We start from the raw sequence: 144,179 nt of genomic DNA, 5'->3' as shown, positions 1-144,179 counted from the left end.
AGATGGATTCGGCGCTTGTTTCATACAGTACATGGTTATAATAATGTCGGGCACCAGACATCATGGAGATTTAGAATTGGCTGATGAATTGATGTCATGAATGTGTATTATTTGAACAGAACCAGATGCGCCCGTCATGTTTGGTATTGAAGCAAGCAGAATGATGTGTGGGTTAGTTTGATGCTTGTTGTGAAGTTGTGGGACATTGCAGCGGATAGATATGATTATATGCATAAAAGCTAAGATCACTTAGTTAGAACAATGAATGATCAAGCCAACCATTTACTAAGTTTTCAGGGCTGAACCTGATCAGCATATACAAAGAGAATAGTGACTCAATCATAAAGGAGAGAGAGAGACCCCTCCCCCAGGAACAGACACACAGGAGAATAGTTCCTGTCGGGGGGGGGTCGGGGTCAGTTGTGGGGGCCTCTGAGGACAGATATACTGTAACTCACTCACACAGCTACCTTACACACAGCAAGCATGGCTGGATCATCACCAGGCTCCTTACGAAAGGCTAAGTATCATAATCTCAATATCTCATGGCTGATTGGCATAGATTAGTTAGTTTGGAGATACAAATGGCTTAAGGTTAACGAGGTTTGGGCAGTTGTGTGATTGTTGGGTGTTTCTGTTGATACTCTGTGAAGTCTGTGATGAATTGGAACAGTAGACAATCTGTAGCATAGTATTTGTGGTATTTGTTTGCCTATGGTGATTTAAAATAGATTGTGCTGGTTTGTTATAATATATCTTGTTAATCATGAATAAGACCATGCAGTACTTTTGAATATGTGCTTGTAGCAATGGCAGGCTGATACTTGTGGGTACCTGGTGGTCTGGTCTTGTGATAGCTCATATGCTCTGGTTATTGAGATACTGTGTTTGCTTGAAATTGTGAAAGGTGATTTAGATGGTTTGGAATTGTAAAATCAGAACATATGCATTGTTTTGAGGCTTGGACATTTTGGAATAAAATGGAGTCTTGTGTCTTCTGCTATGTGATTTTGGTGTAGCAGAGAGTGCCATGTGTTTGGACCTGCAAATCTAAAATGGGTGCTGCCGGGTGTTTTCCCCTCCCCCTTTCAACCATGTGTTGCAGTCTTTGGAATCATGGGAGTTTTCTCAAAATGGAGTCTAGCTTCCATCCCATGCGGTATTCAGCATTGACTAACTGAGCAGCGATTGTCTCTCACATGTGTAGTTTTATCTGCAACCATATTGTCTTATTGTTATTGTTAGCCATTCTCTCTCTCTCTCTCTTCTCCCCTTTTCTCTCTCTTTTCCTCTTAAAGTATTATTGTACCATTATTGTATTTTATGTGTAGTAATCTGGTTAGTTAGTCTATGTTATATTGTAGTGTATGACTTGTATTGTATTAATTATTTTGCAAGTATAACATTCATAATATATATATATAAGGCGTTAGACCCTAAGCCCAGGTATCTGTGTATTTCTTATAGTGTTAAGTATTCTCAGAGCGTCGGTGACGCTCGAACAGCATTTGAGTTAATAAGGTTATACTGTGTTGCATTTACACTCTATCACTACACTAAGGTTTTACTGCATAATATACTGTTTATGGTTTAGATATAAAGGTTTAACATTGTGAGCGTCAGCGCCGCTGGTGATCTCCTCGTGGTCCCGAGCGTCCGCTACGCTATAGCGAATCATTACGATAGACGGCAGCCAATAGTGTGCCTGCCTGTGATCTCTTGGCCGTGAGCGAACGTGACGCTTGAGCGTCTCGACTACGGCTAAGCGATTGCTACGCAACGAGCGTACCCTTACGGTACTCCATACGTGAATAGCGTGCAGTGTTCTTAGACCTCATAAAGGGTTTTATATAAGATAAATATTTAGCTTTATCAGGTGTCTCACCTGCGAAGGGGAGTTACCTCTTGGATTCGGCGTCTGCGTTCCATTGGCGGATCCAGAGACCTCTGCGAGCCGCTACTGCCATGGAGGATGCTCTAGAATTCATCGGCCCAATGTCCCTCATGGCTTTCACCATGAATTTAGCCAAATCCTTTCTGTGACCTAGAAACAAGACAACATCGTCCCTATGGATTGTATCAAGGTCTTCTATTAAATTGTCTGACCATTTTAACATAGCCCTAGCTACCCAAGTGCATGCAATAGTGGGCCTAAGGTCGGCTCCAGTAGCCGTGTAAATGGATTTTAGAGTTGTCTCTATCTTGCGGTCAGTCGGCTCCTTTAACGAGGCCGAGCCTGGTACAGGTAATGTAATTACCCCTGATGGCCTGGACACCGAAATGTCCATTATGGGAGGAATCTCCCATCTCCTTCTATCCTCCTCAGGAAAGAGATATGTCTTAAGTACTTTATTGGGGATGTGAAAAACCTCTTCTGGGTTTAACTAGGATCTTTCAAATAGGGTAGTCAACTCTTCCGAAACCGGGAATGTCACTAATGATTTTGCAGTTAGCATACAAGAATTTTCCTCTATTTGTATAGGTATTTCTAACACATCCCTAATGGCATTGATAAATTGCTGAATTTTATATTCCAATCTATCATAGTGCCCCCCTCTAACTTCTGTGTCCATCCCTGTGTCGACATCAATGTCCACTTTGGCCTGCAAGACCTGTGTATCAGGAGCTGAAGGGGTCCTAGATGAAATGGACTGATCCATATCTAGAGCATTCTTCGTAGCTTTATTCCAGCAACTTAATAGAGTATGCCCTAATGAACTCTGAGGAATCTTATTTTCTAGGCTATCCAGCCATTCTGTCTCCATCCTAATGGGATGAAACTACTCAAGGTAATCCTGAGTACCTGGTACAGACTCCTCTGAGGAAGACACCTCCACAACCTCCAAAACATTTTGTTATGACATGACACTGACCAGTGATACTGAGCACTGTTCAGGATACTAGAAGTGACACAGAGCTGCAAGATACAGCAATGGCCTACTGTACTGTGCTACTATATATACTGGTGGTCACCAAAATGCTGCACCATACTACTATTAGTATACGTCATTACGGCGACGGCCGGGGAAGCACGCCTCTCCCGCTTTGATATATCCAGGGGATGTGTCACAGAGGGACAACCTCAACCCGAGCCTCGTCACTATGGCGACGGCCGGGGAAATACTATAGGCCACCCAGTAACAACACGTCACTTCCGGTTTCCGTTACCAAGGTAACGGTCCGGGAGTGAACGCCGGGCCTCCGTAAATAAATAAATATATACACAGTGGATAAAAGGAATATGGATGTCTATAATAAGACATCAGCAACTGCTATTTCCAGACACTAGATTAATATGGGCCTGATTATAACTACATAGCCCAGAAACATAATAACAGGTTGTTCCTATTTGATCATGTGATACTAAACACATGACCAATATCAATCACGTGACCTTCAATTCAACCTATGAAACCCTCTGGACAGTTTCCATGACTACATAGCAGTAAACAAAAGTATTGATTGGATAATATATATCTCTAAGTAAGAGTCAGATGAATAATAAACATTTATTGGGACTTGAAATAAAAGTTTGATATTATTAGAAGTTCTTATCCACAAGTAGGTCTGTCTCCTATATCTATTTTAGCAGTTTTTATTATTGTAGAGAGATTTGTGTGTGATTAACAGGAAATGTGCATCCAGGTGCCAATTAAGCCACCATTTTGTCTAGGTTATATAAAGCCAAAACCCAGACATCACAGTATACCTTTGAAAAAGCTGCAAGGCATATGCAGCAGAATGCGTCAGGCTTTCTAACCTTTGGAGCAGGACTCTCTTCAATTGGATCCGAACCAGCCCATACCATCTTCCAGCTACCCAGAGGAGTCCCAGAGAGGCACCATCCAACTACCGCACTGCATGAGGTACCCACTGTTCATGGGACATTTATTCCATCTAAAATCCTCTAGCGGTATATGGAATTTATAAAGGACTCTCTTGATACCATCCAAAAGGGACTTGCATAGTGGAATATTACTGGATTTATACTACCTAAGGGCAATATTTGGAACGGATCCTTTAGAGCTCATATGACATATGTCCTGAAACACTATCTTGGGTAAAATTTATTTCTTTTAAGCATGCAGATGGCACAATATAACTGTACAGACTAATACTGTTTTTTAATGAGTTGGTGTTTTTAATAAATTGTCATAAAATTGTACACATTTAGTGGATATTGTTCATTTCCTCTTTAAGCGCAGCCTCCCCTTTTTTTCCTTTTTAACCGTACTACTATATACTGCTCACAACAATGCAGCACAGATATGGATACTTGAAGTGACATGGAGCTGCAAGATACAGCAATGGCCTACTCTACTGTACTACTATATATACTGGTGGTCACCAAAATGCTGCACTGTACTACTATATACTGCTCACAACAATGCAGCACAGATATGGATACTTGAAGAGACACGGAGCTGCAAGATACAGCAATGGCCTACTGTACTGTATTACTATATACTGGTGGTCACCAAAATGCTGCACTGTACTACTATATAGTATATACTGGTCACACAACAATGCAGCAGATATTGAGCACTGATCAGGATACTGTCTAGAACTGAATCTGACACGGAGCTGCAAGATACAGCAATGGCCTACTGTACTGTACTACTATAATTTACTGGTGGTCACCACAATGCAGCACACTGAGCGCAGATATTTGCAGCACACTGAGCACAGATATTGAGCTTTTCAGGCAGAGAACATAGCCACGTCCTCTCCACTCAATCTCCAATGCACAAGTGAAAATGGCCGCGACGCGCGGCTCTTTATATGGAATACGAATCTCGCGAGAATCCGACAGCGGGATGATGACGTTCGGGTTAACCGAGCAAGGCGGGAAGATCCGAGGCTGCCTTGGACCCGTGTAAAACACGTGAAGTTCGGGGGAGTTCGGATCTCGACAAACCGAACCCGCTCATCTCTAATATTATATATATATATATATATATATATATATATAAAAGGTATGGTTCTCTGGTTAGGATTACTGCTCCTGTCCGTACTGCAAAAGAACCAGGCGGCACTCCGGGATTTTGAAAAAAAGCCAAACGTGTAATGGTCACAACAAATACATCAAACAGGCATAGTGGTTACACCGACGTTTCAACGCCCTACCGGCGTTTTCTTCAAGATGCTATGCTGAAAGTGAAACACACCAAACTAAACAATAAAAACACTAGCAAGTGACATACCTTAAGTAGGTGATTGAGGTGATGTAGGACAGCCCCCTCCTGCCCCATGCTGGTGTCTCCCTGGGTCCGGACAGCGCCTTCCGTTGCATTTCCGGTCACGGCCGCAGGCGTGCTGACGTCACCCACCCCGTGTTTCCTCTATGCACGGCTACAGCTCTCTATCCGTTGCCAGGGACGCCGTCACCTGGGGGAGGGCCGGAGGCTGATAGAAAACAAAGTACTTAAATAAATGACTTATGCGCGCTACATGCGCTGGTAGTGAACGTGCCTATAGTGCAAACAAATAGTAAAACAAGTTAAAAACAAAGTATCTTTACAGGGCTGCCAAGCATATTTAAGCAATTAATAAGACTTGTCTAGACAACAAGCTATGCATTGTAACACATATAAATAATTACTAGAGAAATGCATCAGAGGTAACTTCCACTTATATACACGGAGATCACTGGTAATACCACTACTACAGGGTGGTATGAACTACATGGGACTAACTAGGCACTGAGGCTGCTCAAGGGGCACCTACTTATGGAAGGCTCATATTTACTGCCGTCAGCCAATACCATGGCATGACTGCAGCAAATATGCCCCCCTGAAGTGACATATTACACAGATTGAGAAATACTGCTACATCGTATACTTGAATAGACTCCAGTCCAGTTAATAGAAGGTATAGAGGAATACATTCCACTGGATTTGTTCATTAAGACCCTTCGGGGTCAGAGAGTCTAATTGATGAATCCATTTAGTTTCTTTTTGAGATAGCATCCTGGCCCGGTCTCCACCCCTCAAAGGCTTTGGTACATGATCTATGATGGTATACTTCAAGTCATTCAGACGATGGTTGGCTACCTTAAAGTGTCTGGCTACGGGTTGGTCTTTCCCTTTTCCCTCCAGTGTGGCACGTATGGCCGATCTGTGGAGTGCCATCCTCTCACGGAATGTCCTTGTGGTCTGACCGACATATATTAGGCCACACGGGCAGACTATCGCGTAGATTACAAATGACGATGTACATGTGACATAGTGTCTGATATCATATTTTTTACCTGTACCTGGATGTACAAACGTCTGTCCCGGGGCCATGTAATTGCATGTCTCACACTTGAGGCATTTATAACACCCGCTCTTGTGAAAGGTCGTCGGCTTCTTGGTTACATCCAGTTTTACTACCAGATCTTTGAGGTTACATCCCCTTTTGTATGCTAATGTATACATGTTTTCAGTGGAACAGGATTTCTTCAGGTCTTCACCAGCTATCAGCAATAATGTACTAATGTACCGCCGCTATATTGATGACCTGCTCCTCTTTTGGTCTGGAACGGCTGTGGATTTTCAGGACTTGTTGTCTTCCCTAGATTCCAGGGACTCTCCAGTCAAGCTGACTGCTACATGGAGTGAGAAATCCATCAATTTTCTAGATGTTAATATCTCCATCAACAACAGGAGACTCAGCACTGAGGTGTATACCAAACCCACGGATCGCAATACCCTATTGCAATACAGTAGCTTCCACCCACCAGCCTTAAAGGCAGGGCTTCCAAAATCACAACTTATGAGGGCCGCCAGGATCACGAGTGACAGGACGAAAGTGGAACCAGCCTTGGACAGAGTGATGGACTAGATTCATGCAGAGGGGATACCCGAGAAAATCCCTCCATGAATGTAAAGAGGAGGTTTTGAAGACACCTCGAGAGAGCCTCCTCAATCCAGCCAAGAGGGACCAGCAGGGAGACAGAATACCCCTCATTACGGAATTCACCACAGCAAGTTCAGTCCTCTCAAGGGCCACTAAGGCCTTGTGGCCCATAGTATCTACAGATCCTGAAGTACCATGCTTTAAAGGGAAAAGGATAATGCCAAGCTTCAAAAGGGGACGTAACCTCAAAGATCTGGTAGTAAAACTGGATGTAACCAAGAAGCCGACGACCTTTCACAAGAGCGGGTGTTATAAATGCCTCAAGTGTGAGACATGCAATTACATGGCCCCGGGACAGACGTTTGTACATCCAGGTACAGGTAAAAAATATGATATCAGACACTATGTCACATGTACATCGTCATTTGTAATCTACGCGATAGTCTGCCCGTGTGGCCTAATAATGTCGTTCAGACCACAAGGACATTCCGTGAGAGGATGGCACTCCACAGATCGGCCATACGTGCCACACTGGAGGGAAAAGGGAAAGACCAACCCGTAGCCAGACACTTTAAGGTAGCCAACCATCGTCTGAATGACTTGAAGTATACCATCATAGATCATGTACCAAAGCCTTTGAGGGGTGGAGACCGGGCCAGGATGCTATCTCAAAAAGAAACTAAATGGATTCATCAATTTGACTCTCTGACCACGAAGGGTCTTAATGAACAAATCCAGTGGAATGTATTCCTCTAGACCTTCTATTAACTGGACTGGAGTCTATTCAAGTATACGATGTAGCAGTATTTCTCAATCTGTATAATATGTCACTTCAGGGGGGCATATTTGCTGCAGTCATGCCATGGTATTGGCTGACGGCAGTAAATATGAGCCTTCCCTAAGTAGGTGCCCCTTGAGCAGCCTCAGTGCCTAGTTAGTCCCATGTAGTTCATACCACCCTGTAGTAGTGGTATTACCAGTGATCTCCGTGTATATAAGTGGAAGTTACCTCTGATGCATTTCTCTAGTAATTATTTATATGTGTTACAATGCATAGTGTGTTGTCTAGACAAGTCTTATTAATTGCTTAAATATGCTTGGCAGTCCTGTAAAGATACTTTGTTTTTAACTTGTTTTACTATTTGTTTGCACTATAGGCACGTTCACTACCAGCGCATGTAGCGCGCATAAGTCATTTATTTAAATACTTTGTTTTCTTTCAGCCTCCGGCCCTCCCCCAGGTGACGGCGTCCCTGGCAACGGATAGAGAGCTGTAGCCGGGCATAGAGGAAACACGGGGTGGGTGACGTCAGCACGCCTGCGGCCGTGACCGGAAATGCAACGGAAGGCGCTGTCCGGACCCAGGGAGACGCCAGCATGGGGCAGGAGGGGGCTGTCCTGCATCACCTCAATCACCTACTTAAGGTATGTCACTTGCTAGTGTTTTTTTATTTAGTTTGGTGTGTTTCACTTTCAGCATAGCACCTTGAAGAAAACGCTGGTAGGGCGTTGAAACGTCGGTGTAACCACTATGCCTGTTTGATGTATTTGTTGTGACCATTACACGTTTGGCTTTTTTTCAAAATCCCGGAGTGCCGCCTGGTTCTTTTGCAGTACGGACAGGAGCAGTAATCCTAACCAGAGAACCATACCTTTTATATCTCTACAAAGGAGGGCACCTGGGTGGCTGAATGTATGGACAGTGAGTGCCGTTCATCTTTAACCAATATATATATATATATATATATATATATATATATATATATTATGTAGTTTAAAAATAAAATGTATCATACCATAACAAAACCCTACATAGCTATGTGAGCCGACCAGTACCATATGGTTGTGTAAGGTGGTCACTATATTCCCTCTCAGTCTAGTGATTTTGGTGTCACACAGTGGATGGAGCATTTGAACAATCTTGTAAGTATATTTTCCTAGCAGCTTCAATACAGGTGTGACTACTATTCGGGCCTAAACACATTCTATGATAAAACCAGAAATGTTGAGTTTAACTCCAGCCTCTACATCAGGAACTCAAAATTCAAAAGGTCTGATTCAAATAGCAGCACAAATGGCCAGAATGTGTGCAGCTTATGGAGCTTTTGCCCCAAAGAGTTAGATACTACAGAAACACTGAAACACAGAAAACCCATCCTTACTACTCCCACCCATAGATGTCACACTGCCCTGTGGGAATGGTGTGCCGAGGATAGCTAAAATCCCCTCCCTAAAGGCTCACAGGTGAGCATCGCTGCCCCGTACCATGTCATCTAGCGAGGAGAAATAAAGTGACCAAGAATACAGAACACAGTCAGACTTTTGCATATAGTCATTACTAGTGGCTCTATGACATGGCCCCAGTACTGCCCTTTGCTCCCCCTGCTGTCTTCATCTCTCCACCAGTAGCGGATTTTGCTATGGGCAAGCAGGATTTTTGCCCAGGGCGCCGCCTTCCGGAGGGCGACGCTGCCGTGGCAAGATCCGCTACTGGTGCCGCCCAGTGCTGTGTAGATGCAGTGCTGTGTGGTGCGCGATGAAGTAATCGTGCACTGCATTGTGGGAGCGGCACATAGACGCTAGAGGTCATAATTGACCTCTAGTGTCTATATGGTGCTATGGGAGAGACGTCTTGATGTCTCTTCCATAGATCTGAGGAGCGGCGTTGGCAGCCGGAGACGGAGGACAGCAGTGGTCGGGAAGCAGGAGCGGGGATTGTGAGTATTAATTCATTTATTTATTTTTTTGTAAGCGGCGCAACTAGGGGGCACAACTCTATAGGGGGCACAACTCTACAGGGGGCACAAATACTGAGGGCACAGCTACAGGGGGCATAACTGACCACGACCCTTCTCAATGAAGCCACGCCCCTATTTTTCATCCCGGACGCCACAAGGTCTAGATCGTCCCTACTCTCCACCTCCGATGTTTACTCTTGAGAACAGGGCCTTCTTCTAAGCCTGCACCTTACCTCCTAGTCCCTCTCAGCCCTTAAGGCTGTGACTTAGCAGGAAGGCCCAGATCTTAATATTGGTGTCCATCATGCTTCTGCAATCGCCTTTTTTGAGATATGACATGTCGGTGGCAGATTGTCAGGTCTGTGTCTGTTCCCGGAGGGGGCACTAGTGGGTCAGTGGTGATGCGGTGGAGGAAACGAGGAGGCTGCAATAAGTTCCTGTGCACAATGATGTTTTATTAAGCACACAAGAATATGAATAACGACTAGAGCAGAATGGCAATACAGAAGATTCTCAGCTTGGAGGCTGACAGAGGTTTTAGTAACAGTCACAAGTAAGGGGGCTGGTCTGGAAACCAGAGGCAGTTTAGTAAACAACAATGGTCAGATTGGTTGCCGATGGTAAACAGAGTCAATATCCTGAAGGTAATTAATGCAACAGGGGATCGGTCTGGAAACCGATGGCAGAATGTTATGAAACAATACAGGCAATAAGTAACTCAAATAATCGGTCTGGGAACCGATAGCTACTTGTAATAGAATCACACAGTCAGTCGATATGCACAAAGTACACAGAGCCAAGCAAGGCTATAGCAGGAGACAGTTGGTAATTTCTGGCTAGCTGTTTTATGTGCTGGATGCAATAGCACAGTGCTGAATGCAGAGTGACAACACACAGGTGAGTATAGAAAGGCAGCACCTGGAGAGAGTCTCTTACTGCAAGTAGAAGTGGTAGCAGACTGTGGAAGGGGCTGTAGCAGAGCTGTAGTTCCATGGAGAAGCTGAAGCTGGGAAGTCTCAGGAAACAGGAGACAGGAGATGCTGTGCACTGGATGTGATGCGTTGTTCAAGGCGATGAGACTGAGCCGATGTTCTGGATTTAAACCCCCTGGTAAGCAGGCATTAGATGCTTGAGTCATGTGTGGAGACACAGTGTAGGATTGGGTGTTACAGGTCAGCTGACCGCAAGTGTCATGGCGGCGCCCATGCTGTACAGATGGTGGGCACACAGCGGGGTACACGCCAGATAGATTTCAGGGGTACACAGCAATAATGGGTACTGTGCTCCACGAACAGAGTACTCATGCAGCAACAAGCTGGGGATGTGACCTCCGGAGGCCTGCACACCAGCATGCTGGTAAGTACGATAACACTGAACGCTTATTCCTGACAGTACCCCCCACCACCCAATTTATGGGTGGGCACAGAACACCCACGAGGCTTGAAAGGAAAAAGTCTACAAAAAGCTTGAACTAACCATAGAGCATGAACATCAGTGGGGTTGACCCAACTCCTCTCTTCAGGACCATACCCGGACCAGTCAATCAGATACTGTAGATGACCATACCGAACCTTGTACTCTACGCCACAATGAGTTTGAACTTTTGGAGCCGCTGGAAGAGCTTTCTGAAAACGGTTACGAATCAAGGGTCTAAGGAGAGAAATATGAAATGAGTCGGGAATTTTAAAATAAGGAGGTAACTTCAACTTGTAGGCCACTGGGTTGATGACACGTTCAACTGGAAATGGACCAATGAACCGTGGAGCAAACTGAGACAGAGATTACGGGTGGGTAACCAGACTTTATCACCAGACTTTAAACTGGGAACTGCTTGCCTTTTCCAATCAGCGAAGACTTTGTACTGGTGAGATGCTTTTTTGAGAGAGAGATGAATCTTTCTCCAAACCTGAGAGAACTGCTGAAGAACTGAAGAGGCTGCGGGTACATCAACAACTGGAAGATCTTGGAAATCCAGAACTCTGGGATGTTGACCATAAACTGCAAAGAAATAAGTAGTATCGGTGGCTGTATGATAACGAAAATTATGAGCAAATTGGGCCCAAGGCAGTAAATCTACCCAGTCATCTTGTGAAGAAGAGATATAGAGTCTTAAAAAGGTCTCAAGCTCCTAGTTTACTCTATCTGTCTGCCCATTCGTTTGAGGATGATATGCCGTATAGAACTTGAGTTTGACTTGCAACGCAGAGCATAAGGCCTTTCAGAATCTTGCCACAAATTGAACTCCACGGTCGGATATAATCTCAGTTGAAAGTCCATGTAATCTGAAGATTTCACGTAAGAATAATTGTGTAAACTTTGGAGTGGAAGGCAAGCCAATGAAGGGAACAAAGTAGGCCATCTTAGAGAACATGTCGACCACTACCCAGATGGTATCGTACCCTTTGGAGGGAGGTAGGTCCAAAATAAAATCCATCCACAGGTGAGACCAGGGACGACTTAGTATGGAATTTGGCAACAGTTGACCAGCAGGAGCTTGACGAGGAACATTGTGGTGGGCACACTTGGAACATGAAGCCATGAATTCTTGGATATCAGCTTTCATATGAGGCCACCAGTAGGACTGCAACAAGAAATTATAAGTTTTGAGGACCCCAGGATGTCCAGTGAACTTGGACGTGTGAGCCCAAGACAGAAGATTTGGATGGCACTCAGGAGAATCAAACATCTTGCCAAGAGGCAGAACTGGAGATACATTAATGGAAACAAAGACTACAGGGTTGAGAACCGGATGAGAGACTTGTTCTGATGATTCTTTACTGGAACTCATGGAGCGTGATAAAGCATCTGATTTAACATTTTGAGAGCCAGGGAGGAACTGCAACTTGAAATTAAAATGAGAGAAGAATAAAGCCCACCTTGCTTGACGTGGATTTAGACACTGCGCTGCCTTTAAGTAAAGAAGGTACTTATGGTCGGTATAAATGGTAATGGGGAACCTTGCGCCCTCCAAAAGATACCTCCATTCTTTGAGGGCAAGTTTAATTGCTAGGAGCTCCTAGTCAGCAATGGAGTAGTTCATCTCAGTAGGTAAGAATCTATGGGAGAAAAACCCACAAGGGTGAGTCTTACCATTGGCGCCAGCTTGGGACAATACCGCACCAACACCAACCGTCGAGGAGTCCACCTCCAGATCGAAGGCTCTGTTGACATCTGGCTGCTGTAACACAGGAGCTGAAACAAAAGCTTGTTTCATTTTTTGAAAGGCAGACAGTGCTTCTTCAGACCACTGGGAAGGATTTGCCCCTTTCCGAGTGAGGCAAGTAATTGGGGCTATCAATGTGGAAAATCCTTTGATTAACTTTTTATAATAGTTGGCAAAGCCAATGAAACGCCGAACCGACTTGCGTGTAGTGGGAAGAGACCAGTTCTCGATTGCTTCCAACTTGACTGGATCCATTTGAAGATCAGAACCAGAAATTATGTACCATAGGAAGGGCATTGAAGAAGCTTTAAAAGTACACTTAGACAATTTACCATAAAAATGATTCTGTTGAAGACATCGAAGAACCTCTTTCACTTGCTGGTGATGGGATGCCAAATCACGGGGGAAGATCAGGATGTCATCAAGGTAGACTACCATATACTTGTACAGAACATCTCAGAATATTTCATTAACAAAGTTCTGGAACACAGCCAGGGCATTACTTATTCCAAAGTGCATCACAAGATATTCATAGTGGCTATCACGGGTGTTGAAAGCAGTTTTCCACTCTCGCCACTTCAGATTTTGATGAGATTGTATGCCCGACAGAGATCTAGCTTAGTAAAGATACTGGCACCTTTGACTCTGTCAAATAGTTCTGTAATTAATGGCAAAGGGTAGCTGTTCTTAATGGTAATATCATTAAATCCTCGATAATCAGTGCAGGGGCATAATCCTCCATCTTTTTTCTTAACAAAGAAAAACCCTGCTCCTGTTGGAGATGAGGAAGGATGGATGAACCCTTTCTATAGGTTCTCTTTTATATACTCACTCATGGCTTGAATCTCAGGAATGGAGAGAGGGAACTTGCATCCTCTGGGTGGCTTTCTCCCCGGTATAAGATCAATGGGACAATCCAATTCCCAATAGGGAGGCAGAACGTCAGCGGCCTTTTCACTGAAGACATCAGCAAAGTCTTTGTAGGCCTCAGGAAGCTCGGACTTGGGATTTAACCCTGAAGATCTCACAGGACGGACTTGAGTCAAACAGGGGTGGAAACACGAGGAACTCCATGCTCTGAGCTGTAGCGTGGACCAGTCAATTTGTGGATTGTGTAATTCAAGCCAGGGCATACCCAGTACAAACTCATAAGTGGCTTTAGGAATGACCAAAAGTTCAATGAACTCAGAAAGGAGGAAGCCCACTCCCAGGACCACTGGCTTAGTTTACTGATTGATGGAACCCTCAGCAATATGACTACCGTCCACAGCAGTAAGGTAGACTGGACAAAACAGCTTTGAAACAGGAAGATGGATTTTGTCAACTGCAGCCTATGTAATGAAGTTCCCAGCAGCCCCGCAATCCACTAAAGCAGAAAAAGTCTGTAATCCACTCTGTGTTTCCAGGTAACAGGCAAGTTGAGATCTCAGGAAGAAGGAGCTTTGGTTAAAGTTCCTAACTTGACTCCTCATTTGCAAGTTAGGACCTGGCATTTCCCGAATGAGTAGGACAGGAACTAATCATGTGACCAGTAGCAGCACAAATATACAGTAGGCACAGTCTTTCCCGTAACCTTCTTGACCGCTTCTCGGGGGTTAAGCGGGACTTATTCACTTGCATAGGCTCATCAGAAGCAGTGGGGTGGCGTAACTACTGCCCCTGCAGCCACTGCGGTGGCTTGGAGGCGCATGGCTGTGGGGGCACTGCTGCCACCACCACTGATTGCTGCTGTGAGTTTTGGGAAGGAGCTGGAGGGCACAGCGTGCGCCTCTCCTGTGTGTCCCTCCTGGGTCTCCAGCGGCGGCGTGTCTGTTAAATGAAGTGCCTGTTTGTGAGCCAATCAGAGCTCGTGGACCGGCAGCTCTGATTGGCTCATGAACTGGCACTTAATTTGCCAGACACACCGCTGGAGACACACAGAGTACGGACACAGCCAGGAGAGGCGCCTGCTGTGCCCTCTGGCTCCTTCCCAAACTCACAGCAGCGGGGTAGCCTGGGGAGGGTGTGTAACTGGCACTGGGGGGTATATTTGGCACTGGGGGTATGTGTAACTGGCACTGGGGGGCATATGTGTACCTGGCACTGGGAGGGCATATTTGGTACTGGGGGTATATGTGTACCTGGCACTGGGGGTATATGTGTACCTGGCACTTGGGGTATATGTGTAGCTGGCACTGGGGGGGCATATGGGGCACATGTGTATCTGGCACTGGGGGTGCATATTTGGCAGTGGGGGCATATGTGTTTCTGACACTATGGGGACATATTTTTATCTAGCACTCTGGGGGAATATCTGGAACTGGAGGCATATGTGGCACTGGGAGCACAGTCCTAGCAACAAGTGTTACACCCTGGTAACAAGCATAACACCCAGCTCATGAAATCCTTGGCAATAGGCATTACCCCCTAGCAACAAGCATGACACGCAGTGCATGAAACCCCTGGCAATGAATATTACCCACTAGCAACAAGCTTGAAACCCAGCACATGATACCTCTGGCAACAAGCATAACACTTAGCACATGAAACCCCTGGCAAGGAGCATGACACCCTGAGCATGAAAACTCCTAGCACCGTGCATGGAACCAATAGCATGAAACCCCTGGCAATGAGCAGGTAAGTTAAAAGTAATTAAAAGCCTTACTGTAGGGCATAATGTCTAATGGGCATTGTGGTGTGTGGCATAATGTATCACAAGCATTACGGTGTGTGGTATACTATATCATGGGCATTGTGGTATGTGGTATAATGTCTCAGGGGCATTGCAGTGTGTGACATTATGTATAACGGGCATTGCAGTGTGTGGCACTGGTTCAAAAAATCCACAACATATTTGGGATTGCCATCGAACTTACTCGGCGTAGGAAGATGAAGACGAGACACGGGAATGGTAGCAACTGGAGAACCTGAAGCTGTGGCACTGGAAGCTGGAGCTGGAGCTGGAGAGACCAAACTTGGAAGAAACTGTTGTAGGGTGTCGAGTCGGGATGACATCTCTTGCAGAAACTGTATCACAAACTTTGAAGGGACCCTGCCCCCACACTCTGACCGCCGTCCGAGTCCATACGCCTTGAACAGGTCTGTGTCTGTTCCCAGAGGTGGCACTAGCGGGTCAGTGGTGGTGCGGTGGAGGAAACGAGGAGGCTGCAATAAGTTCCTGCGCATGTGTGCAATGATGTTTTATTAAGCACACAAGAATATGAATAACGACTGGAGCAGAATGGCAATACAGAAGATTCTCAGCTTGGAAGGTGACAGAGGTTTTAGTAACAGTCACAAATAATGGGCTGGTCTGGAAACCAGAGGCAGTTTAGCAAACAACGATGGTTGGACTGGAAGCCAATGGTAAACAGAGTCAATATCCTAAAGGTAATTAATGCAACAGGGGATTGGTCTGGAAACCGATGGCAGAATGTTATGAAACAATACAGGCAATAAGTAACTCCGGTAATCGGTCTGGGAAACGATAGCTACTTGTAATAGAATCACACAGTCAGTTTATATGCACAAAGTCCACAGAGCCAAGCAAGGCTATAGCAGGAGACATTTGGTAATTTCTGGCTGGTTGTTTTAAGTGCTGTATGCAATAGCACAGTGCTGAATGCAGAGTAACAACACACAGGTGAGTATGGAAAGGCAGTACCTGGAGAGAGTCTCTTACTGCAAGTAGAAGTGGTAGCAGACTGTGGAAGGGGCTGTAGCAGAGCTGTAGTTTCATGGAGAAGCTGAAGCTGGGAAATCTCAGGAGACAGGAGACGCTGTGCACTGGATGCGATGCGTTGTTCAAGGCGATGAGACTGAGCCGATATTCTGGATTTAAACCCCCCGGTCAGCAGGCATTGAATGCTTGAGTCATGTGTGAAGACACAGCGCAGGATTGGGTGTTACAGGTCAGCTGACCGCAAGTGTCATGGCGGCGCCCATGCTGTACAGATGGCGGGCACACAGCAGGGTACTGTGCTCTGCGGACAGAGTACTCATGCAGCAACAAGCTGGGAATGTGACCTCCGGAGGCCTGCACATCAGCATGCTGGTAAGTGATGTACCACCTCCTTTCTACTAGAGATGAGCGCCTGAAATTTTTCGGGTTTTGTGTTTTGGTTTTGGGTTCGGTTCCGCGGCCGTGTTTTGGGTTCGACCGCGTTTTGGCAAAACCTCACCGAATTTTTTTTGTCGGATTCGGGTGTGTTTTGGATTCGGGTGTTTTTTTCAAAAAACCCTAAAAAACAGCTTAAATCATAGAATTTGGGGGTCATTTTGATCCCATATTATTATTAACCTCAAAAACCATAATTTCCACTCATTTTCAGTCTATTCTGAATACCTCACACCTCACAATATTATTTTTAGTCCTAAAATTTGCACCAAGGTCGCTGGATGACTAAGCTAAGCGACACTAGTGGCCGACACAAACACCTGGCCCATCTAGGAGTGGCACTGCAGTGTCACGCAGGATGTCCCTTCCAAAAAACCCTCCCCAATCAGCACATGACGCAAAGAAAAAAAGAGGCGCAATGAGGTAGCTGACTGTGTGAGTAAGATAAGCGACCCTAGTGGCCGACACAAACACCGGGCCCATTTAGGAGTGGCACTGCAGTGTCACGCAGGATGTCCCTTCCAAAAAACCCTCCCCAATCAGCACATGACGCAAAGAAAAAAAGAGGCGCAATGAGGTAGCTGACTGTGTGAGTAAGATTAGCGACCCTAGTGGCCGACACAAACACCGGGCCCATTTAGGAGTGGCACTGCAGTGTCACGCAGGATGTCCCTTCCAAAAAACCCTCCCCAATCAGCACATGACGCAAAGAAAAAAAGAGGCGCAATGAGGTAGCTGACTGTGTGAGTAAGATTAGCGACCCTAGTGGCCGACACAAACACCGGGCCCATTTAGGAGTGGCACTGCAGTGTCACGCAGGATGTCCCTTCCAAAAAACCCTCCCCAATCAGCACATGACGCAAAGAAAAAAAGAGGCGCAATGAGGTAGCTGACTGTGTGAGTAAGATTAGCGACCCTAGTGGCCGACACAAACACCGGGCCCATTTAGGAGTGGCACTGCAGTGTCACGCAGGATGTCCCTTCCAAAAAACCCTCCCCAATCAGCACATGACGCAAAGAAAAAAAGAGGCGCAATGAGGTAGCTGACTGTGTGAGTAAGATTAGCGACCCTAGTGGCCGACACAAACACCGGGCCCATTTAGGAGTGGCACTGCAGTGTCACGCAGGATGTCCCTTCCAAAAAACCCTCCCCAATCAGCACATGACGCAAAGAAAAAAAGAGGCGCAATGAGGTAGCTGACTGTGTGAGTAAGATTAGCGACCCTAGTGGCCGACACAAACACCGGGCCCATTTAGGAGTGGCACTGCAGTGTCACGCAGGATGTCCCTTCCAAAAAACCCTCCCCAATCAGCACATGACGCAAAGAAAAAAAGAGGCGCAATGAGGTAGCTGACTGTGTGAGTAAGATTAGCGACCCTAGTGGCCGACACAAACACCGGGCCCATTTAGGAGTGGCACTGCAGTGTCACGCAGGATGTCCCTTCCAAAAAACCCTCCCCAATCAGCACATGACGCAAAGAAAAAAAGAGGCGCAATGAGGTAGCTGACTGTGTGAGTAAGATTAGCGACCCTAGTGGCCGACACAAACACCGGGCCCATTTAGGAGTGGCACTGCAGTGTCACGCAGGATGTCCCTTCCAAAAAACCCTCCCCAAACAGCACATGACGCAAAGAAAAATAAAAGAAAAAAGAGGTGCAAGATGGAATTGTCCTTGGGCCCTCCCACCCACCCTTATGTTGTATAAACAAAACAGGACATGCACACTTTAACCAACCCATCATTTCAGTGACAGGGTCTGCCACACGACTGTGACTGATATGACGGGTTGGTTTGGACCCCCCCCAAAAAAGAAGCAATTAATCTCTCCTTGCACAAACTTGCTCTACAGAGGCAAGATGTCCACCTCATCATCACCCTCCGATATATCACCGTGTACATCCCCCTCCTCACAGATTATCAATTCGTCCCCACTGGAATCCACCATCTCAGCTCCCTGTGTACTTTGTGGAGGCAATTGCTGCTGGTCAATGTCTCCGCGGAGGAATTGATTATAATTCATTTTAATGAACATCATCTTCTCCACATTTTCTGGATGTAACCTCGTACGCCGATTGCTGACAAGGTGAGCGGCGGCACTAAACACTCTTTCGGAGTACACACTTGTGGGAGGGCAACTTAGGTAGAATAAAGCCAGTTTGTGCAATGGCCTCCAAATTGCCTCTTTTTCCTGCCAGTATAAGTATGGACTGTGTGACGTGCCTACTTGGATGCGGTCACTCATATAATCCTCCACCATTCTTTCAATGGTGAGAGAATCATATGCAGTGACAGTAGACGACATGTCCGTAATCGTTGTCAGGTCCTTCAGTCCGGACCAGATGTCAGCATCAGCAGTCGCTCCAGACTGCCCTGCATCACCGCCAGCGGGTGGGCTCGGAATTCTGAGCCTTTTCCTCGCACCCCCAGTTGCGGGAGAATGTGAAGGAGGAGATGTTGACAGGTCGCGTTCCGCTTGACTTGACAATTTTCTCACCAGCAGGTCTTTCAACCCCAGCAGACTTGTGTCTGCCGGAAAGAGAGATCCAAGGTAGGCTTTAAATCTAGGATCGAGCACGGTGGCCAAAATGTAGTGCTCTGATTTCAACAGATTGACCACCCGTGAATCCTTGTTAAGCGAATTAAGGGCTCCATCCACAAGTCCCACATGCCTAGCGGAATCGCTCCGTGTTAGCTCCTCCTTCAATGTCTCCAGCTTCTTCTGCAAAAGCCTGATGAGGGGAATGACCTGACTCAGGCTGGCAGTGTCTGAACTGACTTCACGTGTGGCAAGTTCAAAGGGCATCAGAACCTTGCACAACGTTGAAATCATTCTCCACTGCTCTTGAGACAGGTGCATTCCACCTCCTATATCGTGCTCAATTGTATAGGCTTGAATGGCCTTTTGCTGCTCCTCCAACCTCTGAAGCATATAGAGGGTTGAATTCCACCTCGTTACCACTTCTTGCTTCAGATGATGGCAGGGCAGGTTCAGTAGTTTTTGGTGGTGCTCCAGTCTTCTGTACGTGGTGCCTGTATGCCGAAAGTGTCCCGCCATTTTTCTGGCCACCGACAGCATCTCTTGCACGCCCCTGTCGTTTTTTAAATAATTCTGCACCACCAAATTCAAGGTATGTGCAAAACATGGGACGTGCTGGAATTTGCCCATATTTAATGCACACACAATATTGCTGGCGTTGTCCGATGCCACAAATCCACAGGAGAGTCCAATTGGGGTAAGCCATTCCGCGATGATCTTCCTCAGTTGCCGTAAGAGGTTTTCAGCTGTGTGCGTATTCTGGAAACCGGTGATACAAAGCGTAGCCTGCCTAGGAAAGAGTTGGCGTTTGCGAGATGCTGCTACTGGTGCCGCCGCTGCTGTTCTTGCGGCGGGAGTCCATACATCTACCCAGTGGGCTGTCACAGTCATATAGTCCTGACCCTGCCCTGCTCCACTTGTCCACATGTCCGTGGTTAAGTGGACATTGGGTACAACTGCATTTTTTAGGACACTGGTGAGTCTTTTTCTGACGTCCGTGTACATTCTCGGTATCGCCTGCCTAGAGAAGTGGAACCTAGATGGTATTTGGTAACGGGGGCACACTGCCTCAATAAATTGTCTAGTTCCCTGTGAACTAACGGCGGATACCGGACGCACGTCTAACACCAACATAGTTGTCAAGGCCTCAGTTATCCGCTTTGCAGCAGGATGACTGCTGTGATATTTCATCTTCCTCGCAAAGGACTGTTGAACAGTCAATTGCTTACTGGAAGTAGTACAAGTGGGCTTACGACTTCCCCTCTGGGATGACCATCGACTCCCAGCAGCAACAACAGCAGCGCCAGCAGCAATAGGCGTTACACGCAAGGATGCATCGGAGGAATCCCAGGCAGGAGAGGACTCGTCAGAATTGCCAGTGACATTGCCTGCAGGACTATTGGCATTCCTGGGGAAGGAGGAAATTGACACTGAGGGAGTTGGTGGGGTGGTTTGCGTGAGCTTGGTTACAAGAGGAAGGGATTTACTGGTCAGTGGACTGCTTCCGCTGTCACCCAAAGTTTTTGAACTTGTCACTGACTTATTATGAATGCGCTGCAGGTGACGTATAAGGGAGGATGTTCCGAGGTGGTTAACGTCCTTACCCCTACTTATTACAGCTTGACAAAGGGAACACACGGCTTGACACCTGTTGTCCGCATTTCTGTTGAAATAGTTCCACACCGAAGAGCTGATTTTTTTGGTATTTTCACCAGGCATGTCAACGGCCATATTCCTCCCACGGACAACAGGTGTCTCCCCGGGTGCCTGACTTAAACAAACCACCTCACCATCAGAATCCTCCTGGTCAATTTCCTCCCCAGCGCCAGCAACACCCATATCCTCCTCATCCTGGTGTACTTCAACACTGACATCTTCAATCTGACTATCAGGAACTGGACTGCGGGTGCTCCTTCCAGCACTTGCAGGGGGCGTGCAAATGGTGGAAGGCGCATGCTCTTCACGTCCAGTGTTGGGAAGGTCAGGCATCGCAACCGACACAATTGGACTCTCCTTGTGGATTTGGGATTTCGAAGAACGCACAGTTCTTTGCGGTGCTACTGCTTTTGCCAGCTTGAGTCTTTTCATTTTTCTAGCGAGAGGCTGAGTGCCTCCATCCTCATGTGAAGCTGAACCACTAGCCATGAACATAGGCCAGGGCCTCAGCCGTTCCTTGCCACTCCGTGTGGTAAATGGCATATTGGCAAGTTTACGCTTCTCCTCCGACAATTTTATTTTAGGTTTTGGAGTCCTTTTTTTACTGATATTTGGTGTTTTGGATTTGACATGCTCTGTACTATGACATTGGGCATCGGCCTTGGCAGACGACGTTGCTGGCATTTCATCGTCTCGGCCATGACTAGTGGCAGCAGCTTCAGCACGAGGTGGAAGTGGATCTTGATCTTTCCCTAATTTTGGAACCTCAACATTTTTGTTCTCCGAATTTTAATAGGCACAACTAAAAGGCACCTCAGGTAAACAATGGAGATGGATGGATACTAGTATACAATTATGGACGGACTGCCGAGTGCCGACACAGAGGTAGCTACAGCCGTGAACTACCGTACTGTGTCTGCTGCTAATATAGACTGGTTGATAAAGAGATGTCGTAGTATGTATGTATTAAGAAGAAAGAAAAAAAAACCACGGTTAGGTGGTATACAATTATGGACGGACTGCCGAGTGCCGACACAGAGGTAGCCACAGCCGTGAACTACCGTACTGTACTGTGTCTGCTGCTAATATAGACTGGTTGATAAAGAGATGTAGTAGTATGTATGTATAAAGAAGAAATAAAAAAAAAACACGGGTAGGTGGTATACAATTATGGACGGACTGCCGAGTGCCGACACAGAGGTAGCCACAGCCGTGAACTACCGTACTGTACTGTGTCTGCTGCTAATATAGACTGGTTGATAAAGAGATGTCGTAGTATGTATGTATGAAGAAGAAAGAAAAAAAAACCACTGTTAGGTGGTATACAATTATGGACGGACTGCCGAGTGCCGACACAGAGGTAGCCACAGCCGTGAACTACCGTACTGTACTGTGTCTGCTGCTAATATAGACTGGTTGATAAAGAGATGTCGTAGTATGTATGTATAAAGAAGAAAGAAAAAAAAACCACGGTTAGGTGGTATACAATTATGGACGGACTGCCGAGTGCCGACACAGAGGTAGCCACAGCCGTGAACTACCGTACTGTACTGTGTCTGCTGCTAATATAGACTGGTTGATAAAGAGATGTCGTAGTATGTATGTATGAAGAAGAAAGAAAAAAAAACCACGGTTAGGTGGTATACAATTATGGACGGACTGCCGAGTGCCGACACAGAGGTAGCCACAGCCGTGAACTACCGTACTGTACTGTGTCTGCTGCTAATATAGACTGGTTGATAAAGAGATGTAGTAGTATGTATGTATAAAGAAGAAAGAAAAAAAAACCACGGGTAGGTGGTATACAATTATGGATGGACTGCCGAGTGCCGACACAGAGGTAGCTACAGCCGTGAACTACCGTACTGTGTCTGCTGCGACTGGATGATAAATAATGATATAAAAAATATATATATATCACTACTGCAGCCGGACAGGTATATATATTATATAATGACGGACCTGCTGGACACTGTCTGTCAGCAGAATGAGTTTTTTATAGAATAAAAAAAAAAAACACCACACAAGTGAAGTCACACGACGAGTGTTTAACTTTTTCAGGCAATCACAATATAGTATACTACTAACTATACTGGTGGTCAGTGTGGTCAGGTCACTGGTCAGTCACACTGGCAGTGGCACTCCTGCAGCAAAAGTGTGCACTGTTTAATTTTAATATAATATGTACTCCTGGCTCCTGCTATAACCTATAACTGGCACTGCAGTGCTCCCCAGTCTCCCCCACAATTATAAGCTGTGTGAGCTGAGCACAGTCAGATATATAATATATACATAGATGATGCAGCACACTGGGCTGAGCAGTGCACACAGATATGGTATGTGACTGTCTTGTACTCCTGGCTCCTGCTATAACCTATAACTGGCACTGCAGTGCTCCCCAGTCTCCCCCACAATTATAAGCTGTGTGAGCTGAGCACAGTCAGATATATAATATATACATAGATGATGCAGGCATGCAGCACACTGGGCTGAGCAGTGCACACAGATATGGTATGTGACTGAGTCACTGTGTGTACCGTTTTTTTCAGGCAGAGAACGGATATATTAAATAAAACAACTGCACTGCTGGTGGTCACTGTGGTCAGTCACTAAACTCTGCACTCTCTTCTACAGTATCAGCCTCAGGTCAATCTCTCTCTCTCTCTCCTAATCTAAATGGAGAGGACGCCAGCCACGTCCTCTCCCTATCAATCTCAATGCACGTGTGAAAATGGCGGCGACGCGCGGCTCCTTATATAGAATCCGAGTCTCGCGAGAATCCGACAGCGTCATGATGACGTTCGGGCGCGCTCGGGTTAACCGAGCAAGGCGGGAAGATCCGAGTTGCTCGGACCCGTGAAAAAAAACATGAAGTTCGTGCGGGTTCGGATTCAGAGAAACCGAACCCGCTCATCTCTACTTTCTACCTCTATGTCTGTCTGTTTTTACCCAGTTTTGTTGTATTACTGTTGTTCTAATTCTAAAGCACAACGGAATATGCTGCACTATATAAGAAACTGTTAATAAATAAATACAACTGAACGCTGATTCCTGACACAGATCAACCTGTCGGTGTGAGGATTTTTGGGACCAGCCTATCAGAGACCTAACTGCTCCTCCTGCCTTTCAAACTACTGCAGGTTGATTATTATCACAGCTGCAGTCAGAATGCTGATGCACATTCAGGCCCGATCGCATGCTGCCTTTTTTTGCAGCCGTGCAATCGGGTCTGAAAAGCGCATGCATGTGGGCCGCAATGCGCAGGCGCGTCGGTCGCCGGCGACTGCCGGAGCCACGGAGCGACAGAACTAACAAAGAAAGCATTTGCAGCGCCGAACGCAAGAAGGTTGACAGGAAGAGGCCATATGGGGGTATCAACTCACCGTTTTCAGGAAGTGTCCAGGAAAACGCAGGCATGTCCGGCCGTTTCCAGGGAAGGTTCCTGAAGTCAGCTTCTTCCAGGATCATCGCAGCGGCTGAGTAAGACCTGGGCTGCGCAGAAACTGCACAAACGTTTGTTTGTGCAGCTGACTGCACAGCCGATCACACCCCTGCACAGCGATTACACCCTCCCTTGTAGGCGGCGATTACCTGGTCGCAGCAGTGCAAAAAACTCTTGCTCGCTACCAGGTCAGAATTAGGCCCATAGACTGTTGTATTGTTTGGAGAAAGGAGAGAATACACTCCTTGGGGGTATATTCAATTAAAGTCGAATCCATTCCCACATTCATTTGTCGGAATGGATCCGACCTGGGCTATTCAATGCATTATCAATTCGACTTTAAAAAAAGTCGAATTGAGATGCAGGAGCTTAGAGCTGCGGGCAGACGGGGGAGAGCAGCGCTACAGCAGCGGCTATATAGCCGCTGCTCTCCCCGTATGCCCGCGGCTCTCCCCCGCCCTCTACCCCCGTCTCTCTGCCTCTCCCCGTCAGCGGCGACCAGGGAGAGGTAACTGCAGCGGCCGCGGGTACCTGTCAGGCGGCGGAGGACACATCAGCAGCAGTGGAGGACCTGTCAGCGGCGATGGGGGACCTGTCAGCGGCAGTGGGGGACCTGTCAGCCGCAGCGGGGGACTTGTCAGCAGCGGTGGGGGACCTGTCAGCGGCGGCGGGGGACCTGTCAGCGGTGGACGGGGTGCGCTGCCGAGAGCCTGGCAGTCGGGCGCCCATCAGAGGTAGTGCTCTGCAGCCCGCCACCCCGCTCCCTCATCTCATGTCTCCACGTCCCTCCGCTCCCCGTCCCCGCATCACAGCTACCGCTCACGGCAGTGTCCACCCGACTCCAGCAAACGAGGTCATCTCAGTCTGACATTTTTTTATGTCGGACTGAGATGGTCTGAAACGGGGCCAAATCCTGTCGAATTTGGCCCCGTTTCCCTCAAAAGTATGTGAATCGGCAGCTATACCGCCGATTCACGTACTATTCGACAAGTCGGATTCCCCGACTTGTCGAATAAAAATAGCTGGGATTGAATAGGTCGAATCACGATTCGACCTTAAAAAGTCGAAAACTGACGTCTTTTCGACAGACGTCAGCTTTCGATCCTAATTGAATATACCCTTTAGTTTCCTCTTCCCCGATTGCCGATTGTCCTTTAGTATAATTGGCAGCACAAAATAGCATGTGAAAGGCAGCACAATATGATTGCGTAGTACATCCTTCAGGACTTGGTCTTCTTTTTCTTTTAGTCCTTCACCGCTATAGCCCATAAACGCAGACAAGCACTGGTTGTGATGGTGGTCGACTGGCAGGCCCTGAGTGCATGGGAGTAACTCCCAGGTTCAATGTAGACATCTACCTCCGGGCTCCAAGCCCTGAAGGGGTATCTGTTTGTACAACAGCACCTGTGTGGTTCAAAGCTGGATCCACTGCTCTACCAAAGGAGCTCTGCGGCGCACCTGCTGCTGCTACAGAGTTAATTGGCTCTATCCATGGAGTCCTGCTAACACCTGCAATAGAAGACAGTATGGATCCCACCGGTACTGCTTAGCCTGCGCTGCAGCAAGCAATGGTGCACCCGCCACTTCTGCAGGCGGCATATGGGGACATGTACTAAGCAGTGATAAAAGTGGAGAAGTGAGCCAGTGGAGAAGTTTCCCATGGCAACCAATCAGCTTCTCTGTATACTTTTAAAGTATGCAAATTATAAATGTTACGTCAATGCTGTTTGGTTGCCATGGGCAACTTCTCCACGGCTCACTTCTCCACTTTTATCACTGCTTAGTACATGTCCCTCTTAATCTCGTGCGCTTAACCGTGACCCACTAGTTGTTTACACACAGCGTAACTGGACCCCTGCCAATTCACTGCGGGCTCTGGTGAGAGTGCTATCTATATAATTCTGTAAGTTGTGTGTGTTTTATATATATATATACTAGGGATGAGTAGGTTCAGTTCCCTGAGAACCAAACCCCCCGAACTTCACGTCCCGAGCCCGGCTCGGGACTTCCCACCAGACTCAGAAACCAGAACGATGCAAAACGTCATCATCCCGCTGTCGGATTCTCGCGGGTTTTGGATTCCATGTAAGGAGCCACGCGTCACTGCCATTTTCACTCCAGTCCTGGAGAGTGTAGCAAGGGGTGGTGTCTCTCTCCTCAGTGTCTGTTTGTGCAGGAAAGTGGTGTGGCAACCTGCTCTGTCTTATGTGTCATTCCAGTGCTGTGTTGTGCTGCATCAGTCCAGTGCTGGTGTCTTTTGCTGCATCAGTCGAGTCACAGTGGTGGTATCCTCTGCTGCCATATGTCCAGTGCTACTGTATAAGTCCAGTCCATTGCAGTGGTGCTGTGTTGTCCTGCATCAGGCCAGTGGTGGTGTCCCTGTGCTGCCATAAGTCAAGTGGTGCTGCCGTATAAGTCCAGGAGTACTGTCGTATAAGTCCAGTGGTACTGCCGTACAAATTCAGTCCAGTGGTGCAGCCGTATAAGTCCAGTGGTACTGCCATATAAGTTCAATCCAGTGGTCCTGCCGTATAAGTCCAGTGGTACTGCCGTATAAGTCCAGTGATACTGCCATATAAGTCCAGTGCTACTGCCGTATAAGTCCAGTATTACTGCCGTATAAGTCAAGTCCAGAGGTACTGCCATTTAAGTCCAGTGGTACTGCCATATAAGTCCGGTGATACTGCCAAATAATTCCAGTGGTACTGCCGTATATGTCCAGTGGAACTGCCGTATAAGTCAAGTTCAGTTGTACTGCCGTAAAAGTCCAGAGATACTGCCATATAAGTCCAGTGATACTGCCATATAAGTCCAGTGGTACCCCCGTATAAGTCCAGTGGCACTGCCATATAAGTCCAGTGGCACTGCTGTATAAATCCAGTGGTACTGCTGTATAAGTCCAGTGATACTGCCGTATAAGTCCAGTGGTACTGCCGTATAAGTCAAGTCCAGTGATACTGCCGTATAAATCCGGTGGTACTGCCGAATTAGTCCAGTGATACTGCCGTATAAGTTCAGTGGTAATGCCGTATAAGTCCTGTCCAGTGGTACTGCCTTATAAGTCCAGTAATACTGCTGTATAAGTCCTTTGGTACTGCTGTCTAAGTCCAGTGGTACTGCCGTGTAAGTCCAGTGATACTGCCATATAAGTCCAGTGGTGTTGCCGTATAAGTCCATTGGTACTGCTGTAAAAAGTCCCGTGATACTGCCGTATAAGTCCAGTGGTACTGCCGTATAAGTCAAGTCCAGTGATACTGCCATATAAGTCCAGGGGTACTGCCATATAAGTCCAGTGGTGCTGCCGTATAAGTCAAGTCCAGGGATACTGCCGTATAAGTCCAGTGGTACTGCCATATAAATCCAGTGGTTCTGCCGTATAAGTCCAGTGGTACTGTCGTATAAATCCGGTAGTACTGCCGTATAAGTCCAGTGATACTGCCGTATAAGTCCAGTGGTATGGCCATAAAAGTCCAGTGGTACTGCCGTATAAGTCAAGTCCAGTGGTACTGCCGTATAAGTCTAGTGATACTGCCATATAAGTAAAGTAGTACTGCCGTATAAGTTCAGTCCAGTGGTACTGCCGTATAAGTCCAGTGGTACTGTCGTATAAGACCAGTGATACTGCCATATAAGTCCAGTGGTGCTGCCGTATAAGTCAAGTCCAGTGGTACTGCCATATAAGTCCAGTGATACTGCCGTATAAGTCAAGTCCAGTGATACTGCCGTATAAATCCGGCGGTACTGCCATATAAGTCCAGTGGTACTGCCGTATAAGTCAAGTCCAGTGATACTGCCATAAAAGTCCAGGGGTACTGCCATATAAGGCCAGTGGTGCTGACATATAAGTCAAGTCCAGGGATACTGCCATATAAGTCCAGTGGTACTGCCATATAAATCCAGTGGTTCTGCCGTATAAGTCCAGTGGTACTGTCGTATAAATCCAGTAGTACTGCCGTATAAGTCCAGTGATACTGCCGTATAAGTCCAGTGGTATGGCCGTAAAAGTCCAGTGGTACTGCCGTATAAGTCAAGTCCAGTGGTACTGCCGTATAAGTCCAGTGGTACTGCCGTATAAGTTCAGTCCAGTGATACTGCCGTATAAATCCGGCGGTACTGCCGTATAAGTCCAGTGGTACTGCCAAATTAGTCCAGTGGTACTGCTGTATTAGTCAAATCCAGTGGTACTGCCGTATAAGTCCAGTGATACTGCCATATAAGTAAAGTAGTACTGCCGTATACGTTCAGTCCAGTGGTACTGCCGTATAAGTCCAGTGGTACTGTCGTATAAGTCCAGTGATACTGCCGTATAAGTCCAGTGGTATGGCCGTAAAAGTCCAGTGGTACTGCCGTATAAGTCCAGTGATATTGCGATATAAGTAAAGTAGTACTGCCGTATAAGTTCAGTCCAGTGTTACTGCCGTATAAGTCCAATGATACTGCCATATATGTCCAGTGGTGCTGCCGTATAAGTTAAGTCCAGTGGTACTGCCGTATAAGTCCAGTGATACTGCCGTATAACTCCAGTAGTACTGCTGAATAAGTCAAGTCCAGTGGTACTGCCAAATAAGTCTAGTGGTACTGACATATTAGTCCAGTGGTACTGCCGTATAAGTCCAGTGATACTGCCGTATAAATCCAGTGATACTGCCGTTTAAGTCCAGTGGTACTGCTGTGTAAGTCCAGTGGTACTGCCATGTAAGTCCAGTGGTACTGCCGTATAAGTTCAGTGGTACTTCCATATAAGTCAAGTCCAGTGGTACTGCCGAATAAGTCCATTGGTACTGCCGTATAAGTCCAGTGGTATTGCATATAAGTCCAGTGATGCTTCCATATAAGTCAAGTCCAGTGGTACTTCTGTATAAGTCTATTGGTACTGCCATATAAGTCTAGTGGTACTGCAATATAAGTCCAGTGATGCTGCCATATAAGTCCAGTGATACAGCCGTATAAGTCCAGTGATACTGTCGTATAAGTCCAGTGATACTGGCGTATAAGTCCAGTGATACTACCGTATAAGTCCAGTTGTACTGCCGTATAAGTCCAGTGGTACTGCCGTATAAGTCCAGTGAAACTGCCGTATAAGTCCAGTGGTACTGCCATATAAGTCCATTGATACTGATAGTATAAGTCCAGTGATACTGCCGCATAAGTCCAGTGGTACTGCTGTATAAATCCAGTGGTACTGCCATATAAGTCAAGTCCAGTATTACTGCCGTATAAGTCCAGTGGTACTGCCATATAAGTACACTGGTACTGCTGCATAAGTCAAGTCCAGTGGTACTGCCGTATAAGTCCATTAGTACTGCCGTATAAGTCCATTGGTGCTGTACTCTGCTGTATATTAATTACTCCAAATAAAGGGGTTTTTGATATTTAATCCAAATTATTTTTACAGGGTTTGCCCTGTGTGGTGTAGGGGTACGCTCTCCTGTGCCCCATATTGTGTTATATAACTCCATAAACATAATGGAGAATAAAAATTTGGAGAATAAAATAGGGAAAGATCAAGAGCCACTTCCTTCTAGTGCTGAAGCTGCTTCCACTAGTCATGACATAGATGACGAAATGCCATCAACGTTGTCTGCCAAGGCTGATACCTAACGTCCTAGTAGCGGGCATGTAAAATCCTAAAAGCCAAAGTTCAGTAAAATTACCAAAAAAATAAATTTAAATGGTCCGAGGAGAAACGTAAACTTGCCAATATGCCATTTAAAACACGGAGTGGCAAGGAACGGCTAAGGCCCTGGCCTATGTTCATGACTAGTGGTTTAGCTTCACATGACGATGGAAGCCCTCATCCTCCCGCTAGAAAAATGATAAGAGTAAAGCTGGTATCACAAATCCCCAAGGAGAGTCCAAGTGTGTTGGCTGTTGCGATGCCTGACCTTCCCAACACTGGACAGGAAGAGGTGGCGCCTTCCACCATTTGCACGCCCTCCGCAAGTGCTGGAAGGAGCACCCACAGTCCTGTTTCTGATATTCAAATTGAAGATGTCACTGTTGAAGTACACCAGGATGAGGATATGGGTGTTGCTGGCGCTGAGGAGGAAGTTGACGAGGAGGATTCTGATGGTGATGTGGTTTGTTTAAATCAGGCATCGGGGGAGACAGTTGTTGTCCGTGGGATGAATAAGCCCATTGTCAAGCCTGGGCAAAATACCAAAAAAGCCACCTCTACATTGTGGAATTATTTCTCCACAAATCCGGACAACAGGTGTCAAGCCGTGTGTTGCCTTTGTCAATCCGTAATAAGTAGGGGTAAGGACATTAACCACCTAGGATTATCCTCCCTTATACGTCACCTGCAGTGCATTCATCAGAAGTCATTGTGAAGTTCAGAAACTTTGGGTAAGAGCGAAAGCAGTCCACTGACAACTAAATCTCTTCTTCCTCTTGTACCCATTCTCCTGAAAGCCACACCACCAACTCCCTCTACGTTAATTTTCTCCTCAGTCAGGAACATCAGTAGTTCTGCAGGACATGTCACTGGCATGACTGACGAGTCCTCTACTAACCGGGATTCCTCTGGAGGATCCTTCAGTGGTACGCCTACTGCTGCTGCCGCTGCTGTTGTTGCTGCTGGGAGTCATTCATAATACCAGAGGGGATGTCCTTCTACTACTTCAACTAAGCAATTGACTGTCCAACAGTCCTTTGCGAGGAAGATGAAATATGACAGCAGTCATCCTGTTGCAAAGCGGATAGCCGAGGCCTTGACAGCTATGTTGGTGTTAGACGTGCATCCTGTATCCACCATTGGTGCAGTGGGATTTAGACAATTGATGGAGGTAGTGTGTTCCTGGTACCAAATCCCATCTAGATTCCACTTCATTAGGAAAATGATTCCCGGACTGTACAGGGACATTAAGAAAAGTGTCCTCAGTGTCCTTAAAAATTCGGCTGTACCCAGTGTCCACTTAACCATGGACATGTAGACAAGTGGAGCAGGGCAAACTATGGAATACATGACTGTGACAGCCCACTGGGTAGATGTATTGACTCCTGCAGCAACAACAGCAGTGGCACCAGTAGCAGCATCTCACAAACGCCAGCTCGTTCCTAGGCAGGCTACGCTGTGTATCACTGGTTTCCATAAGAGGCACACCGCTGACAACCTCTTACGGAAACTGAGGGACATCATCACACAATGGCTTAACCCACTTAGACTCTCCTGGGGATTTGTGATATCGGACAACACCACAAATATTGTGCGTGCATTACATCTGGGCAAATTCCAGCACGTTCCATGTTTTGCACATACAATTAATTTGGTGGTGCAGATTTTTTTTAAAAAATGACAGGGGCATGCAGGAGATGCTGCCAGTGGCCCGAAAAATTGAAGGCCACTTTCGACATTCAGCCACTGCATGCCGAAGACTGGAGCGACAGCAAACACTCCTGAACCTGCCCTGTCATCATCTGAAGCAAGAGGTGGTAACGAGGTGGTTCAACACGCTATGTGCTTCAGAGGATGGAGGAGCAGCAAAAGGCCATTCAATCCTATACATCCACCTACGATATAAGCAAAGGAGGGGGAATGCACCTGACTCAAGTGAAGTGGAGAATGATTTCCCTCTTGGGCAAGGTTTTCCAACCCTTCGAATTTGCCACACGTGAAGTCAGTTCAGACACTGCCAGCTTGAGTCAGGTTATTTCCCTCATTAGGCTTTTGCAGAAACAGCTGGAGAAATTGAATGAGGCACTAAGATGGAGCGATTCCGCTAAGTATGTGGGACTTCTATAGAGCCCTTCATTCGGTTTGCTAGGATTTAAGGATGGTCAATCTGTTGAAATCAGAGCACTACATTTTGGCCAACGTGCTCGATCCTAGGTTTAAAGCCTACGTTGTATCTCTCTTTCCGGCAGACTCGTTAACAGTATCTCCTTCATTTTCTTCCGTAACTGCGGCTGCGAGGAAAAGGATAAAATTTCCGAGCACACCCGCTGGCGGGGATGCTGGGCAGTCAGGAGTGAAAGCTGACATCTGGTCCGGACTGAAGGACCTGCCAACGATTACTGACATGTCTACTATCACTGCATATGATGCTGTCACCATTGAAAGAATGGTGGAGGATTATATAGGTAACAGCATCCAAGTAGGCATGTCAGACAGTCCATATGTTTACTGGCAGGTAAAACTGGCAATTTGGAGGCTCTTGCACAAACTGGCTTTATATTAACTAAGTTGCTCCCCTTACAGTGTGTACTCCGAAAGAGTGTTTAGTGCAGCCGGTCACAGAGCCGGCGCTAGCCGCTCAGCAAGGTCTGCAAAGCAGGGAGGCGCCACTCTGGAGAGGCGCTCTCCCCACTCTGCTACCTTGCTGATGCGCCGTGTTTCTGCTGGCTGCCGCACCACCTGTCACACTGTGACAGGCAGCGGCGCCGCAAGTGTGAACAGAAGCTCTTCTGTCACTCAGTCACTCTGACAGCGTGATCTCCTCCTGTGAGTCAGGCTCCCACCCTCTCTCCTCCTTGCTCCTCCTCTCTGCTCATGTCTGCTGGAACACAGGCAGCAGCGTCGCCTCCCCAAACTCCTCTCTTCTCTCCCCTGCTTCACCGAAGACTCGGCAGTCTTCAGCACCGCCCCCCTCTCTCCCCTCCCGTCAGTGCTGGATTCAGAGAGGGGACACAGGAAGTCACATGATGTACATGTGACTGTGCAGTGTGCACTGTCTGGAGGAGCAAGGCAAGCTGTCATCATGAGAAGAGAAGCAGCCAGCCTGTAGCAACAAGCCACAGAAGAGCTGAGACAGGTAACTTCTGCTGCAGATAAACAGAGGGGGGGGTACCCTATTCATGTGTTTGGGGGGGTAGTATCCCATTTCCTATTTGTGTGTCTGGGGGGGGTGTGTGTAATATCCTATTCATGTGTCTGGGGAGGGAGGGGGGTAGTATCCTATTCATGTGTCTGGGGGGGGAGTATCCTATTCATGTGTCTGGGGAGGTGGGGAGGGAGGGGGGGTAGTATCCTATTCATGTGTCTGGGGGGGGGGGAGTATCCTATTCATGTGCCTGGGGAGGGAGGGGGGGTAGTATCCTATTCATGTGTCTGGGGGGGGGGGGAGTATCCTATTCATGTGCCTGGGGAGGGAGGGGGGGGTAGTATCCTATTCATGTGTCTGGGGGGGGGGAGTATCCTATTCATGTGCCTGGGGGGGAGGGGGGGTAGTATCCTATTCATGTGTCTGGGGGGGGAGTATCCTATTCATGTGTCTGGGGGGGGGGAGTATCCTATTCATGTGTCTGGGGAGGGAGGGAGGGTAGTATCCTATTCATGTGTCTGGGGAGGGAGGGGGGGTAGTATCCTATTCATGTGTCTGGGGAGTGAGGGGTGGTAGTATTCTATTCTTGTGTCTGGGGAGGGAGGGGGTTGGTATTATCCTATTCGTGTGTCTGGGGAGGGGGGGTAGTATCCTGTTCGTGTGTCTGGGGAGGGGGGGGGGTAGAATCCTGTTCGTGTGTGCAGAAAGGGGGGCTGGTATGATATTCGTGTGTGTAATCTGCCACCCGTAAGTGGACGTGTGGTGAGATAAATGGCTCAGGCGGCACTAGCTAGTACCAGCATTGGCGTTTCTATAATGGGTGCAATGTGTGCGGTGCACATGGGCCCCTGAGTCCAGGGGGGCCCACACCGCACACATTTCACCCATTTAAATACTTACCTTACCGGAGTCCAGTGGCGGGCGCATCATTGACGAGGGAAATCGCCGCCAAAATGACTGCCGCGCATGTGCAGTAGCCAAATTGGTCTCTGGATCATGGTGGGCGCCATGTTTCCGGAGACCTGCGCATGGGCAGTAGACTCCAGCACAATGCCAGAGTTTACAGTGCCGTTCAGAGGAGGGGGCCCACCCGGAGGTGCACACGGGCCCCCTCCTCTGTAGAAACACCCCTGAGTACCAGAGCAAGGTTTACACAAAATATATGAGCCAAAGGGTATTATACACGGGTGCAGCAATATATACTGCTGGAAATTTGGTGAATTTTGATCAGAGATGTGCAGATAAGGTAAGCAGGGGAGGCACTGTCTAAATTCTTAGAATAATACAAATAGATATTTCTTATATCTTATTTGTATTTTTCATATACTTTGTATAGTCAAACCTTTGTCTTATACGTTAGTATGACAGGAAAGGCTCTGCCCTCCTGCCTCACCTCTCTGCACGTCACTGCCTCCCCATCACCTATCTTTCCTGTCACCCATTGATTCTCACCATTTCCCTGTCACCTCTCTCTCCTGTCACCCACTAACTCTCCCCCTCTCCCCCTCTCTTTTCACCCTCTGCTGGTCACTCTCTACCTCTCATTGTCACCTTCCACCTCTCACTGGCTTCCATTGCCTCTCCCAGCGTCACTCTGTGCCCATCTCCCACTGCTCCCTGCCGCTACCCCCTCCCTGTCACTTCTCTCTTGTCACCCACTGACTCTCCTGTGACCCACTGACTCTAATCTTATACCTGTCACCTTCTCTCTCCTGTCATCCTCTCTCTGTCACACACTGACTCTCACCCTCTTCCCATCACCCAATCACTCTTTTCACATTTTAATAGGCCCAAATGTTTTAAGCCTTAAAAGTGATTATGTGGAGATGGATAAAGAGTGATAAAGTACCAGACAACCAGCTCTTAACTCTCATTTTTCAAACACAGCCTGTAACATCTCAATTAGGAAGCTGATTGGCTGGTTCTTTAGCCGTATCCACATTATCACCTTTTAAGGCTTAATAAATTTGGGCCAATGACTATGATGCGGCTGTTGGAGGGCGCAAAATGTACAGTTTGCAGGAGGGCGCCGAACACCCTAGCACCGGCCCTGGCCGGTCACCTTGTCAGCGATCGGTGTAGGAGGTTACTTCCACAAAATGTGGAGAAGATGATGTTCATCAAAATGAATTATAAATTCCTCCAGGAACACTTTTACCAGCAATTGCCTCCACAAAGTACACAGGACCTGTGATGGTGGATTCCAGTGGGGACAAATTAATACTCTGTGAGGAATTGGAGGATGAGGACGACATCTTGCCTGTGTAGAGTCAGTTTGTGCAAGTAGAGATGAAATGCTTCTTCTTTTTTTTGGGGGGGGGGATTAATTGCTCTTTATTTGTGGGGACCAAACAAATCAATCATTTCAGTCACAGTCGTGTGGCAGACCCTGTCGCTGAAATGATTGGTTTGTTAACGTGTGCATGTCCTGTTTATACACATAAGGGTGAGTGGGACAATTCCATCTTGCATCTCTTTTTTTTCTTTGCATCATGTGCTATTTGGGGCCTGTTTTTCAAACTGCCATCCTGTCTGCCACTGCAGTGTTACTCCTAGATGGGCCAGGTGTTTGTGCCACCCACTTGTGTCGCTTAGCATATACATCCAGCTACCTCATTGCACCTCTTTTTTATCTTTGCATTATGTGCTATTTGGGGCCTGTTTTTCAAACTGCCATCCTGTCTGTCACTGCAGTGCCACTCCAAGATAGGCCAGGTGTTTGTGCCGCCCACTTGGGTCGCTTAGCTTAGTCATCCAGCGACCTTAGTGCAACCTTTTTGCCTAAAAACAATATTGTGAGGTGTTCATAATAGACTGGAAACAAGTGGAAATTAATGTTATTGAGGTTAGTAATACTGTAAGATCAAAATTACCCCCAAATTCTGTGATTTTAGCTGTTTTTGTGTTTTGTTTTTTTCAAAAATCATCCAGATCCAAAACCAAAACCAAAACCCAAAAGGGTGGTTTTGGCAAAACCAATCCAGATCCAAAACATGAGCGAGGATCCAGATCCAAAACCAAAACACACAACACGAAAAGTGCCCGCTGCACATCTCTAAATTATACACACACACACCACATTTCCCTTTTATTTAAGGGGGAGGGGGGTGGCACCAAACTCCAACTTGCCTTGGTGCGGACCTAATTTCATGGGGGAATGGAGCTGCAGCTCCACAGACCCATTGCTAATCTCTCCCTGAGTGGCCCCACAAGTGCCAGCCAACCAGGAATCTGCTCTGACAGTGCTATGACCAGTTCATTAATGATATCAATGCAGTATCTGATGATGAGGTCATACAGATGTACTGCCACAACTGTTACAAATTAATGAACTTCATCAAAACTCATCTTGAGCAAGACACTGCATGTGCCATATCAGAACTTAAGAAAGTGACAGTTGTTCTGATTAATTTTTTTTGCCTCGGTCCTTCAAGTCAGTCACCTCTAGCAAGGTGGGCATTTCACAATTGACCTTCTCCCATCTCCATGAATAGGGCAGAAATATATATAAATAGGCACCATGCCTAATCTATATATGTGCAGTGTTGTAGTTGGCTATCCTGGTTTGTGTCAGAATGCCTTTATCCTCAGTCAGTCATCTTTCTATGATAAGTTTGAGGCAGTACAAACACCAGAGGGATTGCTTCTGGGTATTTAGGCAATTGTTTGTCACATTAGTATAAATCCACAAAATATAACTGTGTTGTGAAACCATTTAACCCCTATTGTGTTTTGGTTAATGTTAATGGGTTAATGTTAACAGACTGTGGCTGTTGCTCCTGGCTTCTGACTCCATAATTGCATTAGCAGACTCAGGCTGAGCATAAGTAAAATGATGCCCACAAATCCACTAGATCAGTTTTAGAATGCATTTTTGGCCTATTAAAATGTAGTGTCAGATACTTTGACAAATTGGGTGAAATTTTGCTATACAGTTCTAGCAAAGTGTCCGATATTCTGCTCTGCTGCTGATTATTGCAAAATTTTGCATTACACCAGCCTCCTCCATTATGCAATGTCAGTGAGCAGATAGAGGTCTTTTTTATCGTTAAGTGACTCAGCATGGAAAATACAGTAAGAGGCAGATCAGTCAAACATTAATCAACTGATTGTGTGTTAAATTGACAAATGTTGGTTTAAAGGCATGTGAACAAATGATACCATTAACTAAGCTGTGTTAGTTAAAGGTTGAATTAAACCAATGAAGCATAGATAATATGCAAAATTATCTATGTTTCTACCCACTGCAAACAACCCTAGTGGTTGTATTCAAACTTAAAAAAAAATTACTTATTTTTTATAGTGCTTGGTCCATAATGTAGTGTAGTATGAGTGTTAGGCTCAAAAATAAAATCCATTTGCACACTTACTGTAATTAGATGTGTATAATGTTGGAAACACTATTTTTCAATTTGATACCCAATTAAATGACAATATCAGTAAATAAGAAGGCATTTAAAAAATATAAAATCTTTATCTTCAATGATAATAAACAAGAAGCCAATCCCGGACCATTTTTTCAATCCCTGGGTTCTGAAAAAATCTCAAACCCAGGATTGAGATGATCAATAAAAATATTTATTAATATTGATTAGCCCCCTCCTCTGAGTGCTGGTACAGGTACCACCACTCTCTAAAATGTAATATTGCCCCCAATTGCATGCCCCCACCCTGAGGTTCACCACACGCAGTCCTCACTGATGCCTCTTCTGCTGGGGTGTCTCGGTCCTCTCTCTGCACAATCTGAATGTACTGTGTGAGATTGTGCTGCAGGAAAACTGTCTTCTTGCAGCCATAGCTGTGATCCCTATGCTATACCCAGGGAGAGAGGAGGAGAATGCAGAGGTTCAGAGATGGCTGCCAATGATCGAAGGGGGCTACAGTACTGGCACTGCTCTGTAGCCTGCAGTGGACACTAACCACAAACATACTGTGCCCAGGGAGAGAGGAGGGGCTGCAGGGGAACATAGGTGGTTGCAAGAGATAGGAGGCAGCTGCAGGGTCAGTACTGCTCCTGTTCTTGCAGCACACACTGACAGCAAACAGAGTGTGCCCAGGGACCAGGGAGAGAGGAGGGGCTGTGGGGGATGGGAAGGGACTGCAGAGCTCTGAGCATGCCTGCTGCTGGAAAATTAACTTCTAGTGTTGCAAAGGGTGAATCCTGAAAATCCCAGCATTGGAGACATCAGTCCTGGGTTGCAATTCCCAGGGTTTTTCTTCAAAATCCTGGCATCCCGACAATTCCGAACCCGCTATTGGCTTCCCTAGGAAATAGTATTAAGAAGGGCACTATTAACTAGAGATGAGCGGGTTCGGTTTCTCTGAATCCGAACCCGCCAGAACTTCATGTTTTTTTTCACGGGTCCGAGCGACTCGGATCTTCCCGCCTTGCTCGGTTAACCCGAGCGCGCCCGAACGTCATCATGACGCTGTCGGATTCTTGCGAGGCTCGGATTCTATCGCGAGACTCGGATTCTATATAAGGAGCCGCGCGTCGCCGCCATTTTCACACGTGCATTGAGATTGATAGGGAGAGGACGTGGCTGGCGTCCTCTCCATTTAGATTATAAGAGACTGAGAGAGATTTACTGGAGCTGACTAGGAGGAGTACTGTTACTGTAGAAGTGTAGAGACTGAGTGGAGAGAGTTTACTAGTGAGGACAGTGCAGTTTACTTTATAATCCGTTCTCTGCCTGAAAAAAGCGATACACAGCACACAGTGACTCAGTCACATACCATATCTGTGTGCACTGCTCAGGCTCAGGCCAGTGTGCTGCATCATCTATTATCTATATATAATATTATATATATCTGTCTGACTGCTCAGCTCACACAGCTTATAATTGTGGGGGAGACTGGGGAGCACTACTGCAGTGCCAGTTATAGGTTATAGCAGGAGCCAGGAGTACATAATATATTATATAGTGAGTGACCACTAGACACACAGTGCAGTTTATTTAATATATCCGTTCTCTGCCTGAAAAAAGCGATACACACAGTGACTCAGTCAGTCACATACCATATCTGTGTGCACTGCTCAGGCTCAGGCCAGTGTGCTGCATCATCTATTATCTATATATAATATTATATATATCTGTCTGACTGCTCAGCTCACACAGCTTATAATTGTGGGGGAGACTGGGGAGCACTACTGCAGTGCCAGTTATAGGTTATAGCAGGAGCCAGGAGTACATAATATATTATATAGTGAGTGACCACCAGACACACAGTGCAGTTTATTTAATATATCCGTTCTCTGCCTGAAAAAAGCGATACACACAGTGACTCAGTCAGTCACATACCATATCTGTGTGCACTGCTCAGGCTCAGGCCAGTGTGCTGCATCATCTATTATCTATATATAATATTATATATATCTGTCTGACTGCTCAGCTCACACAGCTTATAATTGTGGGGGAGACTGGGGAGCACTACTGCAGTGCCAGCTATAGGTTATAGCAGGAGCCAGGAGTACATAATATATTATATAGTGAGTGACCACCAGACACACAGTGCAGTTTATTTAATATATCCGTTCTCTGCCTGAAAAAAGCGATACACACAGTGACTCAGTCAGTCACATACCATATCTGTGTGCACTGCTCAGGCTCAGGCCAGTGTGCTGCATCATCTATTATCTATATATAATATTATATATATCTGTCTGACTGCTCAGCTCACACAGCTTATAATTGTGGGGGAGACTGGGGAGCACTACTGCAGTGCCAGTTATAGGTTATAGCAGGAGCCAGGAGTACATAATATATTATATAGTGAGTGACCACCAGACACACAGTGCAGTTTATTTAATATATCCGTTCTCTGCCTGAAAAAAGCGATACACACAGTGACTCAGTCAGTCACATACCATATCTGTGTGCACTGCTCAGGCTCAGGCCAGTGTGCTGCATCATCTATTATCTATATATAATATTATATATATCTGTCTGACTGCTCAGCTCACACAGCTTATAATTGTGGGGGAGACTGGGGAGCACTACTGCAGTGCCAGTTATAGGTTATAGCAGGAGCCAGGAGTACATAATATATTATATAGTGAGTGACCACCAGACACACAGTGCAGTTTATTTAATATATCCGTTCTCTGCCTGAAAAAAGCGATACACACAGTGACTCAGTCAGTCACATACCATATCTGTGTGCACTGCTCAGGCTCAGGCCAGTGTGCTGCATCATCTATTATCTATATATAATATTATATATATCTGTCTGACTGCTCAGCTCACACAGCTTATAATTGTGGGGGAGACTGGGGAGCACTACTGCAGTGCCAGTTATAGGTTATAGCAGGAGCCAGGAGTACATAATATATTATATAGTGAGTGACCACCAGACACACAGTGCAGTTTATTTAATATATCCGTTCTCTGCCTGAAAAAAGCGATACACACAGTGACTCAGTCAGTCACATACCATATCTGTGTGCACTGCTCAGGCTCAGGCCAGTGTGCTGCATCATCTATTATCTATATATAATATTATATATATCTGTCTGACTGCTCAGCTCACACAGCTTATAATTGTGGGGGAGACTGGGGAGCACTACTGCAGTGCCAGTTATAGGTTATAGCAGGAGCCAGGAGTACATAATATATTATATAGTGAGTGACCACCAGACACACAGTGCAGTTTATTTAATATATCCGTTCTCTGCCTGAAAAAAGCGATACACACAGTGACTCAGTCAGTCACATACCATATCTGTGTGCACTGCTCAGGCTCAGGCCAGTGTGCTGCATCATCTATTATCTATATATAATATTATATATATCTGTCTGACTGCTCAGCTCACACAGCTTATAATTGTGGGGGAGACTGGGGAGCACTACTGCAGTGCCAGTTATAGGTTATAGCAGGAGCCAGGAGTACATATTATATTAAAATTAAACAGTGCACAAATTTGCTGCAGGAGTGCCACTGCCAGTGTGACTGACCAGTGACCTGACCACACTGACCACCAGTATAGTTAGTAGTATACTTATATTGTGATTGCCTGAAAAAGTTAAACACTCGTCGTGTGACTTCACTTGTGTGTTTTTTTTTTTTATTCTATAAAAATAAAACTCATTCTGCTGACAGACAGTGTCCAGCAGGTCCGTCATTATATAATATATAATATATACCTGTCCGGCTGCAGTAGTGATATATATATTTTTTTTATATCATTTATCATCCAGTCGCAGCAGACACAGTACGGTAGTTCACGGCTGTGGCTACCTCTGTGTCTCTGCACTCGGCAGGCAGTCCGTCCATAATTGTAATACCACCTAACCGTGGATTTTTTTCATTCTTCTTTATACATACATAGTTACATAGACATCTTCTCTTTATCAACCAGTCTATATTAGCTGCAGACACAGTACAGTACGGTAGTTCACGGCTGTGGCTACCTCTGTGTCTGCAGTCGGCAGGCAGTCCATAATTGTATACTAGTATCCATCTCCATTGTTTACCTGAGGTGCCTTTTAGTTGTGCCTATTAAAATATGGAGAACAAAAATGTTGAGGTTCCAAAATTAGGGAAAGATCAAGATCCACTTCCACCTCGTGCTGAAGCTGCTGCCACTAGTCATGGCCGAGATGATGAAATGCCAGCAACGTCGTCTGCCAAGGCCGATGCCCAATGTCATAGTACAGAGCATGTCAAATCCAAAACACCAAATATCAGAAAAAAAAGGACTCCAAAACCTAAAATAAAATTGTCGGAGGAGAAGCGTAAACTTGCCAATATGCCATTTACCACACGGAGTGGCAAGGAACGGCTGAGGCCCTGGCCTATGTTCATGGCTAGTGGTTCAGCTTCACATGAGGATGGAAGCACTCAGCCTCTCGCTAGAAAAATGAAAAGACTCAAGCTGGCAAAAGCAGCACAGCAAAGAACTGTGCATTCTTCGAAATCCCAAATCCACAAGGAGAGTCCAATTGTGTCGGTTGCGATGCCTGACCTTCCCAACACTGGACGTGAAGAGCATGCGCCTTCCACCATTTGCACGCCCCCTGCAAGTGCTGGAAGGAGCACCCGCAGTCCAGTTCCTGATAGTCAGATTGAAGATGTCAGTGTTGAAGTACACCAGGATGAGGAGGATATGGGTGTTGCTGGCGCTGGGGAGGAAATTGACAAGGAGGATTCTGATGGTGAGGTGGTTTGTTTAAGTCAGGCACCCGGGGAGACACCTGTTGTCCGTGGGAGGAATATGGCCGTTGACATGCCAGGTGAAAATACCAAAAAAATCAGCTCTTCGGTGTGGAGGTATTTCACCAGAAATGCGGACAACAGGTGTCAAGCCGTGTGTTCCCTTTGTCAAGCTGTAATAAGTAGGGGTAAGGACGTTAACCACCTCGGAACATCCTCCCTTATACGTCACCTGCAGCGCATTCATAATAAGTCAGTGACAAGTTCAAAAACTTTGGGTGACAGCGGAAGCAGTCCACTGACCAGTAAATCCCTTCCTCTTGTAACCAAGCTCACGCAAACCACCCCACCAACTCCCTCAGTGTCAATTTCCTCCTTCCCCAGGAATGCCAATAGTCCTGCAGGCCATGTCACTGGCAATTCTGACGAGTCCTCTCCTGCCTGGGATTCCTCCGATGCATCCTTGCGTGTAACGCCTACTGCTGCTGGCGCTGCTGTTGTTGCCGCTGGGAGTCGATGGTCATCCCAGAGGGGAAGTCGTAAGCCCACTTGTACTACTTCCAGTAAGCAATTGACTGTTCAACAGTCCTTTGCGAGGAAGATGAAATATCACAGCAGTCATCCTACTGCAAAGCGGATAACTGAGGCCTTGGCATCCTGGGTGGTGAGAAACGTGGTTCCGGTATCCATCATTACTGCAGAGCCAACTAGAGACTAGTTGGAGGTACTGTGTCCCCGGTACCAAATACCATCTAGGTTCCATTTCTCTAGGCAGGCGATACCGAAAATGTACACAGACCTCAGAAAAAGAGTCACCAGTGTCCTAAAAAATGCAGCTGTACCCAATGTCCACTTAACCACGGACATGTGGACAAGTGGAGCAGGGCAGGGTCAGGACTATATGACTGTGACAGCCCACTGGGTAGATGTATGGACTCCCGCCGCAAGAACAGCAGCGGCGGCACCAGTAGCAGCATCTCGCAAACGCCAACTCTTTCCTAGGCAGGCTACGCTTTGTATCACCGGTTTCCAGAATACGCACACAGCTGAAAACCTCTTACGGCAACTGAGGAAGATCATCGCGGAATGGCTTACCCCAATTGGACTCTCCTGTGGATTTGTGGCATCGGACAACGCCAGCAATATTGTGTGTGCATTAAATATGGGCAAATTCCAGCACGTCCCATGTTTTGCACATACCTTGAATTTGGTGGTGCAGAATTTTTTAAAAAACGACAGGGGCGTGCAAGAGATGCTGTCGGTGGCCAGAAAAATTGCGGGACACTTTCGGCGTACAGGCACCACGTACAGAAGACTGGAGCACCACCAAAAACTACTGAACCTGCCCTGCCATCATCTGAAGCAAGAAGTGGTAACGAGGTGGAATTCAACCCTCTATATGCTTCAGAGGTTGGAGGAGCAGCAAAAGGCCATTCAAGCCTATACAATTGAGCACGATATAGGAGGTGGAATGCACCTGTCTCAAGTGCAGTGGAGAATGATTTCAACGTTGTGCAAGGTTCTGATGCCCTTTGAACTTGCCACACGTGAAGTCAGTTCAGACACTGCCAGCCTGAGTCAGGTCATTCCCCTCATCAGGCTTTTGCAGAAGAAGCTGGAGGCATTGAAGAAGGAGCTAAAAGGGAGCGATTCCACTAGGCATGTGGGACTTGTGGATGCAGCCCTTAATTCGCTTAACAAGGATTCACGGGTGGTCAATCTGTTGAAATCAGAGCACTACATTTTGGCCACCGTGCTCGATCCTAGATTTAAAGCCTACCTTGGATCTCTCTTTCCGGCAGACACAAGTCTGCTGGGGTGCAAAGACCTGCTGGTGACAAAATTGTCAAGTCAAGCGGAACGCGACCTGTCAACATCTCCTCCTTCACATTCTCCCGCAACTGGGGGTGCGAGGAAAAGGCTCAGAATTCCGAGCCCACCCGCTGGCGGTGATGCAGGGCAGTCTGGAGCGACTGCTGATGCTGACATCTGGTCCGGACTGAAGGACCTGACAACGATTACGGACATGTCGTCTACTGTCACTGCATATGATTCTCTCAACATTGATAGAATGGTGGAGGATTATATGAGTGACCGCATCCAAGTAGGCACGTCACACAGTCCGTACTTATACTAGCAGGAAAAAGAGGCAATTTGGAGGCCCTTGCACAAACTGGCTTTATTCTACCTAAGTTGCCCTCCCACAAGTGTGTACTCCGAAAGAGTGTTTAGTGCCGCCGCTCACCTTGTCAGCAATCGGCGTACGAGGTTACATCCAGAAAATGTGGAGAAGATGATGTTCATTAAAATGAATTATAATCAATTCCTCCGCGGAGACATTGACCAGCAGCAATTGCCTCCACAAAGTACACAGGGAGCTGAGATGTTGGATTCCAGTGGGGACGAATTGATAATCTGTGAGGAGGGGGATGTACACGGTGATATATCGGAGGGTGAAGATGAGGTGGACATCTTGCCTCTGTAGAGCCAGTTTGTGCAAGGAGAGATTAATTGCTTCTTTTTTGGGGGGGGTCCAAACCAACCCGTCATATCAGTCACAGTCGTGTGGCAGACCCTGTCACTGAAATGATGGGTTGGTTAAAGTGTGCATGTCCTGTTTTGTTTATACAACATAAGGGTGGGTGGGAGGGCCCAAGGACAATTCCATCTTGCACCTCTTTTTTCTTTTCTTTTTCTTTGCATCATGTGCTGATTGGGGAGGGTTTTTTGGAAGGGACATCCTGCGTGACACTGCAGTGCCACTCCTAGATGGGCCCGGTGTTTGTGTCGGCCACTAGGGTCGCTAATCTTACTCACACAGTCAGCTACCTCATTGCGCCTCTTTTTTTCTTTGCGTCATGTGCTGTTTGGGGAGGGTTTTTTGGAAGGGACATCCTGCGTGACACTGCAGTGCCACTCCTAGATGGGCCCGGTGTTTGTGTCGGCCACTAGGGTCGCTAATCTTACTCACACAGCTACCTCATTGCGCCTCTTTTTTTCTTTGCGTCATGTGCTGTTTGGGGAGGGTTTTTTGGAAGGGCCATCCTGCGTGACACTGCAGTGCCACTCCTAGATGGGCCCGGTGTTTGTGTCGGCCACTAGGGTCGCTAATCTTACTCACACAGCTACCTCATTGCGCCTCTTTTTTTCTTTGCGTCATGTGCTGTTTGGGGAGGGTTTTTTGGAAGGGACATCCTGCGTGACACTGCAGTGCCACTCCTAGATGGGCCCGGTGTTTGTGTCGGCCACTAGGGTCGCTTATCTTACTCACACAGCGACCTCGGTGCAAATTTTAGGACTAAAAATAATATTGTGAGGTGTGAGGTATTCAGAATAGACTGAAAATGAGTGTAAATTATGGTTTTTGAGGTTAATAATACTTTGGGATCAAAATGACCCCCAAATTCTATGATTTAAGCTGTTTTTTAGTGTTTTTTGAAAAAAACACCCGAATCCAAAACACACCCGAATCAGACAAAAAAAAATTCGGTGAGGTTTTGCCAAAACGCGTTCGAACCCAAAACACGGCCGCGGAACCGAACCCAAAACCAAAACACAAAACCCGAAAAATTTCAGGCGCTCATCTCTACTATTAACGTTATAGCCTGATAGTCAGCTAACATGTACTGTATGATGCTTAACAGTTGTAACCAATGTTTTCCTTTCTCCATTTAGAAGACTGAGTAGGAGGTCAGCAAGGCTTAGATGTGCATGGGCATCACTTCTGCGGAGTCTACTGTATGCTTGGGTGGGGTTGTTGCTGGTGAGGCAGTTTGTGGGGTACTGGTCATAGATATACTTGGCTGTGTCTAAGGTATGCATGCTAATAATTGGTTTCCAAAGGAAGCACATAAATCTCTTATGGCGTTAGTTTGGGATTCATACAACCTAAGGAAGGACTCTTGAGTGCTACTGTGTGAAGCATGTAAGGTTAGACTAATTATTTAAGGTTAGATTTCCATGACCTAATCTATGAGGGTTAAGTTAACCGCTGAAATTGTGTGATTTCGTTTCCTCAAATTTGTACAAATTTGTGGCAACTGGAGTATTTGTGTAGCCATGATTCCAACCTGCTATCCTCATATGCTGCAACTACTTGTATAAATTGGGTCTCTGGATCTACAGCAGGTGTGTACATCAGTGAATGTGTTCGGTGACTTAGGTGGAGAAATATCAGACACGTGAAGTGTAATAATTTCTTCTTCTCCTTGTAAACTAAGCCCTTCTGCTTCATCTTATCCCAGTAGTCCCGGAAATCAGTGGATCTGTGTATGAGAAACCAGTAACTTCGTTTTTTTAAGCAATACTTTATGTATAACACTGCATCATGCTATATGTACTCTAATTAAACAAGGTCAGTGCACGGCCATTTTGTGTAATGTACCAAAGGAGATAGCAGGAATTAGAGAGGTGCGGCTGGCACTTTTCGTGTTTTGTGTTTTGGTTTTAGTTCTAATTCCATTTCCGTGTTTTGGTTTTGACTTGGTTTTGCCAAAACCACCCTTTCGTGTTTTGGTTTTGGTTTTGGATCTGGATGATTTTTGGGGGGGAAACCATAAAACCAGCTAAAATCACAGAATTTGGGGGTAATTTTGCTCCTCCAGTATTATTAACCTCAATAACAATCATTTCCACTCATTTCCAGTCTATTCCTCACACTTCACAATATTGTTTTAGGCATAAAAGTTGCACCGAGGTGGCTGTATGACTAAGCTAAGCGACACAAGTGTGCTGCACAAACACCTGGCCCATCTAGGAGTGGCAGACAAGATGGCACTATTCAAAAACTAGTCCCCAAACAGCACATGATGCAAAGAAGAAAAATAGGTGCAATTAGGTAGCTGGATGGCCATGCTAAGCGACACAAGTGTGCGGCACAAACACCTGGCACATCTAGGAGTGGCACTGCAGTGGCAGACAGGATGACAGATTAAAAAAATAGGCCCCAAACAGCACATGATGCAAAGAAGAAAAAGAGTTGCAATGAGGAAGCTGGATGGCCAAGCTAAGCGACACAAGTGTGTGGCACAAACACCTGGCCCATCTAGGAGTGGCACTGCAGTTACAGACAGTATGGTACAAAAAAAAACTGTTCCCCAAACAGCACATGATGCAAAGAAGAAAAAGATGTGCAAGATGGTATTGTCCTTGGGCCCTCCCACCCACCCTTATGTTGTATAAACAGGACATGCACACTTTAACAAACCAATAATTTCAGCGACAGGGTCTGCCACACGACTGTGGCTGAAATGACTGGTTGGTTTGGGCCCCCACCAAAAAATAAGCAATCAATCTCTCCTTGCACAAACTGGCTCTACAGAGGCAAGATGTCCACCTCATCATCATCTTCTGATTCCTCACCCCTTTCACCGTGTACATCCTCCTCACTGAGCATTAATTCGTCCCCACTGGAATCCACCATCACAGGTTCCTGTGTACTTCCTGGAGGCAATTGCTGGTAAAGGTCTTCCCAGAAGACTTTATAATTCATTTTGATGAACATCATATTCTCCACATTTTGTGGAAGTAACCTCCTACGCCAATCGCTGACAAGGTTACCGGCTGCACTAAACACTCTTTCAGAATACACACTGGAGGGAGGGCAACTTAGGTAAAATAAAGCCAGTTTGTGCAAGAGCCTCCAAATTGCCTCTTTTTCCTGCCAGTATATGTACGGACTGTCTGACATGCCTACTTGGATGCTGTCACTCATACAATCCTCCACCATTCTTTCAATGGTGACAGCATCATATGCAGTGACAGTAGACATATCAGTAATCGTTGGCAGGTCCCTCAGTCCGGACCAGATGTCAGCTTTCACTCCTGACTGCCCTGCATCCCCGCCAGCGGGTGGGCTAGGAAATGTTATCCTTTTCCTTGCAGTCCAAGTGGCGGGAGAAATTGAAGGAGGAGCTGTTGACGGGTCACATTCCGCTTGAGTTGACAATTTACTAACCAGCAGGTCTTTGCACCTCTGCACACTTGTGTCTGCTGGAAAGAGAGATACAACATAGTCTTTAAACCTAGAATCGAGCACGGTGGCCAAAATGTAGTGCTCTGATATCAACAGATTGACCACCCTTGAATCCTGGCAAAGCGAATGAAGGGCTCCATCCACAAGTCCCACATACTTAGCGGAATCGCTCCGTCTTAGCTCCTCCTTCAATTTATCCAGCTGTTTCTGCAAAAAGAAAATTAATAAAATAAAAACACAGCGCTTATTAAACCACCAAAAAAACTATACGTATTAACCACTTCAATTAATATCAGGTTTCGAAGAAGAATACATCTGGGGGGGTGGGGGGGCGTATAGGGCGAACTTGGTGTTTTATGGTTGGTACATAGATGATCTTTTTATTTTTTGGGATGGGGCCTCTACTATTTCTTCTTTTATTTCTTATATCATTTCTTCACATTTGGTCTTAAGTTTACACACTCTTGTCACTCCTCACACATGAACTACTGTATCTTGATGTTGCTCTCTCTGTCAGGGAAGGCAACATTACAACTGGTACCTTTAGGAAGGAAGTAGATTCTAACAGCTATTTGAACTATAATAGCTGTCATCACCAAAAGTCGAAAGACAATATACCAGCTGGACAATATTTAAGGATGAAGAGGAACTGTACAGAGGCAAGTGAGTTCCATAAACATGCTGGTATACTCACTGAAGCCTTTTTGTACCAAGGGTACCCCTTAAGATTATTGGAGGAGTCACTTGAAAAAGTAGCGATAAGAGATAGGGTTTCACTTTTACATAAAACCAAGGGAGATGAGGCACAGAATGCCAGCACTAATGATGATAGAGTAATACGTCCCTTTATAACCAAATATAATGTATGCTCGAATGAAATCAAGAACATACTTAATAAAAACTTCGAAATCCTTAAATTAGACACAACTTTAAAACCGTCTTTGGGGGAGTCAGTAAAAGTGGTTTTTCGTAAGGCTAAAAATATAAAGAACTTTATCTCTCCGAGTTTTTTCCAGGTACAGAATAGCGTCACATTAACAACTAAAAATTGGTTAACAACCCTGAGGGGTTGCTATAAATGTGGAAGAAAAAATTATCTGACCTGCCCGTTTATAATGAATAGTAGTATGAGTTTTAAATCCTTTAATCTGGGGCTTACATTCGATATAGAGACTGTTATCAATTGTCAACAGTCCTATGTAATATATCTAGTGAGTTGTAGGTGCGGTAAACAATAAGTGGGTAGGACCACTAGGAGTTTGAATACTAGGTTCCTCGAGCATAGAAGGAACGTGTTAGGTTCCTGGTGCTCAGAACAAGGGAGATGTTGCGTAGTGAGTCCTGAGCACCAGAACGTGACGCTGAAACGAGGTGTGGTGTGGAAATAGCCCCTAGCACCCTACCTCCGTTGTTTCACCCGTGTGGTCCGTTCACGCCTGAGTGACTATGGTTTCTTGGGCCCATGGCAGCCGCGTTTGAAGGGCGGATTAGGTCTGCCCAACTCCGATGCCCCCAGGTCTTAGATTGAGACAAGGCGTGAACCGAGACAGGATAATAACAAGGGGACCTCTAGCTAAAACAAACAGAAGGCTAGGGGCTACTAACAACCCTAAACCTAAATATATGTGCGGCACGCCGCCAAAGGAAAGGAACAACAAAGGAAATGCTGTCCACTCGCCGACACAATACCGTTGTGTACCGGCGGTGACAGCACAAGCAGAACCCTCTGCAAAACACCAGAAACAAATTATAACCAAAGAATACTGCGGCCTGAGCCGACGGACGCGGCAAGCCGCTACTCACGGAACCGGTACAAATACTGCCAAATGGACAGGAACCCCCAATGTAGCCGACACAGACTCTCAGAACTGGAGGACAGGCAGAATCCCAAACGACAGACCGGTGGACACCAAGAAGCCAGATATTCGACCAGGCACAGACAAAACCACAGGACTCCTGGACAGGAACGCTTCACGGCAGGACACAGGATCAGACACTGGAATCGACACTGGAATCGACACAGGAACCGACACTCAAAGCAGCTAGACAGACACTGCTAGACAGGAGCTCAGGAACTGGCAGGGACTAGCTCAGAACTCAAGAACTCTGGAACCCAGGAAACCTGGAAATCTGGAAATATCACCAGCGTCTGTGAATTGCACTGAGCCAGCATATAACAGAGACTCTTAATTAATTATGTCGTGCAGCTGCCCTGCTGCACAACTGAGAGGTGCAATCAACAGACAGGTGAGGCTGAACAGATGGGAACAAGCTGCAATCACACAGACTCACCCCTGGCAGCAAACAAGAATCTTCTTAAACCAGAGCAACGGGAAATCCTGGCCTGCAAGACTACTTATAAACATAAAATAGGAATGAACCACTACCTGTGGTTCATAACAGTACCCTCTCTTTAAGGGTGGGCTCCGAACACCCCATGACACCCACGGGGAACAGAAACAGAAGTATAACATAAAATACATAACCAAAAATGCAAAACAGGAATGAGCCACAGCCGTGGCTCCTAACATTACCCCCCCCCCCTGAGGAGGGGTCAAAGGACCCCAAAATTCAGACTTTCCAAAACAAGGGATACAAAAAAAAACTGACACACTGGTCTAACAGTGTGTCTAACTAATCTTTTATTTTTTTATTTTATTTTTTCTAACAAGGCAAGAGTCAATAATCATTTCTTTTTCTTCTTCTTATTTTTACAAAGTTCTTGAGGTCTGACCAAGGTAATTCCCCAAACATTGTCTGAACTGATGGTACCTCCCAGCAAGACTGGGTTCAAATCAGAGATTGGTTTCTTAACCTTGGGAGCTGAACTTTCAGGCAAAGTACTACTATTAGAAGAAGAGAGAAAAGCACATCCTGCAGTCAAAACAACGGGCTGAGACTCTTGTGCCGAATTTACAGAATACGGTGAACTCTCAGCAGATAAGACGGGTGACCTAGAGGAACCTGAACCAATTTCTTTGGAACCATATCTCTTAATAACTGCATCACTGAATGCCGGGGGATCCTGAAGAATGGGATCTTCAGCTTTCATTAGGCTGGTTGCCCACTCAAAAGGCTCTCCTCTAAAGGAATATATCAGATAGAGCACAAGGTTCTCTGAAGTGATGCCCAGAAATGGTCTAAACAACAAAATGGTGTAATAGTGTTTGTAAAGCGCCAGAAATTGGACTAAGTCCCCATCAAAGATTATAGATGTTGAGATATCAACAGAGTCAGGATCTGCTTCCTTCCCATCTGACTGACTAGAGTGCTTTGCTAGGACCTGGTCACTATTGACCTTACTCGAGGCTAAGACTTTCTGAACCCCAACTGGGGCAGTGACTTTCTGAACCCTACCTGGGGCAGTGACCCTCGGAAACCGACCTAGGGCAGTGGCCCTCGGAACCCCACCTGGGGTAGTGACTTTATGAACCCCACCCGGGGCAGTGACTTTCTGAACCCCACCTGGGGCAGTGACCCTCGGAACCCCACCTGGGGCAGTGGCCCTCGGAACCCCACCTGGGGCAGTGACTTTCTGAACCCCACCCGGGGCAGTGACTTTCTGAACCCCACCCGGGGCAGTGACTTTCTGAACCCCACCCAGGGCAGTGGCCTCCGGGAACCCCGCTGGGGCAGTGACTTCCGGGAACCCCGCTGGGGCAGTGACCTCCGGGAACCCACCTGGGGCAGTGACCCTCGGAACCCCACCTAGGGCAGTGGCCCTCGGAACCCCACCTGGGGTAGTGACTTTATGAACCCCACCCGGGGCAGTGACTTTCTGAACCCCACCTGGGGCAGTGACCCTCGGAACCCCACCTGGGGCAGTGGCCCTCGGAACCCCACCTGGGGCAGTGACTTTCTGAACCCCACCTGGGGTAGTGACTTTCTGAACCCCACCCGGGGCAGTGACTTTCAGAACCCCACTCGGGGCAGTGACTTTCTGAACCCCACCCGGGGCAGTGGCCTCCAGGAACCCCGCTGGGGCAGTGACCTCCGGGAACCCCGCTGGGGCAGTGACCTCCGGGAACCCCGCTGGGGCAGTGGCCTTCGGGAACCCCACTGGGGCCAGCACCTCGGATTCTTTTACTGGGACCGGGCCATCGGCCTCCCTCACTGGGACCGGGCCGTCGGCCTCCCTCTCTGGGACCGAGCCGTCGGCCTCCCTCTCTGGGACCGAGCCGTCGGCCTCCCTCTCTGGGACCGAGCCGTCGGCCTCCCTCTCTGGGACCGAGCCGCCGGCCTCCCTCTCTGGGACCGAGCCGTCGGCCTCCCTCTCTGGGACCGAGCCGTCGGCCTCCCTCTCTGAGTCGATAATTATCGAAACTTCTCCCGGGACTAAGACTTCCGGGACCTTTGCTGAAGCTATAACCTTCAGAACCTCCACTAACGCAATGCCTCTTGAGTCCTTTCCTGGGGAAGCGACCTCTAGACCCTTCTTTGGGGCTGTGTCTCTCGAGACCCCACTTGAGGATATTACTTCAAAGATCCCTTCTGGAGTTTTGCTTCTCGAGTTCCCTTCTAGAACTATAGTTTTAGACACCTTCTCTGGAGTTGCGCTTTTCAAGTCTCTACCTGGGGTAACAGCTTCTGAGACCCCTTCTGGTATTGACACCTGAGAAATAATATTCGATGTCCCTCTATAACCTAGAGCATCGGGTACCGCTCCAGGACTCTGGGCATCGGGTACCTCTCCAGGACTCTGGGCATCGGGCACCGCTCCAGGACCCTGGGCATCGGGCACCACTCCAGGACCATGGGCATCGGGCACCACTCCAGGACCCTGGGCATCGGGCACCACTCCAGGACCATGGGCATCGGGAACCACTCCAGGACCTTGGGCATCGGGCACCACTCCAGGGGTTTGCAACTCTGCTTCCACAGGAAAATCAAGAGAGGAGAGAAACATTCTCCTTTGGTTCCTGAATCTATAATGGGGCTCCCTAGCCCAAGGACCCCAATTATAGGACAGAGTGCTTTTTAGTGTGGGTTGTGTGACAAGTACCTCTGCCACAGTAGAGACAGGAGTAGGTTTTGTATCCTGACTCAACTTGGCCAGAGGGCAGGACTTGTCGCCACACTTTGGCTTGCGCAACTCACAGGTCTGCAGATAGTGGCCTAAACCCCCACAATATAGGCATAAATCTAAGTTTCTGCGACGCAGACGCTCCTTTTCTGAGAGCCTGGGCCGCAGAAAACTTTCAAACTTTTTCTCTCTAATTAAACCTGAGGATTCACTTGTCACCATACTGTGAACAAGAGTCTCTTTAGAGAATGAACTCTCAAGAACTTCTGGCAAAATAAGCAAGATTTTGGTCAGAAGGCTTTGCAGTTGCTTTAAGGATTGCTGCAAAACTTCCAGCCGCTCAGGTTTCAAAGCACTGAAAGCAGAGTTCAGGGCTGAAAGAGACGCCTGCAGGGCTTGCATAGTTGGCATAGGAGGATTTTAAACTAGACAAGACAAGACTAGACTAGACAAGACTGGACTGGATTTTTAAACTAGACGAGACAAGACTGGATTTTTAAACACCGGACTGGATTCTGCACACTGAATTCTAGACAGGACTGGATTCTAAACACCGGACTGGATTCTGCACACTGAGTTCTAGACAGGACTGGATTCTAGACAAGACACTGGACTGGGCCAAAAAAGAAAAAGTTTTATTTCTTTTTTGTTGTATGGCTGGTGATAATGTTAGGTTCCTGGTGCTCAGAACAAGTGAGATGTTGCGTAGTGAGTCCTGAGCACCAGAACGTGACGCTGAAACGAGGTGTGGTGTGGAAATAGCCCCTAGCACCCTACCTCCGTTGTTTCACCCATGTGGTCCGTTCACACCTGAGTGACTATGGTTTCTTGGGCCCACGGCAGCCGCGTTTGAAGGGCGGATTAGGTCTGCCCAACTCCGATGCCTCCAGGTCTTAGATTGAGACAAGGCGTGAACCGAGACAGGATAATAACAAGGGGACCTCTAGCTAAAACAAACAGAAGGCTAGGGGCTACTAACAACCCTAAACCTAAATATATGTGCGGCACGCCGCCAAAGGAAAAGAACAACAAAGGAAATGCTGTCCACTCGCCGACACAATACCATTGTGTACCGGTGGTGACAGCACAAGCAGAACCCTCTGCAAAACACCAGAAACAAATTATAACCAAAGAATACTGCGGCCTGAGCCGACGGACGCGGCAAGCCGCTTCTCACGGAACCGGTACAAATACTGGCAAACGGACAGGAACCCCCAATGTAGCCGACACAGACTCTCAGAACTGGAGGACAGGCAGAATCCCAAACGACAGACCGGTGGACACCAAGAAGCCAGATATTCGACCAGGCACAGACAAAGCCACAGGACTCCTGGACAGGAACGCTTCACGGCAGGACACAGGATCAGACACTGGAATCGACACTGGAATCGACACAGGAACCGACACTTAAAGCAGCTAGACAGACACTGCTAGACAGGAGCTCAGGAACTGGCAGGGACTAGCTCAGAACTCAAGAACTCTGGAACCCAGGAAACCTGGAAATCTGGAAATATCACCAGCGTCTGTGAATTGCACTGAGCCAGCATATAACAGAGACTCTTAATTAATTATGTCGTGCAGCTGCCCTGCTGCACAACTGAGAGGTGCAATCAACAGACAGGTGAGGCTGAACACATGGGAACAAGCTGCAATCACACAGACTCACCCCTGGCAGCAAACAAGAATCTTCTTAAACCAGAGCAACGGGAAATCCTGGCCTGCAAGACTACTTATAAACATAAAATAGGAATGAACCACTACCTGTGGTTCATAACAGTACCCTCTCTTTAAGGGTGGGCTCCGAACACCCCATGACACCCACAGGGAACAGAAACAGAAGCATAACATAAAATACATAACCAAAAATGCAAAACAGGAATGAGCCACAGCCGTGGCTCATAACAGAACATAATGAAGAAAAACCTTAAACATAGCCTCTCGAGACATGTAGTATACCATCATGCTGGGATCGTTGAAGTATTGACTGTTCAGGGGATTGAATCGGTAGCCCCAACCACAAGAGGTGGGGACAGATACAATCGTTTATGTACTAGAGAGGCTTTCTTGATATTCTCATTGGGTACTCTCATTCCTGAGGGTCTCAATGAGAACATTGAATTGAACAACATTGGAGGTTGTTAGGTCTTTATCGTTGTCCTAAACCCCCCCCCCTCCCTCTTTACATAATTGGTTTTTCCTCTACATATTATACCATCTTGCAGTGGTATCCGTACCACCTACCCTCTCGCCTCTGCTCTTCCTATTTTTTATCTTTATGATTATATAATCTAGTAGTAAGTTAATTAGTGTAGACAAAATTATGGAAGATAAATTGACATCTAGATGTTTAACTATTGAAACTATAAACTAATAACTAATGAACTAATTTACTCAATATGTCCCTGTAAATTATGGTTATTAGAAATTGGCTATATTTAATCTCTGTAATTGTTTTGATATAAAAGTGGATATATATGATACATCTAATGACTGTATGTGAGATAGTCCCTAAGATACAGTCTATTTAGTATAAGTGAGTTGCTGTGGCATTGTCGATCAGACCAGATACGACATAATAAAACGTTAATTGACATACACGGTTGTGCGTATATATAACATGTCTCTAGTGATACAATCAGTTATATTTGCTGCTATTAGTTCTATATGCTAGAGAACTTTGTGAAGAAGTAGATATATATATCTGTATTTTTTTACAAAAGTAAGTTTATATTTAATAAAAATCTCTATGTATTAAATTATACGAATAGAATTTATGTTATGAATTGCATGTGGAAAAGTAGATCCTGAAGGGATTAAAACCCGGGACTCCACGCGCTGTATGCGCCATATAAACCCTCTAAGCTATTGACGCTGCACTGGGTTGCTGAGGGGTTTTCTTATATCTATAGTACTATGTTGTAGTCTCCTGGTCAGTCTTTAGTACTTTTATTTTTATATTTTTAAATATTATTATTAAACCGTTATAGGTTATAATTTGTATACCACCAAAAAATCTATTAGTAACCATTAGAAATTATTATGAATGACTGTTAAGTAATGTTGTAATAGATATTTGTTTGCTTGTTTAAACAATGACAATTCCATGTGCTATACAAGCCATGTGATCAGAGCTAAACAACTGAGTGCAATTAAAGTAATCAGTAGAATGATTGGCTGGATCTTCTTTAAAAATTAGCTAACAACACAACCACGATATTCCTCTGACGAAACCGCTTGCCCTACTGGCGGAGAAACGCGTAAGGAGAGCACTTTTGTTTGGATTCAGTTGCCCATAGTCTCCCCATGTCCTCTTGTGACTGCATGGCAGGCCGGCGAGCCATTCTGACCGGGGATACAGCTGAAGCGGTGCCTGGCTAAGGAGGTCCGCTCCCCTTGCAACAGAAGCCGAAGCCGTTACAGCCGTGAGTAACCAGTTTCTCATACTGCGGCTGTAAAAACTAGGGGTCGTAGCATACCGCTGTGGATATTCAGGCAATCACAGCGCTCTCCCCCATGTTTGGATACAAGTTATGTGGTACCACAGAGACTGTTAAAACCTGTTACAAAGGGACCTTTGTGTCCAATGGAGAACTGAGACACAAATTAGTTACAAACAGTCAGTTGAACTGATACATATAAAGTCTTATGAGACGGCTTTTTATGGAGACAAGGACATGGGCTTGAATTAATTGCACACTTTTAAAGTTTTTTAAACTGTTATTCGATGTAAAATGTATTTAAATAAAACTGTTATTAAGTAACTGAACAATATATCTTTGCTTCAGCGATCCTTTATATCTTATTTTGTTTCTGCAAAAGCCTGATGAGGGGAATGACCTGACTCAAGCTGGCAGTGTCTGAACTGACTTCACGTGTGGCAAGTTCGAAGGGATGGGGAACCTTGCACAAGACGGAAATCATTCTCCACTGCGCTTGAGTCAGGTGCATTACCTCTCCTTTGCCTATATCATAGGTGGATGTATAGGATTGAATGGCCTTTTGCTGCTCCTCCATTCTCTGAAGCATATAGAGGGTTGAATTCCACCTCGTTACCACCTCTTGCTTCAGTTGAAGACGGGGCAGGTTCAGGAGTGTTTGCTGGTGCTCCAGTCTTCATCACGCAGTGGCAGAATGCCGAAAGTGTCCCGAAATTTTTCGGGCCATCGACAGTATCTCCTGCACACCCCTCTCATTTTAAAAAAAATTCTGCACCACCAAAATAATTGTATGTGCAAAAAATGGGACGTGATGGAATTTTCCCAGTTGTAATGCACGCACAATATTGGTGGCGTTGTCCGATATCAAGAGAGTCCAATTGGGGTAAGCCATTCTGCGATGATGTTCCTCAGTTTCCGTAAGAGGCTGTTAGCTGTGTGCCTCTTATGGAAAGCGGTGATACATAGCGTAGCCTGCCTAGAAACGAGCTGGCATTTGTAAGATGCTGCTACTGGTGCCACTGCGGGAGGCCATACATCTACCAAGTGGGCTGTTACAGTCATATAGTCCTTAGTCTGCCCTGTTCCACTTGTCCACATGTCCGCGGTTAAGTGGACACTGGATACAACTGCATTTTTTAGGACACTAGTGACTCTTTTACTGACGTCTGTGTACATTCTCGGTATCGCCTGCCTAGAGAAGTGGAACCTAGATGGGATTTGATACCGGGACACAGTGCCTCAAACAAATCTTTAAGTGACTCTGAACTAATGGTGGATACCGGACGCACCTCTAACACCAACATAGCTGTAAAGGCCTCAGTTATCTGCTTTGCAAAAGGATGACTGCTGTCATATTTCATCTTCCTCACAAAGAACTGTTGGACAGTCAATTGCTTACTGGAAGTAGTACAAGTGGTCATCCGACTTCCCCTTTGGGATGACGATCAACTCCCAGTAGCAACAACAGCAGTGGCAGCAACAGCAGGCGTACCACTCAAGGATCCTACGGAGGAATCCCGGTTAGGAGAGGACTCCTCAGTCTTGACAGTGACATGGCCTGCAGGACTACGGACGTTCCTGACTGAGGAGGAAGTTGACGTTGAGGGAGTTGGTGGTGTGTCTTGCAGGAGCTTGGGTACAGGAGGAAGAAGGGATTTAGGTATCAGTGGACTGCTTGTGCGCTTACCCAAAGTTTCTGAACTTGACAGTGACTTCTGATGAATGCGCAGCAGGTGACGTATAAGGGAGGATGTTCCTAGGTGGTTAACATCCTTACCCCTACTTATTACAGAATGACAGAGGCAACAGATGGCTTGACACCTGTTGTCCGGATTTGTGGAGAACTAATTCCACACTGAAGTGGTGGCTTTTTTGGTAGTTTGACCAGGCATCACAATGGGCTTCTTCGTCCCAAGGACAACATGTGTCTCCCCTGGTGCCTGACTTAAACAAACCACATCACCATCGGAATACTCATCGTCAACTTCCTCCTCAGCGCCAGCAACACCCATATCCTCATCCTGATGTACTTCAACAGTGACATCTTCAATTTGAATATCAGGAACTGAACTGTGGGTGCTCCTTCCAGCACTTGCAGGGGGCGTGCAAATGGTGGAAAGAGCCACCTCTTCCCGTCCAGTGTTGGGAAGGTCAGGCATCGCAACCTCCAACACAATTGGACTCTCCTTGGGGATTTGTGATACCATCTCAGGCACACAGTTCTTTTCTGTGCTCTTTCCAGCGTAACTCTTTTAATTTTTCTAGTGGGAGAATGAGGGCTTCCATCGTCATGTGAAGCTGAAACACTAGCCATGAACATAGGCCAGGGCCTCAGCCGTTCCTTGCCACTCTGTGTCGTAAATGGCATATTGGCAAGTTTACGTTTCTCCTCAGACGATTTAAATTTCTTTTTTTGGTTCTTTTTACTGAACTTTGGCTTTTACACGCCCTCTACTATCACATTGGGCATCGGCCGTGGCAGACAACGTTGTTGGTATTTCATCGTCTATGTCATGGCTAGTGGCAGCAGCTTCAGTACTAGAAGGAAGTGGTTCTTCTTGATCTTTTCCTATATTCTCCTCAAAATTTTTGTTCTCCATTATTTTTTGGGAGTTATAAGAGACAATATGCGTCCCAGGAATGACTGGAATTACTGATGACACAGGACACTACCAATGGTCTGATGCAGCCTAACAGGTTGTTATAATTGTTATACTGCAGCAGTGGATATATAGCAGCAGCGTATATCATCATTGGAATTACTGATGACACAGGACACTACCACTGCTCTGATGCAGCCCAACAGGTTGTTATAAATAATTGTTATACTGCAGCAGTGGATATATAGCACCAGAGTATATTGTCACTGGAATTACTGATGACACAGGACACACACTACCACTGGTCTGATGCAGCCCAACAGCTTTTTAATAATAATATAATTGTAATTTGTTATACTGCAGCAGTGGATATATATAGCAGCACCGTATATCGTCACTGGAATTACTGATGACACAGGACGCACACTACCACTGGTCTGATGCAGCCCAACAGCTTTTTAATAATAATATAATTGTAATTTGTTATACTTCAGCAGTTGATATATATAGCAGCACCGTATATCGTCACTGGAATTACTGATGACACAGGACACACACTACCACTGGTCTGATGCAGCCCAACAGGTTGTTAATAGTGATGTGCACCGGACATTTTTCGGGTTTTGTGTTTTGGTTTTGGATTCGGTTCCGCGGCCGTGTTTTGGATTCGGACGCGTTTTGGCAAAACCTCACCGACATTTTTTTGTCGGATTCGGGTGTGTTTTGGATTCGGGTGTTTTCTACAAAAAACCCTAAAAAACAGCTTAAATCATAGAATTTGGGGGTCATTTTAGTCCTATAGTTTTATTAACCTCAATAACCATAATTTCCACTCATTTCCAGTCTATTCTGAACACCTCACACCTCACAATATTATTTTTAGTCCTAAAATTTGCACCGAGGTCGCTGGATGGCTAAGCTAAGCGACACAAGTGGCCGACACAAACACCTGGCCCATCTAGGAGTGGCACTGCAGTGTCAGGCAGGATGGCACTTCAAAAAAATTGTCCCCAAACAGCACATGATGCAAAGAAAAAAAGAGGCGCACCAAGGTCGCTGTGTGACTAAGCTAAGCGACACAGGTGGCCGACACAAACACCTGTCCCATCTAGGAGTGGCACTGCAGTGTCAGGCAGGATGGCACTTCAAAAAAATTGTCCCCAAACAGCACATGGTGCAAAGAAAAATTAAAGAAAAAAGAGGTGCAAGATGGAATTGTCCTTGGGCCCTCCCACCCACCCTTATGTTGTATAAACAGGACATGCACACTTTAACGAACCCATCATTTCAGCGACAGGGTCTGCCACACGACTGTGACTGAAATGACTGGTTGGTTTGGGCCCCCACCAAAAAAAGAAGCAATCAATCTCTCCTTGCACAAACTGGCTCTACAGAGGCAAGATGTCCACCTCATCATCATCCTCCGATTCCTCACCCCTTTCACTGTGTACATCCCCCTCCTCACAGATTATTAATTCGTCCCCACTGGAATCCACCATCTCAGGTCCCTGTGTACTTTGTGGAGGCAATTGCTGCTGGTGAATGTCTCCACGGAGGAATTGATTATAATTCATTTTGATGAACATCATCTTCTCCACATTTTCTGGAAGTAACCTTGTACGCCGATTGCTGACAAGGTGAGCGGCTGCACTAAACACTCTTTCGGAGTACACACTGGAGGGAGGGCAACTTAGGTAGAATAAAGCCAGTTTGTGCAAGGGCCTCCAAATTGCCTCTTTTTCCTGCCAGTATACGTACGGACTGTCTGACGTGCCTACTTGGATGCGGTCACTCATATAATCCTCCACCATTCTTTCAATGGTGAGAGAATCATATGAAGTGACAGTAGACGACATGTCAGTAATCGTTGGCAGGTCCTTCAGTCCGGACCAGATGTCAGCACTCGCTCCAGACTGCCCTGCATCACCGCCAGCGGGTGGGCTCGGAATTCTTAGCCTTTTCCTCGCACCCCCAGTTGCGGGAGAATGTGAAGGAGGAGATGTTGACGGGTCACGTTCCGCTTGACTTGACAATTTTCTCACCAGCAGGTCTTTGAACCTCTGCAGACTTGTGTCTGCCGGAAAGAGAGATACAACGTAGGTTTTAAATCTAGGATCGAGCACGGTGGCCAAAATGTAGTGCTCTGATTTCAACAGATTGACCACCCGTGAATCCTAGTTAAGCGAATTAAGGGCTCCATCCACAAGTCCCACATGCCTAGCGGAATCGCTCTGTTTTAGCTTCTCCTTCAATGTCTCCAGCTTCTTCTGCAAAAGCCTGATGAGGGGAATGACCTAACTCAGGCTGGCAGTGTCTGAACTGACTTCACGTGTGGCAAGTTCAAAGGGTTGCAGAACCTTGCACAACATTGAAATCATTCTCCACTGCGCTTGAGTCAGGTGCATTCCCCCTCCTTTGCCTATATCGTGGGCAGATGTATAGGTTTGAATGGCCTTTTGCTGCTCCTCCATCCTCTGAAGCATATAGAGGGTTGAATTGCACCTCGTTACCACCTCTTGCTTCAGATGATGGCAGGGCAGGTTCATGAATGTTTGGTGGTGCTCCAGTCTTCTGTACGCGGTGGCTGAATGCCGAAAGTGGCCCCCAATTCTTCGGGCCACCGACAGCATCTCTTGCACGTCCCTGTCGTTTTTTAAATAATTCTGCACCACCAAATTGGGACGTGCTGGAATTTGCCCAGATGTAATGCACGCACAATATTGCTGGCGTTGTCCGATGTCACAAATCCCCAGGAGAGTCCAATTGGGGTAAGCCATTCTGCGATGATCTTCCTCAGTTTCCGTAAGAGGTTGTCAGCTGTGTGCCTCTTCAGTGATACAAAGCGTAGCCTGCCTAGGAACGAGTTGGCGTTTGCGAGATGCTGCTACTGGTGCCGCCGCTGCTGTTCTTGCTGCGGGAGGCAATACATCTACCCAGTGGGCTGTCACAGTCATATAGTCCTGAGTCTGCCCTGCTCCACTTGTCCACATGTCCGTGGTTAAGTGGACATTGGGTACAACTGCATTTTTTAGGACACTGGTGAGTCTTTTTCTGAGGTCTGTGTACATTTTCGGTATCGCCTGCCTAGAGAAATGGAACCTAGATGGTATTTGGTACCGGGGACACAGTACCTCAATCAAGTCTCTAGTTGCCTCTGAATTAACGGTGGATACCGGAACCACGTTTCTCACCGCCCAGGCTGCCAAGGCCTGAGTTATCTGCTTTGCAGCAGGATGACTGCTGTGATATTTAATCTTCCTCGCAAAGGACTGTTGGACAGTCAATTGCTTACTGGAAGTAGTACAAGTGGTCTTCCAACTTCCCCTCTGAGATGACGATCGACTCCCAGTAGCAACAACAGCAGTGGCAGCAACAGCAGGCGTACCACTCAAGGATCCTACGGAGGAATCCCGGTTAGGAGAGGACTCCTCAGTCTTGACAGTGACATGGCCTGCAGGACTACGGACGTTCCTGACTGAGGAGGAAGTTGACGTTGAGGGAGTTGGTGGTGTGTCTTGCAGGAGCTTGGGTACAGGAGGAAGAAGGGATTTAGGTATCAGTGGACTGCTTGTGCGCTTACCCAAAGTTTCTGAACTTGACAGTGACTTCTGATGAATGCGCAGCAGGTGACGTATAAGGGAGGATGTTCCTAGGTGGTTAACATCCTTACCCCTACTTATTACAGAATGACAGAGACAACAGATGGCTTGACACCTGTTGTCCGGATTTGTGGAGAACTAATTCCACACTGAAGTGGTGGCTTTTTTGGTAGTTTGACCAGGCATCACAATGGGCTTCTTCGTCCCAAGGACAACATGTGTCTCCCCTGGTGCCTGACTTAAACAAACCACATCACCATCGGAATACTCATCGTCAACTTCCTCCTCAGCGCCAGCAACACCCATATCCTCATCCTGATGTACTTCAACAGTGACATCTTCAATTTGAATATCAGGAACTGAACTGTGGGTGCTCCTTCCAGCACTTGCAGGGGGCGTGCAAATGGTGGAAAGAGCCACCTCTTCCCGTCCAGTGTTGGGAAGGTCAGGCATCGCAACCTCCGACACAATTGGACTCTCCTTGGGGATTTGTGATACCATCTCAGAGCACACAGTTCTTTTCTGTGCTCTTTCCAGCGTAACTCTTTTAATTTTTCTAGTGGGAGGATGAGGGCTTCCATTGTCATATGAAGCGGAAACACTAGCCATGAACATAGGCCAGGGCCTCAGCCGTTCCTTGCCACTCTGTGTCGTAAATGGCATATTGGCAAGTTTACGTTTCTCCTCAGATGATTTAAATTTCTTTTTTTGGTTCTTTTTACTGAACTTTGGCTTTTACACGCCCTCTACTATAACATTGGGCATCGGCCGTGGCAGACAACGTTGATGGTATTTCATCGTCTATGTCATGGCTAGTGGCAGCAGCTTCAGTACTAGAAGGAAGTGGTTCTTCTTGATCTTCTCCTATATTCTCCTCAAAATTTTTGTTCTCCATTATTTTTTGGGAGTTATAAGAGACAATATGCGTCCCAGGAATGACTGGAATTACTGATGACACAGGACACTACCAATGGTCTGATGCAGCCTAACAGGTTGTTATAATTGTTATACTGCAGCAGTGGATATATAGCAGCAGCGTATATCATCACTGGAATTACTGATGACACAGGACACACACTACCACTGGTCTGATGCAGCCCAACAGCTTTTTAATAATAATATAATTGTAATTTGTTATACTGCAGCAGTGGATATATATAGCAGCAGCGTATATCGTCACTGGAATTACTGATGACACAGGACGCACACTACCACTGGTCTGATGCAGCCCAACTGCTTTTTAATAATAATATAATTGTAATTTGTTATACTGCAGCAGTGGATATATATAGCAGCACCGTATATCGTCACTGGAATTACTGATGACACAGGACACACACTACCACTGGTCTGATGCAGCCCAACAGGTTGTTAATAGTGATGTGCACCGGACATTTTTCGGGTTTTGTGTTTTGGTTTTGGATTCGGTTCCGCGGCCGTGTTTTGGATTCGGACGCGTTTTGGCAAAACCTCACCGAAATTTTTTTGTCGGATTCGGGTGTGTTTTGGATTCGGGTGTTTTTTACAAAAAACCCTAAAAAACAGCTTAAATCATAGAATTTGGGGGTCATTTTGGTCCCATAGTTTTATTAACCTCAATAACCATAATTTCCACTCATTTCCAGTCTATTCTGAACACCTCACACCTCACAATATTATTTTTAGTCCTAAAATTTGCACCGAGGTCGCTGGATGGCTAAGCTAAGCGACACAAGTGGCCGACACAAACACCTGGCCCATCTAGGAGTGGCACTGCAGTGTCAGGCAGGATGGCACTTCAAAAAAATTGTCCCCAAACAGCACATGATGCAAAGAAAAAAAGAGGCGCACCAAGGTCGCTGTGTGACTAAGCTAAGCGACACAGGTGGCCGACACAAACACCTGTCCCATCTAGGAGTGGCACTGCAGTGTCAGGCAGGATGGCACTTCAAAAAAATTGTCCCCAAACAGCACATGGTGCAAAGAAAAATTAAAGAAAAAAGAGGTGCAAGATGGAATTGTCCTTGGGCCCTCCCACCCACCCTTATGTTGTATAAACAGGACATGCACACTTTAACGAACCCATCATTTCAGCGACAGGGTCTGCCACACGACTGTGACTGAAATGACTGGTTGGTTTGGGCCCCCACCAAAAAAAGAAGCAATCAATCTCTCCTTGCACAAACTGGCTCTACAGAGGCAAGATGTCCACCTCATCATCATCCTCCGATTCCTCACCCCTTTCACTGTGTACATCCCCCTCCTCACAGATTATTAATTCGTCCCCACTGGAATCCACCATCTCAGGTCCCTGTGTACTTTGTGGAGGCAATTGCTGCTGGTGAATGTCTCCACGGAGGAATTGATTATAATTCATTTTGATGAACATCATCTTCTCCACATTTTCTGGAAGTAACCTTGTACGCCGATTGCTGACAAGGTGAGCGGCTGCACTAAACACTCTTTCGGAGTACACACTGGAGGGAGGGCAACTTAGGTAGAATAAAGCCAGTTTGTGCAAGGGCCTCCAAATTGCCTCTTTTTCCTGCCAGTATACGTACGGACTGTCTGACGTGCCTACTTGGATGCGGTCACTCATATAATCCTCCACCATTCTTTCAATGGTGAGAGAATCATATGAAGTGACAGTAGACGACATGTCAGTAATCGTTGGCAGGTCCTTCAGTCCGGACCAGATGTCAGCACTCGCTCCAGACTGCCCTGCATCACCGCCAGCGGGTGGGCTCGGAATTCTTAGCCTTTTCCTCGCACCCCCAGTTGCGGGAGAATGTGAAGGAGGAGATGTTGACGGGTCACGTTCCGCTTGACTTGACAATTTTCTCACCAGCAGGTCTTTGAACCTCTGCAGACTTGTGTCTGCCGGAAAGAGAGATACAACGTAGGTTTTAAATCTAGGATCGAGCACGGTGGCCAAAATGTAGTGCTCTGATTTCAACAGATTGACCACCCGTGAATCCTAGTTAAGCGAATTAAGGGCTCCATCCACAAGTCCCACATGCCTAGCGGAATCGCTCTGTTTTAGCTTCTCCTTCAATGTCTCCAGCTTCTTCTGCAAAAGCCTGATGAGGGGAATGACCTAACTCAGGCTGGCAGTGTCTGAACTGACTTCACGTGTGGCAAGTTCAAAGGGTTGCAGAACCTTGCACAACATTGAAATCATTCTCCACTGCGCTTGAGTCAGGTGCATTCCCCCTCCTTTGCCTATATCGTGGGCAGATGTATAGGTTTGAATGGCCTTTTGCTGCTCCTCCATCCTCTGAAGCATATAGAGGGTTGAATTGCACCTCGTTACCACCTCTTGCTTCAGATGATGGCAGGGCAGGTTCATGAATGTTTGGTGGTGCTCCAGTCTTCTGTACGCGGTGGCTGAATGCCGAAAGTGGCCCCCAATTCTTCGGGCCACCGACAGCATCTCTTGCACGTCCCTGTCGTTTTTTAAATAATTCTGCACCACCAAATTGGGACGTGCTGGAATTTGCCCAGATGTAATGCACGCACAATATTGCTGGCGTTGTCCGATGTCACAAATCCCCAGGAGAGTCCAATTGGGGTAAGCCATTCTGCGATGATCTTCCTCAGTTTCCGTAAGAGGTTGTCAGCTGTGTGCCTCTTCAGTGATACAAAGCGTAGCCTGCCTAGGAACGAGTTGGCGTTTGCGAGATGCTGCTACTGGTGCCGCCGCTGCTGTTCTTGCTGCGGGAGGCAATACATCTACCCAGTGGGCTGTCACAGTCATATAGTCCTGAGTCTGCCCTGCTCCACTTGTCCACATGTCCGTGGTTAAGTGGACATTGGGTACAACTGCATTTTTTAGGACACTGGTGAGTCTTTTTCTGAGGTCTGTGTACATTTTCGGTATCGCCTGCCTAGAGAAATGGAACCTAGATGGTATTTGGTACCGGGGACACAGTACCTCAATCAAGTCTCTAGTTGCCTCTGAATTAACGGTGGATACCGGAACCACGTTTCTCACCGCCCAGGCTGCCAAGGCCTGAGTTATCTGCTTTGCAGCAGGATGACTGCTGTGATATTTAATCTTCCTCGCAAAGGACTGTTGGACAGTCAATTGCTTACTGGAAGTAGTACAAGTGGTCTTCCAACTTCCCCTCTGAGATGACGATCGACTCCCAGTAGCAACAACAGCAGTGGCAGCAACAGCAGGCGTACCACTCAAGGATCCTACGGAGGAATCCCGGTTAGGAGAGGACTCCTCAGTCTTGACAGTGACATGGCCTGCAGGACTACGGACGTTCCTGACTGAGGAGGAAGTTGACGTTGAGGGAGTTGGTGGTGTGTCTTGCAGGAGCTTGGGTACAGGAGGAAGAAGGGATTTAGGTATCAGTGGACTGCTTGTGCGCTTACCCAAAGTTTCTGAACTTGACAGTGACTTCTGATGAATGCGCAGCAGGTGACGTATAAGGGAGGATGTTCCTAGGTGGTTAACATCCTTACCCCTACTTATTACAGAATGACAGAGACAACAGATGGCTTGACACCTGTTGTCCGGATTTGTGGAGAACTAATTCCACACTGAAGTGGTGGCTTTTTTGGTAGTTTGACCAGGCATCACAATGGGCTTCTTCGTCCCAAGGACAACATGTGTCTCCCCTGGTGCCTGACTTAAACAAACCACATCACCATCGGAATACTCATCGTCAACTTCCTCCTCAGCGCCAGCAACACCCATATCCTCATCCTGATGTACTTCAACAGTGACATCTTCAATTTGAATATCAGGAACTGAACTGTGGGTGCTCCTTCCAGCACTTGCAGGGGGCGTGCAAATGGTGGAAAGAGCCACCTCTTCCCGTCCAGTGTTGGGAAGGTCAGGCATCGCAACCTCCGACACAATTGGACTCTCCTTGGGGATTTGTGATACCATCTCAGAGCACACAGTTCTTTTCTGTGCTCTTTCCAGCGTAACTCTTTTAATTTTTCTAGTGGGAGGATGAGGGCTTCCATTGTCATATGAAGCGGAAACACTAGCCATGAACATAGGCCAGGGCCTCAGCCGTTCCTTGCCACTCTGTGTCGTAAATGGCATATTGGCAAGTTTACGTTTCTCCTCAGATGATTTAAATTTCTTTTTTTGGTTCTTTTTACTGAACTTTGGCTTTTACACGCCCTCTACTATAACATTGGGCATCGGCCGTGGCAGACAACGTTGATGGTATTTCATCGTCTATGTCATGGCTAGTGGCAGCAGCTTCAGTACTAGAAGGAAGTGGTTCTTCTTGATCTTCTCCTATATTCTCCTCAAAATTTTTGTTCTCCATTATTTTTTGGGAGTTATAAGAGACAATATGCGTCCCAGGAATGACTGGAATTACTGATGACACAGGACACTACCAATGGTCTGATGCAGCCTAACAGGTTGTTATAATTGTTATACTGCAGCAGTGGATATATAGCAGCAGCGTATATCATCACTGGAATTACTGATGACACAGGACACACACTACCACTGGTCTGATGCAGCCCAACAGCTTTTTAATAATAATATAATTGTAATTTGTTATACTGCAGCAGTGGATATATATAGCAGCAGCGTATATCGTCACTGGAATTACTGATGACACAGGACGCACACTACCACTGGTCTGATGCAGCCCAACTGCTTTTTAATAATAATATAATTGTAATTTGTTATACTGCAGCAGTGGATATATATAGCAGCACCGTATATCGTCACTGGAATTACTGATGACACAGGACACACACTACCACTGGTCTGATGCAGCCCAACAGGTTGTTAATAGTGATGTGCACCGGACATTTTTCGGGTTTTGTGTTTTGGTTTTGGATTCGGTTCCGCGGCCGTGTTTTGGATTCGGACGCGTTTTGGCAAAACCTCACCGAAATTTTTTTGTCGGATTCGGGTGTGTTTTGGATTCGGGTGTTTTTTACAAAAAACCCTAAAAAACAGCTTAAATCATAGAATTTGGGGGTCATTTTGGTCCCATAGTTTTATTAACCTCAATAACCATAATTTCCACTCATTTCCAGTCTATTCTGAACACCTCACACCTCACAATATTATTTTTAGTCCTAAAATTTGCACCGAGGTCGCTGGATGGCTAAGCTAAGCGACACAAGTGGCCGACACAAACACCTGGCCCATCTAGGAGTGGCACTGCAGTGTCAGGCAGGATGGCACTTCAAAAAAATTGTCCCCAAACAGCACATGATGCAAAGAAAAAAAGAGGCGCACCAAGGTCGCTGTGTGACTAAGCTAAGCGACACAGGTGGCCGACACAAACACCTGTCCCATCTAGGAGTGGCACTGCAGTGTCAGGCAGGATGGCACTTCAAAAAAATTGTCCCCAAACAGCACATGGTGCAAAGAAAAATTAAAGAAAAAAGAGGTGCAAGATGGAATTGTCCTTGGGCCCTCCCACCCACCCTTATGTTGTATAAACAGGACATGCACACTTTAACGAACCCATCATTTCAGCGACAGGGTCTGCCACACGACTGTGACTGAAATGACTGGTTGGTTTGGGCCCCCACCAAAAAAAGAAGCAATCAATCTCTCCTTGCACAAACTGGCTCTACAGAGGCAAGATGTCCACCTCATCATCATCCTCCGATTCCTCACCCCTTTCACTGTGTACATCCCCCTCCTCACAGATTATTAATTCGTCCCCACTGGAATCCACCATCTCAGGTCCCTGTGTACTTTGTGGAGGCAATTGCTGCTGGTGAATGTCTCCACGGAGGAATTGATTATAATTCATTTTGATGAACATCATCTTCTCCACATTTTCTGGAAGTAACCTCGTACGCCGATTGCTGACAAGGTGAGCGGCTGCACTAAACACTCTTTCGGAGTACACACTGGAGGGAGGGCAACTTAGGTAGAATAAAGCCAGTTTGTGCATGGGCCTCCAAATTGCCTCTTTTTCCTGCCAGTATACGTACGGGCTGTCTGACGTGCCTACTTGGATGCGGTCACTCATATAATCCTCCACCATTCTTTCAATGGTGAGAGAATCATATGAAGTGACAGTAGACGACATGTCAGTAATCGTTGGCAGGTCCTTCAGTCCGGACCAGATGTCAGCACTCGCTCCAGACTGCCCTGCATCACCGCCAGCGGGTGGGCTCGGAATTCTTAGCCTTTTCCTCGCACCCCCAGTTGCGGGAGAATGTGAAGGAGGAGATGTTGACGGGTCACGTTCCGCTTGACTTGACAATTTTCTCACCAGCAGGTCTTTGAACCTCTGCAGACTTGTGTCTGCCGGAAAGAGAGATACAACGTAGGTTTTAAATCTAGGATCGAGCACGGTGGCCAAAATGTAGTGCTATGATTTCAACAGATTGACCACCCGTGAATCCTAGTTAAGCGAATTAAGGGCTCCATCCACAAGTCCCACATGCCTAGCGGAATCGCTCTGTTTTAGCTTCTCCTTCAATGTCTCCAGCTTCTTCTGCAAAAGCCTGATGAGGGGAATGACCTGACTCAGGCTGGCAGTGTCTGAACTGACTTCACGTGTGGCAAGTTCAAAGGGTTGCAGAACCTTGCACAACATTGAAATCATTCTCCACTGCGCTTGAGTCAGGTGCATTCCCCCTCCTTTGCCTATATCGTGGGCAGATGTATAGGTTTGAATGGCCTTTTGCTGCTCCTCCATCCTCTGAAGCATATAGAGGGTTAAATTGCACCTCGTTACCACCTATTGCTTCAGATGATAGCAGGGCAGGTTCAGGAATGTTTGGTGGTGCTCCAGTCTTCTGTACGCGGAGGCTGAATGCCGAAAGTGGCCCCCAATTCTTCGGGCCACCGACAGCATCTCTTGCACGTCCCTGTCGTTTTTTAAATAATTCTGCACCACCAAATTCAATGTATGTGCAAAACATGGGACGTGCTGGAATTTGCCCAGATGTAATGCACGCACAATATTGCTGGCGTTGTCCGATGTCACAAATCCCCAGGAGAGTCCAATTGGGGTAAGCCATTCTGCGATGATCTTCCTCAGTTTCTGTAAGAGGTTGTCAGCTGTGTGCCTCTTCAGTGATACAAAGCGTAGCCTGCCTAGGAACGAGTTGGCGTTTGCGAGATGCTGCTACTGGTGCCGCCGCTGCTGTTCTTGCTGCGGGAGGCAATACATCTACCCAGTGGGCGGTCACAGTCATATAGTCCTGAGTCTGCCCTGCTCCACTTGTCCACATGTCCGTGGTTAAGTGGACATTGGGTACAACTGCATTTTTTAGGACACTGGTGAGTCTTTTTCTGAGGTCTGTGTACATTTTCGGTATCGCCTGCCTAGAGAAATGGAACCTAGATGGTATTTGGTACCGGGGACACAGTACCTCAATCAAGTCTCTAGTTGCCTCTGAATTAACGGTGGATACCGGAACCACGTTTCTCAGCGCCCAGGCTGCCAAGGCCTGAGTTATCTGCTTTGCAGCATGATGACTGCTATGATATTTCATCTTCCTCGCAAAGGACTGTTGGACAGTCAATTGCTTACTGGAAGTAGTACAAGTGGTCTTCCAACTTCCCCTCTGGGATGACGATCGACTCCCAGTAGCAACAACAGCAGTGGCAGCAACAGCAGGCGTACCACTCAAGGATCCTACGGAGGAATCCCGGTTAGGAGAGGACTCCTCAGTCTTGACAGTGACATGGCCTGCAGGACTACGGACGTTCCTGACTGAGGAGGAAGTTGACGTTAAGGGAGTTGGTGGTGTGTCTTGCAGGAGCTTGGGTACAGGAGGAAGAAGGGATTTAGGTATCAGTGGACTGCTTGTGCGCTTACCCAAAGTTTCTGAACTTGACAGTAACTTCTGATGAATGCGCAGCAGGTGACGTATAAGGGAGGATGTTCCTAGGTGGTTAACATCCTTACCCCTACTTATTACAGAATGACAGAGGCAACAGATGGCTTGACACCTGTTGTCCGGATTTGTGGAGAACTAATTCCACACTGAAGTGGTGGCTTTTTTGGTAGTTTGACCAGGCATCACAATGGGCTTCTTCGTCCCAAGGACAACATGTGTCTTCCCTGGTGCCTGACTTAAACAAACCATATCACCATCGGAATACTCATCGTCAACTTCCTCCTCAGCGCCAGCAACACCCATATCCTCATCCTGATGTACTTCAACAGTGACATCTTCAATTTGAATATCAGGAACTGAACTGTGGGTGCTCCTTCCAGCACTTGCAGGGGGCGTGCAAATGGTGGAAAGAGCCACCTCTTCCCGTCCAGTGTTGGGAAGGTCAGGCATCGCAACCTCCGACACAATTGGACTCTCCTTGGGGATTTGTGATACCATCTCAGAGCAAACAGTTCTTTTCTGTGCTCTTTCCAGCGTAACTCTTTTAATTTTTCTAGTGGGAGGATGAGGGCTTCCATTGTCATGTGAAGCTGAAACACTAGCCATGAACATAGGCCAGGGCCTCAGCCGTTCCTTGCCACTCTGTGTCGTAAATGGCATATTGGCAAGTTTACGTTTCTCCTCAGACGATTTAAATTTCTTTTTTTGGTTCTTTTTACTGAACTTTGGCTTTTACACGCCCTCTACTATAACATTGGGCATCGGCCGTGGCAGACAACGTTGATGGTATTTCATCGTCTATGTCATGGCTAGTGGCAGCAGCTTCAGTACTAGAAGGAAGTGGTTCTTCTTGTTCTTTTCCTATATTCTCCTCAAAATTTTTGTTCTCCATTATTTTTTGGGAGTTATAAGAGACAATATGCGTCCCAGGAATGACTGGAATTACTGATGACACAGGACACTACCAATGGTCTGATGCAGCCTAACAGGTTGTTATAATTGTTATACTGCAGCAGTGGATATATAGCAGCAGCGTATATCATCACTGGAATTACTGATGACACAGGACACTACCACTGCTCTGATGCAGCCCAACAGGTTGTTATAAATAATTGTTATACTGCAGCAGTGGATATATAGCACCAGAGTATATTGTCACTGGAATTACTGATGACACAGGACACACACTACCACTGGTCTGATGCAGCCCAACAGGTTGTTAATAATAATATAATTGTAATTTGTTATACTGCAGCAGTGGATATATATAGCAGCAGCGTATATCGTCACTGGAATTACTGATGACACAGGACGCACACTACCACTGGTCTGATGCAGCCCAACAGCTTTTTAATAATAATATAATTGTAATTTGTTATACTGCAGCAGTGGATATATATAGCAGCACCGTATATCGTCACTGGAATTACTGATGACACAGGACACACACTACCACTGGTCTGATGCAGCCCAACAGGTTGTTAATAGTGATATGCACCGGACATTTTTCGGGTTTTGTGTTTTGGTTTTGGATTCGGTTCCGCGGCCGTGTTTTGGATTCGGACGCGTTTTGGCAAAACCTCACCGAAATTTTTTTGTCGGATTCGGGTGTGTTTTGGATTCGGGTGTTTTTTACAAAAAACCCTAAAAAACAGCTTAAATCATAGAATTTGGGGGTCATTTTGGTCCCATAGTTTTATTAACCTCAATAACCATAATTTCCACTCATTTCCAGTCTATTCTGAACACCTCACACCTCACAATATTATTTTTAGTCCTAAAATTTGCACCAAGGTCGCTGGATGGCTAAGCTAAGCGACACAAGTGGCCGACACAAACACCTGGCCCATCTAGGAGTGGCACTGCAGTGTCAGGCAGGATGGCACTTCAAAAAAATTGTCCCCAAACAGCACATGGTGCAAAGAAAAATTAAAGAAAAAAGAGGTGCAAGATGGAATTGTCCTTGGGCCCTCCCACCCACCCTTATGTTGTATAAACAGGACATGCACACTTTAACGAACCCATCATTTCAGCGACAGGGTCTGCCACGCGACTGTGACTGAAATGACTGGTTTGTTTGGGCCCCCACCAAAAAAAGAAGCAATCAATCTCTCCTTGCACAAACTGGCTCTACAGAGGCAAGATGTCCACCTCATCATCATCCTCCGATTCCTCACCCCTTTCACTGTGTACATCCCCCTCCTCACAGATTATTAATTCGTCCCCACTGGAATCCACCATCTCAGGTCCCTGTGTACTTTGTGGAGGCAATTGCTGCTGGTGAATGTCTCCACGGAGGAATTGATTATAATTCATTTTGATGAACATCATCTTCTCCACATTTTCTGGAAGTAACCTCGTACGCCGATTGCTGACAAGGTGAGCGGCTGCACTAAACACTCTTTCGGAGTACACACTGGAGGGAGGGCAACTTAGGTAGAATAAAGCCAGTTTGTGCAAGGGCCTCCAAATTGCCTCTTTTTCCTGCCAGTATACGTACGGACTGTCTGACGTGCCTACTTGGATGCGGTCACTCATATAATCCTCCACCATTCTTTCAATGGTGAGAGAATCATATGAAGTGACAGTAGACGACATGTCAGTAATCGCTGGCAGGTCCTTCAGTCCGGACCAGATGTCAGCACTCGCTCCAGACTGCCCTGCATCACCGCCAGCGGGTGGGCTCGGAATTCTTAGCCTTTTCCTCGCACCCCCAGTTGCGGGAGAATGTAAAGGAGGAGATGTTGACGGGTCACGTTCCGCTTGACTTGACAATTTTCTCACCAGCAGGTCTTTGAACCTCTGCAGACTTGTGTCTGCCGGAAAGAGAGATACAACGTAGGTTTTAAATCTAGGATCGAGCACGGTGGCCAAAATGTAGTGCTCTGATTTCAACAGATTGACCACCCGTGAATCCTAGTTAAGCGAATTAAGGGCTCCATCCACAAGTCCCACATGCCTAGCGGAATCGCTCTGTTTTAGCTTCTCCTTCAATGTCTCCAGCTTCTTCTGCAAAAGCCTGATGAGGGGAATGACCTGACTCAGGCTGGCAGTGTCTGAACTGACTTCACGTGTGGCAAGTTCAAAGGGTTGCAGAACCTTGCACAACATTGAAATCATTCTCCACTGCGCTTGAGTCAGGTGCATTCCCCCTCCTTTGCCTATATCGTGGGCAGATGTATAGGTTTGAATGGCCTTTTGCTGCTCCTCCATCCTCTGAAGCATATAGAGGGTTGAATTCAACCTCGTTACCACCTCTTGCTTCAGATGATGGCAGGGCAGGTTCAGGAATGTTTGGTGGTGCTCCAGTTTTCTGTACGCAGTGGCTGAATGCCAAAAGTGGCCCGCAATTCTTCGGGCCACCGACAGCATCTCTTGCACGCCCCTGTCGTTTTTTAAATAATTCTGCACCACCAAATTCAATGTATGTGCAAAACATGGGACGTGCTGGAATTTGCCCAGATGTAATGCACGCACAATATTGCTGGCGTTGTCCGATGTCACAAATCCCCAGGAGAGTCCAATTGGGGTAAGCCATTCTGCGATGATCTTCCTCAGTTTCCGTAAGAGGTTGTCAGCTGTGTGCCTCTTCGGTGATACAAAGCGTAGCCTGCCTAGGAACGAGTTGGCGTTTGCGAGATGCTGCTACTGGTGCCGCCGCTGCTCTTCTTGCTGCGGGAGGCAATACATCTACCCAGTGGGCTGTCACAGTCATATAGTCCTGAGTCTGCCCTGCTCCACTTGTCCACATGTCCGTGGTTAAGTGGACATTGGGTACAACTGCATTTTTTAGGACACTGGTGAGTCTTTTTCTGAGGTCTGTGTACATTTTCGGTATCGCCTGCCTAGAGAAATGGAACCTAGATGGTATTTGGTACCGGGGACACAGTACCTCAATCAAGTCTCTAGTTGCCTCTGAATTAACGGTGGATACCGGAACCACGTTTCTCACCGCCCAGGCTGCCAAGGCCTGAGTTATCTGCTTTGCAGCAGGATGACTGCTGTGATATTTCATCTTCCTCGCAAAGGACTGTTGGACAGTCAATTGCTTACTGGAAGTAGTACAAGTGGTCTTCCGACTTCCCCTTTGGGATGACGATCGACTCCCAGTAGCAACAACAGCAGTGGCAGCAACAGCAGGCGTACCACTCAAGGATCCTACGGAGGAATCCCGGTTAGGAGAGGACTCCTCAGTCTTGACAGTGACATGGCCTGCAGGACTACGGACGTTCCTGACTGAGGAGGAAGTTGACGTTGAGGGAGTTGGTGGTGTGTCTTGCAGAAGCTTGGGTACAGGAGGAAGAAGGGATTTAGGTATCAGTGGACTGCTTGTGCGCTTACCCAAAGTTTCTGAACTTGACAGTGACTTCTGATGAATGCGCAGCAGGTGACGTATAAGGGAGGATGTTCCTAGGTGGTTAACATCCTTACCCCTACTTATTACAGAATGACAGAGGCAACAGAGTTGACACCTGTTGTCCGGATTTGTGGAGAACTAATTCCACACTGAAGTGGTGGCTTTTTTGGTAGTTTGACCAGGCATCACAATGGGCTTCTTCGTCCCAAGGACAACATGTGTCTCCCCTGGTGCCTGACTTAAACAAACCACATCACCATCGGAATACTCATCGTCAACTTCCTCCTCAGCGCCAGCAACACCCATATCCTCATCCTGATGTACTTCAACAGTGACATCTTCAATTTGAATATCAGGAACTGAACTGTGGGTGCTCCTTCCAGCACTTGCAGGGGGCGTGCAAATGGTGGAAAGAGCCACCTCTTCCCGTCCAGTGTTGGGAAGGTCAGGCATCGCAACCTCCGACACAATTGGACTCTCCTTGGGGATTTGTGATACCATCTCAGAGCACACAGTTCTTTTCTGTGCTCTTTCCAGCGTAACTCTTTTAATTTTTCTAGTGGGAGGATGAGGGCTTCCATTGTCATGTGAAGCTGAAACACTAGCCATGAACATAGGCCAGGGCCTCAGCCGTTCCTTGCCACTCTGTGTCGTAAATGGCATATTGGCAAGTTTACGTTTCTCCTCAGACGATTTAAATTTCTTTTTTTGGTTCTTTTTACTGAACTTTGGCTTTTACACGCCCTCTACTATCACATTGGGCATCGGCCGTGGCAGACAACGTTGATGGTATTTCATCGTCTATGTCATGGCTAGTGGCAGCAGCTTCAGTACTAGAAGGAAGTGGTTCTTCTTGATCTTTTCCTATATTCTCCTCAAAATTTTTGTTCTCCATTATTTTTTGGGAGTTATAAGAGACAATATGCGTCCCAGGAATGACTGGAATTACTGATGACACAGGACACTACCAATGGTCTGATGCAGCCTAACAGGTTGTTGTAATTGTTATACTGCAGCAGTGGATATATAGCAGCAGCGTATATCATCACTGGAATTACTGATGACACAGGACACTACCACTGCTCTGATGCAGCCCAACAGGTTGTTATAAATAATTGTTATACTGCAGCAGTGGATATATAGCACCAGAGTATATTGTCACTGGAATTACTGATGACACAGGACACACACTACCACTGGTCTGATGCAGCCCAACAGGTTGTTAATAATAATATAATTGTAATTTGTTATACTGCAGCAGTGGATATATATAGCAGCAGCGTATATCGTCACTGGAATTACTGATGACACAGGACGCACACTACCACTGGTCTGATGCAGCCCAACAGCTTTTTAATAATAATATAATTGTAATTTGTTATACTGCAGCAGTGGATATATATAGCAGCACCGTATATCGTCACTGGAATTACTGATGACACAGGACACACACTACCACTGGTCTGATGCAGCCCAACAGGTTGTTAATAGTGATGTGCACCGGACATTTTTCGGGTTTTGTGTTTTGGTTTTGGATTCGGTTCCGCGGCCGTGTTTTGGATTCGGACGCGTTTTGGCAAAACCTCACCGAAATTTTTTTGTCGGATTCGGGTGTGTTTTGGATTCGGGTGTTTTTTACAAAAAACCCTAAAAAACAGCTTAAATCATAGAATTTGGGGGTCATTTTGGTCCCATAGTTTTATTAACCTCAATAACCATAATTTCCACTCATTTCCAGTCTATTCTGAACACCTCACACCTCACAATATTATTTTTAGTCCTAAAATTTGCACCGAGGTCGCTGGATGGCTAAGCTAAGCGACACAAGTGGCCGACACAAACACCTGGCCCATCTAGGAGTGGCACTGTAGTGTCAGGCAGGATGGCACTTCAAAAAAATTGTCCCCAAACAGCACATGGTGCAAAGAAAAATTAAAGAAAAAAGAGGTGCAAGATGGAATTGTCCTTGGGCCCTCCCACCCACCCTTATGTTGTATAAACAGGACATGCACACTTTAACGAACCCATCATTTCAGCGACAGGGTCTGCCACGCGACTGTGACTGAAATGACTGGTTTGTTTGGGCCCCCACCAAAAAAAGAAGCAATCAATCTCTCCTTGCACAAACTGGCTCTACAGAGGCAAGATGTCCACCTCATCATCATCCTCCGATTCCTCACCCCTTTCACTGTGTACATCCCCCTCCTCACAGATTATTAATTCGTCCCCACTGGAATCCACCATCTCAGGTCCCTGTGTACTTTGTGGAGGCAATTGCTGCTGGTGAATGTCTCCACGGAGGAATTGATTATAATTCATTTTGATGAACATCATCTTCTCCACATTTTCTGGAAGTAACCTCGTACGCCGATTGCTGACAAGGTGAGCAGCTACACTAAACACTCTTTCGGAGTACACACTGGAGGGAGGGCAACTTAGGTAGAATAAAGCCAGTTTGTGCAAGGGCCTCCAAATTGCCTCTTTTTCCTGCCAGTATACGTACGGACTGTCTGACGTGCCTACTTGGATGCGGTCACTCATATAATCCTCCACCATTCTTTCAATGGTGAGAGAATCATATGAAGTGACAGTAGACGACATGTCAGTAATCGCTGGCAGGTCCTTCAGTCCGGACCAGATGTCAGCACTCGCTCCAGACTGCCCTGCATCACCGCCAGCGGGTGGGCTCGGAATTCTTATCCTTTTCCTCGCACCCCCAGTTGCGGGAGAATGTAAAGGAGGAGATGTTGACGGGTCACGTTCCGCTTGACTTGACAATTTTCTCACCAGCAGGTCTTTGAACCTCTGCAGACTTGTGTCTGCCGGAAAGAGAGATACAACGTAGGTTTTAAATCTAGGATCGAGCACGGTGGCCAAAATGTAGTGCTCTGATTTCAACAGATTGACCACCCGTGAATCCTAGTTAAGCGAATTAAGGGCTCCATCCACAAGTCCCACATGCCTAGCGGAATCGCTCTGTTTTAGCTTCTCCTTCAATGTCTCCAGCTTCTTCTGCAAAAGCCTGATGAGGGGAATGACCTGACTCAGGCTGGCAGTGTCTGAACTGACTTCACGTGTGGCAAGTTCAAAGGGTTGCAGAACCTTGCACAACATTGAAATCATTCTCCACTGCGCTTGAGTCAGGTGCATTCCCCCTCCTTTGCCTATATCGTGGGCAGATGTATAGGTTTGAATGGCCTTTTGCTGCTCCTCCATCCTCTGAAGCATATAGAGGGTTGAATTCAACCTCGTTACCACCTCTTGCTTCAGATGATGGCAGGGCAGGTTCAGGAATGTTTGGTGGTGCTCCAGTCTTCTGTACGCAGTGGCTGAATGCCAAAAGTGGCCCGCAATTCTTCGGGCCACCGACAGCATCTCTTGCACGCCCCTGTCGTTTTTTAAATAATTCTGCACCACCAAATTCAATGTATGTGCAAAACATGGGACGTGCTGGAATTTGCCCAGATGTAATGCACGCACAATATTGCTGGCATTGTCCGATGTCACAAATCCCCAGGAGAGTCCAATTGGGGTAAGCCATTCTGCAATGATCTTCCTCAGTTTCCGTAAGAGGTTGTCAGCTGTGTGCCTCTTCGGTGATACAAAGCGTAGCCTGCCTAGGAACGAGTTGGCGTTTGCGAGATGCTGCTACTGGTGCCGCCGCTGCTGTTCTTGCTGCGGGAGGCAATACATCTACCCAGTGGGCTGTCACAGTCATATAGTCCTGAGTCTGCCCTGCTCCACTTGTCCACATGTCCGTGGTTAAGTGGACATTGGGTACAACTGCATTTTTTAGGACACTGGTGAGTCTTTTTCTGAGGTCTGTGTACATTTTCGGTATCGCCTGCCTAGAGAAATGGAACCTAGATGGTATTTGGTACCGGGGACACAGTACCTCAATCAAGTCTCTAGTTGCCTCTGAATTAACGGTGGATACCGGAACCACGTTTCTCACCGCCCAGGCTGCCAAGGCCTGAGTTATCTGCTTTGCAGCAGGATGACTGCTGTGATATTTCATCTTCCTCGCAAAGGACTGTTGGACAGTCAATTGCTTACTGGAAGTAGTACAAGTGGTCTTCCAACTTCCCCTCTGAGATGACGATCGACTCCCAGTAGCAACAACAGCAGTGGCAGCAACAGCAGGCGTACCACTCAAGGATCCTACGGAGGAATCCCGGTTAGGAGAGGACTCCTCAGTCTTGACAGTGACATGGCCTGCAGGACTACGGACGTTCCTGACTGAGGAGGAAGTTGACGTTGAGGGAGTTGGTGGTGTGTCTTGCAGGAGCTTGGGTACAGGAGGAAGAAGGGATTTAGGTATCAGTGGACTGCTTGTGCGCTTACCCAAAGTTTCTGAACTTGACAGTGACTTCTGATGAATGCGCAGCAGGTGACGTATAAGGGAGGATGTTCCTAGGTGGTTAACATCCTTACCCCTACTTATTACAGAATGACAGAGGCAACAGATGGCTTGACACCTGTTGTCCGGATTTGTGGAGAACTAATTCCACACTGAAGTGGTGGCTTTTTTGGTAGTTTGACCAGGCATCACAATGGGCTTCTTCGTCCCAAGGACAACATGTGTCTCCCCTGGTGCCTGACTTAAACAAACCACATCACCATCGGAATACTCATCGTCAACTTCCTCCTCAGCGCCAGCAACACCCATATCCTCATCCTGATGTACTTCAACAGTGACATCTTCAATTTGAATATCAGGAACTGAACTGTGGGTGCTCCTTCCAGCACTTGCAGGGGGCGTGCAAATGGTGGAAAGAGCCACCTCTTCCCGTCCAGTGTTGGGAAGGTCAGGCATCGCAACCTCCGACACAATTGGACTCTCCTTGGGGATTTGTGATACCATCTCAGAGCACACAGTTCTTTTCTGTGCTCTTTCCAGCGTAACTCTTTTAATTTTTCTAGTGGGAGGATGAGGGCTTCCATTGTCATATGAAGCGGAAACACTAGCCATGAACATAGGCCAGGGCCTCAGCCGTTCCTTGCCACTCTGTGTCGTAAATGGCATATTGGCAAGTTTACGTTTCTCCTCAGATGATTTAAATTTCTTTTTTTGGTTCTTTTTACTGAACTTTGGCTTTTACACGCCCTCTACTATAACATTGGGCATCGGCCGTGGCAGACAACGTTGATGGTATTTCATCGTCTATGTCATGGCTAGTGGCAGCAGCTTCAGTACTAGAAGGAAGTGGTTCTTCTTGATCTTTTCCTATATTCTCCTCAAAATTTTTGTTCTCCATTATTTTTTGGGAGTTATAAGAGACAATATGCGTCCCAGGAATGACTGGAATTACTGATGACACAGGACACTACCAATGGTCTGATGCAGCCTAACAGGTTGTTATAATTGTTATACTGCAGCAGTGGATATATAGCAGCAGCGTATATCATCACTGGAATTACTGATGACACAGGACACTACCACTGCTCTGATGCAGCCCAACAGGTTGTTATAAATAATTGTTATACTGCAGCAGTGGATATATAGCACCAGAGTATATTGTCACTGGAATTACTGATGACACAGGACACACACTACCACTGGTCTGATGCAGCCCAACAGCTTTTTAATAATAATATAATTGTAATTTGTTATACTGCAGCAGTGGATATATATAGCAGCAGCGTATATCGTCACTGGAATTACTGATGACACAGGACGCACACTACCACTGGTCTGATGCAGCCCAACAGCTTTTTAATAATAATATAATTGTAATTTGTTATACTGCAGCAGTGGATATATATAGCAGCACCGTATATCGTCACTGGAATTACTGATGACACAGGACACACACTACCACTGGTCTGATGCAGCCCAACAGGTTGTTAATAGTGATGTGCACCGGACATTTTTCGGGTTTTGTGTTTTGGTTTTGGATTCGGTTCCGCGGCCGTGTTTTGGATTCGGACGCGTTTTGGCAAAACCTCACCGAAATTTTTTTGTCGGATTCGGGTGTGTTTTGGATTCGGGTGTTTTTTACAAAAAACCCTAAAAAACAGCTTAAATCATAGAATTTGGGGGTCATTTTGGTCCCATAGTTTTATTAACCTCAATAACCATAATTTCAACTAATTTCCAGTCTATTCTGAACACCTCACACCTCACAATATTATTTTTAGTCCTAAAATTTGCACCGAGGTCGCTGGATGGCTAAGCTAAGCGACACAAGTGGCCGACACAAACACCTGGCCCATCTAGGAGTGGCACTGCAGTGTCAGGCAGGATGGCACTTCAAAAAAATTGTCCCCAAACAGCACATGATGCAAAGAAAAAAAGAGGCGCACCAAGGTCGCTGTGTGACTAAGCTAAGCGACACAGGTGGCCGACACAAACACCTGTCCCATCTAGGAGTGGCACTGCAGTGTCAGGCAGGATGGCACTTCAAAAAAATTGTCCCCAAACAGCACATGGTGCAAAGAAAAATTAAAGAAAAAAGAGGTGCAAGATGGAATTGTCCTTGGGCCCTCCCACCCACCCTTATGTTGTATAAACAGGACATGCACACTTTAACGAACCCATCATTTCAGCGACAGGGTCTGCCACACGACTGTGACTGAAATGACTGGTTGGTTTGGGCCCCCACCAAAAAAAGAAGCAATCAATCTCTCCTTGCACAAACTGGCTCTACAGAGGCAAGATGTCCACCTCATCATCATCCTCCGATTCCTCACCCCTTTCACTGTGTACATCCCCCTCCTCACAGATTATTAATTCGTCCCCACTGGAATCCACCATCTCAGGTCCCTGTGTACTTTGTGGAGGCAATTGCTGCTGGTGAATGTCTCCACGGAGGAATTGATTATAATTCATTTTGATGAACATCATCTTCTCCACATTTTCTGGAAGTAACCTCGTACGCCGATTGCTGACAAGGTGAGCGGCTGCAATAAACACTCTTTCGGAGTACACACTGGAGGGAGGGCAACTTAGGTAGAATAAAGCCAGTTTGTGCAAGGGCCTCCAAATTGCCTCTTTTTCCTGCCAGTATACGTACGGACTGTCTGACGTGCCTACTTGGATGCGGTCACTCATATAATCCTCCACCATTCTTTCAATGGTGAGAGAATCATATGAAGTGACAGTAGACGACATGTCAGTAATCGTTGGCAGGTCCTTCAGTCCGGACCAGATGTCAGCACTCGCTCCAGACTGCCCTGCATCACCGCCAGCGGGTGGGCTCGGAATTCTTAGCCTTTTCCTCGCACCCCCAGTTGCGGGAGAATGTGAAGGAGGAGATGTTGACGGGTCACGTTCCGCTTGACTTGACAATTTTCTCACCAGCAGGTCTTTGAACCTCTGCAGACTTGTGTCTGCCGGAAAGAGAGATACAACGTAGGTTTTAAATCTAGGATCGAGCACGGTGGCCAAAATGTAGTGCTCTGATTTCAACAGATTGACCACCCGTGAATCCTAGTTAAGCGAATTAAGGGCTCCATCCACAAGTCCCACATGCCTAGCGGAATCGCTCTGTTTTAGCTTCTCCTTCAATGTCTCCAGCTTCTTCTGCAAAAGCCTGATGAGGGGAATGACCTGACTCAGGCTGGCAGTGTCTGAACTGACTTCACGTGTGGCAAGTTCAAAGGGTTGCAGAACCTTGCACAACATTGAAATCATTCTCCACTGCGCTTGAGTCAGGTGCATTCCCCCTCCTTTGCCTATATCGTGGGCAGATGTATAGGTTTGAATGGCCTTTTGCTGCTCCTCCATCCTCTGAAGCATATAGAGGGTTGAATTGCACCTCGTTACCACCTCTTGCTTCAGATGATGGCAGGGCAGGTTCAGGAATGTTTGGTGGTGCTCCAGTCTTCTGTACGCGGTGGCTGAATGCCGAAAGTGGCCCCCAATTCTTCGGGCCACCGACAGCATCTCTTGCACGTCCCTGTCGTTTTTTAAATAATTCTGCACCACCAAATTCAATGTATGTGCAAAACATGGGACGTGCTGGAATTTGCCCAGATGTAATGCACGCACAATATTGCTGGCGTTGTCCGATGTCACAAATCCCCAGGAGAGTCCAATTGGGGTAAGCCATTCTGCGATGATCTTCCTCAGTTTCTGTAAGAGGTTGTCAGCTGTGTACCTCTTCAGTGATACAAAGCGTAGCCTGCCTAGGAACGAGTTGGCGTTTGCGAGATGCTGCTACTGGTGCCGCCGCTGCTGTTCTTGCTGCGGGAGGCAATACATCTACCCAGTGGGCTGTCACAGTCATATAGTCCTGAGTCTGCCCTGCTCCACTTGTCCACATGTCCGTGGTTAAGTGGACATTGGGTACAACTGCATTTTTTAGGACACTGGTGAGTCTTTTTCTGAGGTCTGTGTACATTTTCGGTATCGCCTGCCTAGAGAAATGGAACCTAGATGGTATTTGGTACCGGGGACACAGTACCTCAATCAAGTCTCTAGTTGCCTCTGAATTAACGGTGGATACCGGAACCACGTTTCTCACCGCCCAGGCTGCCAAGGCCTGAGTTATCTGCTTTGCAGCAGGATGACTGCTGTGATATTTCATCTTCCTCGCAAAGGACTGTTGGACAGTCAATTGCTTACTGGAAGTAGTACAAGTGGTCTTCCAACTTCCCCTCTGGGATGACGATCGACTCCCAGTAGCAACAACAGCAGTGGCAGCAACAGCAGGCGTACCACTCATGGATCCTACGGAGGAATCCCGGTTAGGAGAGGACTCCTCAGTCTTTACAGTGACATGGCCTGCAGGACTACGGACGTTCCTGACTGAGGAGGAAGTTGACGTTGAGGGAGTTGGTGGTGTGTCTTGCAGGAGCTTGGGTACAGGAGGAAGAAGGGATTTAGGTATCAGTGGACTGCTTGTGCGCTTACCCAAAGTTTCTGAACTTGACAGTGACTTCTGATGAATGCGCAGCAGGTGACGTATAAGGGAGGATGTTCCTAGGTGGTTAACATCCTTACCCCTACTTATTACAGAATGACAGAGGCAACAGATGGCTTGACACCTGTTGTCCGGATTTGTGGAGAACTAATTCCACACTGAAGTGGTGGCTTTTTTGGTAGTTTGACCAGGCATCACAATGGGCTTCTTCGTCCCAAGGACAACATGTGTCTCCCCTGGTGCCTGACTTAAACAAACCACATCACCATCGGAATACTCATCGTCAACTTCCTCCTCAGCGCCAGCAACACCCATATCCTCATCCTGATGTACTTCAACAGTGACATCTTCAATTTGAATATCAGGAACTGAACTGTGGGTGCTCCTTCCAGCACTTGCAGGGGGCGTGCAAATGGTGGAAAGAGCCACCTCTTCCCGTCCAGTGTTGGGAAGGTCAGGCATCGCAACCTCCGACACAATTGGACTCTCCTTGGGGATTTGTGATACCATCTCAGAGCACACAGTTCTTTTCTGTGCTCTTTCCAGCGTAACTCTTTTAATTTTTCTAGTGGGAGGATGAGGGCTTCCATTGTCATGTGAAGCTGAAACACTAGCCATGAACATAGGCCAGGGCCTCAGCCGTTCCTTGCCACTCTGTGTCGTAAATGGCATATTGGCAAGTTTACGTTTCTCCTCAGACGATTTAAATTTCTTTTTTTGGTTCTTTTTACTGAACTTTGGCTTTTACACGCCCTCTACTATAACATTGGGCATCGGCCGTGGCAGACAACGTTGATGGTATTTCATCGTCTATGTCATGGCTAGTGGCAGCAGCTTCAGTACTAGAAGGAAGTGGTTCTTCTTGATCTTTTCCTATATTCTCCTCAAAATTTTTGTTCTCCATTATTTTTTGGGAGTTATAAGAGACAATATGCGTCCCAGGAATGACTGGAATTACTGATGACACAGGACACTACCAATGGTCTGATGCAGCCTAACAGGTTGTTATAATTGTTATACTGCAGCAGTGGATATATAGCAGCAGCGTATATCATCACTGGAATTACTGATGACACAGGACACTACCACTGCTCTGATGCAGCCCAACAGGTTGTTATAAATATTTGTTATACTGCAGCAGTGGATATATAGCACCAGAGTATATTGTCACTGGAATTACAGATGACACAGGACACACACTACCACTGGTCTGATGCAGCCCAACAGGTTGTTATAAATAATTGTTATACTGCAGCAGTGGATATATAGCACCAGAGTATATTGTCACTGGAATTACTGATGACACAGGACACACACTACCACTGGTCTGATGCAGCCCAACAGGTTGTTAATAATAATATAATTGTAATTTGTTATACTGCAGCAGTGGATATATATAGCAGCAGCGTATATCGTCACTGGAATTACTGATGACACAGGACGCACACTACCACTGGTCTGATGCAGCCCAACAGCTTTTTAATAATAATATAATTGTAATTTGTTATACTGCAGCAGTGGATATATATAGCAGCACCGTATATCGTCACTGGAATTACTGATGACACAGGACACACACTACCACTGGTCTGATGCAGCTCAACAGGTTGTTAATAGTGATGTGCACTGGACATTTTTCGGGTTTTGTGTTTTGGTTTTGGATTCGGTTCCGCGGCCGTGTTTTGGATTCGGACGCGTTTTGGCAAAACCTCACCGAAATTTTTTTGTCGGATTCGGGTGTGTTTTGGATTCGGGTGTTTTTTACAAAAAAACCTAAAAAACAGCTTAAATCATAGAATTTGGGGGTCATTTTGGTCCCATAGTTTTATTAACCTCAATAACCATAATTTCCACTCATTTCCAGTCTATTCTGAACACCTCACACCTCACAATATTATTTTTAGTCCTAAAATTTGCACCGAGGTCGCTGGATGGCTAAGCTAAGCGACACAAGTGGCCGACACAAACACCTGTCCCATCTAGGAGTGGCACTGCAGTGTCAGGCAGGATGGCACTTCAAAAAAATTGTCCCCAAACAGCACATGGTGCAAAGAAAAATTAAAGAAAAAAGAGGTGCAAGATGGAATTGTCCTTGGGCCCTCCCACCCACCCTTATGTTGTATAAACAGGACATGCACACTTTAACGAACCCATCATTTCAGCGACAGGGTCTGCCACGCGACTGTGACTGAAATTACTGGTTGGTTTGGGCCCCCACCAAAAAAAGAAGCAATCAATCTCTCCTTGCACAAACTGGCTCTACAGAGGCAAGATGTCCACCTCATCATCATCCTCCGATTCCTCACCCCTTTCACTGTGTACATCCCCCTCCTCACAGATTATTAATTCGTCCCCACTGGAATCCACCATCTCAGGTCCCTGTGTACTTTGTGGAGGCAATTGCTGCTGGTGAATGTCTCCACGGAGGAATTGATTATAATTCATTTTGATGAACATCATCTTCTCCACATTTTCTGGAAGTAACCTCGTACGCCGATTGCTGACAAGGTGAGCGGCTGCACTAAACACTCTTTCGGAGTACACACTGGAGGGAGGGCAACTTAGGTAGAATAAAGCCAGTTTGTGCAAGGGCCTCCAAATTGCCTCTTTTTCCTGCCAGTATACGTACGGACTGTCTGACGTGCCTACTTGGATGCGGTCACTCATATAATCCTCCACCATTCTTTCAATGGTGAGAGAATCATATGAAGTGACAGTAGACGACATGTCAGTAATCGTTGGAAGGTCCTTCAGTCCGGACCAGATGTCAGCACTCGCTCCAGACTGCCCTGCATCACCGCCAGCGGGTGGGCTCGGAATTCTTAGCCTTTTCCTCGCACCCCCAGTTGCGGGAGAATGTGAAGGAGGAGATGTTGACGGGTCACGTTCCGCTTGACTTGACAATTTTCTCACCAGCAGGTCTTTGAACCTCTGCAGACTTGTGTCATGCGGAAAGAGAGATACAACGTAGGTACTAAATCTAGGATCGAGCACGGTGGCCAAAATGTAGTGCTCTGATTTCAACAGATTGACCACCCGTGAATCCTAGTTAAGCGAATTAAGGGCTCCATCCACAAGTCCCACATGCCTAGCGGAATCGCTCTGTTTTAGCTTCTCCTTCAATGTCTCCAGCTTCTTCTGCAAAAGCCTGATGAGGGGAATGACCTGACTCAGGCTGGCAGTGTCTGAACTGACTTCACGTGTGGCAAGTTCAAAGGGTTGCAGAACCTTGCACAACATTGAAATCATTCTCCACTGCGCTTGAGTCAGCTGCATTCCCCCTCCTTTGCCTATATCGTGGGCAGATGTATAGGTTTGAATGGCCTTTTGCTGCTCCTCCATCCTCTGAAGCATATAGAGGGTTGAATTCCACCTCGTTACCACCTCTTGCTTCAGATGATGGCAGGGCAGGTTCAGGAATGTTTGGTGGTGCTCCAGTCTTCTGTACGCAGTGGCTGAATGCCAAAAGTGGCCCGCAATTCTTCGGGCCACCGACAGCATCTCTTGCACGCCCCTGTCATTTTTTAAATAATTCTGCACCACCAAATTCAATGTATGTGCAAAACATGGGACGTGCTGGAATTTGCCCATTTGTAATGCACGCACAATATTGCTGGCATTGTCCGATGTCACAAATCCCCAGGAGAGTCCAATTGGGGTAAGCCATTCTGCGATGATCTTCCTCAGTTTCCGTAAGAGGTTGTCAGCTGTGTGCCTCTTCGGTGATACAAAGCGTAGCCTGCCTAGGAACGAGTTGGCGTTTGCGAGATGCTGCTACTGGTGCCGCCGCTGCTGTTCTTGCTGCGGGAGGCAATACATCTACCCAGTGGGCTTTCACAGTCATATAGTCCTGAGTCTGCCCTGCTCCACTTGTCCACATGTCCGTGGTTAAGTGGACATTGGGTACAACTGCATTTTTTAGGACACTGGTGAGTCTTTTTCTGAGGTCTGTGTACATTTTCGGTATCGCCTGCCTAGAGAAATGAAACCTAGATGGTATTTGGTACCGGGGACACAGTACCTCAATCAAGTCTCTAGTTGCCTCTGAATTAACGGTGGATACCGGAACCACGTTTCTCACCGCCCAGGCTGCCAAGGCCTGAGTTATCTGCTTTGCAGCAGGATGACTGCTGTGATATTTCATCTTCCTCGCAAAGGACTGTTGGACAGTCAATTGCTTACTGGAAGTAGTACAAGTGGTCTTCCGACTTCCCCTCTGGGATGACGATCGACTCCCAGTAGCAACAACAGCAGTGGCAGCAACAGCAGGCGTACCACTCAAGGATCCTACGGAGGAATCCCGGTTAGGAGAGGACTCCTCAGTCTTGACAGTGACATGGCCTGCAGGACTACGGACGTTCCTGACTGAGGAGGAAGTTGACGTTGAGGGAGTTGGTGGTGTGTCTTGCAGGAGCTTGGGTACAGGAGGAAGAAGGGATTTAGGTATCAGTGGACTGCTTGTGCGCTTACCCAAAGTTTCTGAACTTGACAGTGACTTCTGATGAATGCGCAGCAGGTGACGTATAAGGGAGGATGTTCCTAGGTGGTTAACATCCTTACCCCTACTTATTACAGAATGACAGAGGCAACAGATGGCTTGACACCTGTTGTCCGGATTTGTGGAGAACTAATTCCACACTGAAGTGGTGGCTTTTTTGGTAGTTTGACCAGGCATCACAATGGGCTTCTTCGTCCCAAGGACAACATGTGTCTCCCCTGGTGCCTGACTTAAACAAACCACATCACCATCGGAATACTCATCGTCAACTTCCTCCTCAGCGCCAGCAACACCCATATCCTCATCCTGATGTACTTCAACAGTGACATCTTCAATTTGAATATCAGGAACTGAACTGTGGGTGCTCCTTCCAGCACTTGCAGGGGGCGTGCAAATGGTGGAAAGAGCCACCTCTTCCCGTCCAGTGTTGGGAAGGTCAGGCATCGCAACCTCCGACACAATTGGACTCTCCTTGGGGATTTGTGATACCATCTCAGAGCACACAGTTCTTTTCTGTGCTCTTTCCAGCGTAACTCTTTTAATTTTTCTAGTGGGAGGATGAGGGCTTCCATTGTCATGTGAAGCTGAAACACTAGCCATGAACATAGGCCAGGGCCTCAGCCGTTCCTTGCCACTCTGTGTCGTAAATGGCATATTGGCAAGTTTACGTTTCTCCTCAGACGATTTAAATTTCTTTTTTTGGTTCTTTTTACTGAACTTTGGCTTTTACACGCCCTCTACTATCACATTGGGCATCGGCCGTGGCAGACAACGTTGATGGTATTTCATCGTCTATGTCATGGCTAGTGGCAGCAGCTTCAGTACTAGAAGGAAGTGGTTCTTCTTGATCTTTTCCTATATTCTCCTCAAAATTTTTGTTCTCCATTATTTTTTGGGAGTTATAAGAGACAATATGCGTCCCAGGAATGACTGGAATTACTGATGACACAGGACACTACCAATGGTCTGATGCAGCCTAACAGGTTGTTATAATTGTTATACTGCAGCAGTGGATATATAGCAGCAGCGTATATCATCACTGGAATTACTGATGACACAGGGCACTACCACTGCTCTGATGCAGCCCAACAGGTTGTTATAAATAATTGTTATACTGCAGCAGTGGATATATAGCACCAGAGTATATTGTCACTGGAATTACTGATGACACAGGACACACACTACCACTGGTCTGATGCAGCCCAACAGGTTGTTAATAATAATATAATTGTAATTTGTTATACTGCAGCAGTGGATATATATAGCAGCAGCGTATATCGTCACTGGAATTACTGATGACACAGGACGCACACTACCACTGGTCTGATGCAGCCCAACAGCTTTTTAATAATAATATAATTGTAATTTGTTATACTGCAGCAGTGGATATATATAGCAGCACCGTATATCGTCACTGGAATTACTGATGACACAGGACACACACTACCACTGGTCTGATGCAGCTCAACAGGTTGTTAATAGTGATGTGCACCGGACATTTTTCGGGTTTTGTGTTTTGGTTTTGGATTCGGTTCCGCGGCCGTGTTTTGGATTCGGACGCGTTTTGGCAAAACCTCACCGAAATTTTTTTGTCGGATTCGGGTGTGTTTTGAATTCGGGTGTTTTTTACAAAAAAAACCTAAAAAACAGCTTAAATCATAGAATTTGGGGGTCATTTTGGTCCCATAGTTTTATTAACCTCAATAACCATAATTTCCACTCATTTTCAGTCTATTCTGAACACCTCACACCTCACAATACTATTTTTAGTCCTAAAATTTGCACCGAGGTCGCTGGATGGCTAAGCTAAGCGACACAAGTGGCCGACACAAACACCTGGCCCATCTAGGAGTGGCACTGCAGTGTCAGGCAGGATGGCACTTAAAAAAAATTGTCCCCAAACAGCACATGATGCAAAGAAAAAAAGAGGCGCACCAAGGTCGCTGTGTGACTAAGCTAAGCGACACAAGTGGCCGACACAAACACCTGTCCCATCTAGGAGTGGCACTGCAGTGTCAGACAGGATGGCACTTCAAAAAAATTGTCCCCAAACAGCACATGGTGCAAAGAAAAATTAAAGAAAAAAGAGGTGCAAGATGGAATTGTCCTTGGGCCCTCCCACCCACCCTTATGTTGTATAAACAGGACATGCACACTTTAACGAACCCATCATTTCAGCGACAGGGTCTGCCACGCGACTGTGACTGAAATGACTGGTTTGTTTGGGCCCCCACCAAAAAAAGAAGCAATCAATCTCTCCTTGCACAAACTGGCTCTACAGAGGCAAGATGTCCACCTCATCATCATCCTCCGATTCCTCACCCCTTTCACTGTGTACATCCCCCTCCTCACAGATTATTAATTCGTCCCCACTGGAATCCACCATCTCAGGTCCCTGTGTACTTTGTGGAGGCAATTGCTGCTGGTGAATGTCTCCACGGAGGAATTGATTATAATTCATTTTGATGAACATCATCTTCTCCACATTTTCTGAAAGTAACCTCGTACGCCGATTGCTGACAAGGTGAGCGGCTGCACTAAACACTCTTTCGGAGTACACACTGGAGGGAGGGCAACTTAGGTAGAATAAAGCCAGTTTGTGCAAGGGCCTCCAAATTGCCTCTTTTTCCTGCCAGTATACGTACGGACTGTCTGACGTGCCTACTTGGATGCGGTCACTCATATAATCCTCCACCATTCTTTCAATGGTGAGAGAATCATATGAAGTGACAGTAGACGACATGTCAGTAATCGTTGGCAGGTCCTTCAGTCCGGACCAGATGTCAGCACTCGCTCCAGACTGCCCTGCATCACCGCCAGCGGGTGGGCTCGGAATTCTTAGCCTTTTCCTCGCACCCCCAGTTGCGGGAGAATGTGAAGGAGGAGATGTTGACGGGTCACGTTCCGCTTGACTTGACAATTTTCTCACCAGCAGGTCTTTGAACCTCTGCAGACTTGTGTCTGCCGGAAAGAGAGATACAACGTAGGTTTTAAATCTAGGATCGAGCACGGTGGCCAAAATGTAGTGCTCTGATTTCAACAGATTGACCACCCGTGAATCCTAGTTAAGCGAATTAAGGGCTCCATCCACAAGTCCCACATGCCTAGCGGAATCGCTCTGTTTTAGCTTCTCCTTCAATGTCTCCAGCTTCTTCTGCAAAAGCCTGATGAGGGGAATGACCTGACTCAGGCTGGCAGTGTCTGAACTGACTTCACGTGTGGCAAGTTCAAAGGGTTGCAGAACCTTGCACAACATTGAAATCATTCTCCACTGCGCTTGAGTCAGGTGCATTCCCCCTCCTTTGCCTATATCGTGGGCAGATGTATAGGTTTGAATGGCCTTTTGCTGCTCCTCCATCCTCTGAAGCATATAGAGGGTTGAATTCCACCTCGTTACCACCTCTTGCTTCAGATGATGGCAGGGCAGGTTCAGGAATGTTTGGTGGTGCTCCAGTCTTCTGTACGCAGTGGCTGAATGCCAAAAGTGGCCCGCAATTCTTCGGGCCACCGACAGCATCTCTTGCACGCCCCTGTCGTTTTTTAAATAATTCTGCACCACCAAATTCAATGTATGTGCAAAACATGGGACGTGCTGGAATTTGCCCAGATGTAATGCACGCACAATATTGCTGGCGTTGTCCGATGTCACAAATCCCCAGGAGAGTCCAATTGGGGTAAGCCATTCTGCGATGATCTTCCTCAGTTTCCGTAAGAGGTTGTCAGCTGTGTGCCTCTTCGGTGATACAAAGCGTAGCCTGCCTAGGAACGAGTTGGCGTTTGCGAGATGCTGCTACTGGTGCCGCCGCTGCTGTTCTTGCTGCGGGAGGCAATACATCTACCCAGTGGGCTGTCACAGTCATATAGTCCTGAGTCTGCCCTGCTCCACTTGTCCACATGTCCGTGGTTAAGTGGACATTGGGTACAACTGCATTTTTTAGGACACTGGTGAGTCTTTTTCTGAGGTCTGTGTACATTTTCGGTATCGCCTGCCTAGAGAAATGAAACCTAGATGGTATTTGGTACCGGGGACACAGTACCTCAATCAAGTCTCTAGTTGCCTCTGAATTAACGGTGGATACCGGAACCACGTTTCTCACCGCCCAGGCTGCCAAGGCCTGAGTTATCTGCTTTGCAGCAGGATGACTGCTGTGATATTTCATCTTCCTCGCAAAGGACTGTTGGACAGTCAATTGCTTACTGGAAGTAGTACAAGTGGTCTTCCGACTTCCCCTCTGGGATGACGATCGACTCCTAGTAGCAACAACAGCAGTGGCAGCAACAGCAGGCGTACCACTCAAGGATCCTACGGAGGAATCCCGGTTAGGAGAGGACTCCTCAGTCTTGACAGTGACATGGCCTGCAGGACTACGGACGTTCCTGACTGAGGAGGAAGTTGACGTTGAGGGAGTTGGTGGTGTGTCTTGCAGGAGCTTGGGTACAGGAGGAAGAAGGGATTTAGGTATCAGTGGACTGCTTGTGCGCTTACCCAAAGTTTCTGAACTTGACAGTGACTTCTGATGAATGCGCAGCAGGTGACGTATAAGGGAGGATGTTCCTAGGTGGTTAACATCCTTACCCCTACTTATTACAGAATGACAGAGGCAACAGATGGCTTGACACCTGTTGTCCGGATTTGTGGAGAACTAATTCCACACTGAAGTGGTGGCTTTTTTGGTAGTTTGACCAGGCATCACAATGGGCTTCTTCGTCCCAAGGACAACATGTGTCTCCCCTGGTGCCTGACTTAAACAAACCACATCACCATCGGAATACTCATCGTCAACTTCCTCCTCAGCGCCAGCAACACCCATATCCTCATCCTGATGTACTTCAACAGTGACATCTTCAATTTGAATATCAGGAACTGAACTGTGGGTGCTCCTTCCAGCACTTGCAGGGGGCGTGCAAATGGTGGAAAGAGCCACCTCTTCCCGTCCAGTGTTGGGAAGGTCAGGCATCGCAACCTCCGACACAATTGGACTCTCCTTGGGGATTTGTGATACCATCTCAGAGCACACAGTTCTTTTCTGTGCTCTTTCCAGCGTAACTCTTTTAATTTTTCTAGTGGGAGGATGAGGGCTTCCATTGTCATGTGAAGCTGAAACACTAGCCATGAACATAGGCCAGGGCCTCAGCCGTTCCTTGCCACTCTGTGTCGTAAATGGCATATTGGCAAGTTTACGTTTCTCCTCAGACGATTTAAATTTCTTTTTTTGGTTCTTTTTACTGAACTTTGGCTTTTACACGCCCTCTACTATCACATTGGGCATCGGCCGTGGCAGACAACGTTGATGGTATTTCATCGTCTATGTCATGGCTAGTGGCAGCAGCTTCAGTACTAGAAGGAAGTGGTTCTTCTTGATCTTTTCCTATATTCTCCTCAAAATTTTTGTTCTCCATTATTTTTTGGGAGTTATAAGAGACAATATGCGTCCCAGGAATGACTGGAATTACTGATGACACAGGACACTACCAATGGTCTGATGCAGCCTAACAGGTTGTTATAATTGTTAGACTGCAGCAGTGGATATATAGCAGCAGCGTATATCATCACTGGAATTACTGATGACACAGGACACTACCACTGCTCTGATGCAGCCCAACAGGTTGTTATAAATAATTGTTATACTGCAGCAGTGGATATATAGCACCAGAGTATATTGTCACTGGAATTACTGATGACACAGGACACACACTACCACTGGTCTGATGCAGCCCAACAGGTTGTTAATAATAATATAATTGTAATTTGTTATACTGCAGCAGTGGATATATATAGCAGCAGCGTATATCGTCACTGGAATTACTGATGACACAGGACGCACACTACCACTGGTCTGATGCAGCCCAACAGCTTTTTAATAATAATATAATTGTAATTTGTTATACTGCAGCAGTGGATATATATAGCAGCACCGTATATCGTCACTGGAATTACTGATGACACAGGACACACACTACCACTGGTCTGATGCAGCTCAACAGGTTGTTAATAGTGATGTGCACCGGACATTTTTCGGGTTTTGTGTTTTGGTTTTGGATTCGGTTCCGCGGCCGTGTTTTGGATTCGGACGCGTTTTGGCAAAACCTCACCGAAATTTTTTTGTCGGATTCGGGTGTGTTTTGGATTCGGGTGTTTTTTACAAAAAAACCTAAAAAACAGCTTAAATCATAGAATTTGGGGGTCATTTTGGTCCCATAGTTTTATTAACCTCAATAACCATAATTTCCACTCATTTCCAGTCTATTCTGAACACCTCACACCTCAGAATATTATTTTTAGTCCTAAAATTTGCACCGAGGTCGCTGGATGGCTAAGCTAAGCGACACAAGTGGCCGACACAAACACCTGGCCCATCTAGGAGTGGCACTGCAGTGTCAGGCAGGATGGCACTTCAAAAAAATTGTCCCCAAACAGCACATGATGCAAAGAAAAAAACAGGCGCACCAAGGTCGCTGTGTGACTAAGCTAAGCGACACAAGTGGCCGACACAAACACCTGTCCCATCTAGGAGTGGCACTGCAGTGTCAGGCAGGATGGCACTTCAAAAAAATTGTCCCCAAACAGCACATGGTGCAAAGAAAAATTAAAGAAAAAAGAGGTGCAAGATGGAATTGTCCTTGGGCCCTCCCACCCACCCTTACGTTGTATAAACAGGACATGCACACTTTAACGAACCCATCATTTCAGCGACAGGGTCTGCCACGCGACTGTGACTGAAATTACTGGTTGGTTTGGGCCCCCACCAAAAAAAGAAGCAATCAATCTCTCCTTGCACAAACTGGCTCTACAGAGGCAAGATGTCCACCTCATCATCATCCTCCGATTCCTCACCCCTTTCACTGTGTACATCCCCCTCCTCACAGATTATTAATTCGTCCCCACTGGAATCCACCATCTCAGGTCCCTGTGTACTTTGTGGAGGCAATTGCTGCTGGTGAATGTCTCCACGGAGGAATTGATTATAATTCATTTTGATGAACATCATCTTCTCCACATTCTCTGGAAGTAACCTCGTACGCCGATTGCTGACAAGGTGAGCGGCTGCACTAAACACTCTTTCGGAGTACACACTGGAGGGAGGGCAACTTAGGTAGAATAAAGCCAGTTTGTGCAAGGGCCTCCAAATTGCCTCTTTTTCCTGCCAGTATACGTACGGACTGTCTGACGTGCCTACTTGGATGCGGTCACTCATATAATCCTCCACCATTCTTTCAATGGTGAGAGAATCATATGAAGTGACAGTAGACGACATGTCAGTAATCGTTGGAAGGTCCTTCAGTCCGGACCAGATGTCAGCACTCGCTCCAGACTGCCCTGCATCACCGCCAGCGGGTGGGCTCGGAATTCTTAGCCTTTTCCTCGCACCCCTAGTTGCGGGAGAATGTGAAGGAGGAGATGTTGACGGGTCACGTTCCGCTTGACTTGACAATTTTCTCACCAGCAGGTCTTTGAACCTCTGCAGACTTGTGTCTGCCGGAAAGAGAGATACAACGTAGGTACTAAATCTAGGATCGAGCACGGTGGCCAAAATGTAGTGCTCTGATTTCAACAGATTGACCACCCGTGAATCCTAGTTAAGCGAATTAAGGGCTCCATCCACAAGTCCCACATGCCTAGCGGAATCGCTCTGTTTTAGCTTCTCCTTCAATGTCTCCAGCTTCTTCTGCAAAAGCCTGATGAGGGGAATGACCTGACTCAGACTGGCAGTGTCTGAACTGACTTCACGTGTGGCAAGTTCAAAGGGTTGCAGAACCTTGCACAACATTGAAATCATTCTCCACTGCGCTTGAGTCAGGTGCATTCCCCCTCCTTTGCCTATATCGTGGGCAGATGTATAGGTTTGAATGGCCTTTTGCTGCTCCTCCATCCTCTGAAGCATATAGAGGGTTGAATTCCACCTCGTTACCACCTCTTGCTTCAGATGATGGCAGGGCAGGTTCAGGAATGTTTGGTGGTGCTCCAGTCTTCTGTACGCAGTGGCTGAATGCCAAAAGTGGCCCGCAATTCTTCGGGCCACCGACAGCATCTCTTGCACGCCCCTGTCGTTTTTTAAATAATTCTGCACCACCAAATTCAATGTATGTGCAAAACATGGGACTGTTATGAACCACAGGTAGTGGTTCATTCCTATTTTATGTTTATAAAGTTGTCTTGCATGCCAGGATTTCCCGTTGCTCTGTTTTAGAATACTCTTGTCTGCTGCCGCTGGTGAGTCTGTGTAATTGCAGCTTGTTCCCATGTGTTCAGTCTCACCTGGCTGCTAATTGCATCTTGTCAGTTTAGAGTCATGCAACAGGGCAGCTGTATGGGATTATTAATTAGGCCTCTCTGTTATATGCTGGCTGTTTGCAATTCACAGATGCTGGTGATATTCCTTGGTTTGCAGTCTGCTTGAAGTTTGAGCTGGTTCCTGTCAGTCCCTGTGTTGATTCCTGTGTCAGTCCCTGTGTCGATTCCTGTGTCTGATCCCGTGTCCTGCTGTGAGGCGTTCCTGCCCTGAGTTCCAGTGGCTTTGCCTGTCCCTGGTCAAGTCTTCTGGCTTCCTGGTGTCCACCGGTCTGTCGTTTGGGATTCTGCCTGTCCTCCAGTTCTGAGAGTCGGTGTCGGCAGCATTAGAAGTTCCTGTCCGTTTGCCAGTATTCGTACCGGTTCCGTGAGTAGCGGCTCTCCTGCGTCCGTTGGCCTAGGGCGCTGTATTCCATTATTGTTTCTGTCCCTGGTGTTTTGCAGAGGGTTCTGCTTATGCTGTGACCGCCGGTACACAAAGGTATTGTGTCGGCGTGTGATCAGCATTTCCTTTGTTGTTCTTTTCCTTTGGCGGTTTCTCCGCACATACTTTAGGTTTTTAGTTAGCTTATAGCCCCTGGCCTGTTTGCTTAGTTAGACGTCCTCTTGTTATCATTCTGCCTCGGATTTCCATTTGTCTCTCATTAAGACCGGGGGGCACCGGAGTTGGGCAGACATAATCCGCCCTTCAAACGTGGCTGCCAAGGGCTCAAGAAACCATAGTCTCGCAAGGGATTTCCGATAGCACGGGTGAGACAACAGAGTTGGGGCGCCAGGGGCTATTCCCTTTCCATTCCCCTTTCCCAGCATTACGTTCCAGTGCTCCGGTCCTTGCAATAAGATCTCCTCAGACCAGAGTGCTGGAATCATAACATTATCACCAGCCATACCACAAAAAAGAAATAAAACTTTTTTTCTTTTTTGGCCCAGTCCAGTGTCTAGTCTAGAATCCAGTCCTGTCTAGAATTCAGTGTGCAGAATCCAGTCCGGTGTGCAGAATCCAGTCCGGTGTTTAGAATCCAGTCCGGTGTTTAGAATCCAGTCCGGTGTTTAGAATCCAGTCCGGTGTTTAAAAAAAAAAAAAAAGTCTTGTTTTGTTTAGCAAAATTTAGTCTTGTCTTGCCTTGTCTTGTCTAGTTTTAAATCCTCCTATGTCTACTATGCAAGCCCTGCAGGCATCTCTCGCAGCCCTGAACTCTGTATTCAGTGCTTTGAGACCAGAGCGACTAGAAGTTTTGCAGCAATCCCTAAAGCAACTGCAAAACCTTCTGACTAAAATCTTGCTCATTTTGCCAGAAGTCGTTGAGAGTACATCTATCTCTAAAGAGACTCTTGTTCACAGTATGGTGACAAGAGAATCCTCTGGTTTAATTGAAGAGAAAAGGTTTAAAAGTTTTCTGCGGCCCAGGCTCTCAGAAGAGGAGCGTCTGCGTCGCAGAAACTTAAACTTATGCCTATATTGTGGGGGTTTAGGCCATTATCTGCAGACCTGTGAGTTGCGCAAGCCAAAGTGTGGTGACGATTCTTGCCCTCTGGCCAAGTTGAGTCATGATACAAGACCTACTCCTGTCTCTACTGTGGCAGAGGTACTTGTCACACAACCCACACAAAAAGGCTCTCTGTCCTATAATTGGGGTCCTTGGGCAAGGGAGCCCCATTATAGATTCAGGAATCAAAAGAGAATGTTTCTCTCCTCTCTTGAGGTTCCTGTGGAAGCGGAGTTGCAAGTCCCTGGAGTGGTGCCCGATGCCCAGGTTCCTGGAGTGGTGCCCGATGCCCAGGTTCCTGGAGTGGTGCCCGATGCCCAGGGTCCTGGAGTGGTGCCCGATGCCCAGGGTCCTGGAGTGGTGCCCGATGCCCATGGTCCTGGAGTGGTGCCCGATGCCCAGGGTCCTGGAGTGGTGCCCGTAGCTCAGGGTCCTGGAGTGGTGCCCGTAGCCCAGGGTCCTGGAGTGGTGCCCGTAGCCCAGGGTCCTGGAGTGGTGCCCGTAGCCCAGGGTCCTGGAGTGGTGCCCGATGCCCAGGGTCCTGGAGCGGTGCCCGATGCCCAGAGTGCTGGAGCGGTGCCCGATGCCCAGAGTGCTGGAGCGGTGCCCGATGCCCAGAGTGCTGGAGCGGTGCCCGATGCCCAGAGTGCTGGAGCGGTACCCAATGCCCAGAGTGCTGGAGCGGTACCCGATGCCCAGAGTGCTGGAGCGGTACCCGATGCCCAGAGTGCTGGAGCGGTACCCGATGCCCAGAGTGCTGGAGCGGTACCCGATGCCCTAGCTTATAGAGGGACATCAAATATTATAGTTCAGGTGTCCATACCGGAAGGGGTCTCAGAAGCTGTTACCCCAGGTAGGGACTTGAAAAGCGCAACCCTAGAAAGGGTCTCTAAAACCATAGTTCTTGAGGGGAACTCGAGAAGCAAAACCCCAGAAGGGATCTTTGAAGTAATATCCCCAAGTGGGGTCTCGAGAGACGCAGCCCCAAAGAAGGGTCTAGAAGTTGCTTCCCCAGGAAAGAACTTAAGAAGCATAGCATTAGTGGAGGATCTGAACGTTATTGCTTCAGCAAAAGTCCCGGGAGTCATAGTCCCGGGAGAACTTTCGATAATTATCGATTCAGAGAGGGAGGCCGATGGCCCGATCCCAGTCAGGGAGGCCAACGGCCCGGTCCCAGTAAAAGAATCCGAGGTGCTGGCCCCAGCGGGGTTCTCAGAGGCCACTGCCCCAGCGGGGTTCTCGGAGGCCACTGCCCCAGCGGAGTTCTCGGAGGCCACTGCCCCAGCGGAGTTCCCGGAAGTCACTGCCCCGGGTGGGGTTCAGAAAGTCACTGCCCCGGGTGGGGTTCAGAAAGTCACTGCCCCGGGTGGGGTTCAGAAAGTCACTGCCCCGGGTGGGGTTCAGAAAGTCACTGCCCCGGGTGGGGTTCAGAAAGTCACTACCCCGGGTGGGGTTCAGAAAGTCACTGCCCCGGGTGGGGTTCAGAAAGTCTCAGCCCCGGGTGGGGTTCAGAGAGTCTCAGCCTCGAGTAAGGTCAATAGTGACCAGGTCCTAGCAAAGCACTCCAGTCAGTCAGATGAGAAGGAAACAGATCCTGACTCTGATATCTCAACATCCATAACCCTTGATGGGGACTTCGCCCAATTTCTGGCGCTTTTCAAACACTATTACACTATTATGTTGTCTAGACCATTTCTGGGCATCACTTCAGAAAACCTTGGGCTCTATCTGATTTATTCTTTTAGAGGAGAGCCTTCTGAGTGGGCGACCAGCCTAATGAAAGCTGAAGATCCCATTCTTCAGGATCCCCTAGCATTCTGTGATGCAATTGTTAAAAGATACGGTTCCAAATAAATTGGTTCAGGTTCCTCTAAGTCACCCGTCTTGTCTGCTGAGAGTCCACCAAATACTGTAAACTCGGCACAAGAGTCCCAGCCCGTTGTTTTGACTGCAGGATGTGCTTTTTTGACTTCTTCTTCTAATAATAGTACTTTACCAGAAAATTCAGCTCCCAAGGGTAAGAGACCTGTCTCTGATTTGAACGCAGCCTTGCTGGGTGGTACCATCAGTTCAGACAATGTTTGGGGAATTACCTTGGTCAGACCTAAAGAGCTTTGTAAAAAGAAGAAGAAGAAAAAGAAGTAATTTTTTGACTCTTGCCTTGATAAAAAAAAAGAGAGATTTTTTTTTTCCCCCTTGTCTTGTGTCCAGTGGCCACCATCAAGGGGAGGGCACTGTTACAAGTTCTTGCTACAGCTTGTTTTTTGTTTTCTTGTCTGTTAGACCAGTGTGTCAGGTTTTTTTTTTTTTTTATCCCTTGTTCTGGATAGTCTGAATTTTGGGGTCTTTTGACCCCTCCTCAAGGGGGGGTAATGTTATGAGCCACGGCTGTGGCTCATTCCTGTTTTGCATTTTTGTTCTGTATTTTATGTTATACTTCTGTTTATGTTCCCCGTGGGTGTCATGGGGTGCTCGGAGCTCACCCTTAAGGAGGGGATACTGTTATGAACCACAGGTAGTGGTTCATTCCTATTTTATGTTTATAAAGTTGTCTTGCATGCCAGGATTTCCCGTTGCTCTGTTTTAGAATACTCTTGTCTGCTGCCGCTGGTGAGTCTGTGTAATTGCAGCTTGTTCCCATGTGTTCAGTCTCACCTGGCTGCTAATTGCATCTTGTCAGTTTAGAGTCATGCAACAGGGCAGCTGTATGGGATTATTAATTAGGCCTCTCTGTTATATGCTGGCTGTTTGCAATTCACAGATGCTGGTGATATTCCTTGGTTTGCAGTCTGCTTGAAGTTTGAGCTGGTTCCTGTCAGTCCCTGTGTTGATTCCTGTGTCAGTCCCTGTGTCGATTCCTGTGTCTGATCCCGTGTCCTGCTGTGAGGCGTTCCTGCCCTGAGTTCCAGTGGCTTTGCCTGTCCCTGGTCAAGTCTTCTGGCTTCCTGGTGTCCACCGGTCTGTCGTTTGGGATTCTGCCTGTCCTCCAGTTCTGAGAGTCGGTGTCGGCAGCATTAGAAGTTCCTGTCCGTTTGCCAGTATTCGTACCGGTTCCGTGAGTAGCGGCTCTCCTGCGTCCGTTGGCCTAGGGCGCTGTATTCCATTATTGTTTCTGTCCCTGGTGTTTTGCAGAGGGTTCTGCTTATGCTGTGACCGCCGGTACACAAAGGTATTGTGTCGGCGTGTGATCAGCATTTCCTTTGTTGTTCTTTTCCTTTGGCGGTTTCTCCGCACATACTTTAGGTTTTTAGTTAGCTTATAGCCCCTGGCCTGTTTGCTTAGTTAGAGGTCCTCTTGTTATCATTCTGCCTCGGATTTCCCTTTGTCTCTCATTAAGACCGGGGGGCACCGGAGTTGGGCAGACATAATCCGCCCTTCAAACGTGGCTGCCAAGGGCTCAAGAAACCATAGTCTCGCAAGGGATTTTCGATAGCACGGGTGAGACAACAGAGTTAGGGCGCCAGGGGCTATTCCCTTTCCATTCCCCTTTCCCAGCATTACGTTCCAGTGCTCCGGTCCTTGCAATAAGATCTCCTCAGACCAGAGTGCTGGAATCATAACAGGGACGTGCTGGAATTTGCCCAGATGTAATGCACGCACAATATTGCTGGCGTTGTCCGATGTCACAAATCCCCAGGAGAGTCCAATTGGGGTAAGCCATTATGCTATGATCTTCCTCAGTTTCCGTAAGAGGTTGTCAGCTGTGTGCCTCTTCTGGAAAGCGGTGATACGAAGCGTAGCCTGCCTAGGAACGAGTTGGCGTTTGCGAGATGCTGCTACTGGTGCCGCCGCTGCTGTTCTTGCTGCGGGAGGCAATACATCTACCCAGTGGGCTGTCACAGTAATATAGTCCTGAGTCTGCCCTGCTCCACTTGTCCACATGTCCGTGGTTAAGTGGACATTGGGTACAACTGCATTTTTTAGGACACTGGTGAGTCTTTTTCTGAGGTCTGTGTACATTTTCGGTATCGCCTGCCTAGAGAAATGGAACCTAGATGGTATTTGGTACCGGGGACACAGTACCTCAATCAAGTCTCTAGTTGCCTCTGAATTAACGGTGGATACCGGAACCACGTTTCTCACCGCCAAGGCCTGAGTTATCTGCTTTGCAGCAGGATGACTGCTGTGATATTTCATCTTCCTCGCAAAGGACTGTTGGACAGTCAATTGCTTACTGGAAGTAGTACAAGTGGTCTTCCGACTTCCCCTCTGGGATGACGATCGACTCCCAGCAGCTACAACAGCAGCGCCAGCAGCAGTAGGCGTTACACTCAAGGATGCATTGGAGGAATCCCAGGCAGGAGAGGACTCGTCAGACTTGCCAGTGACATGGCCAGCAGGACTATTGGCTTTCCTGGGTAAGGAGGAAATTGACACTGAGGGAGTTGGTGGTGTGGTTTGTAGGAGCTTGGTTACAAGAGGAAGGGATTTAGTGGTCAGTGGACTGCTTCCGCTGTCACCCAAAGTTTTTGAACTTGTCACTGACTTATGATGAATGCGCTGCAGGTGACGTATTAGGGAGGATGTTCCGAGGTGGTTAACGTCCTTACCCCTACTTATTACAGCTTGACAAAGGCAGCACACGGCTTGACACCTGTTGTCCGCATTTGTGTTGAAATAATTCCACACCGAAGAGCTGATTTTTTTTGTATTTTGACCAGGCATGTTAATGGCCATATTCGTCCCACGGACAACAGGTGTCTCCCCGGGTGCCTGACTTAAACAATCCACCTCACCATCAGAATCCTCCTTGTCAATTTCCTCCCCAGCGCCAGCAACACCCATATCCTCATCCTGGTGTACTTCAACAGTGACATCTTCAATTTGACTATCAGGAACTGGACTGCGGGTGCTCCTTCCAGCACTTGCAGGGGGCGTGCAAATGGTGGAAGGCGCAAGCTCTTCCCATCCAGTGTTGGGAAGGTCAGGCATCGCAACCGACACAATTGGACTCTCTTTGGGTATTTGTGATTTAGAAGAACGCACAGTTCTTTGCTGTGCTTTTGCCAGCTTAAGTCTTTTCATTTTACTAGCGAGAGGATGAGTGCTTCCATCCTCATGTGAAGCTGAACCACTAGCCATGAACATAGGCCAGGGCCTCAGCCGTTCCTTGTCACTCCGTGTCATAAATGGCATATTGGCAAGTTTACGCTTCTCCTCAGACGCTTTTAATTTTGATTTTTGGGTCATTTTACTGAACTTTTGTTTTTTGGATTTTACATGCTCTCTACTATGACATTGGGCATCGGCCTTGGCAGACGACGTTGATGGCATTTCATAATCTCGGCCATGACTAGTGGCAGCAGCTTCAGCACGAGGTGGAAGTGGATCTTGATCTTTCCCTATTTTAACCTCCACATTTTTGTTCTCCATTTTTTAATGTGTGGAATTATATGCCAGTAACTATCAATAGCAATGGCCTACTACTATATATACTGCGCACAACTGAAATGCACCACAGGTATGGATGGATAGTATACTTGACGACACAGAGGTAGGTAGAGCAGCGGCCTTCCGTACCGTACTGCTATATATACTGGTGGTCACTGTCAGCAATCTGCAAAACTAAAATGCACCACAGGTATAGAATGTTAATGGATAGTATACTTAATGACGACACAGAGGTAGGTAGAGCAGTGGCCTTCCGTACCGTACTGCTATATATAGTATACCGGTGGTCACTGTGTCAGCAAACTGCAAAACTAAAATGCACCACAGGTATAGAATGTAGATGGATAGTATACTTAATGACGACACAGAGGTAGGTACAGCAGTGGCCTTCCGTACCGTACTGCTATATATAGTATACTGGTGGTCACTGTGTCAGCAAACTGCAAAACTAAAATGCACCACAGGTATAGAATGTAGATGGATAGTATACTTAATGACGACACAGAGGTAGGTACAGCAGTGGCCTTCCGTACCGTACTGCTATATATACTGGTGGTCACTGTGGCAGCAAACTGCACAACTGAAATGCACCACAGGTATAGAATCTAGATGGATAGTATACTTAATGACGACACAGAGGTAGGTACAGCAGTGGCCTACTGTACCGTAATGCTATATATTATATACTGGTGGTCACTGGTCAGCAAAACTCTGCACTGTACTCCTCCTATATAATATTATACTTGTGGTCCCCAGTCCCCACAATAAAGCAGCACACTGAGCACAGATATGGAGTGTTTTTCAGGCAGACAACGTATACTGGTGGTCACTGTCAGCAAAACTCTGCACTGTACTCCTGCTATATAATACAGCTGCTCCCCAGTCCCCACAATTAAGCAGTGTGAGCACAGATATATGCAGCACACTGAGCACAGATATGGAGCGTTTTTTTCAGGCAGAGAACGGATAACTGGTGGTCACTGATCAGCAAAACTCTGCACTGTACTCCTCCTATATTATACAGATGCTCCCCAGCCCTCCCCACAATTAAGCAATAGTGCACAATCAAGTTCAACAATAACGGAGAGGACGCCAACCACGTCCTCTCCCTAACATTTCCAATGCACGAGTGAAAATGGCGGCGACGCGCGGCTGCTTATATAGAATCTGAATCTCGCGAGAATCCGACAGCGGGATGATGACATTCGGGCGCGCTCGGGTTAACCGAGCCATACGGGAAAATCCGAGTATGGCTCGGACCCATGTAAAAAGGGTGAAGTTCGGGGGGGTTCGGTTTCCGAGAAACCGAACCCGCTCATCACTAGTTGTTAATAATAATATAATTGTAATTTGTTATACTGCAGCAGTGGATATATACAGGGGTGTATCTAGGGGTATGGGCGCCCCTGGCAAAGTAAGGAACTGACACCCCCACCTCCCCCACCCAGGGACACAGAGGGGGGGAGTTACAGATAGGCTGAGGTCAGGGACACTGAGGGAGAATTACAGGAAGGGTGCGGGTAGGGACAATGAGGTGGAGGGCTTACAGGGAGGCTGAGATCAGGGACACTTAGGGGCAATTACAGGGAGGGTGTGGACAGGGACATTGAGGGCAACTTTAAACTAAGGAAAAATAAAAAACGTGTATATGTCACATGTTTAGCATGATTTCCCTACAGGATACCAGAGATCACAATACCGATGCCGGCATCCTGATATTTGAAATCCCAACCGAGGGGAGGTAAGTATGTTATTCCCTGTCCCCTAGCCCCTAACCCTCCCTTTCCGCAGCCTAACCCTAATCTCCTCTCTTAGTGCCTAACGCTAACCTTCCCCAGTGGTGCCTAAACCTAACCCCTCAGCCTAACCTTAACCCTTCCCTTCAATGCCTAAACCTAACCTACCCCCAGTAGTGCCTAACCCCCCCTCCTCGCAGCCTTTCCCTAACACCAGGGCCGGTTCTTAGCTTTGTGGCGCCCCGGGCAAAATATAGGGGCGTGGCTTCAAATTGGGGCGTGGTCACGGCGCTGAAAGAAAAAATAAAATAATAAAAAAGTATACTTACCATCCCCGTTCCTGATCCAGACCGCTGCAGACCCCCTCCGCCGGCGGCGCCGCTCTTCTCCTCTCCTCTCTTCTCTTCGATCTATGGGAGAGACGTTATTACGTCTCTCCCATAGAACAGCATAGACACTAGAGGTCAATTATGACCCCTACTGTCTGTGCCACTATGCTGTGCGGTGCGCGATGACGCCATCGCGCATCGCACAGCAAAGGTCCTCTACATGAAGGGAAACTAGACCGTAGCGTCTAGTTTCCCTTCTTGGAGAGGACCTTTGCTGTGCGGTGCGTGATGACGTCATCGCGCACCGCACAACTAAGGTCTTCTCAATGAAGGGAAACTAGACGCTACGCGTCTGGTTCCCTTCAAAGCGGGGGGCACAGCAGGGCACTGCGGGGGGCACAGTGGCGGATCTTGCCCTGGTGCGGCGCCCTCCGGATGGCGCCGGCACCCTCCGGAAGGTGGCGCCCCGGGCAAAAGTACCACTTGCCCGTGGCAAGAACCGCCACTGCCTAACACCTCCCACTGCAGTCTAACCCTAACCTCCTGGGTAGCACCTAGATCTAACCTCCCCCTCCCTTAACCCTAAACTGCATGTTATACTTACGGTCAGGAAGCCGGCTGTCGGGATTCTGGCATCAGCCTCCTTACCCTGTTGGGATTCCAATGTCGGAAATCTGATTGGTGTCAGTATTCCGGCACTGCCGAGATCCCGACAGCTTGCATCTTAACCGCATCCCTATGTGACACATGTCTGTAAATAATTCCCACCACAAACTAAAAACATTTAAAGAGGTATACTGTTTACTCACCACGCTGTGGAGGGCCATTCAGTGTCATCAACATGGAGGCCCTCGTCTACTTCTAGTGGCAAAATGGCATGTACTTTTTGGAATATGGAGTGCACTGCTGTGCTGTCTCCTTGAATACTCCATAAGTGAAACATTCTCCTTTACCAAGAGGGCTGCCATTTGGTCTTCAGCACTTGCACAGTACCATCTTGTTATTGCGCATAAATGCCAGAGTGCACCACTTATCACTGCTTACCTGAATACACTATACTGTATTCTAAATTTTACTCTTCAGATACTGCTGTATTGTTGCACCACTAACCTTATACATGACCAGCTGGTCCTCTCTATGTTCCACTCAAGCTCCACTCTATCTAGATCCACTAAGTGTATAACTGTGGGTACAACACTTCTGTCTGCCATACTACCATATGCCAAACACCTGGTTAAGTACTTTGGCTGTCTACTGTATTTGGATTCCACCAATGTCTACTATTTCTCAGCTTTATTCCACTACAATTAGTATACACATATCAACAGCATCGGCTCATCAAATTCTAAGTAATCCATTTGAAGAGGGGAACCGCCATCTTGACCTTTACTCCTCGTTTGATGTCACGGAACTGTTTTTTTTTTTTTTTTTTACAGGGCTCAGAATCCCTCTTTATATGTCCAGTGGCATCCACAGCCTGCACCACACTATTCCATATTAGTTTTTTTGTGTTGCCCTATAGTTCAGGCAGCCAGCCTACCATACAGCACATAATATCTGTTTAATTACTGCAGTGAAGGGCACATTTCCAACAAAATAAAAACGTATATTGCTTCTACCTTTTGTATTAGTAGATTGGCTAGAATCATCCTCATCCTTTAAGTTTGAAACCACTTTCTGCACTTCCTCTTTACCTAGTTCTGCCTGTGCCTACATCTCCTCCTCCAACCTTCTCCTGCTCCTTTCCCCTTCCATTCCAACCAGTGTCTGACTTGGGCATGAAGGGCCCACTGGGGGAATGCAGTGGCAGGGGCCCATGTTTAGGGGTGTGGCTATCCTCTATAGAGGGTGTGGCCAGCTATCATAAAGGCTTGGATAACCATTAGAGAGTGCAAAGTCTGGGCCCCTTGATAAATATATACAGTAATGCATACATGATAATGTACAATACCAGCCATGTACTGTAGAAAATACACCATGTGATCCTTAGAGGAGGGGGTGGGCCCTTGGGCAGCGGGGTCCACCGGGGATATTCACGTGTACACCTGTGGGCCATTCTGACCCTGATTCCAACACTAAACATATAATAATAATAATAATAATAATAATAAAAACAACAACACACAAATAAACACAGAAAACTAACCAAACATTCTCCACAAACACATTTCTTACACACACAAACACTGACAAAACAAAAATAATATATACACAAGTGACAAATATATGTGCAAACTTTTAAAAAGCACTGCACAACACAGAAATAGACATTACTACTTACAGGCCGCCGCCAAATCAGCAAACCAAAACTCCAGAAAAAACTCCTCCAAAAATCTTTAAAAAACTGCAAACTCTAGTGCAAACTCCTGCCGCAAGAAGACACTACACTGCACGTGCTTTGGCAGGTTGGGGTATTTTATAAGTTAGTTCTAGTTGGAAATGATGTGTATGCAGGTGTTGATCTTGCAGAGTTATATATGCACACACCAGTGACTCAAACTATAAACAGCCCAGATACTTAACCAGTGGTGTTGATTTATTGAAAGATAGCAGGTACAGCAGAGTTCACTGTTACATACTGGTTCTTATGCAATGAATAGAACTTTAGCAGAGTGGGGTGTCATACAGCTCAGCAGTTGGTAAGTGTATGTAGACACTGGGTAGTGGTGCAGGCACATTAGAATCATTGTGGATTGCAGGTAATTGTAGGTATTTCCGGTAGTGGTGTCAAGATGGGGGCAGGTACTATTTACTCAGGCCCAGGCCTGATGTAGGGACCCAGAGGGGGCCCAAGTCCCCATCCTTACCTGCCAGCTGCACTTGCAGCTCTTCTACTCAGCTCAGCACAAGTTTCTGTGTGCTGCGCTGCAGTTTGGCCAGGTAGGCACTTAAAGAACTATGGGGGTAATTCAGATCTGATATCACTGCTGTGTGTTTTTCGCACAGCGGGCGATCAGGTCTGTACTGAGCATGCGTATGCACCGCAATGTGCATGCGTGTCGCACAACAACGGTCAGTGATGGGTTTGTGCAAAGGATCCAATCGCACGGGCATTCACAAGGAGATTGACAGGAAGAGAGAGTTTGTGGGTGGCAACTGAGTGTTTTCAGGGAGTGTCAGGAAAAACGCAGGCATGTTCGTTTTGAAGGGAGGGTGTCTGAAATCAAATCTGGTCCTGAACAGGCTGATGTGATCGCAGCGGCTGAGTAAGTCCTGGGCTACGCAGAGACTGCACAAAATCAGTTTGTGCAGCTCTGCTACACATGCGATCGCACACTTGCACAGCGAAAATACACTCCCCCTGTAGGCGGCGACTATCTGATCGCAGGGCTGCCCAGCAATCAGGTCTGAATTACCCACTATGTTTTTTGTAATTTTTTCTAAGTGTGCAGGGCCATGCCTCCCATGAGTAGGCCACACCCCCTGAAAAGTACCTGGGCCCAACCAGGCTCTCTACTGCCCTGCTCTATGGAGCTAAGTAGTACACATGGGTCTTCCACTGTATGGTCTAACATTTTCACACAGTCCTGAGATGTCTCCGCAGATGCTCAGTAGAAAACTACGTTTTCATACCCTTTTCTCATTATTTTTGTATCCCTTAATTGTTTCAAAGGGTTTTTGGAGGAGTTAAAAAAAAAACATTCCTCAGCCCTTAAATTAGCATTATTCAAGTAAACAGATCACATTTCCCATACTTGTAATAGGAAATGTGATCTGTTTGAGATTTACTGAAATGATATGTGAAATAATAACAGGGAGGAGGGAGCCTTGCAATAATAATGCTACCCTCAGATGGTGTTATGCAGGCTTCCCATTTCCCCTATTTCAGTTCTGCCCTTCCTGCATGCTGACAGGCAGAGCAGAGCCAAGAGTAAGCTTCTGTGATCAGCCTGTGTGTCTGATAGATCATTGGATAATCAAAAAGCAAAATAAATAGAATAGAAAACAAAACTTAACTCAATTCAGGGATCAGTGACCAGTGAGTTCCAGCTGACAGGGTCATAGAGGAGCTCACCGGCTCACCGATCCCCTGAATGGAAGTAAGTGTTAGCTTAGCATAAGGGTAGCCAGTTGTACATTGTCAGGGTAATTTTTTTGAAAAATAGACTGAGAAAAGGAGAGTTATGGTACACTTAGCATTGTTCACTCTCTTTCTGCGAGGTACATTGGGTTCTACAGAGAAAAAATCAGGGTGTAGAGTGGATCTTGATCCAGAGGCACCAACAGGCTACAGCTTTAGGCTGTCCCAGGATGCATTAGGGCCTCCTCTATAACCCCGCCTCCATGCACTGAGAGCTCAGTTTCGTTAAACAGTCCAATGCAGGAGCAGGCAAGAGAGAAGGCAGATGTTAGTGACATAGAGCCACATTCTCATGACAGGAGAAGGTACCAGTGACTAATGCCATATAAACTCAAAGAAGCTAGGTGCGTTAGGGTGGGCACCCTGTGGAACCCAATGTACCTCGCAGAAAGAGAGTTAACAATGTTAAGTCTACCGTAACTCTCCTTTTCTGCAGTGGGTTACATTGGTTTCCACTGGGAAAACATTGGGATGTCCTAAAGCAGTTCCTCAAGGGAGGGGTTGTGCCTTAGTGGATATGAGAATCTGGCATCCAAAGGAAGCATCCTGGGAGGCAAAGGTATGAAAGGCATAGTACCAACTGTACAATTGTTCTGCGGACGCACCATGGCAGGCCGCCCAAGCAGGTCCAACAGACCTAGCAGAATGGGCATTAATAGCAACAGGAGATGGGGTCCAGCTTGTGCACATATGCTTATGCACTCACCATTCAAATCCATCTGGCCAAGGTTTGCTTATTCTCAGGCCAGCCAAATTTGGTGAAACCAAACAATACAAAAAGTGCATCAGACCTTCTGATAGAAGCAGTCCTCTTCACATAGATACAGAGAGCCCTAACCACATCCAAAGAACATTCTTTGGGAGACAAATCCGAAGAGATAAAGGCTGGAACCACAATCTCTTGGTTAAGGTGAAAAGATGAGACCACCTTAGGTGAAAAACCTGGTCGAGTTTGTAGAACTGCCCGGTCATGGTGAAATATCAAAAAGGGTGGATGACAGGAGAAAGCGCTTAAGTCTGACACCCTTCTTGCAGAGGCAATAGCCAGCAAGAACAGGACCTTGGCCGTGAGCCATTTAAGGTCCACCGATTCAAGAGGTTCAAATGGAGACTCTTGCAGGGCATTAAGCACAAAAGCCAGAAACCAGGGAGACACAGGAGGGACATAAGGAGGCTGAATCTGCAGGACACCCTGAGTGAATGTATGAATGTCAGGTATACTGTAGACGCAATTTTTCTCTGAAACCATACCAACACCAGACGAAGGCCTAAGTCCAGGCCTCGTTGCAGAAAAGCCAGAATTCTGGAAGTTCTGACTCTGTATGCATCATACTGTAATTCTTATCAGCACACCAGGTGAAGTAAGAATTACAGACCCTGTAATAAATCCTGCCAGCAGCCTAAAGTTCCATAGAACCGCCAGTGCGTCCACAAATGCTGCTTAAGGATCTTTGGTCCATGATCCAAAGACCGGAACCTTATGATTATGTCGAGATGCAACGAGGTCTATGTCCGGTAGGCCCCACCTGTCCACTAGGAGTTGAAAGACTTCTGGATGAAGACTCCATTTTCCGGCGTGCACGTCCTGGTGACTGAGGAAGTCTGCTTCCCAGTCCAGGACACCCAGAATGAACACTGCCGATATGGCTGTCAGATGGTGTTCTGCCCAACAAAGGTTTTTGACACTTCCATCATAACCACGCGGCTTTGAGTGCTGCCTTGATGGTTTTATGTATGCCACTGTGGTGGCATTGTCTTATCGTACTTGAACAGGCCTGTTCTGTACTAGAGGTAGGGCAAGAGATTGAACACTGCCTTCAGCTCCAGGATGTTTGTCGGGAGGAATGATTCCTCTTTGGTCCAGCGACCCTGAAAAGAGTATTGTCAAACACCACTCCCCATCCCCTCAGACTGGCGTCCATTGTCAGCAGGACCCAGTTGGGGATCCAGAAGGGATGGCCCCTGCTCAATTGCTGGTCTTGTAGCCACCAGGTCAGTGACAGACGAACCTCCGGAGTCAAAGAAATCATGTGAGATGTAATCCGATGAGGTAGGCCATCCCACTTGGAAAGGATTAACCTCTATAGTGGGTGGGAAAAATTGAGCGTATTCTACCATATCGAAGGCCAACATCATCAGGCCAAGTACTTGCATCACCGAGTGTATCAACACTCTGAGGCGACGAAAGAAGCATCATATCCTGTCCTGAAGCTTTGGGACTTTTTCTAGAGACATAAACAGTCTCTGATTGTGTGTGTCCAGGAGTGCCCCCAGGTGCACCATGCTCTGAGATGGAACCAGCGAGGACTTCTTCCAATTGATAAGCCACCCGTGGTCTTGCAGGAAAGTTACTGTCAGTTGTAGATGACTGAGGAGGACTTTGTGGGAATTTGCCAGAATGAGCAGGTCATCCAAATATGGCAGGATTCTGACTTCCTGGTGACGGAGATAGGCCGTCATCATGACCATGATCTTGGTAAAGATCAGAGGAGCCGTAGCCAGTCCAAATGGCAGAGCCTGGAATTGGTAGTGCATCCTGTATATCCATATAATCTCCGGGTTTCATATCCAGCACAATGGAGTGCAGTGTTTCCATATGAAAGCTGGGCACTCTCACAAAGTTGTTCAGTGATATGAGATTTAGAGATTTTCAGGACCAGAAACATGGTCAAATAATAACCTCTGCCTCTCTGGGACTGAGGTACCAGCCCAACCACTCCTGTACTCAGGAGGGAACTCACCACAGTTTGCAGAGCTTGCACCCTCAACGGATCCGAAGGGAGAGCCATAGTGCAGAACTGGCAAGGGGGACATCTCATGAACGAGACAGCATACCTGTGAGAGAGAACTTCCAGTACCCATGCGTCTGAAGTGGTCTTTAACTAGGCAACTGTAGAAGTCTTCAAGAGGGAGGCCCTCCCCGTCATACAGCAGGCTTGTCATGTTTTGAAGCAGGCTGATGGGCTGCCCAGGATAGTTTCACCTTGGGCTTTGTGTTTTTGGGAGCACAAGATTGTCTCTGGTATGCCTGAGCTTTTGCTTTCCCTTGAGTCCGAAAGGAACGAAAAGTGGTACCTTTTGCCTTCTTTGCAGAAGAATTAGTAGTGGGGAGAAAGGCCGTCTTAGCGGCTGCTAATTCAGACACTATTTTATTTAGGTCTTTCCCAAACAGAATGTCCCCTGTGAAGAGAAGTACCTCCATGGTGTTTTTGGAGTCCAGGTCCACTTTCATGACCTCAACCACATAATGAGGTGAGCCAGGACAGATGTGTTTAACACCTTGGCTGCCAATACACCGCCTCAGAGGACACCTCCTTAATGTAATAGGCGGCGATGGTAATGTGAGACAAGTATTGTCTGGCACTGTCAGATATATCCTCAGGCAGCTCTTTCTCTAATGCCTGTACCCACGCCTCAGTAGCTTTGCAGCCCAGGAGGCAGCTACTGTGGGTCTATGAATGGCTCCAGTAAAGGAGTATATAGATTTCAGGCATCCCTCCACACGATTATCTGTCAGTTCCTTCAGTGAGGTGATAGTGGTGACAGGGAGAGTGGACGACACCATGAGGCGGGTGACATGAGAATCCACCAGCGGTGGAGTCTCCCATTTGTTACATAAATCTGCAGGGTGAGGATAGCGAGCCAAGGCCCACTTTCTTTCCTGGATATTAGACCAGGGTTCCCGCCTGATGTCCACAAGATGATCAGAATGGGGTAATATAGTTTTAACCACCTTCTGCTGTTTAAACTTATCAGTTCTCTTTGCCACAGTAGTGAAAACTTCATCATCAGTGATTTGAAGGATATGCTTAATAGCAGCCACTAAGGCAGGGACATCAATCAGCAAGGGAGAATCCTCATCAATAACACAGGATTCAGTGTCTGATAGGGCCGTATGCTCCCCCTCATCTTCAGATGAGACATCAGAGAGGTTTGTGGTGTCACGATCCTGACTGTAGTTCTCATATTTGGTGACTTACCCCTGCCATCTGTCCTGGATCCTGTGTCTCTTTGCTCACTGGGATAAACAGCTTGTTAGTACCATGAGTTTCCTGAATGCAGAGTTAACGAGCTCCACCTGTGGTGATTAATCTTCTATGTGAATCTGAATTCAGCAATCTGAAGTTTAGGCCTAAAAGCCAGCATCCTTTGTTCGTTTGCAGAAGTTCAGGCTTCAGTGTTCTTTCGGCCTGCTAGGCCTCACTCCGTATCAGAGCCTAGTCTAGAGTACTCACGTGACAGTGACTGCTCACCTGACCCAGAGCTGTCCAATCCGGTGCCAGCCTGAGACTCTCTGAATCATCTGACACTGCTCACCAATCACCAAGGACCAGGAAGTATAAGTCAGGAGACTTGAGTTGGAGACTCTGCCAGTTCCTTGTGTCACACACAGCTCTGCGTGAGCTTTGAAGCTGAGCTCAATAAAATATTTCTACAGTCCCATCTTAAAGACATAGCTGCAGTATTCTACAGTCTCATCTTAAAGCCACAACTGCAGTATTCTTCAGTCTCATCTTAAAGCCACAGCTGCAGTATTCTACAGTCTCATCTTAAAGCCACAGCTGCAGTATTCTACAGTCTCATCTTGAAACCACAGCTGCATTATTCTCCAGTCTCATCTTAAAGCCACAGCCGCAGTATTCTTCAGTCTCATCTTAAAGCTGCAATGTTATTCAGCCTTGCTTTAAAGTCACATCTTGCACTCTGCCAGTTCCTTGTGTCACACACAGCTCTGCGTGAGCTTTGAAGCTGAGCTCAATAAAATATTTCTACAGTCCCATCTTAAAGACATAGCTGCAGTATTCTACAGTCTCATCTTAAAGCCACAACTGCAGTATTCTTCAGTCTCATCCTAAAACCACAGCTGCATTATTCTCCAGTCCCATCTTAAAGACATAGCTGCAGTATTCTACAGTCTCATCTTAAAGCCACAACTGCAGTATTCTTCAGTCTCATCTTAAAGCCACAGCTGCAGTATTCTACAGTCTCATCTTAAAGCCACAGCTGCAGTATTCTACAGTCTCATCTTAAAACCACAGCTGCATTATTCTCCATTCTCATCTTAAAGCCACAGCTGCAGTATTCTACAGTCTCATCTTAAAGCCACAGCTGCAGTATTCTACAGTCTCATCTTAAAACCACAGCTGCATTATTCTCCAGTCTCATCTTAAAGCCACAGCCGCAGTATTCTTCAGTCTCATCTTAAAGCTCCAATGTTCTTCAGCCTTGCTTTAAAGTCACAGCCACAGTCATCGTTCTGCTTTCAGTTGCATTTCCAGTTATGGGGGTCATTCCGAGATGATCGTAACTGTGCTAAAATTAGCACAGCTATGATCATTCACACTGACATACGGGGGGACGCCCAGCACAGGGCTATCCCACCCTGCATGTCAGTGCCGCCCCCCCTCCCGCAGAAGTGCAAAGGCATCACACAGCGGCGATGCCTTTGCAGTTCAAGAGTAGCTCCAGCGCAGCTTTAGCGTGCTAAGTGGGAGCTACTCATCACTCCCCGGCTCGCAGTGGCTGTATGTGATGTCACGCAGCCGCTGCGGCCCACACCCCGTTCGGTCCGGCCACGCTTGTGTTGGCAGGACCACGCCCATGAAACGGCGGCCAAATGCCGCCGTACCGCCCCCCGCCCAGCAATCACCTCTGCCTGTCAATCAGGCAGAGGCGATCGTAGCAGCCCAATGGCTTTTGGCCATCTGACATGCGGCGCCGGTGCATGCAGAGTTCTGACCCGATCGCACCGCTGTGATAAACTGCAGCGTGCGATTGGGTCAGAATGACCCCCTATTTCCAGTACTAGCCTGGATTACAGTTTCGTTCCAGTATACCAGTACAACAGCCCGGTTCACAGTGCGGTTATCAGTCCCACCAGTAACCAGCCCGGTTCTCAGTCTCACCAGTAACCAGCCCAGTTCTCAATCTCGACAGTAACCAGCCCAGTTCTGCGCAACTCCAGAGAACCTATTTTATAGTAACCTTGAGTACACAAGCACCCACTCCTGTGACAGTATATCCAGTTCAATCTCACCAATACATTCACCATCCTGCTATCAACACCAAGTCCCTGGTGATCCAGTGGTCAGGATACAGCTTCTTCTACCAAGGCCCAGGTTCGATCCCCAGTCAGCATTGCTCCTTCTTCTCACTGATTCCTACAGACCAGCCTAATATACACATAGTCCTCCAGTCACCTGCATAGACTTCACTAACACCGGGTTCACAAAAACCACGGCCATGACATGTGGATTGCGAGGAGGAAGCAGTCCACTTAGAGGACCCAGAGACACGGTAGTGACCTGGTGTAGATTTCCATCTAATCAGAGACTGATTTAATTGCTGCAGTTGGTTAGACAAATTTTCCGCCCAAGGTGGATTAACCATAGGGACAATATGTGGTGGTAGTGGCACCAGTGGTCCCATAGGAGGCACTAGGTGTTCCACCAGAGTACCCAGTAGGTTGGTGAATGCAGTCCAGGCTGGCTCCTGTGTAGATGCAGGAGCTGAGGACTGAGTGGGAGGTGTATGACAATTAGTACACAGACCATCATATAAAACTTCACCCTCTGGGAAATCCTTGGAGCATGCTCTGCATGATGCAGGAGCTTCCGATTCTGTTAGACATTATATGAAAATGCAACAACAGAGCGACTTAATATGATAAAGCCAGACAAAGTACCTGCAAATAAATCCGGTATTATATGACTGAATACACAGTAGAATATACAGTACATATTTAATAAATACTGTGTAGCACTATATTATGAGACCCATGTGCACCTAGTTCCTTAGGGTACAGAATATAGTGACAGTCAGGGGTTAAAGTGAGCCGGAACGGGGCGGAACTGCGTTCCGTCAGTTCCACCAGGAGACGGAACGCAGTTCCGCCTCCCCCGGCTCACCTAACCCGATGTCCCGGGCGGCGCTGCATGGAGATGCCGGGCGCCCGCTGAGATCGCGTTACCAGCGGGCGCCCGTCTCCCTCTCCGCAGCGGCAGCCGGAGCTCAGTACTGAGCTCCGGCTTCCGGCTCTGTCAGTGCGCGCTATGGGAGAGACGTCATGACGTCTCTCCCATAGTGCCGAGGAGCGGGCGGCGAGAGAGGACTACAGCGGGAGCGGGGCTTGGTAAGTATGGTGCTCCCCCTCCCTCCTATATGTGTACCACTAGCTGTGTTTCTACTGGGGGCTAGTTACTGGGGGGCTTTTACTACTGGGGGCTTTACTACTGGGGCAAACTAAAGAGGGGCAAAACTACTAAGGGGCTTTACTACTGGGGCAAACTACAGAGGGGCAAACTACTGGGGGGCTTTACTACTGGGGCAAACTACAGAGGGGCAAACTACTGGGGGGCTTTAGTACTGGGGGCAAACTACTGGGGGGCTTTACTGCTGGGGCAAACTACAAGGGGCAAACTACTGGGAGCATTACTACAAGGGGGCAAGCTACAAAGGGGCAAACTACTGGCAGCATTACTACTGGGGGCTAAACTACAAGGGGGCATAATTACAGGAGCTAAACTACTGGGGGTATAACTACAAGGGGGCAAACTACTGGGGACATTACTAACTTTGGCAAACTACATGGGGGCTAAACTACAGGGGCTAAACAACTGGGGGCACAACTGCAGGGGGCATTACCACTGGGGGATAAACTACATGGGGCAAACTACATGAGGGCAAAACTACTGGGGGCATTACCACTCAGAGGCTAAACCAAAGGGGGGGGGGGAGTAAATTGCTGGGGTCATAACTGCAGGGGCATTACCAGTATGGGCATGACTACTGGGGCTAAATGACTAGGGGCAATACTACACAGGGGCATTACCATTAAGGGCATTGCTGATGGGGTGCACAGCTAATGAGGGCATTGTAAAGGGGGCACTTCATAAGGGGCACTACTGTTGGGGGCATTGCATAGGGGGCACTACTACTGTGGGCATTGTATAAAGGGTGCTACTGCTGGGGGCATTACTGTATGGGCCGACAAAGAAGCTGCGTTCCCGGTCCGCCCTCCGTCGCTCCACCCCTACCATCGCCGCCGCACTGGAAGCCCAGGTTCCAGACTCCCAGCTGCAGCGGATCTGGGACCAGGCCGGCTTTATTATCCCTGCCGCTGCATCGAGCTCCTGTGACCGCGGCGCTACTAGTTCAAATCTGTCGCTGATTGGCTGCCGGTCCGCAGCAGTTTTGAAATATTAGCGCCGTGGTCACAGGAGCTCGATGCGGCGGCAGGGATAATAAAGCCAGCCTGGTTCCAGATCCACTGCAGCCGCCCTCAGCCTCTTCTGCCGCCCCGCCCTCGGACCTCTGCGCACCCACAGCCTCCTCCTCCGCACTATCTCCGAGGCCCACAGCCTCCTCCACGTCACGCCTACCACAGCCTACTCATCCACAGCACCGCAGACCACCGCCGCTGCTAAACAGGTAATCTAACCTGCTGCCTTTCTCTCTCCCTAGTCCCTACTGTATTCCCTTGCTGTCACTTTCCATGTCCCTGCTGTCACTTTCCATGTCCCTGCTGTCACTCTCCCTGTCACTCTGTCACTCTATAATGTGAATTTCGGCTCATACCGTGTGCTATAATGTGAATTTCGGCTCATACCGTGTGCTATAATGTGAATTTCGGCTCATACTGTGTGGTGTAATGTGAATTTCGGCTCATACCGTGTGCTATAAGGTGAATTTCGGCTCATACTGTGTGGTGTAATGTGAATTTCGGCTCATACCGTGTGGTGTAATGTGAATTTGGCTCATACTGTGTGGTGTAATGTGAATTTGGCTCATACTGTGTGGTGTAATATGAATGTGGCTCATACTGTGTGGTATAAATGTGAATTTCGGCTCATACTGTGAGGTATAATGTGAAAGGGGTCCTACTATTGTGGTGCATAATGTGTATAAGGGGTATATGGTGTGGTAAACTACACTGAAGGACATGCCCCCTTTTGCGTGACCACGCCCCCTTGTCAGGAGTGCGCGCGCCTTCGGCGCGCACATAATTGCACCCTTCACTTTTCCATACCCCCACTTCAAAATTTCCACTTGGGTACTACTACTGTGGGCATTATTACTATTGTGTGACCACGCCCCTTTCTTTTTGAGGTTACACACCGTTTTTGCTGCGCGCGCCTACGGCGCGCTCAATACCTTTATTACATGGGCACCGTGGGGAGGGGGGTGAGTTCCACCACCTCTCCAGGACCACTTTAAGCACTGGTGACAGTTATATCTGGGAAACACTGAGAGTGAAACCACACAGCAGATACAGGCACACACAGTCACAGGCAATGCAGAAATTATTATCACAATAAAGCTGCACTAGACTAATATATATATATATATATATATAATGTGATATATACATATTTATATAGTGTGTGTGTGTGTGTGTGTGTGTGTGTGTGTGTGTGTGTGTGTGTGTGTGTGTGTGTGTGTATACACACACACACAGCGCAGTCAGTGACTGGAGGGTATATCAGAATACTCGTACAATATATTTTGTGACAGGTACACTCTTTCTCAACTACTGCTGTCTGTGACAAGACATGTAGGATACTCAAGCGCTGTGTACAGGTGGCTTTACAAGAGAGACCTTGCCCTGCAATCCCGGAGACCACCAGCAGCTATGCTCGGAAGATGGCACCCAGCGTCTCAGTCAAATCTGCGAGGAGATGGCGCCCTGGGCCAAGGGAGAGGCTACAGGTCAAGCGCTGGCTCCCCTATGCTGGACTTCCACCCCGGGTACTGTGAACCTTATTAAGTGGAGTGTTAGTACACCTGACTTGTACTCAGACACCCCAGTGGTCTAGTGGGGTCCATGCTCAGTGAGTTTTCATGCCAGCACGTGACCCGTCTCCCTAGGTCACGGACGGAACATGATTTAATGGTGGGTCCAGCCTGGGGGATCCTCTTACCTCATCCCCATAGCAGCCACGTGATCCAGGAGAGCGATCTGCGACTGTGTGCCTAATTTGGGACGTATCCGCCGCAAGTACCCAGGAACCAGGCCACAGGAGTATGCAACGCCACTTGGGATGTGATGTAGCTGCAGCGCTGAATAGTCACACAGACATACAGCGCTGACAGCCCTGCCAAGATAGAAGATTTCTTCAGAAAAAGTTTTTCAGGGTTGCCCAGTGCAGCCCTCCTGTTAGGTGACCTGCTGCTGCAGGCACCAACTCGAAATTGAGCTCCCAGTGCCTGGAGGTGGGGTTATAGAAGAGGCCCCAATGCAACCTGGGACAGCCTAAAGCTTTAGCATGTTGGTGCCTCTGGATCAAGATCCACTCTACACCCTGATGTCTTCCCTGTGGAACCAATGTAACCGGCTGCAGAAATGAGGTTGGCAATTCTCACAAACTCTGTCCCTGCATGTGATTTATAATACATTGCGGAGATGTATTCAAATATCGCATTACGAATCCAGTCAAATTTTTTCACATAATAATTTCAATTTATTTGTGTATTGTGCTAAATATGGTGGATTAACTTTAGTGAAAATGGTACAGCTTCAGTCCCAGGAACAAGTGGTCTCTGATTATGCCAACATGCTCCAATCCAATACAGATCTTTCTCAATTGGATTTAAGCTTGTTGGTCTTGGAGGAAACTACTTGCTCCTGTGACCGGATTTTGTATGGTTCTATTAAAGGCTATAGGACGAGGGATTGATGCAGTAACATGCAGTGAAGTGAATGGCTGGGGAGGCACACATGGGGATGGGTCTGAATGCTGGGAGTCTGTCCCACCCCCTGCTCACTGTAACTCCCCCCTCACTACACTAAGCTACTGTATCCACTGATAACCCTTTCACATAGCAAAATAAATCCCGGGATATTGCCTAGTCAACTCAGCTCGACCCGGGTCGAGGTGCAGTCTAAAAGCACCACTTTTGAATATCCCGTGTTGAGTAACCCTGCATTTCAACCCGGTATAAAAGCAGTGTTATACACGGGATGGACCCGTGTCAACATGCACTCTTAAGTGCCAACCTGGGTTATTCTACCCTGCATTCATGTAACAGTACTGATTGGCTGTTCTTTGTGTGCCTTGACGATGTCAGCAGCCTGAGCCCTGCTACACAGGAGAGAACAGAGAGCATTAGAGCTAGAAAGAATTAGGGGTGAGGCAGGGATTGCTAGGCAGCTTACTGCATACCTCCCAACTTATTAAAAGTACAAAGAGGAACCTTGGCGCGTGCTAAACGCGCGTGTGCCCGGAAAGGGGGCATGGCCTATATGAAAGGGGGCAGAACTGCGATCACGAGTCACACACCCTTGTTCCATCACTCAGCGGGCATGTGCAGCACTCTGTGAGCTGCTGGCATGCCACCTCTGTCACCTGTGAATAGACGCTGTGTGCATGCGCTAAGCAGAGCAGCAGTGATAGGAGCCTCCCAGCTGCCCCCCCTCTCCCCACCCACCGCGGGACACTGTGGCCCGCAGGTGGGACAGCGGGACAGTCCCAAAAATACAGGACTGTCCCACCTAAATCGGGACAATTGAGAGGTATGTTACTGGAACAATTAACACCTTTGGTGGTATGCCCGGAAATCTTCCGGGGCAGCCAGCACTGAAGATTTCCGTACATACTACCTGCTGATTTCCTGGTGACATCAGTGCGGCATGCACGGCACCTGGGAATCAGCATACTCCATTATGGAGTTAAGCCCGCCCTCAGGATTCCTATTGGCCGGGGTGGGCTTAACTCCATAATTATTGCGGGGGTGCCGAGGGCGCATGCACAGCGGGCCCTACTGCGCATGCGTCCACATTTTCTGCGGGGGGCCACAGAAAATGCAGTCACCTTTGCCTGTCAATCAGGCAGAGGCGGTCGCGGGGCGGGAGGGGGGCAGCAACGCTCCGTTTTCAGGAAGGAAATGGAGCGTTGCGGGGGTGAGGCAACCCGAATGGTGGGTTGTGTGCGCCGAACGGGGGCGTGTTGGGGTCGTGGCATCTGCGTGACGTCACACGCAGCCGCTGCGACAGGTAAGATGGTGCCCGCAGGAGTCAACCTTAGTTTCTGCTGACAAGCAGAAATTGCGATGCGATTGCAATTTCTACTTGTAGCGGTGGGGAGGCGCCGGTCAGCATGCTGGGTGGCCTTGCCCAGCCCTGGGCGGCCCCCAGCATGCGTGCAAAAGGATAGCAAATTGAATTAGGCCCACTATTAGTAAATTCCGCCCTGTGTCAATCCAATTTAATTATTTTAATTACATTGATTTATTGTGCACAGATATGCCACCAGGCACTTGTCCCTCACTCATTAAAAACATTTGTAGAGAAGGCACAAAATTTACATTATTCCCCAACTGGGTTTAAAAATTGGACCTGTGGCACTGTGCACGGGAAGGACATGTTTCAGGTTTGCCTTGTCAAATCTATTGTGTTTATTTATATATTAGTATCACACTTGTGTGGTTTTAGCTGGCACAATGTGAATATGAGTCTGTACTTTGTTCTGCCAGCTTATTCTCTCAGTGCTGCTATACATATGTGCCCTTAGCGGAGCACCAGCAGAGCAGCAGACACATTAACCTAAAAAGCCTGTGCAATTTTTTCCAAAGAGTTCTCAATTGTACTCATTACTGGCACATTTTGTTTGGTGGAAATTTTCAATCTTATAACTAGTTCCAGAAACAGAAAAAAGTCAGTAAAATATTTTTGGAAATGAATAAAAGAAGCACCTGAAGACTTGTTCCAGAATACAGAAGGCAATGCAAATTTTGTATCAGCTTTTAGCTTCACTTGAGCACCAGTACTTTTTTTTACAAGTACCGCAACCTTCTTCTATAGAAGATAATCACTGCGCACAGTTTGGACAAGTGCAGGACTGGCATTAAAATAATCACCTGCATGACGGAAGTACTTTGGCAAATTTTGTAATCTATTGACATAAGGCAAATTGTCACCTAGACAATACAGGGGTGTTAATTAAAGGGGTGTGCACATTACGTAAAAGCTGAGGATTATCTTCATACTGACCCTGTGGTGCTTGGTGATGTTATAAATAGGAATCTACAGCCTTAACATTGGCTTAATGCTCTTTTGTTGGGTGAAGCAACAAAATCATGAAGTCCAAAGTACCTCAAGACCACCGTGCAATTATCAATGATGGAGAGGAGAATGAGATGGTGAGTTTTATTTGAGTGACCTTTATGTTTAGTTGATAAAAATTATATTATAGTAATATTTGAAAATAAACTTTTTTCTTAATCTGGCTCCACTATTCAAGGGTTTATTTAATTATGGAATTGTAATAAAGAATATTTTCCTATATTTGTTTAACCCATAATAACACCCTAAATCAATAAATTGATATTGATATTAACATGCATTTTAGAGCTTGGGCAATTATCATTCTATGGTAGTCTTAGGTCAGGCTGGTTACAACAGCAGGGATTATTTACTAAGGGTCTGCAAATTAGCTATAATCATTCTATAGCAAGTTAGACCAAAGCAAACCTGGTTCTTTATTCCGGAATTGATCATGAACTGGGTTTAGTTTATTAACACAACTTATGAAAAACATAAAATATTTTTCTCTACTAATGCAATCACAATTGTAAATCACAACATAATTTGCAGTATGTATATTATTAAATGTTAATAATAAATGTTAATATATTCTTACATTACAATAACTTTCTCCTCCAGTTAGCAGAAAGGTATAATCACTCACTACAGGTATATTACTGTATCTGCACTATTATTTGTATAATTATCAAAAATGATAAAACACTGCGTGGAGGGCTGCTAGCTGCTTGTGTTCTAGCCATATAATCTGTTGTGCAGTGAGGGATGTTGGTGTGCAGGGATTGGGGGAATGTTGGTTTTGGAAGGAGAGGAGCATGTTGGTAATTGCAGGAAGGGGGCATATTATTATTGTGTAAGAGGGAGCATTTTGTAATTGAGGAGGTGGGCATGTGTGGTATGAAGAAGGGAGCATGTGTGGTGTGCAGGAGGGTCATAATGTTGTGCAGGAGGGTCATTTTGCCGCTATCTCTGCCGGTTAGAATGATACAGCCCTCCATTATAATTGCATCATGTAATGCAATTATAGGTGCTAATGTTTCACCCAGATCGCATTGCAAATGTAATTCTTGATAAATGGGCTTTTTAATGTATAATGAAAAGTTTACACAGTATGTGACATACAGTACTAGTCAGCGGCGGCTCCTACCTTTGAGGAGGAGGGGGCTGCCGTGGGCCAGGTCCTGGAACTGGCACATGTACAGTCAAGCAGCAGCTTACTGAGCATGTGCAAACCTCCGGTTTCTATGGACTGTACCAGCTGCAGTCCATAGAAGCCGGGTTTGCACATGCGCTGTCAAGCTGCCGCTTAACTGAGCATGCACCGATCACCCCCAGGGGATCACAACTCAGTCTTGCAGGCCCGGAGGGAGGAAACACTTCCCAATAGGACCTCTTGTACTGGGGTTTACTGGCAGATAGGACCAGGGCTGTTACTAGTAGGGATGAGCGGGTTTGTGTCCCTGAGAACCCAAACACCCCACACACACACACACACACACACACACACGAACTTCACGCTACTAGTCCGGATCCGAGCCCAGCTCAGGTTTTCCTTCCAGACTCGGAAACCAGAACAAGGCAAAATGTCATCATCAGATTCTCTGGGGTTTTGGATTCCATATAAGGAGCCGCTCGTTGCCGCCATATTCACTCCAGTCCTGGAGAGTGTAGCGATACGACATGTCTCCTCAGTGTCTGTGTGGGAAAGTGATGTGGTGTGTGGGGTGGCAACCTTCTGTACTGTGTCATTCCAGTGCTGTCTTGTGCTTTATCAGTCCAGTGGTGGTGTCTTGTGCCGCATCAGTCCAGTCACAGTGGTGGTGTCTTGTGCTGCCATAAGTCTAGTGCTGCTGTATAAATCCAGTCCAGTGCAGTGGTGCTGTCTTGTGCTGTATCAGTCCAGTGGTAGTGTCCTGTGCTGCCATAAGTCCAGTGGTGCTGCTGTATAAGTCCAGTCCAGTGGTGCTGTGTTGTGCTGCATCAGTCCAGTGGTGGTGTCCTGTGCTGCCATTAGTCCAGTGGTGGTGTCCTGTGCTGCAATAAGTCCAGTAGTGCTGCTGTATCAGTGCAGTCCATTGGTGCTGCCATATGAGTCCAGTCCAATGGTGCTGCCATATAAGGGAAAAAGTGCTGCCGTATAAGTCCAGGAGTACCGCCGTATAAGTCCAGTCCAGTGGTACTGCCATATAAGTCCAGTCCAGTGGCACTGCCATATAAGTCCAGACTAGTGGTGCTGCCATATAAGTCCAGGGGTACTGCTGTATATGTCCAGGGTTACTGCCATATAAGTCCAGGGTTACTGCTGTATAAGTCCAGTCCAGTGGTGCTGTTTTGTGCTGCATCAGTCCAGTGGTGGTGTCCTGTGCTGCAATAAGTCCAGTGGTGGAGTCATGTGCTGCAATAAGTCCAGTGGTGCTGCTGTATCAGTCCAGTCCAGTGGTGCTGCCGTATGAGTCCAGTCCAGTGGTACTGCCATATAAGTCCAGAGGTTCTGCCATATAAGTCCAGGGGTACCACCGTATAACTCCAGTGGTGCTGCCATATAAGTCCAGTCCAGTGGTGCTGGTGTATAAGTCCAGGGGTACTGCTGTATAAGTCCAGGGGTACTGACGTTTAAGTCCAGTCCAGTGGAACTGCCTTATAAGTCCAGTCCAGTGATGCTGCCGTATAAGTCCTGGGGTACTGCTGTATAAATCCAGTACAGTGGTACTGCCATATAAGTCCACTCCAGTGGTGCTGCCATATAAGTCCAGGGGTACTGCCATATAAGTCCAGTCCAGTGGTACTTCCATATAAGTCCAGTCTAGTGGTACTGCCGTATAAGTCCAGGGGTACTGCCATATAAGTCCAGTCCAGTTGTACTGCCATATAAGTCCTGTCTAGTGGTGCTGCCATATAAGTTCAGGTGTGCTGCCGTATAAGTCCAGGGGTACCGCCGTATAAGTCCAGGGGTACTGACGTATTAGTCTAGTCCAGTAGTGCTGCCATATAAGTCCAGGGCTACGGCTGTATAAGTACAGTCCAGTGGTGCTGCCGTATAAGTCCAGTCCAGTGGTGATGCCATATAAGTCCAGGGGTACTGCAGTATAAGTCCTGTGGTACTGCCATATATGTCCAGTCCAGTGGTACTCCCATATAAGTCCAGTCCAGTGGTACTGCCGTATAAGTCCAGTTCAATTGAACTGCCTTATAAGTCCAGTCCAAGGATGCTGCCGTATAAGTCCCGGGGTACTGCTGTATAAATTCAGTACAGTGGTACTGCCATATAAGTCCACTCCAGTGGTGCTTCCATATACGTCCAGGGGTACTGCCATATAAGTCCAGTCCAGTGGTACTGCCATATAAGTCCAGTCCAGTGGTGCTGCCATATAAGTCCAGTCTAGTGGTGCTGCCGTATAAGTTCAGGGGTACTGCCATATAAATCCAGGGGTACTGCCGTAAAATTATAGTCCAGTGGTGCTGATGTATAAGTCATGGGGTACTGCCATTTAAGTCCAGTCCACTGGTGCTGCTGTATAAGTCAAGGGGCACTGCCATATAAATTCAGTGCAGTGGTACTGCCCTATAAGTCCAGTCCAGTGGTGCTGTCATATAAGTCCAGGGGTACTACCGAATAAGTCTAAGGGTACTGCTATATAAGCCCAGTCCAGTGGTACTGCCATATAAGTCCAGTCTAGTGGTGCTGCCATATAAGTCATGGGGTACTGTCATATAAGTCATGGGGTACTGCCGTATAATTCCAGTCCAGTGGTGCTGCCATATAAGCCCAGGGGTACTGCCATATAGGTCCAGTCCAGTGGTTCTACCATATAAGTCCAGGGGTACTACCATATAAGTCCAGTCCAGTGGTACTGCTGCATAAGTCCAGTCCAGTGGTGCTGCCATATAAGTCCAGTCCAGTTGTGCTGCCATATAAGTCCAGTACAGTGGTGTTGACATATAAGTCCAGGGGTACTGCCGTAGAAGTCCAGTGGTGCTGCTGTATAAGTTCAGGGGTACTGCTGTAAAAGTCCAGGGGTATGGCCATATAAGTTCAGTCCAGTGGTGCTACCATATAAGTCCAGGGGTACTGCGGTATAAGTTCAGTCCAGTGGTGCTGCTGTATAAGTCCAGTCCAGTGGTGCTGTGTTGTGCTGCATCAGTCCAGTGGTGGTGTCCTGTGCTGTCATAAGTCCAGTGATGGTGTCCTGTGCTGCAATAAGTCCAGTGGTGCTGCTGTATCAGTCCAGTCCATTGGTGCTGCCGTATGAGTCCAGTACAGTGGTGCTGCCATATAAGGGGAAAGGTGCTGCCGTATAAGTCCAGGGGTACTGCCGTATAAGTCCAAGGGTACTGACATATTAGTCCAGTCCAGTAGTGCTTCCATATAAGTCCAGTGGTACTGCCATATAAGTCCAGTCCAGTGGTGCTGGTGTATAAGTCCAGGGCTACTGCTGTATAAGTACAGTCAAGTGGTGCTGCCATATAAGTCCAGTCCAGTGATGCTGCCATATAAGTCCAGGGGTACTGCTGTAAAAGTCCAGGGGTATTGCCGTATAAGTCCAGTCCAGTGGTACTGCCATATAAGTCCAGTCCAGTGGTACTGCCATATAAGTCCAGTTCAGTGGTACTGCCTTATAAGTCCAGTCCAGTAATGCTGCTGTATAAGTCCTGGGGTACTGCTGTATAAATCCAGTACAGTGGTACTGCCATACAAGTCCACTCCAGTGGTGCTGCCATATAAGTCCAGGGCTACTGCCATATAAGTCCAGTCCAGTGGTACTGCCATATAAGTCCAGTCCAGTGGTACTGCCATATAAGTCCAGACTAGTGGTGCTGCCATATAAGTCCAGGGGTACTGTCGTATAAGTCCAGGGTTACTGCTGTATAAGTCCAGTCCAGTGGTGCTGTGTTGTGCTGCATCAGTCCAGTGGTGGTGCCCTGTGCTGCCATAAGCCCAGTGGTGATGTCCTGTGCTGCAATAAGTACAGTGGTGGTGTCCTGTGCTGCAATAAGTCCAGTGGTGCTGCTGTATCAGTCCAGTCCAGTGGTGCTGCCGTATGAGTCCAGTCCAGTGGTGCTGCCGTATAAGTCCAGGGGTACCGCAGTATAACTCCAGGGGTACTGAAGTATTAGTCCAGTCCAGTGGTGCTGGTGTATAAGTCCAGGGGTACTGCTGTATAAGTACAGTCCAGTGGTGCTACCGTATATGTCCAGTCCAGTGGTGCTGCCGTATAAGTCCAGGGGTACTGCTGTATAAGTCCAGGGGTACTGATGTATAAGTCCAGTCCAGTGGTACTGCCATATAAGTCCAGTCCAGTGCTACTGCCATATAAGTCCAGTTCAGTGGTACTGCCTTATAAGTCCAGTTCAGTGATGCTGCCGTATAAATCCTAGGGTACTGCTGTATAAATACAGTACAGTGGTACTGCCATATAAGTCCACTCCAGTGGTGCTGCTATATAAGTCATGGGGTACTGCCATATAAGTCCAGTCCAGTGGTACTGCCATATAAGTCCAGTCTAGTGGTGCTGCCATATAAGTCCAGGGGTACTACCATTTAAGTGCAGGGGTACTGCTGTATTAGTCCAGTCCAGTGGTGCTGTGTTGTGCTGCATCAGTCCAGTGGTGGTGTCCTGTGCTGCCATAAGTCCAGTGGTGGTGTTCTGTGCTGAAATAAGTCCAGTGGTGCTGCTGTATCAGTCCAGTCCAGTGATGCTGCCGTATGAGTCCAGTCCAGTGGTGCTGCCATATAAGTCCAGGGGTGCTGCCGTATAAGTCCAAGGGTACTGATGTATTAGTCCAGTAGTGCTGCCATATAAGTCCAGTGGTACTGCCATATAAGTCCAGTCCAGTGGTGCCGGTGTATAAGGCCAGAGCTACTGCTGTATACGTCCAGTCCAGTGGTGCAGCCATATAAGTCCAGTCCAGTGGTGCTGCCGTATAAGTCCAGGGGTACTGCTGTATAAGTCCAGGGGTACTGCCATATAAGTCCAGTCCAGTGGTACTGCCATATAAGTCTAGTCCAGTGGTACTGCCGTATAAGTCCAGTTCAGTGGTACTGCCTTATAAGTCCAGTCCAGGGATGCTGCCGTATAAGTCCCGGGGCACTACTGTATAAATTCAGTACAGTGGTACTGCCATATAAGTCCACTCCAGTGGTGCTGCCATATACGTCCAGGGGTACTGCCATATAAGTCCTGTCCAGTGGTACTGCCATATAAGTCCAGTCCAGTGGTAATGCCATATAAGTCTAGTCTAGTGGTGCTGCCGTATAAGTCCAGGGGTACTGCCATATAAGTCCAGGGGTACTGCCGTATAATTCCAGTCCAGTGGTGCTGCTGTATAAGTCCAGGGGTACTGCCATTTAAGTCCAGTCCAGTGGTGCTATCGTATAAGTCAAGGGGTACTGCTGTTTAAAATTCAGTGCAGTAGTACTGCCGTATAAGTCCAGTCTAGTGGTGCTGCCATATAAGTCCAGGGGTACTACCGAATAAGTCTAAGGGTACTGCCATATAAGCCCAGTCCAGTGGTACTGCCATATAAGTCCAGTCTAGTGGTGCTGCCATATAAGTCCAGGGCTACTGTCATATAAGTCCAGGGGTACTGCCGTATAATTCCAGTCCAGTGGTGCTGCCATATAAGCCCAGGGGTACTGCCATATAGGTCCAGTCCAGTGGTTCTACCGTATAAGTCCAGGGGTACTACCGTATAAGTCGAGTCCAGTGGTACTGCTGTATAAGTCCAGTCCAGTGGTGCTGCCATATAAGTCCTAGGGTACTGCTGTATAAATACAGTACAGTGGTACTGCCATATAAGTCCACTCCAGTGGTGCTGCTATATAAGTCATGGGGTACTGCCATATAAGTCCAGTCCAGTGGTACTGCCATATAAGTCCAGTCTAGTGGTGCTGCCATATAAGTCCAGGGGTACTACCATATAAGTGCAGGGGTACTGCTGTATTAGTCCAGTCCAGTGGTGCTGTGTTGTGCTGCATCAGTCCAGTGGTGGTGTCCTGTGCTGCCATAAGTCCAGTGGTGGTGTTCTGTGCTGAAATAAGTCCAGTGGTGCTGCTGTATCAGTCCAGTCCAGTGATGCTGCCGTATGAGTCCAGTCCAGTGGTGCTGCCATATAAGTCCAGGGGTGCTGCCGTATAAGTCCAAGGGTACTGATGTATTAGTCCAGTAGTGCTGCCATATAAGTCCAGTGGTACTGCCATATAAGTCCAGTCCAGTGGTGCTGGTGTATAAGGCCAGAGCTACTGCTGTATAAGTCCAGTCCAGTGGTGCTGCCATATAAGTCCAGTCCAGTGGTGCTGCCGTATAAGTCCAGGGGTACTGCTGTATAAGTCCAGGGGTACTGCCATATAAGTCCAGTCCAGTGGTACTGCCATATAAGTCTAGTCCAGTGGTACTGCCGTATAAGTCCAGTTCAGTGGTACTGCCTTATAAGTCCAGTCCAGGGATGCTGTCGTATAAGTCCCGGGGCACTACTGTATAAATTCAGTACAGTGGTACTGCCATATAAGTCCACTCCAGTGGTGCTGCCATATACGTCCAGGGGTACTGCCATATAAGTCCTGTCCAGTGGTACTGCCATATAAGTCCAGTCCAGTGGTAATGCCATATAAGTCTAGTCTAGTGGTGCTGCCGTATAAGTCCAGGGGTACTGCCATATAAGTCCAGGGGTACTGCCGTATAATTCCAGTCCAGTGGTGCTGCTGTATAAGTCCAGGGGTACTGCCATTTAAGTCCAGTCCAGTGGTGCTATCGTATAAGTCAAGGGGTACTGCTGTTTAAAATTCAGTGCAGTAGTACTGCCGTATAAGTCCAGTCTAGTGGTGCTGCCATATAAGTCCAGGGGTACTACCGAATAAGTCTAAGGGTACTGCCATATAAGCCCAGTCCAGTGGTACTGCCATATAAGTCCAGTCTAGTGGTGCTGCCATATAAGTCCAGGGCTACTGTCATATAAGTCCAGGGGTACTGCCGTATAATTCCAGTCCAGTGGTGCTGCCATATAAGCCCAGGGGTACTGCCATATAGGTCCAGTCCAGTGGTTCTACCGTATAAGTCCAGGGGTACTACCGTATAAGTCGAGTCCAGTGGTACTGCTGTATAAGTCCAGTCCAGTGGTGCTGCCATATAAGTCCAGTCGAGTGGTGCTGCCATATAAGTCCAGTACAGTGGTGCTGCCATATAAGACCAGGAGTACTGCCGTATAAGTCCAGTGGTGCTGCTGTATAAGTTATGGGGTACTGCTGTAAAAGTCCAGGGGTATGGCCATATAAGTTCAGTCCAGTGGTGCTACCATATAAGTCCAGGGGTACTGCCGTATAAGTTCAGTCCAGTGGTACTGCCGTATAAGTACAGTGGTGCTGCGTATAAGTCCAGGGGTACTGCCGTATAAGTCCAGGGGTACTCCCTTATAAGTCCAGTCATGGGGTACTGCCATATAAGTCCAGTCCAGTGGTGCTGCATTATAAGTACAGTGGTTCTGTCCTGTGCTGTATATTATTTAGGAAAAAGGGTGCAGGTGCACCATACTCCATACACCTGCACCCTTTTCCCTATGTTGTAGTATTACAGTACTTAGTCCCAGCAAGGTAGCACATCCCATTATAATAAGCTAGGGTGTGCAGTCCAGGCCCCATTTCCATATACTGTATATTATTTATACATTTATATTTATATATTTTCGTGTTTTGAGTTTTGGTTTTGGACCTGGATACCCGCTCGTGTTTTGGATCTGGATTGGTTTTGCCAAAACCATCTTTTGGGGTTTTGTTTTTGGATCTGGATGATTTTTGAAAAAAACTTAAAAACAGCTAAAATCACAGAATTGGGGGGTAATTTTGATCCTACAGTATTATTAACCTCAATAACATTAATTTCCACTCATTTCCAATCTATTCTGAACACCTCACAATATTGTTTTTAGGCCAAAAGGTTGCACCGAGGTACCTGGATAATTTTGCTAAGCGACACAAGTGTGCGGCATACACACCTGGTCCATCTAGGAGTAGCACTGCAGTGGCAGACAGGATGGCACTTTTAAAATCTAGGGCCCAAACAGCTCATCATGCAAAGAAGAAAAATTGGTGAGATGAGGTAGCTGGATGGCTAAGCTAAGCGACTCAATTGTGTGGCACAAATACCTGGCCCATCTAGGAGTGGCACTGTAGTGGCAGACATGATGGCACTTTTAAAAACTAGGAGCCAAACAGCACATCATGCAACGAAGAAAAAAAGTTGCAATGAGGTAGGTGGATGACTTTGCTAAGCTACACAAGTGTGCGGCACAAACACCTGGCCCATCTAGGAGTGGCACTGCAGTGTCAGACGGGATGGCAGATTTAAAAACTAGGTCCCAAAAAGCACATCATGCAAAGAAAAAAAGAGGTGCAACGAGGTTGCTGGATGGCTAAGCTAAGCATGAGAAGCTGAGCCACCAGTCATGAACATAGGCCAAGGCCTTAGCCTTTCCTTGCCACTTCGTGTAGTGAATGGCATATTGCCAATTTTACGTTTCTCATCAGATCATTTCTTTTTTTTCTGATTATTTTTTTTTTTTGCTTCTTGGATTTTACACGCCCTCTATGACATTGGACATCGGCCTTAGAAAACGATGTTGATGGAATTGCATCGTCAATGTCATGACTGGTGGCAGCAGCAGCTTCAGCACTAGTACTAGGAACTGAAAGTTGTTCCTGATCCTCCACTATTTTTTCCTCCAAATTGTTGTTCTCCATTTCACAGGACAGCACCCTTTTATTATTATAGCACATGGAACAGTGCCCCTTTATTTTCACAGTGCCCCTGAATTCTTACAGCATACAGGGCCAGTGTAATGTTATTTTAACAGCAGCAGCACCCCTGAATATAAACAACATAAAGGGCCAGTGTAATGTTATTAAGACATCAGCACCCCTATATTTCACAGCATTCAGGAACAGTGTGCTTTTAATTTTTAACTGCACCCAATCTTTTATAGCAGACAGGGCCAGTGTAATGTTATTAAGACATCAGCACCCCAAAACTTCACAGCATACAGGTGCAGTGTGCGTTTAATTTTTAACTGCACCCAAACTTTTATAGCAGACAGGGCCAGTGTAATATTATTAAGACATCAGCACCCCTATATTTCACAGCATACAAGAACAGAGTGCTTTTCATTTTCTCTGACGTCCTAGTGGATGCTGGGTACTCCGTAAGGACCATGGGGAATAGACGGGCTCCGCAGGAGACTGGGCACTCTAAAAGAAAGATTAGGTACTATCTGGTGTGCACTGGCTCCTCCCTCTATGCCCCTCCTCCAGACCTCAGTTAGAATCTGTGCCCGGCCCGAGCTGGTTGCACACTAGGGGCTCTCCTGAGCTTCTAGAAAAGAAAGTATTTGTTAGGTTTTTTTATTTTCAGTGAGATCTGCTGGCAACAGACTCACTGCTACGAGGGACTGAGGGGAGAGAAGCGAACCTACTTGCTTGCAGCTAGCTTGGGCTTCTAAGGCTACTGGACACCATTAGCTCCAGAGGGATCGAACACAGGGCCCGACCTCGATCGTCCGGTCCAGGAGCCGCGCCGCCATCTCCCTTGCAGAGCCAGAAGACAGAAGAGAATCCTGAAAATCGGCGGCTGAAGACTTCGGTCTTCATTAAGGTAGCGCACAGCACTGCAGCTGTGCGCCATTGCTCCCTATGCACACCACACACTCTGGTCACTGATGGGTGCAAGGCGCTGGGGGGGGGGCGCCCTGGGCAACAATTAGAGTACCTTACATGGCTAATTAACACATAATACAGCTTTTAAGCTGTACATGTGCATAATCCCCCGCCATTATACAGATAAAAAAGCGGGAGAAGTCCGCAGAGAAGGGGGCGGGGCTATCTTCCTCAGCACACCGGCGCCATTTTCTCTTCACAACTCCGCTGGAAGACAGCTCCACAGGCTCTCCCCTGCAGTTTCCAGGCATCAAGGGTTAAAAAGATAGGGGGGGCACTAAATTTAGGCGCAAACTATATATAAAAGCAGCTATAGGGAAAATCGCTTTTGTTAGTGTAAATCCCTGATTATATAGCGCTGTGGTGTGTGCTGGCATACTCTCTCTCTGTCTCCCCAAAGGACTTTGTGGGGTCCTGTCCTCAGTCAGAGCATTCCCTGTGTGTGTGTGCGGTGTGTCGGTACGGCTGTGTCGACATGTTTGATGAGGACGCTTACGTGGAGGCGGAGCAGGTGCCGATAAGTGTGATGTCGCCCCCTGCGGGGCCGACACCTGAGTGGATGGATATGTGGAAGGTATTAACCGACAGTGTCAACTCCTTGCATAAAAGGTTCGATGACGCAGCTTTGGGACAGCCGGCATCTCAGCCCGCGCCTGCCCAGGCATCTCAGAGGCCGTCAGGGGCTCAAAAACGCCCGCTACCACTCGGCAGTGGACAGGTGATGCTGATTCTAAAAGGCACATGGAAATTTTGCCTTATAAGGGTGAGGAATTGTTTGGGGACGGTCTTTCGGACCTCGTATCCACAGCAACAGCTGGGAAGTCGACTTTTTTACCTCAGGTTCCCTCACAGCCTAAGAAAGCACCGTATTATCAAGTACAGTCCTTTCGGCCTCAGAAAGGCAAGCGGGTTAGAGGCGCGTCCTTTCTGCCCAGGGGCAGGGGTAGAGGGAAAAAGCTGCACCAGACAGCCAGTTCCCAAGAACAAAAATCCTCCCCTGCTTCCACTAAGTCCACCGCATGACGCTGGGGCTCCACATGTGGAGCCAGGTGAGGTGGGGGCCCGTCTCCGGAACTTCAGCGACCAGTGGGTTCGCTCACAGGTGGATCTCTGGGTTCTACAAGTGGTATCTCAGGGATACAAGCTGGAATTCGAGACGTCTCCCCCTCGCCGTTACCTCAAATCAGCCTTGCCAGCTACTCCCCAGGACAGGGAGGTAGTACTGGCGGCAATTCACAAGCTGTACCTCCAGCAGGTGATAATAAAAGTTCCCCTCCTTCAACAAGGACGGGGTTACTATTCCACAATGTTTGTGGTACCGAAACCAGACGGTTCGGTGAGACCCATTCTAAATTTGAAATCCTTGAACACTTATATAAGGAAGTTCAAGTTCAAAATGGAATCGCTCAGGGCGGTTATTGCAAGCCTGGAAGAGGGGGATTACATGGTATCACTGGACATCAAGGATGCTTACCTACATGTCCCCATTTACCCACCTCACCAGGTGTACCTCCGTTTTGTGGTACAGGACTGCCATTACCAATTCCAGACGTTGCCGTTTGGTCTGTCCACGGCACCGAGGGTATTTACCAAAGTAATGGCCGAAATGATGATACTCCTTCGAAAGAAGGGAGTTATAATTATCCCATACTTGGACGATCTTCTTATAAAGGCGAGGTCCAGGGAGCAGTTGTTGGTCGGAGTAGCACTATCTCAGGAAGTACTACAACAGCACGGCTGGATTCTGAATATCCCGAAGTCGCGCTGGTTCCTACGACGCATCTGCTGTTCCTGGGTATGATTCTGGACACAGAACAGAAGAAGGTGTTTCTCCCGGAGGAGAAGGCCAAGGAGTTGTCATCTCTGGTCAGAGACCTCCTAAAACCAAAACAGGTGTCGGTGCATCACTGCACGCGAGTCCTGGGAAAGATGGCAGCTTCTTACGAGGCAATTCCATTCGGCAGGTTCCATGCACGGATCTTTCAGTGGGATCTGTTAGACAAGTGGTCCGGATCGCATCTTTAGATGCATCGGCTGATCACCCTGTCCCCGAGGGCCAGGGTGTCTCTGCTGTGGTGGCTGCAGAGTGCTCATCTACTCGAGGGCCGCAGATTCGGCATACAGGACTGGGTCCTGGTGACCACGAATGCAAGCCTCCGAGGTTGGGGGGCAGTCACTCAGGGAAGAAACTTCCAAGGACAATGGTCGAGTCAGGAAGCTTCCCTACACATAAACATCTGGAACTAAGGGCCATTTACAATGCCCTAAGTCAGGCAAAACCCCTGCTTTAAAACCGGCCGGTGCTGATTCAGTCAGACAACATCACGGCGGTCGCCCATGTAAACCGACAGGGCGGCACAAGAAGCAGGATGGCGATGGCAGAAGCCACAAGGATTCTCCGATGGGCGGAAAATCATGTGATAGCACTGTCAGCAGTGTTCATTCCGGGAGTGGACAACTGGGAAGCAGACTTCCTCAGCAGGCACGACCTCCACCCGGGAGAGTGGGGACTTCATCCAGAAGTCTTCCAGCTGATTGTAAATCGTTGGGAAAGGCCACAGGTGGACATGATGGCGTCCCGCCTCAACAAAAAGCTAAAAAGATATTGCGCCAGGTCAAGGGACCCTCAGGCAATAGCTGTGGACGCTCTAGTGACACCGTGGGTGTACCTGTCGGTTTATGTGTTCCCTCCTCTTCCTCTCATACCAAAGGTACTGAGGATAATAAGAAAGAGAGGAGTAAGAACTATACTCATCGTTCCGGATTGGCCAAGAAGGACTTGGTACCCGGAACTACAAGAAATGATCTCAGAGGACCCTTGGCCTCTGCCTCTCAGACAGGACCTGCTACAGCAGGGGCCCTGTCTGTTCCAAGACTTACCGCGGCTGCGTTTGCCGGCATGGCGGTTGAACGCCGGATCCTGATGGAAAAGGGCATTCCGGTTGAAGTAATTCCTACGCTGATAAAAGCTAGGAAGGATGTGACAGCAAAACATTATCACCGCATATGGCGAAAATATGTTGCTTGGTGTGAGGCTATGAAGGCCCCAACAGAAGAATTTCAGCTGGGTCGATTTCTGCACTTCCTACAGTCAGGAGTGACTATGGGCCTAAAATTGGGATCCATTAAAGTCCAGATTTCGGCCCTGTCTATTTTCAAAAAGAACTGGCTTCACTGCCTGAAGTTCAGACGTTTGTTAAGGGAGTGCTGCATATTCAGCCCCCTTTTGTTCCCCCAGTGGCACCTTGGGATCTCAATGTTGTGTTGGATTTCCTAAAATCACATTGGTTTGAGCCACTTCAGACCGTGGAGCTAAAATATCTCACGTGGAAAGTGGTCATGCTATTGGCCTAAGCTTCGGCTAGACGTGTGTCAGAATTGGCGGCTTTGTCATGTAAAAGCCCTTATCTGATCTTCCATATGGACAGGGCAGAATTGAGGATTCGTCCCCAATTTCTCCCTAAGGTGGTATCAGCGTTTCATTTGAACCAACCTATTGTGGTGCCTGCGGCTACTAGGGACTTGGAGGCCTCCAAGTTGCTGGATGTAGTCCGGGCCCTGAAAATCTGTGTTTCCAGGATGGCTAGAGTCAGAAATACTGACTTGCTGTTTATCCTGCATGCACCCAACAAGCTGGGTGCTCCTGCTTCTAAGCAGACTATTGCTCGCTGGATCTGTAGCACGATTCAACTTGCACATTCTGCGGCTGGACTGCCGCATCCTAAATCAGTAAAAGCCCATTCCACGAGGAAGGGGGCTCTTCTTGGGCGGCTGCCCAAGGGGTCTCGGCATTACAACTTTGCCGAGCTGCTACCTTGCCGGGGTCAAACACGTTTGCAAAATTCTACAAGTTTGATACCCTGGCTGAGGAGGACCTTGAGTTGCTCATGCGGTGCTGCAGAGTCATCCGCACTCTCCCGCCCGTTTGTTAGCTTTGGTATAATCCCCATGGTCCTTACGGAGTACCCAGCATCCACTAGGACGTCAGAGAAAATAAGAATTTACTCACCGGTAATTCTATTTCTCGTAGTCCGTAGTGGATGCTGGGAGCCCGTCCCAAGTGCGGATTTTCTGCAATACTTGTATATAGTTATTGCTTAACTAAAGGGTTATTGTTATGAGCCATCTGTTCAGTGAGGCTCAGTTGTTATTCATACTGTTAACTGGGTATAGTATCACGAGTTGTACGGTGTGATTGGTGTGGCTGGTATGAGTCTTACCCTGGATTCCAAATCCTTTCCTTGTAGTGTCAGCTCTTCCGGGCACAGTTTCCCTAACTGAGGTCTGGAGGAGGGACATAGAGGGAGGAGCCAGAGCACACCAGGTAGTACCTAATCTTTCTTTTAGAGTGCCCAGTCTCCTGCGGAGCCCGTCTATTCCCCATGGTCCTTACGGAGTACCCAGCATCCACTACGGACTACGAGAAATAGAATTACCGGTGAGTAAATTCTTATTTTTAACTGCACCCAAACTTTTATAGCAGACAGGGCCAGTGTAATGTTATTAAGACATCAGCACCCCTATATTTCACAGTGCCCCTGTCCCCTGTACAACACAGTGACGGCCAGGACAGCAACACACATGTATAGCTGCAGCATCCGGCAGTACCATCAGTGACAGCCAAGACAGCCAGGACAGCAAGGACAGCCAGGACAGCACCCCTAATACAGCACCCCTAATACAGCACAGATAAACCTCACTCTCCAAGTCCGGAGTGAAAATGGCGGCAACGCGCGGCTGTTTATATGGGATCCAAAGCCCACGAGAATCCGACAGCGGGATGATGACGTTTTGCCTCGTTCTTGTTGCCGTATCTGGCGGGAAGTCCCAAGCCGGGCTTGGATCCGGGCTCGGGATGTGAAGTTCGGGGGTGTTCGGTTCTCAGGGAACCAAACCCGCTCATCCCTAATTATTTACTCCAAATACAGGGGTTATTAATATTTAATCCATATCATTTTTACAGGGTTTGCCCTGTGTGGTGCAGGGGTATGCTTTCCTGTGCCGCAAACTGTTATATAACTCCAGAAAAATAATGGAGAACAAAAATGTTGAGGATAAAATAGGGAAAGATCAAGAACCACTTCCTCCTACTGCTGCTGCTGCTGCTGTTGTTGCTGCTGGGAATCGATCGTCATCCCAGAGGGGAAGTCGGAAGACCACTTGTACTACTTCAACTAAGCAATTGTCTGTCCAACAGTCCTTTGCGAGGAAGATGAAATATGACAGCAGCCATCCTGTTGCAAAGTGGATAACTGAGGCCTTGACAGCTATGTTGGTGTTAGACGTTCCCCGGTTCCAAATTCCATCTAGATTTCACTTCACTAGGAAAGCGATTCCTGGACTGTACAGGGACATTAAGAAAAGTGTCCTCAGTGTCCTGAAAAATGCAGTTGTACCCAGTGTCCACTTAACCACGGATTGGACAAGTTGAGCAGGTCAAATTAAGAACTACATGACTGTGACAGCCCACTGGGTAGATGTATTGCCTCCCGCAGCAACAACAGCAGCATCTCACAAAGGTCAGCTCGTTCCTAGGCAGGCTACGCTGTGTATCACCGGTTTACAAAAGAGGCACAGCGCTGACAACCTCTTACGGAAACTGAGGGACATCATCGTACAATGGCTTACCCCACTTAAACTCTCCTGGGGATTTGTGATATTGGACAATGCCACCAATATTGTACGTGCATTAAATCTGGGCAAATTCCAGCACGTTCCATGTTTAGCACATACAATTAATTTGATGGTGCAGAATTTTTTGAAGAATGACAGGGGCGTGCAGGAGATGCTGTCTGTGGCCCGAAAAATTGCGGACCACTTTCAACATTCAGCCACTGCGTGCCACTCCTAGATGGGCCAGGTGTTTGTGCCGCACACTTGTGTCACTTAGCTTAGTCATCGAGCTACCTCGGTGCACCTCTTTTTATCTTTGCATCATGTGCTGTTTGGGGCCTAGTTTTTAAAAGTGCCATCCTGTCTGACACTGCAGTGCCACTCTTAGATGGGCCAGGTGCTGCACACTTGTGTCGCTTAGCAAAGTCATCCAGTATCCTCTGTGCACCTTTTTTTTCTTTGCATCATGTGCTGTTTGGGTCCTAGTTTTTAAGTCCTGCAGCCCATAGATAAAATCTGCCACTGGTACTAGTCCATTTATCCATCAGTTTTACTATTTTCTGTTACACATTTGATCCTGCATGTACTGTAACACCACTGCATATATGTAATAGTAAAAGGTTTGAAATTGGATTTACCAAGTTTTCAGAAACTGATTATTGTACTTACATAACATAAACACTCACAACCAATAGTCATTATTCGGGTCCATGTAACAGCTAATACGTACTGTAGGTGACACCAGTTCAGCTGTAAATTATTTCACATACTGTAGAGTACAGTAACTTCTTTCTAATAACTGCCCCGTTCTTCTTCTGTTTGTACTATGAAACCATGTACTGAACTTTTAAGTGCTGGCAATGAAGGCTTGAATTACCTGAAATTCAGTAATCATCAACTCTGATCTGCTTGAATATTTTTTATTAGAAATTCAAGCATTGTTTTAACTGTATGTTACCTTGAGTTAAGATAGTTGCTGTGATACTAGGAGATCCTTTACATACATTTAAATAGATGCTGCTTTAGCCTTGTATGTGTGCAACATGTGTAAGTGGGTAGATGCACATATTGAACACTGCATTTTTTTAAAATCTTCAACTGTGAGTGCCCAAGCCTACAGTATTTTTAGAAGAAGAAGCCTAAAAAGGAAATTCACATTTTACATTGCGTTGCATAGACAGAGACAAGTCAATTCTAATGTGGGAATGTAAAGACGTCAGCAGGGCCTGACTGGCCATCTGGCACTTCTGGCAAATGCCAGAAGGGCCGATGGCAAGATGGGCCAGTCTGGCCATCTGCAGCAGATACTATTAAAACTGTCCCACCCATAATGGACACTGTAGCACAGGAGACAATTGTGTCGACACTAGAGGACCAAATAAAGGGGGCATTGCAACAGCGCACAGGGGGGGTCATTCCGAGTTGTTCGCTCGCTAGCAGATTTTAGCAGCATTGCACACGCTAGGCCGCCGCCCTCTGGAAGTGTATCTTAGCTTACCAGAATTGCGAACGAAAGATTAGCAGAATTGCGAATAGAAAATTCTTAGCAGTTTCTGAGTAGCTCGAGACTTACTCCTACACTGCGAACAGCTTAGCCCGTTTCGTTCCTGGTTTGACGTCACAAACATGCCCTGCGTTCGGCCAGCCACTCCCCCGTTTCTCCAGACACTCCCGCGTTTTATCCTGGCACGCCTGAGTTTTTCCGCACACTCCCAGAAAACGGCCAGATTCCACCCAGAAACACCCACTTCCTGTCAATCACACTCCGATCACTTCAACGATTGAAATTCTTCGTTCGGATGTGAGTAAATCTACTAACTTTTGAGCTAAAATACTTAGCGCATGCGCACTGCGTACCATGCGCATGCGCATTTTTGCCTTAATCGCTCCGTTGCGAAAATCGGCAACGAGCGAACAACTCGGAATGACCCCCAGTACCAGGAAGTGCCGTCCAGGACTTTGACCGCAGGCAGCGAGTGAAGACATTGGGCATCCCTGACTGAAGGTAACGCGTCTCCCTCCATGGATCCACCAAGCCCCGGTGCCCACAACAGGCTGCTGAAGAGACACACAGTAGTAAGCACCTGCACTGCCGCAGCCCTACCCTAACCTCCTCCTGAACCCTGGCTTCTACTCCTGCAGCCTTACCCTAACCTAATCTGACCTATACTCCTGCAGCCTTACCCTAACATTCTCCCTAACCCTGGTCTTTACTCCTTCAGCCTTAACCTAACCTAACCTGGCCTTTACTCCTGCAGCATTACCCTAACCTCCTCCCTAACCCTGGTCTTTACTCCAGCCGCCTTACCCTAACCTCCACCCTTACCCTGGCCTCTGCTCCCACAGCCATATTGTAACCTCACCCTTAACCATGGCTTTAACTTCCATAGCCTTACCCTAACCTAACCTGGCCTCTACACCTGCAGCCTTAGCATAACCTCCTCACTAACTCTGGCCTCTACTCCTGCAACCTTACCCTAAACTCCTTCCTAACTCTGGTCTCTTCTCCTGCTGCCTTACCCTAAACTCCTCCCTAACCCTGGCCTTCACTCCCGCAGTCATATCATAACCTCACCCCTAACCATAGCTTCCACTCCCGTAGTCTTACCCTAACCTAACCTGGCCTCTACACCTGCAGCCTTACCCTGACCTCCTCCCTAACCCTAGCTTCCACTCCTACAGCCTTATCCTAACCTTCTCCCTAAATCTAGCCTTCACTCCTGCAGCCTAATCATATCCTCACCCCCTAATAATAGCTTCCACTCCCGTTGCCTTACCCTAACTTTCCTCCTAAACTCCCCTCCCACAGCCTAATCCTATCCTCCCCTAGTGTGCTTAATCCTTTCCCTGATGAGGAGGGAGTGTGGGCATAATATTGTGTAAGGGGCATTACGGTGTGGGACATAAGGTGTAAGAGGCATTACTGTGTGGCGCATAATATGGTGTTAAAGGCATTACTGTGTGGTGCATACTAAGTTGCAAAGGGAATTACTGTGTCGGGCATGATACCATGTTAGGTGCATTACAGTGTGGGACATACTAAGATGTAAGGGACATTACTGTGTGGGCATGATATTGTGCTAGTGGCATTACTGTTTGGGACATTCTAAGGTGTAAGGGACATTACTGTGTGAGGCATGATATTGTGCTGGGGATTTACTGTGTGGGACATTCTAAGGTGTAAGGGACATTACTGTGTGGGACATAAGGTGCAAGGGGCAGTTCAGTGTGGGGCAAGATATTGTGCTAGGCATTACTGTGTGGGACATACTAAGGTCTAAGGGGCATTACTGTGTGGGGCATACTAAGGTGCAAGATGTATTACTGTGTGATGTAACGTGAATAAGAGGCATTACTGTTCTTAGTAATGTGACTAAGAAGAACTACTGTCTGGCATAATGTAAATTAGGGTACTATAGTGTGGTCACGCCCCTACCCAGCGAGACCACACCCTATTTTTAGGTGTGCGCCTATCTCTACTTGAAGTATAGACAGGGACATCAATGCTCTTGTTCCTACAGTGAGCACTATCTAATCCTCTACAACTGCTAAGCTAGAGCTTGGTCATTTGGGAAAATGCCTTCCCTTTTTTTTGAGTGTGACCTACACCAATAATGTGCCAGCTTTACCTAACAGAACCAATCAAATACCAAATACCATAGTATGACTATGACACATATGTGATCCCCTGCAGGATAAGTTTTGTTGTGTGTATTTTAATAGAGAATTATGTACGCTTATATGTTGTTACTAGGTGCTTCATCGCGCCCTACAGGCGCTCTTCACACCGGCGCAAGGGGCTTCACCCCCACAACCCTTGCATGCCTATCTGGGGTTCAATATTTGTATTATATGGAGTATTATCTGCATTCCTTTGTTAGTGGTTAAATATTGCACAATAAAGGGGCGTGCGATGGTGAAGGAAAACGCAGGCGTGTCCAGCTGAACGGAGGGCGGATGTCTGACGTCAAAGCCGGCTCCAGCATC

This window comes from Pseudophryne corroboree, chromosome 4 (genome assembly GCF_028390025.1).
Source record: "Pseudophryne corroboree isolate aPseCor3 chromosome 4, aPseCor3.hap2, whole genome shotgun sequence".
Taxonomy (NCBI): Eukaryota; Metazoa; Chordata; class Amphibia; order Anura; family Myobatrachidae; genus Pseudophryne; species Pseudophryne corroboree.
The sequence above is the reverse complement of the archived record's forward strand: the minus strand, read 5'-3'. Positions refer to the sequence as shown.